The sequence below is a fragment of the Tachypleus tridentatus genome, chromosome 1, assembly GCF_004210375.1.
Source record: "Tachypleus tridentatus isolate NWPU-2018 chromosome 1, ASM421037v1, whole genome shotgun sequence".
In the NCBI taxonomy this organism is placed as follows: domain Eukaryota; kingdom Metazoa; phylum Arthropoda; class Merostomata; order Xiphosura; family Limulidae; genus Tachypleus; species Tachypleus tridentatus.
In genome coordinates this window covers 94,918,364-95,047,884 of record NC_134825.1, presented here as the reverse complement: position 1 = coordinate 95,047,884, position 129,521 = coordinate 94,918,364, and the positions used below count along the sequence as shown (strand labels likewise).

At 32.9% G+C, this 129,521-nt stretch overlaps 1 protein-coding gene and 3 long non-coding RNA genes across 24 annotated transcripts in view; 2 read left to right on the top strand and 2 right to left on the bottom strand.

Annotated features, from left to right (window-relative positions):
• Window positions 1-1,996, top strand: part of LOC143252570 (uncharacterized) — a 2,418-nt gene extending 422 nt beyond the window's left edge. The window contains exon 2 of the long non-coding RNA XR_013029054.1: window positions 1,744-1,996. This is a non-coding gene — a long non-coding RNA (uncharacterized LOC143252570). The remainder of the gene's footprint in view (window positions 1-1,743) is intronic.
• A 14,016-nt stretch (window positions 1,997-16,012) lies between these two features.
• Window positions 16,013-65,459, bottom strand: LOC143255956 (dnaJ homolog l(2)tid, mitochondrial-like). 18 transcript variants are annotated; one of them, XM_076512514.1, is made up of 16 exons: window positions 64,650-65,459; window positions 63,950-64,053; window positions 61,004-61,119; window positions 58,056-58,167; window positions 57,013-57,096; window positions 51,740-51,944; window positions 48,171-48,268; window positions 45,956-46,075; window positions 45,438-45,551; window positions 43,962-44,158; window positions 43,414-43,478; window positions 41,800-41,844; window positions 36,960-37,064; window positions 26,249-26,346; window positions 23,749-23,881; window positions 16,013-16,594 (listed from the first exon to the last, which is right to left on the bottom strand). In XM_076512514.1, exons 3-6 carry the CDS (start codon window positions 61,027-61,029, stop codon window positions 51,819-51,821), a joined length of 348 nt encoding a protein of 115 aa, XP_076368629.1. In that variant the 5' UTR covers window positions 61,030-61,119; window positions 63,950-64,053; window positions 64,650-65,459; the 3' UTR covers window positions 16,013-16,594; window positions 23,749-23,881; window positions 26,249-26,346; window positions 36,960-37,064; window positions 41,800-41,844; window positions 43,414-43,478; window positions 43,962-44,158; window positions 45,438-45,551; window positions 45,956-46,075; window positions 48,171-48,268; window positions 51,740-51,818. The 18 variants fall into 18 exon arrangements, with proteins under 18 accessions (XP_076368629.1, XP_076368622.1, XP_076368638.1 ...); XM_076512507.1 differs by lacking the exon at window positions 63,950-64,053; XM_076512523.1 differs by lacking the exon at window positions 63,950-64,053 and having other exon boundaries at window positions 64,668-65,459.
• Window positions 65,460-76,983: 11,524 nt separating this feature from the next.
• LOC143255947 (uncharacterized) lies at window positions 76,984-81,273 on the bottom strand. Of its 3 annotated transcripts, none has more exons than XR_013030936.1 (3): window positions 81,149-81,273; window positions 79,903-80,145; window positions 76,984-79,588 (listed from the first exon to the last, which is right to left on the bottom strand). It is a non-coding gene; the product is annotated as an uncharacterized LOC143255947 (long non-coding RNA). The 3 variants fall into 3 exon arrangements; XR_013030937.1 differs by lacking the exon at window positions 81,149-81,273 and adding an exon at window positions 81,019-81,053; XR_013030934.1 differs by lacking the exon at window positions 81,149-81,273 and adding an exon at window positions 80,328-80,391.
• Window positions 81,274-81,344: 71 nt separating this feature from the next.
• On the top strand, window positions 81,345-122,979 carry LOC143255952 (uncharacterized). 2 transcript variants are annotated; one of them, XR_013030939.1, is made up of 4 exons: window positions 81,345-81,579; window positions 94,787-94,990; window positions 107,243-107,505; window positions 121,500-122,979. It is a non-coding gene; the product is annotated as an uncharacterized LOC143255952 (long non-coding RNA). The 2 variants fall into 2 exon arrangements; XR_013030938.1 differs by lacking the exon at window positions 107,243-107,505 and having other exon boundaries at window positions 121,500-122,977.
• The last annotated feature ends 6,542 nt before the right edge of the window (window positions 122,980-129,521 follow it).

The window sequence follows — 129,521 nt, the reverse complement described above, 5'->3', positions numbered from 1 at the left end:
ACGCACACATTTATTTCTACTGTAAGAGGAGTGTGAACAAATATAATAAGCCGACCGATAATTTTTTGTTTCTCTCAAACGATTTGGATAAAATATGAACTGAGAATTTTCACACACAATGATATTCAATGGCATGTATAACGCATTATGTGTTTTATTCCTGTGATTTTTTGTTAATGAGTTCACTTCACCACAACTAGTATTGAAATGGCTTGGAAATACACTCGCAACCTTTGTCAGAGCTTTATCTTACTAGGAGATTACTTCCATATTCACTGATTCAAAGTTAGGTGTGTAAAATAGCGCTACCAATCTCGCAACTACTTAGTTTGCAATACTATTAATATGTGAGCTGAAACTAAAGTAATATAAGATATAGGGTGTGGTTTTAATTATTTAAATAAATAATTTATATGGTGGTTATTACAGACGTTGTTGTTCCTTTGTTTAAGAATTTCGCGCAAAGTTACACGTGGGTTATCTGCGCTAGCCGTCCCTCATTTACTAGTGTAAGACTAGTCATCACCATACACCGCCAGTTCTTGGGTTACTTTTTTACCAATGAATAATAGGTTTGACCGTTACATTATAATACCCACCCCGACTGAAAGAACGAGCATGTTTAGTGTGACAGGGATTCGAACCCGCAACCCTCAGATTACAAGTTAAACGCCCTAACCACCTGGCCATGCCGGGCCGTCGTTGTTACATGCTTACGTAAAGTTAGAAATAAAACACAAACTCTGGAAATTACTCTTACTCCTTGAGTAATTAATCGCGCACTGGAGAAAAAAATCTCTTTGTTCTCCTCTGCAAAGTGTTAATCGTATGGATAAATTTCTCCTGAAGTTTTTTACATTTGATTCAGTTTTGTTTTTATGAAAATAAAATTAAATGGTATGACGTACAATTTCGTTCACGTTTACATGTTATTGATACATGAAATTTCTGACCACCGTCACAACTATTTAATATTATTTATTGGAATTATTCATTTGTATAATTTTACGGAAAATATTATTTGAATTGTTTTAAACATGTATTCATAATATAAATGCATAATAAGATCACCGAGATCAGTCATTAACATAGACCCAACTGGTTAGACAGTTGTTAATTCTCCTCTCGTACGCCTTTATTTTCCAGGACAAATCAAAATAATACAATGAATAACACCAGTCTTAACAAACACAAGAATCCCAAGCAGTAAAATAATAAAATTACATAGTACATTAATAGGTTACGTGCTAGCTGTTTAGGGAAACCTCCCTTTTTTTTCTTCTAATTTCAGGCTCAAATATGGTGTTCTACTATTATTCGTGTATTAAGTCATTGCAATAGCAAAACGAAACGTTTTGTTTCCGAATATCGTTAAGGCCGGAACTAACAAGTTTTAGAAGTCAAAAACTTAAATCATGCAGTGAGTAATAAAAGCAACGTTAAAATTTAGTTTTAATATCAATAAAAAAAAAGGATAAAGTTTCGCCCTGTGATTCAGTAATTTACCTACTTTAAGCTATTTGCGTGTTATAAGAATGACAATCAATCGCTTACCGTGGATTGTGGGTGGTAGGATGTTGCTAACTGGTTGCCCGTCCTAGGGACGGCAGTTGGTAGTCTTTGTAGCTTTGGCATAAATGCAAAATACAAATGCAAGAAAGGTCAAAGATTAATAGATGTTTTGAAATGTTTCTCAAAAATAATACATACAAAACTAGCATTATTTTTTCCTTGTTCCTCTAGATTTTTGTTCCCTGATAGGGACTTGCAACACTAAAATCCAGGACTCGATTTTCAGAGGGTGGCATAGTGCAAGTAGTCCATTGTGTAGCTTTGCGCCACGAAGGCAACAAAATTTATGCGTATTTTCTTGGAAGTAATGTGGTTTAACCTTTTCAGTTTCATTGGTTTATGTATATGAAAAGATCAAGAACAATGAAATAAAAATACTGTCCTCGCCGCCATTTATACTGTGGTTGGTTGGACTGAAACATTTTATCTCGTGTCTTCATAATTTCGTATGAAACCGATAACTTTAAACCACAAAGAGTTACAGAATTTTATGTTTTCAAAATCAAAGCTTAGTCTCCCATCGTTCACCGAAAAAGAAACGTAAAATTCTTTCAAACTATTTTCAAAAAGAAAGGGATGGACGTTTTTATACTAAACCTTTCTTTCTTTCTGTGTTCAATACTAATCACTCAATGGCACTCACCTCAGTAACATACAATTAAATGCTGGATCTTAAAAATATAATAGTAATGTAAATAGAAAGTATTTCATTATTTTGTTTTACATGTTTGTTGTTACCTTTTCTTATTATAATAATTTTGCGAATTAAATATTTTTTAAATAAGTATTCATACAGTACAATTGAACATCAAAGCAAAATGTGCCAATTATAGCAGATGTTAGTTTCGACTTTGATATCCAGAACGTGCGCACTGCTATCGTAAAGCTGTAAGGCTGTAAACGACGAAAACTGAATTTCTCATCTTTAAAAATTGGTATTAAGAAGTTTCAGAATTAATCCTTTCATTTTTTTTCTAAAGACTGCCTATTCGAGTTGATTACGCTAAGAACCATTGCTGTGTCTTGCTCTTATATACTGAAATGATCGCTTGTCATCTGCTCTTATATAATTATTTGAATTTATGATAGTTACCAAAATCATTGAAGATTAACCCTGAAAATAAATGTATCGTGACACTGAGGCATGGTAAGATATTTGTTTTATTTTATGCGGCATGTTCAACACTGTACGGGTAGTACACTTGATGTGACAGTTTTATTAGGAAAAATTGTTTGGAGTTGCATTATTAGCAATAGAAAATATCCGTAATACCGAACAACATGAAAGTTTGTTTTCGGATACTCATGCGAAGCTATTCAAAAGCTATGAACGCTAGTCGTCTCTAATTTTGCAATGATGGTAACTAGTCAACAGCATCCACCACCAACTGTTGAATTACTATTGGCTGACCGAAAAGCGAGATTTGACTCTCACCCTTATAATGCACCTTCGGCCACAAAACGTGCAACGCCGTTTTTCATTTTTACTTTTGCAGCGCGTCTCGAATGTGAACAAGTAAATTTATAGTATGGCGCACGAGCCACTCTTGGCCTCGACATGCAAGCAGCTCAATTATCGATTAGTTTGAGCGTTTTGGATAACGTACCTTGTTGTGGATATTTGGCCCGGCATGGCCAAGCGTGTTAAGGCGTTCGACTCGTAATCCGAGGGTCGCGGGTTCGAATCCCGGTCTCACCAAACATGCTCGCCCTCCCAGCCGTGGGGGCATTATCATGTGACGGTCAGTCATACTATTCGTTGGTAAAAGAGTAGCCCAAGAGTTGGCGGTGGGTGGTGATGACTAGCTGCCTTCCCTCTAGTCTTACACTGCTAAATTAGGGACGGCTAGCGCAGATAGCCCTCGAATAGCTTTGCGCGAAATTCAAAAAACAAACAAACAAACTTGTGGATATTTATAAAATATCTAAATGTACCTTTATGTATACTGATATATTTGGTTACTTTTATTGGTTACAGTGACCTCTGAAGGCACACGAGTAAAATAAACAGCCATATGTAGTTCTTTATGAAATAAAGGCTACCGTATGGTACGCAAATATGCTAGCATAAATGAGTAAAAACTTGAAATTATGGAATCCAAATAAAATATAACACTTAACATTTGAAAACCTGTGAAATATTGCTGCTATAGATGTAGAGATGATTTGATGGAAATCAGGAACATTATTTAATTAGCAAGCCAAAAAATCGCGTTCCCATTTAATTCTATTTTCAAATTTTTCCACTTGCGTCTAAGTAATTTTAACACTCGAAGTGACTTCCCTGTAATCTCGCCTGCATTTGTTAATCACTTGCTTATACTTACTCTATCTCTACTGCCTTTTCCGTAGAGCACAGTATGATGGAGAGAGAATTTTTCTCACCATGCATAGTTAAGTCTTTTGCCCATGTTTGTTATAAAAGAGTTTTATATGGCCAGGTGGTTAGGGCGCTCGGCTCACAATCTGTGGGGGTGTTATAATGTGATGGTGGGTGGTGATGACTAGCTGCCTTCCCTCTAGTCATACACTTCTAAATTAGGGACGGGTTGCCCAGATATCCGTCGTATAGCTTTGCTGGAAATTCAAAACAAATAAAAGATGGTGACTCAACTAGTTTTAAGTAAATTAAACCGAAGCAGTAAAATTTCATTTTTAATAAATGGCATTTAACTTTAAAAATTACATTGGATAGTTGTGTACTGAACGCTAATTTCAGAACTTGAGGTAAAGCGAAAAGAATGCATAGAAAGCATCTTTGCAAATATTAAAATAATAATAATAATAAATGTGTCTAAAATAGTTAAGCGTATAAAATCCTTAATTCGGTACAAAACCAGGTTTCGATACCAGTGGTGGGCAAAGCACAAACAACACGTAGCTTTGTGTTTAATTCTAAACAAACAACTCGATACTTTGGCTAAACGAATAAACGAATTAAAAATAATCAAATTGCAAGCACTTGAATGTTAAAAATGAAATAAAATTAAGCTGAAATACGTTTAAAACACTAAATTACTACACATAACGTACAACTGTAATCTATGTATCTGTTAACGAACTCTCTAGTGGAGGTGTTAATTAAACCACATATTACACAGCTCTAATGACAATAAATTACCCAGAATGTCTTACACGTGTGTTATATACATCTTTTGTTAACATATGATCTCAATATATTTCACGAAACCGGAATTCCACTTTATTTTGGGGTGGGGGTATTTTGACTTTAAATAATTAATTTTTCTGTTCCAAAAGAACAAGAATATTAATATTTATACACACACACATGGGTGTAGGAAGGCAGTAACTTGTGTCGGTGAATGTGTTGTCACGTGTAAAATGCTGTGTTCACATAAGGATACAACGTAAGTTGATATATGTAATGTAGATTAAGCATACAAAAATTAAACGTCCTGCATAATGCTTACTTTATCCAGAAAGGTTATTATATGTTTAAAGTAAGTTTGTTGCTTTCTTAGCATAGTTGGTGGTACTGTTGTTTATCACACTTGTTAATTTAAATTATCTAAAGTGTACAAAAAAGCAGATTTCGAAAATATTTTCGTCATAGACTTCAGCATACGGCAGTTTAAGCTAAAGTTAATTTAGGATTTGGGGTTGTAAGTATTGCATCTAAAAGAAATATTCATCAATCAAACAAATAAGTTGTTTTAAAAAGAAAATAAACATTGTGATAATGCTGATAAAATAAGTGGAAAACTCGAAGAACGTTTCAACTAACACATGATTAAATCTAAACGTGCAGTGAGATTATTCATCTATATTGCTCTCCTCTTTTGAATCAATGAGGGAAATAATGCTTACTTTATCCAGAAAGGTTATTATATGTTTAAAGTAAGTTTGTTGCTTTCTTAGCATAGTTGGTGGTACTGTTGTTTATCACACTTGTTAATTTAAATTATCTAAAGTGTACAAAAAAGCAGATTTCGAAAATATTTTCGTCATAGACTTCAGCATACGGCAGTTTAAGCTAAAGTTAATTTAGGATTTGGGGTTGTAAGTATTGCATCTAAAAGAAATATTCATCAATCAAACAAATAAGTTGTTTTAAAAAGAAAATAAACATTGTGATAATGCTGATAAAATAAGTGGAAAACTCGAAGAACGTTTCAACTAACACATGATTAAATCTAAACGTGCAGTGAGATTATTCATCTATATTGCTCTCCTCTTTTGAATCAATGAGGGAAAAAAGGAAAAATACAAGTTTCTGGCCATTTCTTTAGGCTTTCCGTGATTCAATTAAAAATATCCATTTTCTCCCAGCCTCACAGGCGATAACTATGGTCCATGTACTTTTATTTTATATCTTAAAGTAATGAAGAACGTCGCAATTGATCCGGACCGAAGCTTCAGAGGTAGTGTGGGCAGGAAAGAGATATTTAACAACATCCCTGAATTTAGATTAGTTAAAATAAATATTTCTCAGCACTAAATCTAATAAAAATAAAACATTAAATGAAAAAGAAACTACAGTCTTCTTCACCATATCATTGAGTTATAGAAGACGGTAGACCTTTACAACAAACTCAGTACAGTACAAAAAGTCACACTTTTCTTACTGATGTTACATTTGACTTCGGCTAACATTAATAAACTCTGATCCAATATCAGAAATTGACAGTCCTTAGAATAATCCTCGTCAATAGCTGTCTTGTTTGACCTGACCTGTTTGTCGTCAAATAATCTGAAGAAACTTCTATATTAAAGCAGTTCTGCTAAGAATAAATAAATCGTTAAAAATGTTAGAAAATATTTCAATGATGTAAACGTAGTCTAAATGTGACCAATATTTCATGAAAGAACTTTACCTATTGCGCTAGTTTTTATTATTGTTTAATTTGCAAAATTTGTAAACGCTTTGTATAAACGGAGATTCATATAATTTTACTTTCAAATGTAAAATAAACGTATATCAAAAACTTCGACGTCATAAAATCGTGTTTTTTATTCATTTTGTGTCAACAAACTTGGAAACATCAGTACTTGTATAAAAAACAAAATTTCAGGAAACAAGCAGAAATGATAAGTTAAGAGTACATAGCAAGCTGTCTAAATGAATGATAAGTTAAGAGTACATAGCAAGCTGTCTACATGAATGATAAGTTAAGAGTACATACATGACATGATATAGTTAAGAGTACATAGCAAGCTGTCTACATGAATGATAAGTTAAGAGTACATAGCAAGCTGTCTACATGAATGATAAGTTAAGAGTACATAGCAAGCTGTCTACATGAATGATAAGTTAAGAGTACATAGCAAGCTGTCTACATGAATATATAAGGTTTTTGTATCAACTTAAAACAAGAATATAGTTAAAGGTTATAACCAGGGGAAATAAATTTTAACAGAAAGCTGTCACGAGTAATCTACAATAGTATATGATCTTTGCCTCTAGTTGTTCATTTGACATCTTGTTTTCCTTCACTTCAGTAAAAGCTCTCAGTAAGCTATATCAACTTCCAGCCAAAGGTGAGATCTGTACATTATTACTAACCTCTAGTGTGAAAAGAAAACAAAAAGCGTAACTTTTTTGTATTTTTCCTAAGGCTATTCTCTGTACTTCGCTTATACTTATCATTTCTTTTCTTATCTCAAGAAAAAAAAAACTCTGTAGAATTTAAAGCCGAGAGAAATGTCTACTTTCTTTTATAATAATTCGAGTCTCATAAGACTTGACAGTCACCTAGTAGTCACCAGTAAACAGCTGTCGTAGAGCTGTCCAATATTTTGCTGATGTATTAAAGTCTGCTGAATAATCTGTTTAAGATCCAGTGTTCTAAACACACAACCTTGGTCAGGTTGGTTAAGGCGTTCGACTCGTAATCTGAGGGTCGCGGGTTCGAATCCCCGTAACACCAAATATGCTTGCCCTTTCAGCTGGAGGTGCTTTATAATATGACGGTCAATCCCACTATTCGTTGGTTATAGAGTAGTCCAAGAATTGGTGGTGAGTGGTGATGACTAGTTGCCTTCCCTCTAGTCTTACATTGCTACATTAGGGGCGGCTAGCGTAGGTAGCCCTCGTGTAGCTTTGCGTGAAATTCAAGCACACAACTTCATACAATCAGTGAAATAAGGATCACTTATGCATCAAAAACATTATTATAATAATTTGTTCTAGATGGTTCTACCTAATTTTTTTTGTTCTTGTTGTTTTTTGTTTCATATTACGCTTACGCGTAAGCCTATACAAAATCTATTAGTGCGTAGCTGTTTATAATTATCAATTGAAAGATTAAATTTGTTTGTTTGTTTCCAATAGTTGCGCAAAGCTACAACAGTGCTATCTACGCTAGCCATCCCCAATTTTGACCTGACGGACTATAAGGAATGTAACTAGACAACAGTACCCATCACAATCTTTTAAACCACTCTAATCGAATAGTGGCATTTGACTGTCACTCTTATAGCGTACTCAGCACCTCCAAACTGTGGAGACGCAAATCATGAATCCTTAGATTCACGAACTGGCCAACCAGTAGTAATTTCCAGCAGCTAAAACACTCATTACAAAAATGTGTAGTAGATGGTGTTAGAAAAACTAAAAAATAAATCAGTAAAATGTACAACTAATTATTTCAACGAAACCCTTTTAAACTTTTAATAGAAGCAGGAGATGCAATAAAGGAATTAAAACTGATGTTAATTAACTTTTAATTAACCTTTTCAAGCGGCACAGCACATGTCTGCGGATTTACACCGCTAAAACCGAGTTCCGATGCCAGATATCACCTTGGGCACAGATAGCCCATTGTGTAGCTTTGTGCTTAATTCTAAACAAACAAACAAACCTTTTTAAACATAAAATTGTAACATCGCTTTAGCTTCAACAAAAACTCGTAAAACATAAACGTATCACACCTTCCGACCTATACGTGCAACTGAGACTAATGTAAGCATGACTTTCGGACATCTTCCAGTGTGCATACTGAGTATGTTATCACAGAAAATAGGTCTTGTAAAGTTAATGGCCTTTCATCGAATTCTTGACACAGATGGGGGAAGATCTCATTTTCAAATGAAGGTGTCTTTGCAAGAGTTGATTCTACGGGTACGCAATTCGTATTTTTCGAAAGATTTAATATAAATTATTGTTGAAAAGTAATTTTAGTGCTTTTTTATCGTCTGCTGGATATCGTAATGATGAAAATAGCTGCTAGTTTCTCTACGATAAACTCACGATTTTATGATTTTAAAAAGAAGCAAAATAGATTAATGGTAATTAAAAACTCGTTTTCCTAACGAAATCTAAGGTGCTTGGATTTCTCATATCGAAGTAAATATCGTATAAGCATAATTATTCAACACCACACACTTATATCAACGAATCTGTCTATATAAACATCAACTTAATATGATTACCCAATTTTTTGTGTAATATTCGTTTAAAACGAAAGCCTTACATGTACCATCACTGTATTCTTCTTATTGCGCATTACTTGGAGAGGTGATATCTAAAGGTTTAATTTCTTTAGTAATTTCAACTTTATTTCCTTTCTAATCTCTAATTAACTTAATATTATATTTTTTAATTTTTAATTGACTTCGGTAAATAAGTAAATATAAACATTCCCAAGTTATAAATTATTAGAATATAACACAATTATGGTTAAATATATATTATTTTAATTTTAGATACAAATTAATAAGGATTGGATTCACTTGCTATTGCATAAACGTGTTTATCTTTCTCTTATAAAAACTTCTTGTAGTACTTCCAAGTCGTTTAGTTTTATTAAAATGGATTTGTTTTCCCCTGCTTCAATATATTCAACCCACTTTAATGCATTAGCAACACACTGAAAATTTTAAAAAAACTGTTTAATTGTGACTGCTAGTTAAGGAACTTTTTCTATTTATATTTTATGCTTTAGTGCAAGATAAACACGAACCGGCTTTGTCCTTATTATCAGGTAAGGAAGACTACCAGATTCGCAAGTAATGCACATTTAAAAGGATTAACTACAATTTTTAAGCTTCATATGACCGCAAATGAGGTAAAGCGAGGAAATGCTCTCTATTCTACAGATTAACTACAGACATTTAGAGACATTTTCAGACCATTTTGTTCTTTTATTTTCGTTAAATGCTTCAAAATAGGGACATCTTAGAAAGAGCTATAAATTATATTTAAAAATAAAGAATTAAGAGTTTCAGTGCCACAGACAACAACCCAAAATCCTGATTTAATTTCAATTATTTGGATATTTTACGTAAACTAGAAATTAATTCTGTTGTTGTTTTTCCCGAAAGGGGGCCTGAAGCCGCCTAGAAAAGTCACCTGTTTTAACTACTTGCACCACTTTACAGTAATATGTTGTCTGTCATTCAGTCAGTCCATACTAAAAGGCCTCGTATGGCCAAATAGTTCGGATACTCGACATGTAGTCTGAGGATTGCAGGTTCGAATCCCAAACATGCTCGCCCTTTCAGCCGGGTGCGTTATAATGTTCATGCTACTATTTGTTGGTAAAATAGTAACCAAGGGTTGGCGGTGGGTGGTTATGACTAGTTACTTCCAAAGAAAGTTTATGAGAGCGTATTAGAGATACCTGGAGTAAAATTCCCTTCCCTCCAAAAAAACTTATTAAATATATCATAACAATGTCTGAAAGATTGTCTATAGTTATTAAAGAAAAAGGGACACAAAAAATATTAACTGTTTACTGAACTCAAGCAAAATGAGTTTATGTTGTACTAAATATGAAGATTGATAAAATTTGGTGTGATTTACCTTCCATTGTTTTTTAAAGTAGCCCGAAATCTAATTTTTGAAAGTCCTTACACTTTTGCACAGTACTGTATATGTCGCTATTATGATTATACATTCATTACTAAGATATAAATCTTATATTTACTGTTGAAAATAAATTGTTCAACCTTTACATAATCACATACTTTCTACATAAATTAGAAATTTGTATCAAAGTGTCAATTAAAACACTATATCTATGAACAGTTAATGTTACATCATTTATACATGAATTTAACTTTAAATGTTACATTTCCATCTAACCTAAACGAGCTTTGGTACTGAGTGAAGCATTTTGTCGGCAACAGTGCGCATTACAAGGTACATACAATCCAAATTTTCTTCACTGGCTACTCGTAGTGAATGATCAGTAAATAATTGTTAGCAGTCTTATTGTTAGTTATCCGTTCAGACATTCTTATAATTCAAATACTAATGGAGTGCTTACCTACATTTACGGACCCTTGGTAATGTACACTGACACTTTCAGCATGAGACTTTAAGGCTACCATCAAACATAGGTCCCTGAATTTTTTTCTTTTTTGACAAAGATATTATTATGCTATACGGTAGGAATATCACCAGCTTGCTTATAATAAGCATTGTCTTTGAACACTGGTATGTAGAGATAAAACTAATTACATTAGTGAATGTCTGACATGATTTTTATGTGAAAGTTCTTTATAAAATGATTTCATGTGAAAGGATAGATATGACTTTTCTTGTAAACCATACCTTTATCGTTGGATCAAAAAATATACGAATGTATCGCCATATTAAAACGTCCACTCTATTATTCATGGTACTTAATATTCCAATGATAGAATAATGTAACAAAATATTTAACCCATTCTTCGTTCTTCATCTTGTACAAGAACCATAATCAGTATTCTGCGTTGCTATATATCACGTGAAATATGTTAATTTTTGTTTTCATTACATGATGGAGAACTAATGGTTTCTTAAGTAGTGGGTATTGACATGCATGTGGCTAACAAACAATGATCAAAGCATTGCTCAGAGAATTTTTCTCTTTTATGTCACGTTTTGAATAAAAGTACCTTAATTCTAGATTATATATGTGTGTGTGGGTTTACGGAATTAAGGTAAAAACATACAGTCACAGGTTATGAGTTTATATTTTGTGTAGAATATTAAATATGTGCAATCATGTGACATCATCGTTTCCATACAAGTCATTTTGACAAATGTCTTTTGTTTTATTTATGGAGGTGTGTTTTATTTATACAGTCATTTGATTGAACATTTATATATTATCCAAATATTACTACACTGGGCCCGTGGAATTATACAGAATAGACATATTTCAAGTAAGGATACACCCTGAAGATAATGAAGGTAAGGGATAATATTCTTCTGAAGAAAATGATGTTGTGTAAGTGAATGAGCGTTAATGTTCCTTTTCAGGACTATCACATCCTGAAAAAGAAAAAGTTATGTTTCACATATCACCTTGTCACTTTTAGAATTAAAAGTTTCTCACTTCTTCTATTTACAGTAAATATCAGCATTCATTTATTGTCTGAATTTTTTTTTCATCTATGTTTTAGTAACTTACTAAAATGTTCATTTGTCTTTTCTCTGAATTTTATTAAGAAAGGTTAAACTATACACAAAACTGATCCTAAAATTCGGATGTACTTATTCAGAATTTTATACATTTAAGATTTAACACTAACTGTACCTGAAAAAATGAATCTTAAAAGTTGATGTTCTTTGTATAAGTATAAAAGATAATACATCACATACAACTAAAATATTTTTTCAAAATTTATGTTAAAATCTCTCATGATTTGGTGTTTTTTATACTTAATGTAATACGAATGAAAAATATAAACTCTAACTGAAATAGTAATATGAGCATAATGAGAGCTAATTTATTATTTCATAAACTAAGATTTTTTGTAGTATAATAGTGTATCTAGAATATTTGTTAATAATTTATTTTTTCAGTATATGTGACACTCGATAAGTTTTTACTTACATATATTGAAGATAGCATATTAATTTATGGCGCAACATGTCAGTTTTAAGGTGAGAGATAATGTGAGGGTCAGGATCTGATGTTCAGCATGATGGCGACAGTCAATACAGTTACAAATTCAATTGTTATATGTTTTGTCTAGTTCTAAAATAACGAAACTTTGATCGTTTTGAGGAATGCCCTTTATATTTCGTTTACCGTGATTTATTTTATTTGACTAATAAGTTATATTTCAAAATCCAAGAAAGAAATATCCTTTTTAAAATGATCGAAAAATATTCACTTTATTTGTATTTAAAGGTCCTTTTATGAGTACATATGCCAACTCCTATTTTTTCAGTTGTATTCATTTTCAAAAGTATATTTGATGTTTTGGTAAAGTAATAAAACTAAATGCTATAGTGTACATAAAGCGATGTTTTGAAAGATAAAATAATAGAACTTTTGGTGTGTCTGTTAGAAACGAAAATAATACTTATTTTTGCGTTGGACAAACACTTAACTTGATTTTATACAAGGGATTGCAATTATGAGCTTACAATCAGTGGAAACGTATCAGTAATATGCTGAAATAACCAATGTCATTTATATGTATATGACACATACAAATGGTTATTAGGTATCTAGAAATCGACTTCAACTTGAGAATCAACATTCAATATTTAAACACAATATATTTGATCTGATACAGATATCAATAACAATTTTTAGGTGAAAAAGTTAATAAGTGTCACATAACGTTGTTTCAAAAATCTGTCAGTTTTGAAAATCTCCCGCTGGGACAGCGGTAAATCTTAGGGGTTTGATTCCACTCAGTTGACGTAGTATATGGCTCGATGTGGTTTTGCTATAAGAAAAGCAAACACATAACACACACAGTCTTGAAAAAATACATATTTTAAGTCTGAAACATCAACGAACAGTTATAACATGGAAGCTTTTTAATATTTAAATAACAATTAGATTGTTTATTGTAAACTGATGTCTGGACTTGTGACCAAGCTTATCAACATTACCCAGAAATAACTAACTCTGATACCATTCATTATATAATGGAATCATAAATCTTAAACATTTCACATGTTGATGAAGTTGTTTAGGCCTAACTAGATATCTTAACTATTAAAAGTAAAACTGAATAGATGATAGTCAAATTATCTTTCATTCTGAAAAAATATTCTAAGCTATATTATCTGACTGACAGTCTGAACTCGTGGCCAATTGCTATATGTCTGGCACTGACAGAGAGTATATAAAATGTTTTTTGTTGTAAAGTGCGGTTGAAATATAAGAATTTACAGTGTCATTTATAAACAATATAAGATATTGCATACTGAACTTGAATGAACAAGTAATAATACGGGCGTAATCTACAAAAGTTATCTTATAAATTAAGGTTGTTGTTTGTTTTTAAACAGTAGCGTATCTTGAAATTATGTTAATAAATGTTTGAGTAAGTGTGACATCAGTATTACTTAGAATTTGTGATTTTACTTATATTAATTGATCATAGTATATTCATAGAGAGTCTTGTATCAGAATGATAAACACATTTGTTAGAAATATGGTTAATCAATGTATGAAATTTAATTTAAGAGATTTGTTTGTTTGAAGTTAAGCACAAAGTTGGTCATAGCAACATTCTTTCTAGCGGTATTACAACCTCTGCTTATCATAGCAACGTACAAACATGCCCCTAGAAACTCGTTTTCTGGTGGCATGACACCAGTTATCAGTTATATTGGCAGCATATCAAATTTTGCCATGCAAGTGCGGAAATAACTGCTTGTTTTTTGTAAAACAAAGCAGTTCTGCTTAATTCTTAAATAAAGCTTTTGTCTGTATATTTAAATAACGTTATTCTTCCTACGCTTTACTCATATATATTAACATTGATCCTGAATCTACCGTTACCAAGACGCTACAGTTGTTGATAATCAAAATTTACAACAATCCTTATACCTTAAGCTGTTGTAAGATGCGATATATAAATATCAACAGAAACATTTGAAGGTTTCCAGGTAACAACTCGCAAAACCTGAAAGAAATATACTTTGAAATATAGAGTAAGTTTCTATTTAGATATGTTAGGACACAACAAACTTTTGTTTGGACTTAAGAGAACACATACAAGCTTCAAAACTTGTATCTGTATACTTTTGTTTTCTAATGGTTGATTTAAACTTCATTTTATATCACTTTATATTTGATATAAATATTACACAGAATGGACCCCAACGTAATTCCTAGCAGTTGAATTGGCCATTCTTCTTGAATAGAATAGTTCTCACTGCACAAACTCACAGGCGAAGCCCAGTGAAATGTAACTACTTTGTAACAAATTACTGGAAGAATGATTTCTAGCACTTTTATTTAGTCAAACAAATGAGAGTTTTTGACACTCTAGATATAATTTAGGGCGAATTTAATCGTTTTTGTTGGATTTTTTTGCACATTTTCAGCAATCTGCTATGTTCCCTCATTGACATTTACTTAATATACAGCATCTTGTATTGTCACTAGCAGTATTAAACCTACTTAAACATTTGTATTTATATTGTGCAAGATATTTTGTAGAGTGTATTGGGTGATCATATGTGAAATATTTCAGAGGTGTCTAGATAGTTCTTGCGTTACAGTGTACATAAACAAAGTGTAGACGTATGTCAACATATTATTTACGTAAATATCTTGTTCAGATATTAGTTTTGAATGTATTGCAAAATAATAACACGCTGAAGTAAAGTTTGCGCATTATGATAACTTTCCTTGATATGGATACCTCTACAGATTTATTTTAACGTTCATAACTGCTTTTTATACATTTACTCTACCCTTTATTACTACAACTAAATATTTTGCCCTTGTATATTTTGCTGTATTTTTGACTTGTGAGCAGTATATTCAGTTAAATAGTCATATATGTACGATTAAGATAAACCATGTTTCTAAATTTTATATCCCATATATATCATTATTCATGTCGTTGGTTTTTGTTTCTGGAATTTAGCACAAACCTACACAATGGGCTATCTCTGCTCTACCAATCACGGGTATCGAAGCCCGATTTATAGCGGTGCGAGTCCACAGACATACCGCTGTGCCACTAGAGGGCGTCCGTATTCAATAACTCACTTGAAATTTAAGGTATTCGTGTACGTTAAAATCAATTATTATTATACTGTAATCCACTGTAATTAAAAATGTTGTCTCTCTTCAATTATTAGACGAACTGCAGTTTTTAAAATGCATAAAATAGCGAAAGTAAAAATTATTAGTATCTTCTGATAAAATTATACATTACGAAAATCTGACTTACCATCCGTAAAGTACCAAAGATAAAAATAAGCATTATTACCAGTAGTAGTATTTTTGTCTTGCACATGGATTGAACAACCTGTCTTAGTAATTGAATCAATTTCATGGATCCCGAGACTTCTCACAGCTTCGGAACCTCCCACATTAGTGGTAAAGAATCCCCATGTAGTTGTCTTTCACGTACCCATAAAATCCAGTTGCTCCCCTGATTTGGTGGTCAGAATAGTGTGTTTGGCCTGTTTACTAGAGCTTTGGAGAATACTAAGTTTATATAATGAGCTGCCCTGTCTATAACCAGGAATATTTAAGAAAAATACCAGACACTGACACACTTACAAGTACACAAATATTTATTTACACAAAAACAATAATAAGAAGTAAAGGCAAATGTTCAGTGATGTATTGAACTGATACGAATAAAAGCCCTTATCAGTCAAGCTAATAACCGAAAACATAAAAAAAGTTCTGTTTAAAGATGATAAAGTAAAATTCAAGCTAAGCTTCGAATTGACAAAATGTTAAACCGACAACTGAATTTCTCCAAGTTTAATCTAATTTAAATCATTTTAACAAAAGCAAGATAGAGCTGAGTCCAAAAGCTACTGCAAACAAAATTTATCTTTACCAAATTTACGAAAGTAATAAACACAATCTATTTTGTTAATTTCATCATCTATGTCACAGATGAAATGTTTATGGTTTTTCCACTGTATGAAAACCTTAGGAAGCATGGTTGATATCTCATATTTGTAGTTCCAAAATGACTCTCACTTCTGTGATGACAGTTCTGATAACTGTTCGTTCTAGATAAGAAAGATCTTGTGTTTATGTGTGTGTTTTCTTATAGCAAAGCCACATCAAGCTATCTGCTGAGTCCACCGAGGGGAATCAAACTCCTGATTTTAGAATTGGTGTTACTGCAATAAAACATTTTAACAGTTATTTAGGAATGAGAAAATACTTTTAAGACTATCTTTAAAGACAAAATATCTTTAAAAGCACGTGTCGCTTTTCTATTCATTTATCACATATATCTTTTCTATAGTTATTTTCATAAAACTAGATAACATTTTTCTCGTAATATTACTAAAGTGTTTCTCATTGTCAGAAAAGAAACAGATTGGAAGAAAGTCTAACTATGTAAATTAGGATTAATTAATGTTATGGTTAACGTTATTCTTTTCATATAATAATTTTAAGTTATTAGTTTTTATTTCTATTCATAAACATTTGCATTGATTTGTGTTCAATTTTTTTATTTTATTTTAAGAAACTCTTAAAATATGTGATTTTATAAATTAACAACTGTGTAACAAAATGATTAATGATACAGTAGTACCAGCACTGTTGGGAAATTTAGAAATATTAAAATTAACATGCAAGTAATTATTAGTTGTTTCTTTCACATTGGTACTTTCTCATAGCTTTAATGAATTATCAAGTGTTCATTTCGTAGTTAATATAAGGGATTTATATTCTATATATCATCATAACTTTTCTAAATTTATCCATGTAGAAAGTACCAGCAAAAATGTTTTCATTGCTACATTAAATATTTCACTTTTATGACCAAAGTAAGAAAAAAGGAAAAATCTTTATCGTGTCTTCTCATTACAAAAAGTCAAATTACATGCAGACAACTAGTTAAACCTGCCTGCCTTTCTTACAATGTTTGAATCCCCATGTTTGTATCTTCACATGCATTTCGTCTAAACCGAATGGTGGTAGGGCAAAATTAATTGATTTAAATAATTTTAAGCAGATATAGACAGCTATATAAATATAAGGCTAGTAGTTGATAGTTATTGCCTTATTGTAAGGACTTATTAGCAGTAGTACTTACGCTCTAAGGCAAGAATATGCTGACTCCTCTTCCACACACAGTCCATATCTCCATAAGTGAAAATAATGTTTGTTTGTTTTGAATTTCGTGAAAAACTACATAAAGGCTATCTGTGCTAGCCGTCTCTAATTTAGCAGTATGAGACTAGAGGGAAGGCAGCTAGTCATCACCACCCACCGCCAACTCTTGGGCTGCTCTTTTACCAACGAATAGAGGGATTTACCGTCATATTATAACGCCCCAACGGCTGCAAAGGCGAACATGTTCGGTGTGACAGGACTCGAACCTGCAACCCTCAAATAACGAGTCGAGTGCCTTAACCACCTAGCCGTTAAAAGAATGAACTAGATTATAATGTAATGAATTGTACTTTTGTATCAGACGGGATCCAAGTCCAAAGTTTAAATTTCGTGTGTCTAATAAATGGGCTTATACAAATTGAGACTGAGAATCATCAACAAATCTCTGGGCACACATATATAAAAAGTTTTAATTCTATACATCTTAGAAACGGGTCAAGTCAAAACAAAGTAAAAACGTAAAAGTGCAACGTCTGTGAATCTACCCATTTGATTCTCAACGAATGTGGCGTAATCTGTCGGGAATTAAAATTTTAATTTTTAATATATAACTCGGGGAAAGTTAAATAATTTTGATAATATACGAGGGCTGTTCAAAAAATACGCGGACTGACGTCATAAAACAAAATGTACTTTATTTAGAAGTTACAGGTCTGGGACCCCTTCAAAGTACTCTCCTCCCCAACGCACACACTTATCCCAACGGCGTTTCCACTTGTTGAAACAGTCCTGGTACGCTTCTTTTGTAATGTCCTCCAGCTCCTTCGTCGCATTTGCCTTAATCTCGGGAATCGTCTCAAATCTTCTTCCTTTCAAGGGTCTTTTTACTTTGGGGAACAAGAAAAAATCGCTAGGAGCAAGGTCAGGTTAGAAGGGGGGGGGAAGAACAGTGATTGAGTGTTTGGCCAAAAACTCTCGAGTTCTGAGGCACAAATTTCGCAGCAACGCGGTGCATCTTCAATTTTTCGGTCAAAATCTCGTAATAAGATCTAACTGATATCCCACACTCTTCAGCAAGCTCCCCGACAGTCAGACGTTGATTTGCCCGCACCAGGGTGTTGATTTTGTCGACGTGTGGGTCGTCAGTTGACGTGGAAGGACGTCCAGGACGCTCATCATCTTCAATGGACTGTCGACCATCCTTAAAACGTTCATGCCACTTAAAACATGCCGTACGCTTCATAGCAACATCACCGTAAGCCGTGTTAAGCATAGCAAAAGTTTCAGTCGCAGATTTTCCACGTTTAACACAAAATTTCACAGCAAGTCGTTGCTCCTTCAGGTCATTCATTCTGAATTCCGTCAAACAAAAAAATCGCACTTCACTTACAACCGCGTAGCTAATACACAAATGAAGATATCTGCAATCGGGAAATGGCGTCAAAATCAGCTGATCTGTGCGAACCTAGCGACACCAAGCGGATTCCCTGGAACCAACTGGAGCCGCGCAATTCAAACAGTCCGAGTATTTTTTGAACAGACCTCGTATTACTATGGGATAATCATCTGCTAAATTAAATAACGATAATAAGCAAGCATGTTATTAGGGATTTCGCTTCCTATTGAAATAGTTTAATAAAATATACTCATTTACATAACTTGAAATCTGATACTTTTTCTCAAATTGAGATTGGCACCTAAAGGAATGTTAGTACTCTCTTACAGGAACAGTATCGTTGAACAACGAAATAAGCTTACAACAGGACAAAATAAGATTAATGAATTTTGTTTGTAGTTAAGCACAAGGCTAAACATCGGTTATCGAAATTTGGTTTCTAGAGTTGTACATCCGCAGACATACCGATGTGCCACAGGGGACAGGATAAATTAACCGCATCAGTATTGATTCTATATGATAAACCACCAATGCATATCAATCTTTCATTACAAGCATCTACATGAGTTGAACCTTAAGGTAACTTTTGGCAATGCAAGACTTTTCTGCAGCTTATGTTTAGTATTCATTTCAGAAAAATATAATTTTTCTTTAGTTCATTTATTCATATTTGTTCAACGTGATTGCTTAGGTTCAATGAATAGACATTCTCACAGTAATGGATTTTGTGGCTCAGTCGTTAGCTGATTAAAATTATCTGAACGAAGATTTACCAAAATGTTTCTTCTCTGAGTAAGAATAAGCTAAAATATTTTAACTTGAAAAAAGGAACCAGAGAAGATAGGAATGGAAGTGGATATAACACTTGTTCCAGCCAATGCTCACATGGCAGAATAAGCCGTTTCGACTTTACATGGAAAATAAAATATATAGCATAGATACACTACATAGCCAAAAGTACGTGGACACCTGACCATCACATCCATTGAACATCTCATCCCAAAACCATGGGCCTTAATAAGGAGTTGGTCTCCCTCTGCTGCTACAATAACCCCCACTCTTCTGGGAAGGTTTTCCAATACATTTTAAGACTTGTCTGCGGAGATTCGCTCCTATTTAACCACAAAAGCATTAGTGAGGTCGGGCGAGAAGACCTGGCTCGCTGTCGGCGTTCCTATTCATTCCAAAGGTGTTCGAGGGGTTGAGGCCAGGGTTCTGTGCAAGCCAATCAAGTTCTTCTACACCAACCTCGGCAAACCATGTCTTTACGACCTCGCTTTGTGCAAGGAGGCATTATCATGCTGAAACAAAAAAGGTCCTTCCCCAAAATGTTGCCACAAAGTTGGAAGCACACAATCCTCTAGAATGTCATTGTACACTGTAGCATTAAGATTTCCCTTCACTGGAACTAAAAAGCCTAGCCCAAACCGTGAAAAACAGCCCTATATCATTATTCTTCCTCCATGGAACTTTGCAGTTGTCACTATGCATTCAGACAGGTCGCTTTCGCCTGGCATCCGCCAAACCCAGATTCGTCCGTCAGACTGCCAAAGAGTGGAGCGTGATTCACCACTCCAGAGTCCAATGGCAGTGTGCTTTACACCACTCTAGCTTGGCATTGCGCATGGTGATCTTAAGCTTGTGGCTGGCTTCTCAACCAAGGAAACTCATTTAATGAAGCTTCCGATGAATGGTTCTTGTGCTGATGTTGCTTCCAGACACAATTTGAAATTCGGTTAACGAGTGTTGCAACTGCCACAGGCGATTTTTACGTGCTACGCGCTTCAGCACTCGGCGGTCCCGTTCTGCGAGCTTGTGTGGCCTACCGCTTCGTGGCTGAGCTGTTGTTACTCCTAGACGTTTCCACTTCACAATACCAGCACTCACAGTTGACCGAGCAGAAATATGACGAACTGACTTGTTGGAAAGGTGGCATCCTATGACAGTGCCACGTTGAAAGTCACTGAGCTCTTCAGCACGACACTTTCTACTGCCAATATTTGTCTATGGAGATTACATGGCTGTATTCTTGATTTTATGCATCTGTTAGAAATGGGTGTGGCTGAAATAGCCGAACCCATTAAATAGAAAGGGTGTCCACATACTTTTGGTCATGTAGTGTAGCTCACTATATAGCTTTATGCTTAATAACAAATACATCAAATACTCAAATAGACCTAATATTAATGATAAAAATAACACCTAGACTTATATTTTAAATGCTATTTTACGAAACTCTTAGTTTAAATTCGTAAAGAATTAATTAATAGGGAAACGAAAAGATTATTTAAATACTGCATTTAACCCAATTTTTACCCATCGATATTTATAAATAAATAAACCTATTTGTTTCATTGCTTTGCCATTTATCGTCATAACAGAAACTGCTGCATGTTATCAAATTCATACACAGAAATAATATTTTTATCTCTATGGTCGTACAGTGATTTTGTATGATCAGCTCGCATCCCTCGATTTGTAAGTTATTCCAATTGAAACTGTGGTCGTTTCCAAAATATTATTTATGTACGTACTTTAAATGTTCTGTTAAGAATAAATACTAAAAACAGTCAAACGACAGAAATTTGGTCTTTTCAATTTGGTGCACTTATTTGTAACTGAATATGTTTAAATACATGGGCGTAGCTAAACAATTTTTGTGATGGGATTTCAAGCAATTTAAGTACACGTACATAAGATCGTTTATACTTTACATAATTATTTAAATCTTAAAGGTTATATTTATAATTTCAAAATGTGCATTACTTTTTATTTTAAAAATTATTAAACATTCTGAGGGAAGAAGTCAGTCCCATATCTAAGTATTTGCAGATTAATATAAAGGATAATTTTTATAATCATATAATTGATTGATTGAAGTTGAACACAAAGCAACACTATGGGCTATCTGTTCTCTGTCTACCACGGATACTAAAACCCGGTTTTTAGCAGTTTATTGTCTACAGACATTAACGCTGTTGCCACTGGAGGGCAATACAATTATATAAATACAATTGTGACGGATTTACTATTATATAACTATTTTAATATCGATGTTTAAGTTAAATTTACTGTTAGAAATGTAAATAACGTGCTATTAAATCTATATTGGAAAATTTCCGCCTATTCACTAAAATTGTATTAGATTCTCGAGTGTAAGAATCAACAATATATGTATTGTTAATATTGTTGTACAGGCTAAAATTTCTAGAAACTTTTCGAGCTTATAAATGTAACCAAAGCGACGCACCAAAGGACAATTTGCTATAATTGGGATGCTATAAACCTCGGAAGCTATTACTACGATTGATATAACGGGATGTTTCTTTAAGTTCAACTTATTTTTAGAAATGTAAATAACATGTACTGTTAAATCTGTATTGCGTAATTTCCGCCTATGAAATATTTGACCAGGAACGTTTATGAATTTCGAACATTACAAACCATTTAACGTCAACAGATTTACATCGAGTATTATTATTTGTACAATAACATTATATAACTGCAGCGGTATAAAACTATGCGTGATCAGTAAAGAAACAAGTGTACGTGTGGGAAACAAAATATTTTAAATAAATAACGAATGATCACAAACACTGTTGAAACAGAAGTTTTACTTGATTGGAGGCTTCAGTTACGTTTCTGGTTAATGAACACTTTTATATAAATGATACGTTAAGAAATTTCATTCGTAGTACATATTGAAGAGTTATAATATTTCATTCTAATAATATATTATTATAATCATGCTATATGTAATATTTCAAGGTTCAAATTTAATAACAAGTAGCTATTATATTATTTCAATATCTAACAATAACAATATTCTCCAAAATTTTCATTCCTCACTTAATATTCTCCATAATATTACAACTTCTAAAAATAAGAAAAAAAGCTTCCCAAAATTACAACAAATTCAGGTTTTTATTACAACCCTCAAAAATAATATTATGAAAAACAAGATATTAAGACTATTACGTTTCTTGCTATATTTGCTTAAAAAACTATACAACATTACAAATTTAACAAGAGTGTGTTTTTCTATAACTAGAACAGTGAATTTCTGCAATATTTGGAAAAAGTATCAAAGTACTTAATCATGAAACATGAAAACCAAGTTACATGTTAAGGCTAAGTTGGAACTGTTTTTTGATCTAATGAATGTAATTAACTTTGAAAAACATTGTTTTCATCATGTTTCTTTATTGATGTTTTAAACTTAAAACTAAAGGAAGAAAACAGAATCTTAGCTCAGACCTTAAATATTTTTCCTCAAATCTAGTATGATACTTGTGTAGTGAATTACTTTAATCGAATGTGATAAACATCTGCCAAACTATGTATTCCATAATAATTAATAAGCTTAAAAAGCATTTTGCTTCACAAACTCAGACATTTTAAGCCTAATATGACTTTCCTTATGCCACATTAATACACCCTTGTTAATTTTGTTTTCCATGAAACAAACAATCCTTAAAGCTAATGAAGATTTAATAATGTTTCACATCCAAATCCTTTTGGCTATTTTTATGTTTTAGCTTTTTATCAGTACATGAAAATACAGGAGAATTTCAAAAAATCTTAGTTTACCAAAAAAGATCTTATGTACCAAATGCAAAAAATTACCCCTATATAAAATCAGACAATTATTTTAACATGCAGAAATTTCATCTGTTACAGGACCTGGTGTAACATGTGTTTATTGCAAAAATTCAATTTGGCTTATTTGTAACTGAAATCTCCAGAATCTGTAAATAAACATGGTATGATATTTTTTTAAACAGGTAGCAGTACAAATATAAGAGAACTAGCTATTCATGTCATCACCCCTTTTTTTCATCAACAAGTTTCTTTGGTAGCTTTTCATCACATTCAGACCCATCTCCTTTCAAAATATTTTGAAGATAACTCACTAAACCACTGGGATCATCCATCATAATTTTACCTAATAAATAAAAAGTAACATGCTTCATACTTAAGAATAATGTAGTAATGATATAATTGCAGTGAAGAACTTATTAAAATAAACTAAAATTAGTGAGGAAGATTTGAATTTTAAAAATAACACATCACATAATTTATCATTTTTATAATTATGACATCACCTCAGGAAACTTCAATCAGGATACAGTTTTATTCAAAAGCTATTTATTATACCACTGAGTGATACAACATCTAACACTGACAAAAGCAGCAGCCACAATATTAAGAATAAAATTTATATGTTAATTTTTAATTGTTAAAACTTTCTCATTAGTTTCCACCAAATTTTTTAAACTACTATAAACTGCTGATTAACTAGTTACACTGGTTAACTCTGTGTCTTTCCAAATCCACTTTTAACCGAGTTTGTGGGACAAACTATTTATATCTGAAAACATTCATATATGGTGGACTAAAGAAAATACCAAAGTAAAAATACTAAAAATTTTCAGCTATATTTTAATTCATGAAGAAGAAATTAAATGCTTGTTACTAGATATCTTATGTAGAATTTTTCATTACTGAAAAAAATAAAATTGATTATACAAGTTTAAAAACTAATGCATTCAAATGTTTAAGCACCAGCTAAAACATGTACAGTTTTATCACCTCCTTTTCTAGCCTAACAGATTTATAAGTTTTTATAGAAAGAACAACAATAAACAACTAAATGATTCTTTCATAAATAACTATTAACAAACAAATTCAAATTTAATTTTTTAAATGAACAAAACACAATCAACCTCAAAAGCATATGTATTGTTTTTAACCACTTAATTGAAGGTATAGAGAGAAATAATTTGTTTTGTGTCCTTTAGATTTTCAAAATATTTCATTATAATAAAAATTTCATTAAGAATCTAAAACAACTCCAGAAAGGTTTCCTGAAAATTTAATGCCTTAATTTTTAATCAATTATAAATTGAATATAAATTTTATAGCCAGTAAATGTATAGTAGAAAGTCTTACATTTTGGGGTAATGTCATTTCTATGATTTTGAAGTGCATATCAAGATTCTGTACTTATCAATGTAAAGGACAGTGTCAGATACAGTAACTGTACCTCTTTGGCTGAGATGACAATAATCTTATTTGTGCAAATCAGTTACTCAGCAATGGTATCTTTTCTAGTGCTTTATGGTTTAAATTATATCTACAGTATTTTTATTTGTCTTCTACTCACTAAAATGAACATATATTTATATAGAATTTGAAAAATGTGTAGTACTGGTGCAACAAATTTCTAAATTATTCATCAGAGAAGCTGTTTAAGGAAATAAAAATAAATAAATATGAAACCAAATCTATCACTGAAAGATGATGAATAAAATGGGAATAGAATGGGATTTATATTCATTCATAGGCTAAATGTCTTCCCATAGATACAGTAAAAATACATAAAATAAAAAACAGCAGTAATTTCAATTATAATAACGTGTACATATTTAGATATTGAAGACAATATCTAATAAAAATGAAACACTTGTATGGCATATAATGATCATCTTGGAAAAAAACATTAATTAATATACAGGCTCACAGTATTTGTCACTACTTTACTGGTTACACTTTGAAATGAAGTATGTAAGTTATTTCACTTATTTTAATTTAGTTTATTTTCAAATATATGAAGGTTAAGTTACATTAGTTTTAAACATACCTTTTGGAAAAGCAACAAAAAAAAAACACTAATTTCTTTCTTACCTCACAAAAACATGTATCTGTGTTTTTAGAATAACATTTATGAGATCCAGTTTCTTTGAAAACTGGTAAGAACTGAGAAGTCTAGTGTCCAGGATATACAACCAGAAACTTTGATCAATCATATACTTTTACCAATTATTCAATATTAAACAAGTCAAGAGATTATAATATTGCAAAGAACACCTATTACCATCTACTCTTATATAAAAAAAGCAAAAGAACTAAAGCATCTGTTTTACTTGAGATAAAATAAGATGTTAATTGTATTGTTATAAATAATAAAATTATCAACATAAATTAATGCACACAACTGCAATAAAGCTTGCAAAGTAACAGCAAGACATTGATTAATCAGTGGCCTACGAATACTAAGTGATATGTGATAAATAAACTTCTGCACTGCATATAATTAAAAGAAAGGGTTACAGTTATGACAAAGCTTCATTCACATAATACTGTGTCTTCCAGAATAGTCTTACATTTTGATTACATCAACTCAGATTAAGATACAAACACCATTTTAAAAATGTTCTCATATAAAACTAGGTGTATGAAAGCACCTACAAAATGATACATTATAAAAAGCTAAAAAAGCCTACACTTAAATCAGTTGATAAAGACATACCTTATCTTATATTAGTAGGACCATCTACTGTGCCTGATATGTCACATTCTGTTTCAGCATACACCTGAAGCAATACTTTCTGTTCAGGAGTTAACTGTCTACAGTATCAGAAAAAAAAAGTATTTAAACCTTGTTGAATAAAATGTATCTCAACATATAATACATATACATACATAAAGAAAACAGCTGTAAAGAGACTTGTCTATTCCTTTTATTCTAAACATTAAAATTTCACAAACGTACTTATCAAACAATTTATAAATTAAATTTTCTGTAGAAAATAATTATTGGACAAATGTTGCTTTTCTTTTCTGAACAAATATGTACCATGAGATTTTATATTAGTATATCAGTTTTTCAAACTAACATCAAAAGTAAAACACTTTTCCTAATGTTAATATATTGAAAAGAAAAAAAAAAAATTTCTACATAAAAGTGATTTTAAGTAATGCTTTAAATCATTAAAAAATTTAACTCTTAAAACTGAACCCTATAGTAATTCTATAAATAAAATTACATATTCTTTTAACAGCAGTACACATCAAAATTAAAGTTAACTTAGTGACTTTGACAATCCACTAGGCTTTAGTAATTTCTGTATTTTACAATGGCAAATCCTTCTTTTTTCTTCTATATGTAAAACCTTTTATAAATTTAATACTGTAAATAATAAGAGATTATGACACTTCACAAAGTAAACAAGGAACATGCTTTCCCTGTATTATAAAGTATACACATCAGAAGGGAAAAACTCTCTCAATTAATAAGAAGAATATCTCCTATACAACAACTGTACAATAAAATAAACCATTGATGGTGGCAATTTAACATCAAGGTAGAACACTAACAAGTTACACTACCATACAATGATAAAAATGTTTAAAATTTATCAAAAACAAATTTAAATTTTTATATGATGGAACTGCCAATGTGATGGTTTACTGAAATTAAGTACATTGCTGGTGTGTAGAAAACAATTAGCAAAATTTTATAAAAAACACTTTTCAAGTTGGTTCTTATATTTAAAGTTACTCTGCAAAGAATTATCAACCCCTGCAAAATGGGATATAACACAGCTCAGTGACAATAGTCATAACAAAAAGAGACTGTATTTAAAGTTACTACTGCCAACAAAGGTAAGTTTAGATAGACAAGTCACTCAAGAGTGAATTCAAAATAAATGAAGTTCCCTGCCTCTTTTCTGTTGAGCAGTGTCTCTAACCAATTGAACTATTAGACTTGAATAGCACAAACCTCAGCCTCAATCTCATTGATAAATAAAAATAAAAACTGAGACTTTTATACTCTAAATACATATATAAACTAACTATGCAAACCAGTTTCTATAACAAAAATTAAAAGAGAATAAAATTTGCTATATCAAAGGTTCTAACCAGTAAAGTCCCAATGAAGAAATAATACAATGTACTATATTTTATGCCTTGTAAGACAATACATCATGGAAGATGCACCCTTATTTTGGAAAGACAATTCTAAGAAAAAAATATTTTGACTCTGCAACCAACACCTTGATGCAGCCTTGACTTTTTTTAACTTACTGAGTAAATACAGTCAAATACATTATATTCTTCACAGTATATTGACAATATTAGTTAAACTGAAAGTTTTATGCTATTGAAAATACTTGTAATTGGTAAGTAATAATATTACAATCTGTATAACAAGCCATTTTGCATCTCAGGGCTGCATAATAGGATGGATCCAAGAAAACACCTGATATAAAGCCAAAGTAAGTAGCTCAAGGCAGTCACTGGAAGGAGTGGCAGGGACAGAAATGGACATAGATGTAGATTCATCACTTCTTTTAACCATTAAGAGCAAGAGACTCTTCAGATGTTTTGCAAATTACTATGCTGGAGCCATGGAGAGTTCTGTCTGCATTCCCACTGTGGCAGTGGAATAGAGTACAGCAACATATGTCTGAGATGGAGTGGGGAGCAATAACTTCTGAGCCTCTGAGTAGGAGATATTAAAGTCTTTCAGTATGGCACCTCTTTCTCCTCTACTCACTTAGAACAAGAAACAGAGTAACAGGAGTGTGAACTACAACAGTTAACATAGTGTGGTTCCAAGTTCACATTTGTAAGCATTGTGGTCTTTGCCATCACAATGAGCACATATTAAAGAACCATGACATGATGTCTTTGAGTGTCCAAACTACTGACACTGAAAACATCTGAGAGGCTTGGGAATGTATGGCCATACCTTACAGTTCACATAACCTGCTTTCACTGTGGCAGGAGGACATTGTTATGTAAATGTCAATATTAGAACATTAGCAGACATTATAATTCAATCTTGGTGAGTGGAGATTTGGAGCACCACAGAAATGCTTTGGCTAGAGAATCCAGCAAGAATCTCAAACCTAGGAATGTTCTTTAAATCCCTCTCAACTATAACTCCTCTGTAACAATTCAAAGTTGTATAGAGAGTAACCTTGATGGGTATATAGACTTCAATTTCAAGAGGAGTTTGGTATGTTGTGGTGAAGATGTTTGCACCAAAATGTCTCTAGAGCATAGCTTCTTTACTGTCTTGAGGGAGCCAGCAAGCCCCTCTAATCCATTTGTAATGAAAAAAGAAGACATCTGCCCCAAGAATTTTTCAGATAAGGAATGCATAATTAGAAATTGAGGTATAGAATCTGACTGTGATGGTGACTGTACAACAGTTGTCCATGAGTGATTGTTTTCTGATAATCGTTTTTTTTTCAATTTTATTTCTTTTTCATGAATAATCCATAATAAAGGCAATACATTTCAGTGTCCACTGGCCCCACCCACTATGGAACCCTAATGAATGGATGCATACAGTGCCAAACAAAGACACTGCAGCAACACCAGCATCAGACACAATGTCAACAACACACATTGAGAACATCCAACACTGGTACTTGGTTTGTTCTAGTCCATGTGGATCAACTGACTGACCCTAGGGGGCCACTCCAACACTCCAAGGCCACCCATCTACAAACATTCAAGGTCAAAGTGGTGTGTTAGGACTGGACCCCTCAACCACTAGGATCCTCTCCTCCCCTTCATGGGTTGCTACACTTGGGTGGATGTTTAGTTCCAAGAGAACTTTTTCTGGGAGGTCCCCTCACCATATACTGAAATATACCTCAAGGGGTCATCTGGAATAAAACATCAGACCTGAGACAGAAGGATAGCCACACCTTCTATGCAAGCAAACATCACCACCCTACTCTCAACTGAGTGGAAATGTGCACACTTGAGGAATGCTTTATGACCCACCACCCCAGTGGCCAAGAGCTGATATTTGTTAAATACTTCTATACTTCACTGGGAAAAGAGTGGAAGAAACACAATGGAAAATTCCCTAGGAACACATCATCATAAAAAATGCAGTAGGTAACCAGAAAACCTTATTTTGAAAACCAGACACTTCTGAATTCTGACAATCTGAGAAACATTAGAGATGGGCTGAAATCTCTTTCTCCTTTACTTATGTTAGTCCATGATTGTATGATCCAGAACAAATATATTTATGATACAATATACCACAAGGAAGAACTTGCAAGCAGTCTTGTAGAACACCCCATCTCAGCAGTGAGTGTGATAGACAGATATCACAATACAGATTATAGATATCAGTATATATGGACAGGCACCACTTGCCACAGAGCTTGTTCCATAACATGTTATGTTCTCTGAAATAAAAAGAAGCAAAGAAAAATAACTTATTCATTCAGAGTTGTACTGAAATATGAGGAATGGCTACTACATCCAGATGAGTAGGTAACAATGAGATGGTGCAAGCAGTGACATCAAGGCATGAGAAATTGTCCATGTGCTGGCCTAGATAGCCTTGTTCAAAGAAGGACAGAAGTGAGCAGCTAAATACAAAGGGAAGTAACAAATTAAGAGGAAGGATATTCAGAACAGTGGTCAAGATTCAGGAAAAAAAAAGGAGAGATATGCAATACACCTGACAAACCCAACCAGACCCTTGTTAAAACAACCATGTAAAAATAGATATATGAGAAGGAGGATAGAATCCATACAAGATATGCTAACAATGGAATATTCTTATTTACACTGAGATACAGACATGGATGAGAAAGAGAGGGATGTAGTATCCTGATATAGGTTAACTGCTAGAGAATGGATCAGGAAAGGTCATGGAGGTAGTTCCTGGAAAAGGGAGTCATGAACAAAAACCATGGTTGATTTGACCAGAAAGGAGCCACAAGAAGAACCTGACATTGAATGAATTGGATGAAAAAAATGACTCTGTATGACTGAGAATGAACCTTCAACTAACAAAAAGCAAGGAGTATCAAAAAGTTGATATGAAGACCTAACTCCTCTTGAGACCAACAGCTCAAGATCTCCTGTGTAATGCAACATCCTGACAACAAGGAATCTGTGAAAACGTGCCCATCTGGATGGATAGAAGGAATAGGCAATCCCACTGTCATGTTATCCATGCCTAATCACCAGAAGAGGTCTGACTGAAAGGAAGCAGAAAGGGAGATTGGAAATCAAGAGGATCCTTAATGAGGTGCCAATGAGCTTATAGTACCCACTGCAAGGAATACATGTGGACGTGGCCCAAAAGGATAAGAGCTAAAAGCAATGCTCAAATCCATAAAAGAGACAGAACCTCTTGCACAGAGATAAAATGCATTGATAGTGCCATTTGAAGTAAAAATTCTATATATTGCAGATGAGGAAGAAAAACAGCTGGGCTTGACTAAGATACTAGTTGATAAATATCCCCATATGAACAAGATATCAAATGGGGTGGAAAATGAACTTCTCCAGCTTGATAAACCAACCCACCTAATCAGCTTTTCTGAGGAGAAGTTGGATGTGTGAGGAAGATTACAATTAATGCAGCCAGAAGGAACCAGTCATTCATAAAATAATGGAAACTGAGCCTGTACGAATGAAACAATCAGGTAAAAAATGGACAATCCAGAAGAAACATTTTAGTGCTGATGCCAGTCCAAAAGGCAAAGTTTGGAACTAATAATTGTGATCCTCATAGATAAAACACAAGAAACAACATGAAGCCTTAGCAATAGAAATGTAAAGTTAAAGAGTCAGACACATTAGATCTTGTTATCCAAAGCCCTGGAAGCAAAGCCTATCTGAGAGACAGGATTCTATGCTGAACTGAGGCATATCAAAAAATGATTCAAACAGGAGAGGTTGATCACAGAACATCAATCCCTGATGTTCTTTGGGGATGAAAAAAATAAACAGGAAAATCACCCTAGCCAAAAGCACCCTTGACAAGAAAGCCTTGGAACTGCTTTTGTGAGACACTGGAAGGAAACAGGATCTTAAGCAGGGGAATGAAATGGGACAGGAGATTAGACAGGATGTATGAGAAAAAAGAGGGAGGATACTTCTGAAAAAATTCAAATAACCCAAAGGTCAGAGGGAAAAGTCACACTTCTGAGAAACAAGTGAGCCTGGCTCTCAGAGGACCTGAATCTACAGGGTAGCCACTAATAATGCCGATATCACACAGGAAGTTTGTGAACAATGGAATAATATGCAGACATTGTCTGAGAAGGAGAAACTGATAAATGAGAGAAAAGAGGAAGATGAAAATTGGAGGAGGAGGTTGAGAGAACAAGAAGTAATGGAATATAGGGAAGTGTGCAATGTAGTGGATTCAACGCAAGACTCCAAGATACCTGGAAGCCCACCAAACATTACAGAACTCAGAAAAGGGGCTGATAAAAAATATTGCAAGGAAGTCAGGGGAGGGAAACACACATGTTGACAAAGCAGCTCGAGCCAAAAGATCCCAGCAACAGAGAATCCAAGTGTAGAAAGAGAAGGCAGATAAAAACAATTTGGACAAGTTAGGGAGCAGGAGGGTACAAACTTCTGCCAAAAAGTTCTCAGATGAACAACAGAAAGCATCAGGCAATACATGAATGGGCAACAAATGACAAAGGAGTGTTGTGAGAGAGAAATGGAGGCAAGCAAATTATGCTTGAGAGAGGCTGAACCCCAATGAAGAAATGAATCTAATTGTTGTTTCTCAAGAAAGGATTTGTTGAACAATGATATACAAGTTCATGAGCCTCTGCAGTACAGGGGTGCAGCATACTAACTTGCACATAAGTTATCTGCAAAACTTTGGCATGGACCCTAATATCAGGCAAAGAGGGGAAATTAAAAACTCGGAACTAAGTACTACAGTTAATAAGGAAGGGAAAAATCAACTGACCTAAGTGACAAAAAACCATTACAACCTATGATATCAAGTTTAAAAAGTGTGACTTGGGACTAGATACTTCAACATGCCTATGCAGCAAAGAAATGGAAGAAAAGCTGTCTAATCTACATCATCCTAATCGAAGTCTTCAGATAATGGCAGAATTATTTGTAGACTGGAAGATTCCTCAGCCCACATGAGAGAAACCATTTCCTGATGAACTACAAGTGATACTTCGTCCACCAATAACAACACACCTGCAGCCTTTGTAATGAGCAGTTGAACACCAGTATTGTAGGTATCCACTGTAGTAGTGACAGTAAAATGTGAATTCAAAAATATTGACTGAGAAATATAATTCACAATCAAATAAAGAAATGCATCTTGATGGTGGATTATAAACAATACTTTGAAATGCAAAAATCAGTAAATAAATATTTTCAAAATACACTAGAGAAAAATGTCTGAAATGATTGAGAAGTGAATACTGAAGTCAACTGCATAAAAGTTAGCTTGATAGGAGTGTCACATTCCTATTGGTCACATACCAATTTGCATACATAAATGCAGCTGAAACAGGTGATATGCATTTGGAATTGGGTGGAAGTTTAAGGTTAGTGGCAAGTACAAATTTGCACACTAGAGATCAGTCATTATGAAGCATAGCTGTAACTGTGAGAGGAGGTAAGTAATCATATTGAAATCAACAATGTTCTCTAGTAATATCAATTAAGACTTTGCATATTGGTATTTAGAGTTTATTTTGTTAGAGTACTTGCTCTACAAGTAGGGGAATTTTTTCAGTTCAAAAACCTCATGATTAGAGATTTGGATGCAGCTTATCCCAGCAGCCTATCAGTTATGATATATATGCACAAGGACTTCTTGGAAGAGAACTCACCACTCCTTCCCTAATACAAATATGGAGAAAAGGAAAGGTTCAACATCTTTCAATCAGTTAGGTAAAGCTTAATCATTTGCACAAACAAGACAAGTTTATAGTTTAAAAAGTGGCTCATGTCTGTTAGAAAGTGTTAGCCACTGTATAAATAAAGAAAAATAGAAGTGACACTGAATTATTCAGTCCATAAGAACTGAAGGAAAGCATGCCTTTTTTTTTCTGCATAAACCAACCCCATTGATACAGGTGGGGCATCAAAATAGGTATGTCTCGACCTTTTAAAGAGTGCCAGACAACATCATAATATGGATTTTATCTAAGAGTTATCAGCTTTTCATGCTGCCATACATTACTGAATTCACAACAGTTCATGGTAAAGGAGAGTAAATACCAGGTACAGCATACAAAGATACTGAAAAAAACTGAAGATGTAAATATCAGAAGTTCTATAGGTTATGTAAATTAATAATTGTATGATAGACAAAATATTTTTATTCTTGATATGAATATTATTCATATCCTAGACATATCTTTAGAACACTGAATTTATTAACTCTCTCTCACTATGAGCTCAGCCAAACTGACTGACCTTGTCACTATTTTTTACTAATTAAAGTTTACATACAATAACTTTTAATACACTTCACGTATCTTCACAAAATTTGGCAGACTATTAGTAAATATTACAAGTCTTTTGCACACACAAAATCATTTTCCAGTGAAGTATTTTTAACAGTATTTTTCTCAGTAAAACTTTATATTTTATCTGTTATTTTCTCTACCCTAACTTTTACAAGATTTGTCAATTTCACTAATCTCATAACCCAGAGGAAAAAAATCAATCTAAATTACCCAACTTTTCTTTCTATAATGACTTCAAATATTAACATGAAATACATTTTGTTTATCCTAAATAGCTTTAAACTCATAACAGTATTCATGTATTTGTACTTAAATTTTATTGTTTATTTGTCTTAACTACTACTTGCACAACTATAAGCCACTTGGCAAACTGCAGCTCATGTTATACTGTTGAATTGCATTACATGAGCTATTCATGAGCATACCTCCTGAACAAATGTTATGTTAGTGTTTTTATTGTTTATTTCACCTAATCTAGTCTTAACTAACATATGAGATTTCCTATTTTTAAATTCTAATTAATTTTGTAATAAGAAATAAATAACATACATGAACAATTAAGAAATAAAGTACTTTCCAGGGTAGTCTCCTTTTTTTCTGCTTTTTTAACTGTCAAATGTTGATAACACTTAATTTGTTATACACAGAAGAGTACTGCACCAAAAACATATAACAATAATGTGCAAAGAGAAGACTATCACAATTTTTCTTGCTTTCTAACTATTACCTAGTGAAACCACAGCCAAGGGAATGGGCTTGGAGAAATCAGGACTAGAAACTGTTGAATTATACTGTTGAATTGCATTACATGAGCTATTCATGAGCATACCTCCTGAACAAATGTTATGTTAGTGTTTTTATTGTTTATTTCACCTAATCTAGTCTTAACTAACATATGAGATTTCCTATTTTTAAATTCTAATTAATTTTGTAATAAGAAATAAATAACATACATGAACAATTAAGAAATAAAGTACTTTCCAGGGTAGTCTCCTTTTTTTCTGCTTTTTTAACTGTCAAATGTTGATAACACTTAATTTGTTATACACAGAAGAGTACTGCACCAAAAACATATAACAATAATGTGCAAAGAGAAAACTATCACAATTTTTCTTGCTTTCTAACTATTACCTAGTGAAACCACAGCCAAGGGAATGGGCTTGAGAAATCAGGACTAGAAACTGTTGAATTATACTGTTGAATTGCATTACATGAGCTATTCATGAGCATACCTCCTGAACAAATGTTATGTTAGTGTTTTTATTGTTTATTTCACCTAATCTAGTCTTAACTAACATATGAGATTTCCTATTTTTAAATTCTAATTAATTTTGTAATAAGAAATAAATAACATACATGAACAATTAAGAAATAAAGTACTTTCCAGGGTAGTCTCCTTTTTTTCTGCTTTTTTAACTGTCAAATGTTGATAACACTTAATTTGTTATACACAGAAGAGTACTGCACCAAAAACATATAACAATAATGTGCAAAGAGAAGACTATCACAATTTTTCTTGCTTTCTAACTATTACCTAGTGAAACCACAGCCAAGGGAATGGGCTTGGAGAAATCAGGACTAGAAACGTCCATAAAGGAGTAATTACATAAAGTTCTGTGGTATAAAGATACTCACTATAATTACACAATGCAACACAGATTTTGTTCCTGGACAGTATGTGTTATTTCTTAATTGCTTATGCTGTAAAAGTACAGAAAATGGCCATTATTCCTTTCAAACTTTGCTCTTGTTACCTGGATAATGAAATTTAGAAATTAACCTATTTTCTATGTAAAAACAGGCAAACTTGTATATTTTCATTTAAATAAGGTCTGAATAAAACAAAATATGAATCAATATTTACATGCATTTATACTAAAGTTATATAAAAATGTTTAGAAATGAGTAGTTTTTCGAGACTTACGACTGTAATGTAAATCACTTTCATGTATCAGCTCCCAAATATAGTCTCCCATCATTTTTTCGTTATATGCTCCCAAGTCACAAAAGCAAAGTTTCAAGAGAAAAATAGGTCTTTCCCATTTATTTTAAGCATAAACATTTGGGAAATATCACTTTCTGCCCAGGAACAAGAAAAAGTAAAAATTTTGTTACATAGTGTTATCAAAGGCTGTAAATTAATGTACATTAGTCTTTTAAAAAATTATGCTGAAACTTTCTTTTATGGAATAAGTATTAAGTGCATTTGTAATATTCATTAGTTCATTTAACTTTCATTACACAATTATGCTTTATTGTTATACCATATATCATGAGAAAGAAAATAGTTAATTAAATTTAAACTACTTAACAAAAATATCTTAGATAGAAGTAACAACATTATTTTTTGTCTATAAATCTGGCACATTCTAGGATTAACCAAACTAATAAAAAAAATATGAGATTTCAGATTTGAGTTAGGAAAATCTCTAAGAGCCAGCCAGATGTCTAGTACATTGGATTTCTATAGGTTATAAATAATAAAGTACTGAATGTCAAAGAGAACTATATGCAATTTCTGAAAGTAACCAATTAAGATTAAAGGCTATGTATGGCAATTATGCTTTGCCATGTAATTACAATATCATAAGGAATAATTTACATTAAAATTTCATATTTCATTGAAAGACTATAAATAAATTATAGAACAGGAAACACACCTAGGCAGCAAATATCACACTACTCACACCAAAAGAAATTCTAGATTTATCTTAATATTGCTTTATAAAAGTAAAAACTTAAAATTTATACAATATTAAAATATGGATTATTAACTACATTTTTATGCTATATACATTATTGTTATACCATATACCATGAAAAAGAAAATACTTAAATAAATTTTGAATGTAATTCACAAAAATCTTATGACATACACAGAGAAAGGTGCCTGTGAAGAGAGTGTTAACACATCTGATATTTCGAATATTAAATAAAGATACTTACTGTGGTATTTCAACCTTGATGTGAACAAATGATCTCCATAACAATGTGAACCTACTTTTTTGATGCCTTTTTCTGGTAACTTCAATTCTGTATGAGAAGAAGTACCTGATGGGATATACACCCAAGTAAAAGACTGTTACACATACATTAGTCTTTTAAAAATTATGCTAAAACTTTCTTTCATGGAATAAGTATTAAGTGCATTTGTAATATTTATTAGTTCATTCAACTTTCATTACACAAGCAAATTTGATGTAAACAAGAGTAAATAAAACAAAACTAAGTATTTATTTATACAGATGTTCTGTAACTAAATACAACAAAAATATAAAAAAAAATGCAACAAACAAATAAAGTGGTTACATACTGACTTTCAATTAAATAAAGAAAATAGATTATATCCAATATAATATTTTATCACAATTTTATTCAATTAAAAAAATATTTTCAATACTTTTGTTGTACCCAAGATCAAAATTTGTAAACTATTAAAATGCTTTATTGCTATATGTATCTTGATAGTTAAATACAAGTAGTGTTATTAAACAAAGAGTGTAAAAAAAAAAAAAAAACTTTCTTTCATGTGAGCCACATTTGTAGTAAATGTCAATCTGTTTTGTTTTTTAATAGATTTTGTTGTTGGTTTTTAACACCCTACGAAAAGACGTTTCTAGTCCTGATTTCTCTAAGCCCGTTCCCCTGGCTGTGGTTTCGCTAGATAGTAGATAGGGACAGTGGGAATCTCGTTAATCCATTCATTAATGGATTTAAATGGCAATTTCATTTAAATACAAAATTATTAGCCTAATATTAATAACCTTTCAAGTTGCTCTGGGGCCTATTAGGCCCCACTTTTAGTAGGAGTGTTAATGCTTTACTATTACTATATTGTGTTTCTAACATGCGTGTACTACTGTAGCATCAAATTAACAGCTTTCTTAATTGTGTAGCTATGAAATAAGATGGTACTACTAGTAACTTTATTTTTATTTTGTTTTTCACTGAAAATATTAAACAAACAATGGGGTTTTAATGTGAAAGCTTTCAAAGTAAAATTGCACTCTTAAAATAGTAAGAATATTTTTAATATAAGCTTTTCGTAATCCATCTTTTTAGGATAAAGCACAAAAAAAAAACAGAGAACAAATAAAATGTCTTACAAAATAAACAAAATATAAATCTTGCATAGAAGTAACAACACCATTATTTTTGTCTATAAATATGGCACATTTTAGGACTGACCAAACTAATAAAAAAATCAGAGATTTCAGATTTGAGTTAAGAAAATCTTTAAGAGTCAGATGTCTAGCATTAAAATTTTGGATGTTTAGTACCTTTACTACCAGAGAACTGCTGTATTGGGTAGTATACACAGAGAAAAACATAGCAATATGAATTTAGAAACATTTATGTTTTTAAATGATTTGCAATTTTATGTACCTACAGGCTGTATCCTTAAACATTTGAATACAATTAAGGGTCTATCTGTCATAAAATAAATACCTTTATTAAATAAATATAAATACCTTTATTCTCCAAGTTACTTTGTTACAATTTGTTATTTTTTATCAATAGTTTATATACTTCTTGTCAGTATTGATGAAGAGATGAGCCACAATTTAATGCTCCATTTATTACTTACAATGCTTAATTTATAATATAATTATCAAAGTTTTAAGGAATAAATGATCCAATATTTAATGCTCTTCAGTCACCCATATAACAAATAATAATCATGAAAATTTTTATTGTGGCAAATAAATTGAACACTGTCATATCTAGCAAAACTACAATTACTGCATTTAAAAAAATCCAACAGTAACAAAAGCTTTCAACCTCAATTACAAAACCTATATAAAAGTTTTCCCAGATAGGAAATAGCATGATCAGGTATATTTGGATGTAAATTTAATTCATTTAAAAAAATTATTTGGTCCTCATCATTACATCTTTAGATTAACTGCAATGATTCTAGTATAGCACATGGAAGCTTGCAAGCTAAAGAAATCACAAGAGTGAAAAAGAATTACTAACTTTAAGAGTAATGTCATGATGAACTCCTTCTATTCTAATAACTCCACCCAAAATTGCTTGAGAAATACTTGTAGTAACATCTGTATGAACATCAGCACCATCACAAAGAAAATACTTGCTTTCCTGAACTTGTATGAATTTTTAACAAGTAATTTAAGCAACAAAATGTATATCCTATTTTAATATTGGAATGAACAAATAAATATAGCACTGAAACTGCTATTTATCTAAGGCTATTTATAGTAATGATTTAAACTTTCGAACCTTCTCAGAATCATCATCAGATGGAGAAACCTAAAATAAAACTGGGAAGACAAAAGAAGAGATCATAATAACACTGTTAAAATGTTTCTGGCATTATAATTATTTTTGTTTGAAGGTGTGAGCATACGTAATATGTATAGTAATGATTTACGAGACACTAGGATTATTAAAGGTTTTGTCCAGTCTCTCCCCTCAAATCATCGATAAAATAAAATTATGAATGAAATCTGAGAGTAATAAATTATAAATATTCTCCTTCTTGCAAATGGATTACTACAGACCTCCTTTGTGATACATTAAAGGCTACCTTCAAATAATCTAGGTCAGGTACATAATTGTTATGGATTATCTATATACTATAAGGTAATAAATTGACTTAACTTCCTATAATATATTGTTATGAATTATCTATATACTACAAGAAAGTAATAAACTGACTTAATGAGTTTCCCAGGTAGTTATTTTATCAGAAATAATTACTTTAGCAGTTGAATTTTAGTACAAAAGAATTCCTACCATGACAATTTGAGACTAAACCAATACACAGAGAAGGAAGAGCAAGGGTGTAAAGTTCTACCAGTAACTGATTATAAGGTCAGTTTGTTTGTTTTTGAAGTTCACATAAAGCTACTAGAGGGAAGACAGCTAGTCACCACCCACCCACCACTTGGGCTACTCTTTTACCAACAAATAGTGGGATTAACTGTGACATTCTAATGCTCCCACAGCTAAAAAGGCAAGCATGCTTGGTGTGACAGGGAGTCAAACCTGCAACTCTCAGATTACAAAACAAGTACTCTAACCACCTGGCCATGTTAGGCCTATAAGGTCAGACACTGTTCTTCTTGAAACAGCTGTACATAATTTCTTAAAAGAAGTACAAAGATAGTTTTATACATAAGATAAATAATATATATTTATAAAACAATTAAAGAATGCAAACAAGACATCAGGAATGGCATTTGCATCATCCCTACATAAATAGCACAGACCTGAATAAACATATATACACACACGTGTGTGTGTGTTATAAAAGGAAGCACTGTATACTATTGCAAAGTTCTAATAACCTATTGAGTAGATATTTAAAATAACATTTCAAAGAACAATCCAAGCCATCCCTACATAGACAGTGACCTGCCTGATTAGTTTTAATGCTTAAAAGGATACTTTACTACAATATTACTCTCAACAAAGCAGTTCAACGTATGATATCATTAAGCCTTTGAGAATGTAATTACTGTAAGTGTGTTGAGATATAACTTTCGAGCCATTCATTCATTACAAAAGTGTTACATAAAGAAATAATTTACAGTTATATCACATTTTGGTTTTCATTTCCTTGCAAGTTGTAAACTTAACAAATATTTAATTTCAATTCAAACATTTTCACAGCTTACCATTCTATGTATTTGAATTAATTATGTTTTGAATATGGTGATGTTAATGAGTTACAAAATTCTATAACTGAAAGTCATATTTGACCAGTATAATGCCATTTAGCAAGAAAGAGTTTACATATTCACAGATATATTCACAACTAACCACCTTCTTTTTAGATAACTTTAAAAAGTTTGGACTAATTACGTTGGACATTAGTGATTTACTAATATCAATAAGTCATTATTCTAGTGTTTTAGGGCTTAACTCTCTCCACACAGGCTTGATCAATTTGTCTGATCACATAACCTTTATATACTCTTATGAAGTATTTGTAGATTTGATACTACTAACTTTTGATAGTGTGTATATCTTCACAAGATCTGGCAGTCTTTCAGTAAACATTATAGGTCTTTCACGTATAAAAATTCATATTTTTAGCTAGGTATTTAAGAAAATATTTGAATATATTAAGTATTTGTTTTGAATAATCCATGTGAAAATGATTATCACGTTAAGAGTAAAAATACTTTTCTTCATCTGAAAAGTCCCAAATTTCACTTGTGTAATCTCTAAAACTTCCTAAATACATTTCAAATGTTTGTTTTCAGTGAAACTTTATATTCTATCTATTATTTTCTCTATGATAACTCTATACAAGTTGATCTATTTGACTAATCTTGTACTCTCCCCCTCCAAGAAAAATTTAAATAAATCTAAATTACCCTCCTTTTCTTTCTAGAATGACTTCAAATATTGCATGACACTACATTTATTTATTCTAAACAGCCTTAAAAACTGTTCAATTATCCTGAAGAGCTTTAAACTCTTAACAGTATACAACTATTTATAATTAAATGCTATTGTTTTATTTCCCCTTCTGATTGACCTTTGAACCATGTCTAACTATTACTTGCACTATAATCTGGTGTAAATTATTTGGGTAACATGCAGCTCCCATTACACTATCGAATTACATTACACACAAGTTACTTCAAGCTGCTTGTATGTGTGCCTTGCAAATATCTTTGTTGTATTATTGTTATTGTTTATTTTATCTAATCTAACTTAACTAGCCTAAATAATCCATATTTTAACACTGGAATTACTTTTATAATAAAAAATAAAGAATAAACATGAATAACAATAAAAAAGTACTTACCCAAGTATTCTTTTTCTTGCTGTCAATTGATGATGACAGTTAATCCTATTTTTTATAATAATGATAAGTAGTAGTTCATTAAATAATGAATTAAAGAATGTAGACTAACAATATGCAAAAAGCAGAAAATTCCCTCTAAAAATCATAATTCCTCTAACTTTCTAACTATGCAGCAAGGGCAGTTACAACTTTGTCCAAGTTAGCTATTGTGATTGAAATTGACACTTATCTATTCAGAACACAATGTAATACAATACATTATTTGATAGATGAAAAACTTGACTTTCTATTGGTTATAGGTAATACACAGTCAAACATAAGAGAACTATTAAATAATCCTCAAAGAAAGGATGTAACAGGTGGATGTGGAAGAAATGGTCTGATTTTCTATTTGATAGCTCTGTACAAAAAGCAAAATTAAAGGTTATAAAAATTATGAGAAGATACCTACAGAAAATGTGACATGAGAGCCACACTAAGGGAGACTCAGGAATTTTTAAATATTGCCTTATTAAATTAAGAACTTAAACTTGTACACTATTAAGTATGGGTTATTAACCAAGATTTTATACTAATTCGTATAATATAAACAAAAAATAGTAAGGGATACCCATGGCAAGAGGGTCAATATTCAGAATTCCTCCTGTATTATTCTAAGTATCATACTATAATGGAGCTCTTGCTTATACAATACTAGAAAAACGTTTTTTAATTACACGATGAGCAACCCCAACTTTACAAAATTTTTATCCTATTTGCACGTAAATTTGCAATAGAGGTCATGATTCTCCCATTTTTGCCTTCATTTCAAGTCACAGAGAAATTTATTTTTCTCCATTCTCAGAGTGCATATATGACATCATGAATATGTCACATGTGGATATAATGAGCTGGCAGCATCTATAAAAATATTATAATACTGTCTGTTGTATCTCCATGTAGAAACTTTGCAGGGTGTGGATGAGTCTTCACCAAAATTGGTATGGAGGTTCATTAAGTCATTTTTAATCTTTCACGAGTGTTTCTGCAGAATTGTTTTTACCACTACTTTGCCCCTGTTGATGGATCTTTACCAAATTTGGCATGAAGGTTTATTGGGTCCATGATGAAATACATGAAAAATTTATGGTTTCAAATTTTCTGTTTTGCTGTTTTTATGGGCATCTTGGAGTTTTTTTAAACTATATATAAAAGAAACAACTTTTCATGACCTAAAATAACCTTTTGTTAATCACAAATTTATGTAACTTCCAGCTAGTTTATCTTATATAAATTCTTTATTGCTACCACTGTGTGAACTGTTATAAATTCAATTAAAATACCTACTGGGCAGAATAAAGTATTCTGATCACATTTATTCACTATATAACATTGACTTACCTAATAAAAATTTCTTCTTGGAATTCACTTTGTCTGGGTGTTTCATATATTATGAATTAAATAACTATCTCTAATTTTATAATAAAAAAAATTTCAATGAAAGTTAAGTTTGATTTGTAAAGAGTGAATTTATATCTAAGAATGTACCAACATTGTTCTTCAAAATCTGAAATCTACAATTAAATAATTCCTAAATTTAGTTATCTGTTTCATAAAGTAAAAGCAGAGATTTACCTTAAATGTTATAAATAATTCTTTTTTTCCAACCTGCATCCTTACAGTCTGACCATCTTCCACACCTGCATATAAATTAGACCTAAATATATACATATGAGTAAGAGTTGTTCACAAAAGCACAAATGGCACAACACAAATTTAGAAATCAGTAAGATATAACATAATAGAGGTTAACTGTTACCAAATAAAACTTCTGAAGCAATATTTTAAGAATCTCAATAGCTAAATTTGTCTCAGTAATATAAAACTGTTTCCCTTTAATTTTAAATGTAATAGCTTTCTAATTTACTTCTCTATAACTGGGCTCATTTTTTTTTCTGTGCATATGTTAATAAATCAGATACATTTGGCACTTATTTTGAGTGGAAAAAAATTAATCAGATCACCTGTTAATTTATTTAAGTTTTACTTTTTACCTGTTTTACAACAAAAGTGCTTTTTTGTTTTGAAGATTAAACCAAAATAGAACACTACTGTCATAAAATAACTGTTGAGAGGCAATGGACTAAGAAAATTTAGCATGAAGCTAGAATATTTTATCTCACCTGCAGGTACTGACACTGTAACACTTTTCCTTTGTATAGTTGTCCCCTTGCCTTCACAACTAGTGCAGAGGAACTTAATGTAGTACGAGTCCAATGACAACTCGACGTAACAAAAGAACCACTACTAAGAGTTTCCTAAAACCATCAAACCAAACCAATAATGCATTTCTTCATCAAAATATTTCTAAAACCGGTCACTGGAAAAAACAAAACAAAAAAAAACCCTAAATTTTTGACATTAATTTAGGAAACAATGAAACAATATTTAAGGGACTAATCTTAGTTGTTTTTTCTTAAAGATATTTCAAATCACTCTAGAAACCAATGATAAAACTATTTGAACACAAATACAAAACAAATAAAACTTGTGTAACTTATTATTACATCTTACTATCCTGCCTTTTTCATTATCCATAACATTATATAATATAGTGCTCTGCAGAAATTGACAAGTTCACAGTTCAAACATAAAATATATACATATAAATGCTTACAGCAATATTTCTTCATTTTTTCCATACTTAACTGTTATTCAAGTTATCTTTGAGTGCATTTTTTAACTGCACACTTAAAAACTCCAACAACTCAAAGTAAAAAAATTTAAGAAGCACACTGTGTAAGCTTATGATTTCAACATAAAAACAATATATAAAATAGCCATAGCCACCTGTGGGGCAATTGAGGCACCTTCTCAGTAGCTTTTAGACTAACAGCTATTTGACTGGTCATAGATGTAGAATTGTAATTTAAAAAAACTACTATATTTAAGAATCACACAAGAATGTACAGTGTGGCACTTGTGTTAGTCATGTACGTCTACAGATATATAGTTTTTATAGGTATGAATAGTATATTTTTCTAAGTACAGAGATACTGTGGAATTTTCAGTTTGGACTCATCACCACTGTATACGTTCAACATTTCAAAGAAATAGTATGAATAACAAATCTGTCAGTTACTTTCTAATTAAGTACTAATTGTTATATACATTAAATTAAAAGTAAAAGGTATGTAAATATAGCAATAAAAATGCATTTTTATTACAATCTATAGATGCTACAAAGACTTAAAAATGGCTTGCTTAGTTATGGAAACTACAAGTACATGTACATTCTTTTACTTACCATTATTACCTGGCTGTTGATAATGTCAACTAACTGATATGCCCTGCTAAACCTTATTTAGGAAACCACTTTTCCTAAAAATATAGGCTAACATATAATACATCTAGGCCTATAGGCAATAATTATTCATTAATGAACAATATTTAGTTTCATGGCAACTTAAACTGTAATTGTGCCATTCACCATAATGCAAATGCTACACACTATAAGTTCAATAAAAATGCAAAAATGCAAATTTTACTTTAAAAGGTAATCATTTCCAGTTTTTTTCAGGTTTGTTCATACCATTGATCTTAGTTGTTTTTTATTAAATGACACTACATATCTCATAGCTTAACATTAGTAGATGAACCTGTAAAAGGCACGAATCACTCCATTTTCATCTTCATTTTGGAAAATCTTCTGACCATTGGAAGAAGTGTCACCCCTCTTCCTCCACTTGGTTCCTATACACTCCCTTCTGACTCTTATAAAAAAAAATTGAATAAAAAAATAACTTTTTTATTGATGGCTTCATGTTTTGATGGAATTTCCAAAAAGTACTTTTCTTCATTCCAATCATAAATTAACAAAGAGGCTAACAGATATAACCAAACTAGGAAAAGGATAATTTAATAATACACTACACAGAAGTCAGAGAAGAACTTCCTCTCCTTCACTTTAATTGCAACACAATTCCACAAAATCTATTTCATCATCTAGTAACATAGCAAAATTGTTTTTATTATGCTTAATATAACTCTAAAGAAAGACTTGAAAATTATAAAGAACTTTGCATTTTCTTGGTTTACAGGAAAGAGTAAAGTAATAATGAATATTTCCCTACTCTTTACCTATCATTCCTGTTCCATTACAATAAGGACACTTAACTGTTTTAGTTCCAGGTTCACAGCATGACCCATTACACTTACTACAAGTGTCTGAAACATTAATTACAACATCTTTTTTGACACCTCAAGTTGCTTCTCGGAAAGTCAAATTCATAATGACCTAGTATGAAAGAGATTGCACAAAATAATGGTGTTTATTTTTTAAAAACTTCAAATTTTTGATGTACTTTTTTATGTTGTTTTGTTCATAACTTAATCTGTATTAAATTAAAACAAAGGACAAATTAACAATGTTCTGCAATCAATCTCTCAATTAAAAGGTACCAAAACCAACCAAGCAATATTTTATTTTTAAGTCTATGATAACTGAGAAGGGCTACAAACACCTGAAACTATAACTGATTCTCATAATGCAGTGAAAAAAAAGTAACTTCTTTACATACTACAATTTATCAACAGTTTTTAAATTATGAAAAGTAATTGTAAATCTAACAGATACGTGTATATAGTTCAGGAAGCAAAATACCAATCACATCTTGATCTCTAACTAAAACTAGATTTCATTAAGAACACTAAAATTCTCATTAAAAATTAGCCTAGTAAATCAGTCTGAACAGCAAGGGATAGAGAAGTATTTTTTCAATGTGCACTGCATTCTTATGCTGGTTATTATTCATGTGTTTTATTACATTGTCCTTTCTATAAAGCTGTTTCTGTAATAACATGGATAAAACTTTCACTTAAGTTTCATGATACTTCAGTCACTTGCAAAAGTTCCAATCACAACTTTCCAGGATCACAGTACTTTATTTATTTAGGGCATTTGAGTGTTTCCCTCACTTGTCCATGACCATGTTTTTTCTTTATTTACATATCTGTCTGATCTTGCAGATAAAAGGATAGCTACCACAAGAAAACAGTGATGCACGAATCTGAGATAGTTTAACCTATTTCGATGGGTTTTCCTATGGCCAGGGATCAAAGGGCATGTTATGTTTGTAGAGTTGCATTCAAAACCTGCTAAACTAGTATTTAATGAATGTATGTCAATATGTTTGGTATCAAGTTGTAGATTATAATTCAAATTTTAGTATCATACATTAGTTAATTTCTTAATTTTAAAGTAAATATTAAAAACAAAATCCTAAATATTGATTTCTGTGTGTCACATGGTATGTTAAATGCAGCTTTGGTTCAAATTAGATGTTTGAGATGTCCAAATACAATGTGTATAGTTTTGACAAATTAAAAATTAAAATTACCAATACTGGCAAACTAGAATATAAAATAAGAATCTCCTATCTTTATTTTTTCCTGAAATATTATTACATGTGGTAAATCAAATAAGGTGGCTTAACTCACCTCTTCCATTTTTGAAAATATATATGTGCTTATTGTAATGGATTTACTGTTATACATTTATTTTAATACCTGCATTTGCTTCAGTTTGATACATGTGATGTATATTATTGGATGTGTATTGCACAAGCCTGGCCTGTTCTCTAAATCTGTAGAAGATTCTCAAGAGTAAAATCAACAATATGTTTTATGAAAACATTAATGTATCTTTGAATATTGTTGAATGTTCATGAATCTCACCCAATGAGTATAAAATCTAGCCAAGAGACAGAAATAGAATATTAATGGTCAGGTACAGTCAGTAAATTATAAGCTGTAATGGCAATTAACTCTTACTAATCAGAAAACTACAGATATTTGACCAAGAATATCTATAGATTTCAAACATTACATACTGTTTAACTTTGGACCTTAGCATTTCTACAAGAGAATTAGGTATTGTGTCAGTAAAAAGTTATGTATGTTTCAAGCTAGCTATGGGTCATCAAGAAAAGTGTAAAGGTGTATTAATAAAGTATTAATTCTCACTCTGCAAAAGTTGATAAAAGATTCATTTCCAGACCAGGTGTAATTCTCAGTATTGTTTGTAAGTCTGTAAAACACTTGTATATAAACCATTATTTGTAATAACTGTTATCATCAATTGTATTATTATTTATGTATTAAAACATATCGGTGTTTAGAAAGAAAATGACGTTTATCAATCTTGTTGGGAAATATTATATATTTAATACACATTGACATTCATGTTTTTAATTTCTTAAATTAACTTAATTTAATTAAGTTCTATATAAAATTTCCAAATATTTGAAAACTTTAACACATAGTGTATGTAACATAATAAATTAAAGACCCATTTGAAATACATTATAATATGTAACATTAAATACACTTACTTCATCAAATGACATGTGCATAACCATTCAAAAGCTCAGAATCCCCCTCCACATAGTTTTTAAGCCCCTGCAAAGTGTTTACAGAATGGGAACCCTTCCTTTTCATGATAGAATCAAAGAAATAAAGTAAGAAATGAGAAAGCTTAAAATATCATATTTTTTCTTTTCTTAAGACTCAAATACAATTTAGTTACTAAAGCTGATAAATTATAGTGGAATTACACACATAAAATCTTAAAAAATTATTTTGTTTCACATCCAATTTGATGGTTAGAGCAAAGTTCAGCAAGCAGCAAACAAATACAAAATTTGTAAGTTGAATATACCATTGTTTTCTATATTTCTTTACTGTGTGTGTGTGTGTGTGTGTGTGTGTGTGTGTGTGTGTGTGTGTGTGTGTGTGTGTAATATATAAAACACAGATGTATATGACTATATTTTACAAAATACTGGTCCACTAGAACAAAGCCAAAACAGGTCACTTTCTAAATTCCAGTTTTATGCTATTGTATATGGTAACATAAGTACATAAGCACCACACAACTCTAACTTCTGTAATATAAGTCAGATGTGGATAAAAGGTCAATAATATATATACTCTTCAAAAAAAGAAACACAAAAGGCAAAATTTGAGACAAATTGTTAACAAATTTATTCCAGGTAGTTCTGTATGACATGTGTGAAACTTTGCACATTCACTGCTGAACATCCAAAGTCTGCAAAGGCAAAGTCCACGCTCACTAGTTGAAGTTTAACGTCAATAACGAGTATGCCTCCCGTGAGCATCATTAACTGCTTGGCATCTCCTGCCCATGGAAGCGATGAGATGACGAATCACATCTTGTGGAATGGCTGTCCACTCAGCCTGCAAAGCTGCTGCAAGCTGAGGTAGAGTCTGCGGTTGAGGTTGTCGCCATTGCAGACATCAGTCCAACTCATCCCAAAGATGTTTGATGGGGTTTAAATCTGGTGATCTGGAGGGCCAGGGAAGAACATTGATGCTGTGGTGTCTCAAGAAGACAGTGGTGAGTCGGGCTGTGCGAGGACTGGCGTTGTCATGTTGAAAAACGTCGTTGACGTTCACCATGATGGGTTGCACATGGGGCCTAAGAATCTTGTCGACGTATCGTTGAGCCGTAAGATTCCCTCGAATGTGCAAAAGGTCTGTTCTGGCATTGTAGGCAATGGCAGACCCCATCATGATGCTGCCACCACCAAATCTGTCAACTTCCTGCACACAGTTTGCTGCAAAACGTTCACCTCGGCAACTGTAAACACGGGTCCTTCCATCCTGCCTATGAAGCATAAAACGTGATTCATCGCTGAACCAAACATGCCTCCATCGTCGATGAGGCCATACCCGATGTGCCCGAGTCCACTGCAGCCATGCTTGACGATGTTGCTGGGTGAGGATAATGCCTCTGACTGGACGTCAAGGTCAGATTCCTGCATCTCGTAGCGGTTGCGTACGGTCTGATCGGAAATCCTACGCAGCCCTGGTATGGTTGAGGCAGTAGACGTCGCAGTGGTGGTCCTATCTCGAAGGTGACGTAACCGGATGTAGCAATCTTGTGCAGGCGTGGTCACACGAAGTCTGCCAGGTCGTGGACGTTCACGAGTTGATCCATGTTGTTGGTGATGATTCCATAGCCTTGTGATGGTGCTTGGGTGGACATTCACAGCTCTGACAACATCTGATCGAGATTCGCCTGCTCCGACCAATGGCGTTGTTGCGTTGTGCTTCAGTCAGTTTTGGCGAACTGTATTGCATGTTGGTGGCTTAACACTGAGCTATGGAAACCAAGAACCCGTCACTTTTATAGGGATTTTGCACATGTTGCACTTGGAGAACAGGCAGATCTCTCAAACAAATTTATTGGACACGAATGCATTTTGGCGAAAAATCCGATGTTTTCCTCTGTTTTCAAAGTGCACAACTTTTATTGTCATTTTGGTCTTTGATGTAGCAATCTTGTGCAGGCGTGGTCACACGAAGTTGATCCATGTTGTTGGTGATGATTCCATAGCCTTGTGATGGTGCTTGGGTGGACATTCACAGCTCTGACAACATCTGATCGAGATTCGCCTGCTTCCAAGCGACCAATGGCGTTGTTGCATTGTGCTTCAGTCAGTTTTGGCATAACTGTATTGCATGTTGGTGGCTTAACACTGAGCTATGGAAACCAAGAACCCGTCACTTTTATAGGGATTTTGCACATGTTGCACTTGGAGAACATGCAGATCTCTCAAACAAATTTATTGGACACGAATGCGTTTTGGCGAAAAATCCGATGTTTTCCTCTGTTTTCAAAGTGCACAACTTTTATTGTCATTTTGGTCTGACAATCAGTGCCTTAACATGTGTATCATCACATACTCTGAGCTTGTAACGTTATTAAATATATTTCTCTTTAAAATAAAAAAAACATCCCTTTTGCGTTTCTTGTTTTGAAGAGTATATATATATATATATAGAGAGAGAGAGAGAGAGAGAGAGATAATGTTATGAAATTTAAACTATTTAGTCTAAAAAAAAAAAAATTGTGGTTTTATATTGTATTTTGTAAAATAAAAAAGAGTAATTTCTATTTACTTCCTAATTTTTTTATGGTGTTTATGAGGTTGGTCAAATCAAACAAATCCATACAGAGATACAATGGTAAAAATAACAGATGAAAGTGTTTTTCTTATAAACATTGGATGATTATCTGGAGGTTCTAGAGACTTTGTATGAGAAATTTAACAATTACCTGATGTATAAAAGTATTTTCAATCCTAAAATTACTTTTGCATGATTGGATAATCAACATTCCAAACAGAAAAATGCATGAGAAAATCATTACTTAAAAATATTAAAACTTAAAAACAAATGTGATATTTTTTTTACAAAAACCTTGTAATGTTTACTGACAGCCTACAAAATTTTGTGAAGATATACTTATTATATTAAAAGTTATAGTATAACTATAATCACTATAAAAATGGTTGTAAAGCCTTTAGTGAAAGAGTTAAAAATTATTAAAGCATCACATAATGAAATGTTTTCAAATAATTAAAAAAAAGGCAAAATTAATAAACAAGAAAACAAAATTGACATAAATCACTGAATTCCTTTTACAAAATGTTGATTAGTTATTCGTGAAATAACTTTTGTTCCAAAGTTACATTATTTTGCATCATAAACTGCAAAGTTATAATGGTGATTTTGCATCCTGTAGCTACAAAAAATATTTATAAAAGACAATATTTTGCTACTGGGTGGAAAAAATTGGCTAAAATTGTTTCCTGTTTCTATCTTTGGTATAATAGAAATATATAAAATATTTTATATTGGTAGAAAAAGTTGTTGTGATAAAATAATGCATTTAATTTCTGGGATCAAGGTGCTGATAAGTTGCTTTAAACTTCTTCACTTGAATATCTACATATTGTACGAGAGGTCTGCAGTAAAGATATTTTTCTTAGTATACAACAAATATCATTTAGAGTATAATGAAAAAAAAACTACATTATTCTTTGGAATTAAATGCAGAAAACTGCTTAAATTACAAAAAGGAAATTGTAATTACCTCTTGTAAGTTTCCAAATCCAAACTGAGATTCTCCAAAATCAAAATAAGAAAACCTAGTCTTCATTCTCAAACATTTTTCAAAAAAGTTTATCTGGGTCAATAGATGACTGAAAATTATGAAATCCAGTTGTACCAGCAGACCCAAAATCTGCTGTTGTTCCAAACTGATCATATTGCTTTCTCTTCTTATCATTACTCAAAACCTGTATAATACAAATCACAGTAACACATCTTGTATAAAAAACAAAAAAAAAGCAATTTGCAAACTGTGTGATAAGCAACTTCTCACTCACACACATTATTGACTGGTGACCAGGCTTACTTCAAAAGTTAAAATTTACTTCTCTTTCCTAAGAGGTAGATTTAAGTAGCTATGCATCTAAAATTCCACATTGTGGTAACATGTATCTTACTGTTCTAAATGCAACATTCACACTTACAATCAGAGCTAGACCATTGGCAAAATCTCTAGTAAATTGTCATGTACCACATAAAGAGCCTACCCTAAATTACTTTACATCATTTTTGAAATGATCAAGCATTCTACCTATACCTCTTCTATTACTAACAGTACAATTTTAACACACACAGTTCAGAGTTTTCACACTGTTCCTACTGAAATGCAGTGTTTATATTTACAAATTTTTGTACCACAACAGTGACAATGAGTAAACAAATATCTTCCATAACAACGATACAACAACAACACCACAGAGTGATTAATCTATCTAATTAAGACTAGAATAAATAAGCATTTTAATGAAAACATTTATGAAAATGAATTGGTTATGCTCCACATTAGAGCTTGAGCAGTTTAATTCCCTATAAGCTTTAAAAATAAATTAGTCAAAATTATTACATCAATTAGTTAAAATTATGATTAAATCAACTGTAATAAAGATAATCAATTAATCAAAATTAGGGTTTATGATTATTACTGTTTTTGATTATTCCAACTATCCAACCAATCAAAATATTGCTGTAACTTTTGTTTGTTAAGCACAAAGTTACATAATAGGTTATCTATCTATCTGTGCTTTGTTCAATTTTAATCTCATAAATTGCTTTCTTTGTTTTTTTTACTTCAAATTCATTCAATGATAGTGATTCAGAGATAAGGCTCATGGTTCAAGGATCTAGAATTCAATTCCCATTTCCATTGAATGTGACATCCTGTCTCTGATATAGCAAAGCAGCTAAGGCTATCAACCTCTACAATGGGGGGTGGGGCATCAAAGTGTGCATGTCACAACCTTTTGATTGTTACAACCACAATTTTATTAAACAACTTTATGATCATTGTGTGCTAATAAATTTGGCATGAAAATGTAATTTACAATTCAACCTTTAATATTATGTTTTAATTTTAAAAAGAAATATTTAAATAAATTCTCAATCTTCGATTCTTTGTATCACATGACATGTCTCTCTCTCTGAATTTTAGATTTTCTTTCTTTTCCTATACGAGTTTGGCACAACTTAAAACTTTATTACATATATTCCTAAGTAATAACATAAATCTATAACCTACAAATGTCATATGTTACTGTGATACAGATAATAAAGACAAAATTGCATGCTACTCCCCTCCTATTATTCTGGTTTACTACAAAAGATATGAGGCTAGTTCATTCAAGCACCACATTTGGAAATATTTTACCTCAGTTTCATCATTTCCCTTTGTAATTGTTTGGCTCAACTAGGTTAAAGTTAAAATTTCCCTACATTCAAATTTATTTCCAATAAATACTTACCTCCCATCATATAGCTATGTGTGAAATTCAAAACAAACCAAAACCCATCATATAATAGCTTTTCGACTTGCACAGCCCTCTAGATGCACAATTTTCACTTGCCATTAGCCTTGAAGCTCCCACCTACCTTCACCATACCATGCAAATGAGCACATGAAAATTTTCCACCAACAGAGGAGCAACACACCCTTCTAGTATGGCACTATCACCTCTTTGATACTAGAAAAAAATGCATCAAAAGTGGGGAGGACATATGGTATATTTGAGAAAAGTTAAGGATATATCAGAAAGTGATTTCCAGTGTAAGAAAATGTTACGTTCTGACACAACACCTCTCACTTAATAGCTAGAATCCCACATAGAAATGGAGCATTCATTGAACAAAGAGAATGATCAGGATATGAACAGGAATACAAATGAGAGACGGAGAAGAAGATAATGGAAGCGAAGGTAATGTCCCTCTTACATGCTGCTAACATCTTGGCAAGACAAAATACAATCTGGATAAAGGAAAACATAGGTATGGGGATAGAGGATACAAGAAATGTCCATAAGAAAAAAATATCTGACCTATGACAACCACCTACAAAGAGAAGTAAGAGATACATCTTTGGGGAAAGGTAGTACAATGAGCAAGTGGCAAAAGGTTCAAAGGAAGGATCAAAAAGGGCATGACTGAGGAAAAAGGAGCAAAACAGGAGAGAAAGGGTAAGAGGGGAAAAAAATATGATGGAAGCAAGACAAAAAAAAATTAGACAAGGCCATAATGGTGAAAACTGATTGACCATTGTCAAAGAGCCAAGTAAAGAAATTAGAAAAGTGGGAAATACTAGGTTGGAGAGAATAACTCCAGAAAATATATAATTTCCTCTGGTAAACATTTAAATAAGAAGAGCAGACCATGCAAAAATGAAAAGAGCCAACCCATATCTTCTCACAAGAAACACAAAAAAATCAACTCATGAAACTGGAGTGTGGTGACAGTAAGATGAAATATGGTGTACTGAGGTAGATGCCGAAGGGAACAAAAAAGTGAAAGAGGTATAGGAAGAGATGACTGAAGAAGGTTCAGAATCAGAAAATAAGGTTGAACAAGCCAGAATAGGATGACTAAAAGGACTCAAAACTGGGGTGGCTTGGATAAGGGAAAGAACACGAGGTAGAATTCAGATAGGATGATAAGCATTAAGGTAAACAATTGTCCAATACTAATTGAATGCATTTTGTGAAACTGGAGACCAGAAGAGGAGCAGTTTGATATTGAGATTGGTGGCAAATACACAGCATCCAGAAGAGGAGTACCAAACAAATATAACCACTAAAAGACTTGAGGAGCAAGAGACCACTCCATAGATAGAACCTTGTTGGGATGAGACAACCAAACTACTAAAAAATTCAGAGAAACAAGAAGAGAAATTTGCTGAGCCCAAAAGAAAAAAAAAAAAAAATCCAACACTCTAAAGAAAAACAAATAGGAAAAGGTTTACCCTTGTCAATTGATATAAGGCACAATAGTCATGTTATTGAAGAGGTTCGTAATCAAATGGCCTCATACTAAAGGTAGAAAATGATCCAAAGCTCAACAAACTGCAAGAATACCAAAAAGACTGCTGTGGAGGGATTTTTAACTACTATTTAATGACTAGAAATCTCCTGATAATCCAGATATACTTCCCACCTTTTACAAGAAGCATCTGTAAAAAAGGTGTAAATCAGGACCAGGAGGAGGCAGAGAAATGCCAGCTGAGGTGGCATCTCTGTTAAGCTACCAGGCAAATTTGACTTGTAGGAAAGTACGGAGGAGGAGGATAGTGTCTAAGGGATCTAAAACTAGATTCCACTGATCACGTAACACTCAGCACAAGGTGTGTGCAAAGTGAATGTGGTGGGTGATGAAAAATACCCACAAATGGATAAGATACTGCATGAGGGTGAAATAGAACTTCTCCAGCTTGACAAGCCAACCCACAAAGCTTGCTTTCTGTAAATGGAAATGGGTATGATTGTGAAATGCTTGTTTTGGTGGAGCTAAAAGATGCTAGTGTGAAGACAGTAGGCAAAGGCTCTGATCACATAACAGAAGAAGTGTGGTACCTAAGCCAAACTGAAAAGTAGTGGATGAAACTGAAAACACTCAAACTAAAGGTAATATCTAGATGCTGTAAGTTAGGAATATAAAGGTAAGCATCTGAGACACTGACTTGAGTAAAAAAAACAAAACACACCTGTAATGAATGACCAATGAAGGGTGAAGAAAGATTTTTTTAATGAATCATGAGAGAATGATGAAGTTGTTGAAATAGGAAAGATCAATAACAGGATTTCTTGGAAACCACAAATGACTGAGAATAAAAATCTGGAAAAGTGTGAAATAAAAAGGTCTATAGTATCCTTGTGCAAAAGATTGTAAAATGTCTCTAAGAAACAATGGCATGAAATGTGATTCTGAGGAGGGTAAAAGTTGGGGCAGAAAATAGAAGGAATAGTCATTCTGTTAAAACCTGGAGAATGCAGGGGGTTTATGGTGATCAGGTGAGCTTGGCTAACCTATTCACCACAGTGCCAGAACCAAAAAGATAGTCACCAACAAAACTAGTGTCATAAAACACAATAGAAAATTTGGTGACTCAATGCAGAAACCCAGTATGGTGGCAATGGTAGCAAGGAGAATATAGGAGAGGTTTTAAAAGGAAGAAATATTGATGTTCAGCCTCCACCCAGAACTTCAAAGTACCAGGAAGATCCACAAATATAGACTATAATATAAACAAAGAGCATGACAGAATTCTCACAAATAGGAAGTAGATAGATACAAGTGAGACAAGAGAGTGTCCCTACCAAGGAGGTCCCAACAACAAAGAAGCTATGTATGAAGGTATAAAGCTGAAAAGATAAGTGCATCAACATGGAAAAGAGAAGGGTAAGTCTATCTGCCAAAAAGCCCTCAGGGGAATAGTGGATATCCTGAGAAAGGAGGTAGATGGAAAAGAGTTAATGGAGGATAGTTAAGAAAGTGAAACAAAAATGGAAAAAGTAAGCAAAGGAAAAACCTTAGTACACTCTCAAAGTCAAAACTTAATGCCTGAATCAGAGATTCCAATATCTGAGTATCTGTAACTAGATATTCCAACCTATGATAAGGCAAGGCAGTAGGATTCAAACAAACGTGGTAGCTCAGGCATGCTGTCACCTAAACATAAATGAGTAAGAAACTGCTCAGCGTATACATGAATAACAGAAGAAGGGGTGGAAACCATATAATCTGATGATAATACTGAATGAAGGAGAGAAGACACAGGGTTAAGAGACAACAGGCAACATACCCAGAAATCATGTAAAAAAAAAAGCCAATGAAAGCACAGGAAAAGTGGGTTTTCTTGTCATCACGAATTATACTCCATTTATTTAACTTTCTGTAACTATTTCCAATACTATAAAGGCATATTTACATATACAAGTGAATGTTCAACTTACAAATGATACCAATGAACAAAAAAAAATGCTGTTTTGGTCTCACCTCATAAGCATTTGTAACCTCTTGAAATTTCTTAGCTGCTTCTGGATCTACTTTACTGGTGTCGGGATGACATTTTTTAGCTAACTGAAAAGACAAAACTTAATTTTTATATTCTACTTGCTATTCATAAATATTCAATATCCTTTGGTTAAATCATTAAATAGCAAAAAATGATCATTCATATTTTCTAGTTGTTGTAATAAGCAAAACTGAAACCTATGAAGAATCATATGAATCCAGCAATTTTTTAAATATATTTTTCTAAACTACTCGTTATTCAAAAGCCATTACTTTGGATCCCTGATAACATATGATTTACACAAAGAAATTAATCATCTAAGCAAGTATGACAAATCGTGCCTGTCATAACCTTTCACATAATTCAGTGGAAATGACAGATGAAACACTTAAAAAGTTTAAAAATCACAATTAATCCCAAATGTGAAACAACTTATATCCTATATATTTTCCAAAGACAATGAGGGATTTCACCTAGTTTTAACAAGTTCTTTCAACTATAGTAGGCAAAAATACAAATTACTTGACCTATTACAATATATGCATCCCCACCAGTATCAAATCAGTATTTTGAGGGAAGAGGTAAAAGTTTTATGTTTTTTTTTTTAAAGAACATTTCAAAGTTAATTACGTAATACTTTCCTATGTAGTTTCAGAGAAAAACACCGATTTTCTTTGGGATATTGATATAGAGTAGAATTGCAAAATTTTTATGCATTGTTATATAACAGAAAATTAAACTGATTGATTACCAAGTTCAAAATTATATACACATCATTAAAGTTCTAAACAGAACAATCACCTGTCTAATGCTAATAAAATGTGTTCACATTTTCCTTCCCTAAAAACTCTTCATAGCACAAATAGCTATTACCTTATACTCTTACCAAAACGTCATTTGCATATCAGCCAAACCTATGAACAAAAAACTACTATTCATAAACATAATAATGTGCACTTTGGCAATTTATCATGAAATCAGCATCAGACTATAGATTTCTACTAATAATAAAACAACACTTTACCCATGCACAGTGCATCCCAAGTGTATATAGAGTATACTGAAAGTTCATTCTTGATGAAGAAATACATACACAAACAAAGGGTGTGTGGTTCTGTGGAAAGATGCATATCAATCTGTAACACAGTTTCAAGTAAGAAAAATGTTAACTTCAAGAATAGCTAGAATCCCACAATTATGAACAGTAAAAACCAGCATAGATAAAAATATTAAAAGGGTGAGCTCCTTCATGATAATATAACGACAGAAAGGAAAAATGTATGGAAGATACCACCTATTATGGGAAGAATAGTTATCTAGGGAAGGCATTACACTTTGTTCAATAGAAGTGATAGAGGAAAAGAATCATTAGCATAGTACTCTACTGTTGCAAGAGTGGGTGGAATTTAAACACTACTCAAACATCCTATACATCTGATGGAGACTGAAAGAGCATATTTTTGTAATGTAACAAGGGTAATAACCTAACTAGCACAGTAATAAGAAATATTTTGAATATTTACCAGAAAAAGCAGGTCAAATGTTGATGTTAATATCATTCAAGTGCAAAATTTATCCTCAATGTGTTATAAGAAGTAATCTTGTAAGAGACAGGAACAAAAGAACCAAAAGCAAAATGAGGCTTTGGGGAAGAGTTAGTCAAAAACATTAAAAAACAAAGACTTATTATAAAATACAGAAGCAGGAGATCACAAGTCTTGGGTCTGAAAAGAACCAATCATATCGTGTCAGTAGTGGTAGTACTGCTCACCATTTGAGTAATTCTAATCGCCATTCAAAGAAAATAAGATAACAACTATGAAGGAGAGACTGGGCCCCAGACATGTATATATAATAAATCATAATAAATAAAAGCTACAAAATATAATTAAAGAAAAGTGATATTATTACTATACTTATTTGTTTTTTTATATATTTTTCAAGTTGCTCTGATATGTTTTAGTCATTATCACAATGATGACAGTTGAATAACAAAAAACCATAACAAGAGGTTACTAATGACAATGAATATTTCAGTCAAAGAAGCCATATCACATATTCTAGAACACATATCTTAAAATATTATACTTATTAATGGAAAACAATTAAATTAATGTAAGAAAATACAATAATTTATATCAAAAGTTCTATCTGAAATTATAAGTTTATTTCAATTAAGAAAATAAAGATAATAATTTAAATGTTAATAACTGTTTAAAATAAAAAGCAAAAACACTCTGTAGTTTTAAGGAAAAAACTGCAGTTATGGAGATAGAATGAGCTACTGATAAACAACCCATTCAATGAGAGTACTGAGCATGAAGGATATGTTGCCTTACTCTTTTTGAAGGGATACAGTATAATGATTGCTTCATATACTGGTGGAATAATCATTATTATGTGTAAGGGTAGGAGTATTGTTTGAAAACGTGGCACATGCACACAAAAACTTTTCAGCAATGGTGTTAGCTAAGAAACATCTGTTCTGTTGTGAGTTAAGTAGTATTTCTGAATACAATTCATGAAAAGAAATTACAGCTAAAACTACTAACAGCCAGGAAACCCCTAATGATGTTGTTTCAATGGATTTTAATAATTATAGTTTCAGTTTTCTGGTGTACTAATTTAACATTTAGTGTTTACTAATGAGTTTATTAAATAGGACTGTCTTCATCAGTTTTTAAATAATGGTTTTTGATCATTTTACTTCTGATCTACATAGTTTGCCAACTTTTGATTACAAATTCTCAACAGAAAAAACAAACAAACTAAATATGACAGGAAGGAACTGTGATAGATTATAAAATACCTAACACTGGTATAAAACAGCAAGCATAGGAAATGTCTTCCTATACTACTATCTACTGTTTACTTTAACTATCTTTCTAGTTTCTTTATGAAATACCAGATCACTCCAATTTGTTTTGCACTAATTTCTGCAGTAATAAAAATGGCACACAGTGGGTGGCACTGAGGTTTACTCACAACAGCTTTAACTGTATTCAAGTCATCTTATTGCAAACTATGTAACAGAGCTGGGAAAATTAGTGGCAAAAAAAAACCATGATGACAAGAAAGCTACTTGAAGTGGAAATGTAATCTCAAGATGGCTGATAGGGGTATTAAAAGTTTAATTAAAATAAAGTACAGCACAATGTTGCAAACTCTCTTTATTAACCTAAAGATGACCTAAGCAGGTCGGAACATTGTTCTGTACTTTATTTTCATTAAAATTTTAATGCCTATAACATCCATCTTAGGAATTGTGGAAAAACCACTAATCAATCAACTATTGAACTCATTAGTCAACTGCATTCATTCTCATGATACTTGGATAGTTGGAATAATAAAAAATGTTAATAATAGTTGATTATTTTCATGTATTTAATTTATTTAATAATAATTTTGATGAATATATTATTTTACATGACACTATTAACATAATACATGCTCACCAGTTAGCAGTTATATGGAACAATAAAGTTAATCAAAAAGGTCAAATATGTAGGGAATCATAAGTTGTTAAGCAATTTGTGATAGTTTCCAAGGTATGTTTTATTCTTTCTGGTTATTTTTTTCTAACATGATACTTATGTTATATTATTCAGTAAAGGTTATTCTTGGAAGATAACTGTTTTTTAAGTTTCATATGTATTGTTAATGAAAGTCCTGGCTGGCTAGACATTATTTTTAAGAGAGCACAATTTTTTTCAAAGATTTTTGATAAGTATTTGCTTTAAAAACCCTTGCAGTAACATTTCAGCTATTCTTAGTTAACATAAAAGAAACCTTATGCTTTTACCCATTCAGGTAACTTTTAATAGTAAAATATTACAAAGAAATTTAAAAGTTGTGCCAATCTTACAATTTCTCAACCAGATTGATATATTAAATTCCAAACAATATATTTTGATTACATGTACAACAAAAAACAACAACCTACATTATATGCAAGAATTTAAATGTACTTACTTGATAATGAGCTTTTTTAATATCATTCTGATTTGTAAAGTTCTTTTGATGAGACAAAACTGTTCTATGAAATTTCCTTGAGTTTACAGTGTTCACATCTAAATATTTATTTAGTACTGAAATATATAAATGAGTTGAAGAATTAATGACTGAGAACCATGCATCAGAAACTTTTTAAAATGACTGCGGAACATTCACTGTAAACAGAGATGCAGTGAGTTGTCTTACTCTTTAGAAGAAAAATATTATTTATACCTTTACATTTTGCATAACACTAAAAATTGGACATAACTATTACTATATTGGCTTATTGCATCTTTTACACTAAGAAAAACATTAACTGTTAATGCATTTCTTTGACTTTCATTTTTATTCATGTGATATTGGTATTTAAACAACTTTCTACATAGATATTAACATTATTTGCAATTTATACCTTTATATTAACAAGTTTAAAAGAGTTAAATATCTGAACAACAAACTTAAATACAGGATTATAAACTTAGACAATGAATATAAACAATATAAAATATACAGACTAATGAATATGAAGACATTAAACCAATAACAGTATAAGCAAACAAACTAGCAATATGAAACCATTGTTAAAATCAAAGTATTGTGTCAAGGCAACTTGTTTCCAACTACATGTTACACATAAACAAATTATAAAATTATAAAGCTTTAATAATTAATGCAGTTTTCACTGACGGTCAGCAAATTTACTTTTATGTTTCATAACTATATTATATAGTAGTTGTGAAAAAACAGAGTATTATGGTTTAAATAAAGTAAAATTTTATATCAATAATAAATTACTATAAACTATATCTCTTTCCTTTCTAGTGCTAAATCTAAGTATAATGACTTCTGTAAACAGGTATTTATCTTATTAGTAAAAACTGAAATTGGTACATGTTAACTTATTTTGTTAATACATAGTGTTTCATATCCCTTACAGATGCCAACTGTAGTAAAAATCAAGATAATCCTTAATAAATGTGGCACTTTAATTTCATTTAGACAGAATTAGAGTAAATTAATATACAAGACCCTTTTTTTTTCCATTTATTAGCTACATTTTTGTGTGTCAGCAATACAAAATTTGGTATTATTACTTCTGGATGTCTACCAGCTTAACTCCAAATGGAATTACTTTAAGGCAGGATTAGAGTAAATTAATCTATGAGACCTTGGACATTGTCAAATACATCAATCAAAAGGGTTTGACAAAGTGAGTTCAAAATTGTAAATATATCTCAAGTTGGTCAAAAGAATACAGAGATATGAGCTTAAAATTTGCATTTGGAAAAAAAAACAACTTTGAATCAATTCTATGAGCCACTTAATCACAGCTAAAAATGCCAGTCTGACAAAAGAAGTTTTTGAACAACATTTAGCAAAATATTAAATCATAAAAGAGAGCCAACATTAATTTGATCAAGGAATGTCTTGCCTTAACAAGTTGTTGATTTTGTTTGTTATCTGGATAATAAAAAAAGGTGTGATTCGGTGTAAGTACCTATTAAATAAAATTAACCTTATAAAAGTTTATAACTAAGTAAAATAAGAACATTTCGTCATTGAACAAGTCTGTTACTACAAAACTCCAAAAGTTAATGATGCAACCTTTAGTACTCAAATCTTTTTTAAAGCCATTCATTGCATATCTCAATACATACAACTCAAAGGAACTATCAACTAACAATTCTGAAAATATAAATCAAGTCTACAGTTAGGATAAACACAACTGAGAGGATGAAAAACTAAGCCTCATCTCAAAAGTTGACTTAAATATATCATTTTAATTCCATCTTTACCCTCAAACAATAAATGTCTATCATTTCAGAAGTTTACCTCTGAACCAACACATCATCTTTCCTGAAGTAAGATGTCTCACTAGCCTTGTAGATAGCTTCAACAATATTTTCCTTTAAAATTCAAATTTTTTAAAACCAATATAGGGTTTAGAAATTTTTATCAAAAATCATGTTAATTCTTTTTCCAACTTGCCAGTCCTCCTTTCACAAAATATGTTACTTCTAACTTTCTATACCTCAAGCACATAACTTCAAATTTCTCAATAATAAGTCATTTTTCACATTTTATAATCATCCACTATAAAGCCAAGTTCCTTTCAGGTATTAAAAGTATTTTCAATGATATCATCTCTTCTCTGGAATTTAGTATGAGTAGCAAATTTTGATATATTACTGTTCAAGACAATATTCAATTCATTAACATAAATCATACAAGTCCCTGAATGAGTTCACTAGTCACATTGTCCAGCTGAAAGCAATTACAATTTATAATCACTCTGTGCTCTCTACAATTAAGCCAACTTCCTATTCACTTAACTTTCTGCCAATCCCACAACCAACCAATTTACTAATCTCTTTTTACAAAAGAGAAAAAAAATCCACTAGTTTAATTACACAAGAACACCTATTTCTTTATAAACTTAGCAGCAAGAACAGAAAACTCGGACATGGAAAAAAATAAATGCTAACAATGAGTTCATTGACAAGTATGGATTATGAAAGTAGAGTCTACCAATCCTTTTGACTTTTAACAGTTTTAAGCAAGAGGTGTCAGAAAAAGGTAAAACAAGGATAACTGGCTTGTAACTGCCAAGATTCACCAAGATTTGAAAGGGTGTCAGCAATCTGATATGAAAGTCTCCCATTTCTGGCAGGTCAACAAACAATGGGCAAGAGGGTGGACAGTTTTTAATGTTGTTCCTGTTTTTAAAGGAGGTAAAAAGATGTCTTGGATAAATGGAATAATCAAAAATAATAATAATGAGATATACTTATTTTGATTAGTTGATTATTTTTATAACACTAAATGATTTAATCATAATTTCAATTAAATGTTTGACATGTTACAAACCAATGTTCAAACGGTAATCAAATAATAAATTAATCACTCAGATCTAATTATTACATGCTCCTTTGATAAAATAGTTATTGTATCCCACTCAGTCTATCATGTGTTTTCCTTTTTCAGAAACTTCATATATGACCCACGATTTTCAGTGACCTGTGAAACTAATGAAACTATTTAAATAAAAGTTTTAATTACTTATCACAGAAATATTTAGTTACATGACTTGGCTAGATACAAAATACTGTTACATTTCTATAGCTCAAATATAATTTCCATAAAACTAATTTGTTTTATACGAAAACAGCCTTACTTATTTAGAATTTATGCATGTTGACAACAATTTTATAATTAATACTTAAAGAAACAAATACAATTTAGTTACTTGTCTAGCAGTAATACCTAACTCGTAGTTAGGAAGTGAAGTCTTATCCTTTACATTTGGAAGATGGAACTTGTAATTATACATTATGGTTCAGAAAATAACTTCAAAATTTACAAAAAAACTGCTTAAGTACTTCTATGCAACATTTACTGACAAGCTCTCACATGGTGTTATGATTTTTACATTGATACTGATAAACAAATGTCTAAACTACTTAAAAATAAGGATACACGTATTAACTTCTAAACTACATAGTCTGCATTAATACATCATACAAAATTCACGTATTTGACACTCTACCATTTGTTACTATTTTTTTAAACATCATACTTCCTGTAAACATAAAAAGACATAGTAAAAACCCTTTACACTTACATATTCAGGGCATCATACCTTTACCAACCCTACTTACATCTTCAGTTTCACTTTTAGGGCAATGAAGTTCCTGAAGGTGTTTAAAATTATTTAATATTTACAAATAACAGTGGAAAGCACAAAGTAAAGTCTCAAATAACGAATATTATGACGAAAATGTGCATTCATGTCCTTTCAACAGAATCGAAACACACTATTTGAAACAAACCTCTATTATACATAACATAGCATAGAAATTCAATTATTTGAACATATTAATATATAAATTAGGCTGAAAATCATTTAATGACATAATTTATTGGCCCGGCATGGCGAAGCGTGTTAAAGCGTGCGACTCGAAATCTAAGGGTCGCGGGTTCGCATCCCCGTCGCGTTACACCTGGCCATGCCGGCCCTTAATGGCATAATCCGGTTCGAGTATTGATCTTATATATTTTATGTGTTGTTATTAGCAAAGAATAAATCATAAATTTCTGTGACTGGATTAACAATAATAATTTGATAAAATTTAGCCCCCAGCTAGTACAGCGGCAAGTCTACAGATTTATAAGGCTAAAATCAGCGGCTCCATTATCCTCGGTGGGCTCAACAGACAGCCCGATGTGGCTTTGCAATAAAAAAAACACAGACTGATAAAATGTAAGTAATTGAATATTTTAAGGTGAGCAGGGGCGTAGATTTTTTACACCCGATGGGGGGGGATGATTTTTGTGGACTGTCCAATTTGCAAATTAGTAATCTCTGATTACGTGACCCCGAAAGCTGTAAACATGCATTCACAGAGTAATCTTGTTGCCACGATACTTCAAGGTTTCCATTGAAGTTTGTATAAGTGAGGTGTTGTGAACACATTTCAAAATATTAATAGAATAAAGACAAATGTGTCACAAATTAACTGCCACATGAATTTATTTATGCACACTGCACAGTATAAAAGATTTTACTTGACAAGGTTACTAATAACTTTCATTGCATGAATTACTTTTTCAAATATTAATAAAATTAATAATTACCCTTGATAAGTTTATATCTACTAAAAACTATTCATGTTGTTTGATAAAAATAATTAAAATGTCTTTGCGAACTCTTGAAAATTATACATCAATACAATGTAGCACATAATTATTCATACTTTTCATTGAAGTAAGATTCATTTAATCCTCTGGTCTACATGTTCCCAAACGTAGACCTCCTTTGTGATGATCTGTTTATGAATTCTTTCATAAGCTCTTCTATATTTATCTTGTCGACCTTATCTTTGTGAGTGTGACAAACTGCCACGTGGTTGAGGCGGCACTGAGACATAGTTGACTTTAACCACATCTTCAACCGTCTTAATACAGAAAAGCTGCGTTCACATTCGCAGCTGGATACTGTACATACAAGCAAAATTTTCATGAGAAGAAACACTTCACTAAACATCTGCTGGCTTGTTTCATTCATTTTACAGTAAGCATCCTTCGCACCTTTAAGAGATACTGCTTTTGTGGTTCCTTTGAACACGGGCAACTAAACTCGAGCCGTTGTGCAAAGATTTCTGGATAGAAGTTAATAACCGAGTTGTCAATCTTGCCAGATGTTCTCAAGTGCCAGATATTGCCTCAAGTTATTGGTGTCTGCATTAAATCTAGTGGTCAGATGTTCTATAACTGTGTTCACAAATTCAAAATATTGGCTTCTATAGTAATCTCTAGCTGTTGCAGAATGGTGTGCTGAGCCATCACTTGTGATCCTTCTATCACAGATTCTAACAGATCAAGAGAAGTTACTTTTTCTCAGCTTCATCAAATATCTTGTTTTAATTTTCCTCTGCTGTTTGCAATACCCGCAATTGCTCAATTGTCATTGCAGATGCTTCAGTCATGCCAGATACTGTCGCTGATTTTGTTGGAATGCACGGTTTAGTTCCTCTAATGCAGCTAATGGATGCTGAGCCATCAACAATCCTAAAACTGTCTTTCCTTTGTCAAATCTGTCCAGCAGACCTTGTGCTTTCACTGTTACATCTGATTTTTCATTTGCTAATTCAGACAAAGAATCACTGTAGTGATCATTAGCACATGTAATTGCAGATTGGCGGCACAACCAGCGTGTTGGACACAGTGGGCGAATGTATTTAACTGGACCATTGTAGCTGTCTGACCTCTGAAGCAAGACACCAAGTTCATGTACCCACTGGATAGAATCTCGAACACATTCACAAGCTTCAACTGCATGTTGCATTATTAAATTAGCCTTGTGTGCTCTGCAGTGAAAAAACAAAACTGACGGTTGCTTCTCTTTTATTTTTGCCTGGCATCCACTGTATGCACCACTCATGTTAGCGGCTCAATCATAAGTTTGTGCTCTTAATCCTGACAGTGGTAAATTGAGTCTAGTCAATACATCAAGTATAGTCGAGGATATTGTTTCACCAGTTGTATTGGAAACACTGTACAAACCAAGAAATGTCTCATGGACGTCAATGTTCTAATCTACGTATCGTACACATATTGCTTTCTGTTCGGCACCTGTATCATCTTGAGTGCCATCAACCATTAATGCAAAGATTTTACTTTGCTGCACTTCGTGTGCTATGTTCTTCAGTATTTGATGGCTGCACATCTCCATTATTTCATTCTGAGCCTGGGGTGATGTGAATGTGGTTTTCTTTGACAAGTAGGCCGTCAACTCAGGATCTTCTTCTTCCAGGAGCTTAATTAACTGCAGGAAGTGTCTCTCCGTATCAGTATGTCCACGTAATGCTATACCTTGATGCAGTAAAAAACGTAAACTTCTGAATATTTTGGCTAGACTTCTTTTGCATTCTTCCTGCTGCTTCTTTTTTTCCATCATGTAGCTGGACAGTCACTGGAGTTACATCAAGTGAAACTTCTGGAGATATAGCGAATCTGTGCTGAGAGGAGGATTGGTGTTCGTTGAATTTCTGTTTTGCCTTTTTTCGGTTGCAAAAACCGGTGGTTATGAAGGTATACTCCACTGGCCTCTCCAATTTCCCTGTAAAAAGGCTTTTATTTTCCGCCTTGGCACAATAAAAACATATGACTTTTTGAGTCTGATTGTCGAAGTGCAGCCATGGGAACTCATCAAACCACTTGCCCTGGAAGATGATATTTTGAGATTTTTTTTCTGTCGTGGTATTAGTTATGCATCTGGATGATATGGCTTTCCACACTGTATCTGTGGAGTGTCAGATTGTTCATTACTGCACAAACTTGTTTCAGAACTATCTGGTGGTTCATGATGTACAATAGTTACACAAGCATTTTCAGACTCGTTCTCTGATGAACATGGTATTTCCTCTATTCTATTAGTTTCTATTCCTTTGCTTGAGGTTGTTGGATTATCTGCATCTGCATTGTCACTTGTAGTACCAGTAACTGGCTTGCAGAACTGTCTAATATCGGAAAGTTTCTCTCCGTGGGGGCATTATAATGTGACGTTCAATCCCACTATTCGTTGGTAAAAGAGTACCCCAAGAGTTGGCTACTAACAAAAGCTATTTAATTGGCCCTCACACTCATATTAACTGTTTGTTTTGGAATTTCGCACAAAGCTACTCGAGGGCTATCTGTGCTAGCCGTCCCTAATTTAGCAATGTAAGACTAGAGGCAAGGCAGCTAATCATCACCACCCACCGCCAACTCTTGGGCTACTCTTTTACCAACGAATAGTGGGATTGACCGTCACATTATACACCCCCACGGCTGGGAGGACGAGCATGTTTAGCGCGACGCGGGCGCGAACCCGCGACCCTCGGATTACGAGTCGCACGCCTTACGCGCTTGGCCACACTCATATTAACCCTGATGCTAACGAAATTCAAACAGCTATGCCTACTTAGCGTACAAGCTGACTCAAATTGCAAAATTACTTGGTGTGTTGTCAAACCAAAATTGCGAGTATGATTAGATGGAGATAACAACAAATTATTGACTGTTGTTTCGGTATAAGACCTTCTGAGGTGACATATCAGAAGATTATTAGCGGAATTCAAAGCTTTAACTCCACTGTGCCCTGTTCGTGATGGAGGTAAGGAGCTGTACTTGGAATTCATGATTTTATTATTCTTGAAGTATAATATGATTTTTGTCAATAGTCGAATGGTATTTGTGGGACTTCTGGTCCTACAGGACAGCAGGGATCTAAAGTCCCAATGCCCGTTTGAACTTGAGATATTTAGCAACCTGGAGAAGAAAGAGTTTTGGACATTCATAGTGACGAGAAAACCCACTAGTAGAGAAAAATATGTATGTAAAAACGGCTGGTATGGGTTGAAAACATTTTTTATGCAGATGAGCGAACAATGTTTCGACCTTCTTCGGGCATCGTCAGGTTCACAAGGAAAGAGGTAACTGACCGGAAGCTGACTATATGTTTGAAGGGGATTAAGTAACTGGGTGTAGGAATGTAGAGGGCATGCTTAGATGTTTGATGATATTTATTAATATAGGCATAAAGGTGTTCCTTTGTATTGATTTATTTTGGGCTTGACTTGTTGTAGGCTTCTTTAATTTTGCGTTTGTTATGTTTGTTTCTTTATTTAGTATTTGAGTGTTTTCTATGGTTATGTTGTGTTTATTTGACTTGCAGTGTTCGAAAACGTGTGAAGGTGACTTTTTGTGTTCTTTGAATCTGGTTTCCATTTTTATACTTGTTTCTCTAATATAGAAGTCGTGGCAGTTATCACATTGTATTTTATAAATGATGTTGGTGTGGTGTTTGTCAGTATAGTTTTTACATAGTATAGACCTCAGTTTTGTGCCTGGTTTTTGAATAAATTTGGTATTAACTGGAATGTCATATTTTGTTACTAGTTTTTGCCAAATGTTGGTTATTTGTCCGCTGATTTCGGGAATATATGGTATGCAGCAGTATATGGTTTCGTGATTTTTTGATTCGTGAGATATATTTACTTTTGTTAGTTGATTTTGCTTTTTGTCTATGTGTGTGCGTATAATGTTTTCTATGGTTTGTGGAGGAAATTTATTGATGTAAGTGAAGTATTGTTTTATTTTGTCTAATTAGTCGTTAATTTTATCTGGTGAGCATAGTTTTATGGCTGTGTTTATTTGGTTTCTTAATAGGTTGAGTTTTTGTTTTGTTTCATGTGCTGAGTCCCAAGGAATGTATATTCCAGTATGGGTGATTTTTCGGTGGATTTCTATTTTAAATTGTGTGTCGGTTCTTGTAATTTTTAGGTTAAGAAATGGTATTTGATTGCTTCCTTCTTGTTCACATGTGAAATTGATGTTGGGATGTATAGAGTTAATGTAATTGAAAAAAATTAAGTGTGTGTTCTGTAGATATGAATCCCGCAATCGTGTAGTCTACATATCTGTACCAGTATAGTGATGGATGTAATGCTGTGTTAATTACTTGTGTTTCAACTTGTGTCATAAAAATATTGGCTGGAACTGGTGATACTGGGTTGCCCATGCTTAGGCCATTTGTTTGTATATAGTTGTGGTTGTTGAACATGAAATTTGTCTTCATCATGGTGAATTCTATGAAGGTTGCTAATTGGTTGCTGAGAATGTCTATAGATGGGTTAGGGTCTCTGCAAAGAGGGATATAACATCGAAACTGGCCATTAAGGCTTTATGATTAAATTGATTAAGATTAGACTTGAAATTAAAAGAGTCTTTGATGAATGAGCTGGCTGATGTTACATATTTGGAGAATGCTCATGCTTTGTAATTAAATGATTCATATGTGGACATTATTGGTTGTAGTGGACAATCTGGTTTATGAGGTTTGGGGATGCTGTATATTTATGGTGTGTGTGAGTTGGTTTTGCATAGGTAGGAATAAAATGTTTGTGAAATTGTGTTGGCTTTTTTCGTTCTTAGCAGTATTTTGTTTAGTTGCGTTTCGTGTGTCTTTGTTGGATTTATGTGTATTGGTTTAAATTTATTTTTATCTGATAGAATGTTCTTCATTTTTTGGATGTATTCATTCGTGTTCATTTTGATTATAGCGTTTTCTTTATCTGTTTTTAGAATTTTTATGTTTCTGTCTTGTGTTAGGTTTTCAATGGAATTAATGTCTCTTTTTGTAAGATTGTTTTTTGCTTTCTATTTTGTGAAATTATGTTGATGGTTTTGTGAGAAAATTCTTTGAAAAAATCGTTTAAGATGTTGTTTTTAGGTGTTTCTGGAAAATATTAATTTTTAATTTTTCCTGGGAAGTTTGGCTGTTGGATGTCATTAAAATTGTTGAAGTTGTTTTTTTTCTGTTGGTTGTTTTCGATTGTTTTCTGTGGAAAGTATTACAAGTCTCCTGGCTAGGTCTTCTAAACATGTTTTAATTTCTTTGTGAACCTGACGATGACCGAAGAAGGTCGAAACGTTGTTCGTTCCTCTACATAAAAATTTTCTCAACCCAAACGAAGTGTGGGTTTTATGCTTATGTTCGGTTAAATTATTATGACAGATTCATTCGTGGTGGATTTGAGTCTGCTGTGTTTGAGTTGACTCGTCTTGGAATTTTTTCTTTCTGAAATTCGTTGACTGGGTTTTTTATTTATTTTTTGTTGTTGTTTTGTTTCCTGGTCTGCGAAGGGTGTTGGGTAGGACTGGCGTGGAAGATGTGTGAAATATCTCTTGGCGGGGGCTGGAGGCAATCGTGATTTAAGAGTTTGGCTAGATAGATCTGCCTTTGGAAGTTGTTTAAAATATCACTTAATTCAAAGGAAATATAATTTTAAAAACGGCCCCTGCATGTAAAAAAAGTCAAATAATTAATTAAAAAAATGTTTGTTTTCACTCAAGCTTTCATTTCCTAATACTGATGTAATCAATACTTAATTTAATACCCTGCATCTTATGTATTAAACACAATTACATTACGTGATTAATTAATTAGAATCAATAAAGATAACATCTGAGTAAAAAAATCTTTAATCATCAAAATAAAATGAAGGTGCGCGTGTGTGTGTTCTTATAGCAAAGCCACATCGGGATCTCTGATGAATCCACCGAAAGGAATCGAATCGCTGATTTTAGTGTTGTAAATCCGTAGACTTACCTCTGTATCAGCAGTGGACAGACAAAATGAAATGGATGTCTTAACACTCTATCAGTGAATACCCAGTATTATAACATTAATATCAAATTAGAAAATAGAGTATAAACTATTTAAAACGCTACTATATTACATGTATTAAAATATTTAGCTTTGCGCGAAATTCAAAATAACATAACAATAACATTAAAATATTTATTAATATACAGAAAAATTATTCAAAATCGGCCAAATTCCCATCAGATACTTCTTCCTCGCTGATTTAGCCACATGTTGCTTATTTTTGTGAATTTCCTGTTTCTCTAGCATATTTGTAATCATCAACTGTACCGATTTTACTTTTCATACTTTTAACCAGATTGTCGCTGTAACAACATATTACACAAGAATATGCAAGAAGTAAATTCAATTCTGTTATCCGGTTTTTTTAAAGTACAATCCTTATAACCCAGCTTACGCATCATTATTTCTCGTCCACATATTTTTGTTAAATACACCAATTTTTAAGGTGGCATATAAAAGATCCAGCTCGACGTTGAAACCCAATTGAGTTCAACTTGCTTTCTCAAGATCATTTGACATACTAATTTCGATGAGAAACATTATTGCTTTACGTTTCTAAGACACTAAGCTCAAAGACATTCTGTATCCAAAAAGCGACGATCTTGAAAACATACATACTCCTACATGGGAGCGTTATTATGTGACTTCTCAATCCCACTATTCATTGGTAAAAGAGTAACTCAAGAGCTGATGGTGGGTGGTGCTGACTAGCTGCATTCCCTCTAGTCTATCAATATTAAATTAGGGACGACTGGAGAATATATCCTTCGTGTAGTTTTGTGCGAAATCCAAAACAAACCAAACCAATCATACTTTGCTTATTAAACAGTCGACTTGAGAATGTTGCCACAACAATAAAGCAATGACTGCGTTTGTGAGAAGCGTCTACTTTTTACCAAAAGAAGAAATCCCACATAATACTGAATATGAACATTTGACTTCTCGTCTCTTTGTGCTACAAGACAAATCTCTGAAGCAATTATTGTAAAATCAGAACGACCGTTTGACATACGTAAGAAACACTAAAACTTGTAATCTGCTGACCTGTATTGCCGAATTATAGACGGCTGTGACGAATATGAATAACAACTCTATACTGGCTGACAAATTAACAATGTGTGACAGTTATCAGTTCTAATTCGATATATGGGTGACTGCGGTGAGGTAAAACCAAAATCTTGAGCATTACTGATCTAGCAAGCACTGATTCCGAAATCATTATGAGTTGGTTTAACAGGAAGCTGATGGAAAGGAACCTTGGTCACAAGAAAATAATTTATGGTGCTTTCGATGGTGCCTCTGATTTTTCAGATGTGGATAAGTGAATTTCAGATAAAAAAGTAGGAGAAATTCCTTATTTACGTTGTAAGGTTCGTCCTTTGTATTCAGTTAAATTTACAGATCATGTGAATTAATGTGAAATTGGTCTGCGACTTACTTCTTTTCTGCCGGTGAGCTCCGGACTTGTCCACTTCTTTTTGCCGCCTTTATCTCGCACTGCTTTCTCACCCGACATTTCCATACTGCCTCACCTTACTTCATTGCCTCAAACAAGCCAAATTAAAGCACAGAAAAACTCCCACGTGCAGATAAATAATCTTCCACGAGCGGGGACAAAGAGAAACTACAACGTTCCTGAACACCCCTGTTGGGGAGAGAATTCCTCAGACTTCTAATCTAAACTAAACGTTTCGGATCATATTGGATGGTCTGTGAACACCTGCACAAATATGGTGAATATTAAACATCGTTAGCAGTAGGTATCTTGCTGCAAATAAAAAAATCTAGTTACCTGGCAGTTTTGGTCAGCATTTATATGCAGTATCTAATCTCAGCAAAGTTTTGCAGAAACAAAACCTAATCTATTTGTCAGTTACTCAGCTTGTTATGTTAACGATAGCATATTTGAGAGGTATATGGACTCAGTGTGCTCATTTCAGTAAACAACAACAAAAAATCCTATATTACCACATGATGAAACTTTGTAGAATGGACGGCAACTGCCTGTTGTGGAGATATAAGTGTAGAAGACAACGTTTCGAGAATATTCTGCCTATATTGCTACAGTTGCCGCATATCTCAAAATGTACCCCGCTGGTACAGCGGTAAATCTACTGATTTACAACGCTAAAATCAGAGATTCGATTCTCCTCTGTAAACTCAGCAGATAGTCCGATGTGGTTTTGCTATAAGAAAAACACACAGACCTCAAAATCGGTGTATGGCCGATTCTTCATAATGAACCAGAAAATCAAACCTTCAAAATGTTATAATTTTGTTGACACTATGATTCAATGATCAACATATGTACTTCCCTACAAATGATCCAATCATCGTGCAGTTTGACATATGATGATGTGCATCTTCTTTGATTGACTGGATGCTAATACCGTGTGGGCTGACTTAAACTCCTTCATAAACCTTGCAATGAAGTAAGAAGATTGAGACGAAAATATTGTGTATTTGGAAAGTAAATATCAGATAAGATAATTTTAGAAAAGATTAACAGAATGCTTCATGGTGGTGTCGATTTCTACTGCTGGAGTTGAGCTTTCTTTTTACGGTAAGAACTGTATATTAAATAAGCTAAGACACCAGCTGGGACAAGAAGTATTTCTTAGCTGCATGAAGATTAGCATTAATAGGCCTGATGTACTTTCAGCATCTTGTTGTCTTGGATTATCGACTTATATGTATGTAAAATAACCAAGACTCATATTTTTTCTCCAAGAGTAGCTGTACTGAACTGTCTAAATATATTTTCTGTATTTTTATTTTATTTTTGCAAATACTTAGAAATTATTTTTAAATCGTTTTTTTCTGTCTTATAAATTTAATCTTTTTTATTTTATTTAACTAATTCTGGTTCATATAAACTTCCTTCATTTTTTTCACCATTTAGTTCTTTAATTTTATAAATATTTATGCAAAACGACTGGTCATAGAAGAAGGTTGAAACGTTGTTCGCTCCTCTACATAAAAAAATTTCTCAACCCATACCAGCCGTTTCTACATGTATATTTTTCTCTACAAATGACTTTTCTCGTCATCACTGATTTAATTTTTTAAGTTACAAGATCTGTTTTCAATAATCCAGATATAACAAATATTTTCTCAGTAAATATTGAAAGATATCTTATTTTAATTTGAATTGCATATCTGAATGACAGTCTTGTAGGTCTTTTCAATAGTTCAAACGTACTTCTCAAATCAGTGTTGAGTTCATAGGGTGTACAGAGGGAAATTTCCCCCCTTATGCAAAAAAGATACCTCTCTAATTATTTTTTTTTATATATAGAGAGAGAAATGTTAAAAGCCGAGTGGAAGTCGTGACGTAAGAGTCAGGATTTATTGATATTTCATGGAACACCTGGACCCAACGATGATATAAACGGAATAACAAAATTCTGGTAACTTTTCATAGAAAGAAGTGAAATGAATGACAGCTTTATATGGTAAAAATACATGTTTCACTATAGAAATTTTAAACAATATTAATCGTTAGGAATGAAACTGGGGATAATTCATGCAGTGTTAAAGTTTAAACGATCTGACTGGCTTAAAAATATATTTACCTAAATACACGGATGAAAACTATAGCTACTAATGACGAAAATAATGGGGAAATAGTTATTGCATTTGTAGGACTTAGGTCTTAGATGTATTCTTTAAAGATATAAGACGAAAAATTTGAAATAAGTCTAAAGGGGGGGTGTTGTTAAAAATAGAATTAAGTCAATGAATATACAGAATGTTTATATGATCCAAAAGAAATACATAAAATTATGAACCTAATAAAAATTTAAGTGCATAAAATATGTTCTATTCACGTTAACAAAGAAGTATTAAGCTAGACGGATGATAAAAACACATTACCAAATGGTATTAGTATTTTAGTTTGGGATTATTTTTCCCTTATGTATATAAATGGAAGCAGGAAAAATTTTAATGCCATTGAAACACTTCAATATATGAGAATTTGTTAACTGTGTGAACTAAATCCAAGAGATAAATTATTTGTCTTTAAATTAGAAATAATTGAAACTCAATTTTTCGATAGAATTATAGCTGTGTTAATGAATGACAACTGAGGCAAATTCCAAATATTTTTAACTGATCGATTTTTTTTAAAAGTTAACAGAGAAAGCTATTAAGGCAGTGAATGGGAGACAAAATTTTGATCTGATATATAGAGGAATTGAAAACCATAGATATAGTCAACAAATACATACAATGAATTTGATTTAGGGGTATGGGGAGATGGGCAACGAAAATTATTTTCATTTTTTATATTTTTAGCGATGTTGAGCTATGTTATGTTTTTAGCTATGTTGAGTTGTGTTTTATGTTATTTTAGCGATGTTAAGCTATGTTTCATGTATTTTTACTTTTTTCTGCAAAAAATATTTCTTGCTACTTTTAATGATTCTTGATGTTTTTAAAATTGTGAATTTTTTTAAAATTCCTTTGCCTTAAAGCAGGAACCATGATACACAAACTATTTTTGATTCTGACAAAAGGGTCATCTAGTGATTCATTGAATAATTTTACCTTATGCTACATTATCCTGAGTATGTACGAAATTATTTTACAACTGTCTCATGAAGTGGAATGGAGACCCCTCTAAATAGATGTTATCTATATTTGTGATTAGTCAGTCACTGAAAAATGTGAATATTGGGGGAAGATAGACGTTTTCCGTCAAATTCATTTCCGAAACTGAAAAAGCCAGGATGATTATGATGTTCAAATATTACAAAATTATAGTTAGTTTACTTCAAACCTGTTGTGGATGTGAATTACAATGCATCACAAGATTCAGTTTTAGGATTAATGTGTTTGTTTGTTTTTTGCTACACATGAGCAATTTAGCATGAGTACCTTTAATATCTGTAAAAAAAAAAAAAAAAACTATGTGCTTCTCCCACAACTATTATTTACAGTAGCTGTGATTTTCAAATATAGAAATAAGAAGATGTTAATCATGTTTAGCCAGAAATACAATCAAAAGTAAATGAGGGTAAATTGAATTTACCGACTTCACATGTGGGTTACTCATTCCTACTCACCTGTGATATTCAGGTCTTGGTTATACTAAAGGTTAAAGCCAATGTATGTTCCATTTATTATATGAAGTGACACGAGCACATTTAATATGGATAGAGTCTTTACCAATTCAAGTTAATTTACTCCTATTTTTACCACTATTTAGTGTTGTTTGCTAAATGATAGAGAACACCAAAAGCTACTTTATGGGCAAAAAATTACATTGTTTCAGTTTTTAGTCAGTAATTTTATTATCAAAACGTAATTTAAAACAAAATAAAAATCGTTTGTTTTATGGTATGCTCTGTAGGAAATATACATCTTATAACCTACAACATTTAAACTAATATTATATATATATTTTTTACTAAAATTTATTGATTTATTTCATGTAGTAAACTCAGCGGTTCATACATAATGTTATGGATTATATCTTTATATCTTTAGCATTCTGTTCACTAGAGGGAGATTTTACATGCTGTAATAATTGTTTTAAGTCTAGAAAGTGTAGGGTCTTGAAGCTTCTTGTAGTACGCAGAAAACTATTACAATATCACAATGACAGATTTGGCGAGTTAAACATAATTGATTAGTTCAGTGTCAGTGAGTCTGTTCGCTAATGATCGAGTAGGTCTCTCAGTCAGTCAAAATGAGTGTTTGTTATAGACAGAGTATAAAGAGAATATTTTATTTGTTTGATCGATTGCCTTCAGTTGTAAGTTATATGTGTGATTACTTTTCGAAATCCTAATGAAACGTTCTTTGTGAAGTTCTACACCTGTACTAGTGAAGGTAACCTGTATAAGACATTATTGAAGATATAAGTTAATTCATCATCATTAAATGACCAGGATTTTGCTAAATAATTAAAAAAATCTCCCAATGATTTTTGTTTGGGAATTTCGCACAAAGCTACTCGAGGGCTATCTGTGCTAGCCGTCCCTAATTTAGCAGTGTAAGACTAGAGGGAAGGCAACTAGTCATCACCACCCACCGCCAACTCGTGGGCTACTCTTTTACCAACGAATAGTGGAATGGACCGTCACATTATACACCCCCACGGCTGGGAGGGCAAGCATGTTTAGCGCGACGCGGGCTCGAACCCGCGACCCTCGGATTACGAGTCGCACGCCTTGCGCGCTAGGCCATGCCGGGCCCTCTCAATGATAAGAACGTGTTAAAACAATATACATTCTAATTTACCTACAGAACCAAACTCCTAAAATAGAGCTTATTAAAAATTATTTACATAAAATTAATCCCCCGTGGGTCAGTGGTAAGTCTGGAGGTTCATAGATCTAAAAACTGAGGTTTAATACTTGTGGTAGGTAGAACACAGTTAATGCATTGCGCTTTACAACAGAGTTACACAAAGTATAAATGTTCAGAAGAAAACAATAAATAGTTATTGCTACTTTTTTAAACATCTTAAACTAAAATAACGGAAAGTTATACAATTGTTTACTTGTGTGTGTATTGATGTTAGCTTAGAAAGTAGTGAGATAACATTTTAAATATTTGAATTACTTTCTGTAAATGAATTACAAAATCTGTTACTGAAAATTAGCTGCACATATAATAAATCTAGAAAGAAAATTACAACAAACTGAACAGGCTGTGGCGAAACAATTTTGAACTCGTGGTGGCGTCAATGACTGGGGGGGGGGACCTTTTATTTTCTTTCCCTGTTGAAACAGTGACTTTCCATAATAATTATACATAATATTCTATTTACCATCCCAAGAAGTACTTCACTAGTGGGTCAAAAGATGGAGCATATGCCATAAGTCCCTGTCGCTTATGGAAATATTTTAAACGTTTATCAGAGTAACATATAAAATACAAATAGTATTTGGAGTTCAATACAATGGTTGGTGATCAATTAACTATTTCGATATCGCGAATTTTTATTTTTATTTTATACTATTTAATCACTTTTTACTTTGCCTTTATGGTCAGTCATTATTCTATTACACAACTAAGAATTTTGAAACGAATTTTTTTCTAGAACTTTTCACTCGTTTTTATAAAAGTAATAATATATCTTAACAGTTTTCATATCAGTTTTTCCTGTTAACAGAAGATTTTGAAAAAATAGCACGGTGTGGCAATAAAGACTAATAAACAATTGTAAATCTTGGAAGTGTTTAGGAATGTTTTAGAATAAATGAGTATTTCCACAATACTTTTTCCCTATTCTTCGACTTTAGCAGATCTTAATAAACAAGAATTAATCCAGTATATAAATACCCCTCCGCCAAGCATTTATATATATATATATATATGATAGTATTATTTTAGGAAAGCCACATTATCTTTTTTTACTTGGACATCATTTGTATTTCCTTAGTTATTTCTTCGTTGTTTGTTTATTAAGCGCAAAATTATATACTCGAATCCTCAGTTTTGTATTTTAAGCCCTAATAAATTTATTACTAAACCATCGTGAGATTGTTTATACTTTCAGTCTCTAAATCACTAGTGTTTTTAATTTATCAAGAAATATCGCCACAAACAAAATCTAAATATTGGGAATGTAAACTAACTTAATATTATTGTCAGGTATACGTCGAACAATCAATAAAACAAAAATTGAGTCCGAAAGTTCGTCATCTGATGCTCAGATCGCCTGTATAAGTCAGCGCCAGTAATCCAGGAATAACAAACTCTAAGTTCGTCATCTGCTGCTCAGATCTCCTGTAGAAGTCAGCACCAGTAGTCCAGGAATAACAAACTCTAAGTTCATCATCTGCTGCTCAGATCGCCTGTAGAAGTCAGCACCAGTAGTCCAGGAATAACAAACTCTAAAATATTAATTATGAATAAACAGCATTTTCGTTTAAAATGTTTAAGACAATAACTAATGTAGATACACAGACAATCGAGTTTCTCGATATAGAAATTTGTATTTCTATCGCATTTTATCGAATCTACAAACACTATTGTTGGAAGTGTTAGTTTTAGTTCACCAAAAAATATGGTATTTCTGACAAATATATAACCTCATCTTAAGTTTTGAGTAAATCTAAGTGCTTGATAAAGTTAAAATCAAAGTTCTGACACTACGTTACCAAAACTTTTCAATAGAAAAACAACAAAAAAATATTTTTATACTTACATATTTAAAACTCTCAACTCGTAATGCGAGGGTCGCAGGTTTGAATCCTCGTCACACCAAATACAGTCGCCTTTCAGTCGCGGGGGCGTTATAATGTGACGGTCAATCCCACTATTCGTTGATAAAAAAGTAGCCCAAGAGTCGGCGGTGGGTGGTGATGACTCGCTGCCTTCCCTGTAGTCTTTCACTGCTAAATTAGGGATGGCTAGCACAAATAACCCTCGTGTAGCCTTGCGCGAAATCCTAAAACAAACAAACAACATCTGTATATATATGTATACAGGTATATATGTGTTTGTGTGTATGTATACCTACTATTTTAAAGTTTGTCGTGCAAGCTAGAAAATAAACATCCTTTGTAGTTTTATGTGTGCATAAACAATGAAAATTTAGTGATGTCATTGTTCAGAAAGAATAAAACTTACATAATAATGTCAATAAGGTGTTGTTTGTTTTGTTCGCTTTTGAAACTGCGTAGGCGAACGATTGATAAAATATAGAGATGCCCCAACACATAGAGGTACTGCTAACATGAGATAAAACGTCTACAAAACATTTAACCTTGTGCTAGTTTCATAGTGTTGATTTTTAGTCATATTTCACTTTAAGTTACATTGAGTTTACCAAAACTAAAAACATTTACTAGTACTTTTAATCATAGCGATCAGTGCATAATTGTGCATATAAAACAGAACATACCACATAAGACAAATAAATAACGTATTCATCATAACAATTAAGCATACAAATAATTAGTAAATAATATCTTAGCTAACAAAGTTAGCTGCCATCTCTAATAGACTGCCACTGTCTGTTCGAAAACATTTTTCAGTTTCAGAAACGCCCCTTTCTGGCACAGCGGAATGTCTGCAGACTCACACCTCTAAAAACCGGGTTTTAATGCCTGTTTTGAACAGAGCACAGATAACCCATTGTTTAGCTGTGTGCTTAATTCCAAACAAACAAACAGTTTCAGAAAAGTGTCAGATTTCATAGAACCTGCCTAAGATGTTCCATGAGATTGGCAGTTGAAGCTTAACAATAGCACCTCTTTTAAAAGTGTAGTTCTACCCTACCACTAGGTGTGTAACTAAACAAACCATGTTATAAAATTACGTTATTCACAGCTGCCTAATGTGTAACATCTGTCAGCGGTGACTGCAAACAATATAGTTGTGACAGCAAGCTAAAGTACTGCTACTAGTAAACAAGATAGCATTAAATTATGTTTACTATCATGACCTACTTCTTCAACTAGCCCGGAAAAGACCACGACTTCTGACCAGTCAATAACAAACAGATGGTGTTATTATTATTTACTGAACTTTCAACTTAACGTTGTTACAATATACATGGCACTCAATAAACCAGCAATGCACAACAAACATTTAAATTTTATGATATTTTTTCCTGTTTATAAGAAAACGTAACAGATACTGAGCGTATAAGATAGCAAGGACGCCTAAAACCAACTTGTGACAGATAAGTTCTGGTGGAAATATGGACTTCAGTCTTTGAGTCTTGTGTTCTTGCATGTTTGTATAATTTTCAGTTTCCATGTTAGAGTAGTTGTATAGGAGGAATATGATGGTGTCTGTTATATTCCATGTAAATGTTATGTTTTTATTTTGGTGTAGTAGCTTTATGACATAACCTCCACAGAAGAGACTGTTGCAAGTAAGTGTCAGATGACCCGTGTTTAAATTCTAACTGAAGGCAATAACGTACCAAGTTGCGTTTTATATTTATTTCTTATCAATAGAATTACAGTTAAGTTCTCATTGTTTTAAAAAGTTTTAAACATTACTTTATTGTGATAGAAAAAAATACATGTCGGATCAAAAACTATGGTAACCTTTTATACAGAAACTTCTAGATACATTTCTCTTTTAATATCATTTCTTATTGTATTCAAAATGTTTATACAAACAGTTGATTAAGATACTTTCTAGCAACAAGAAGTTTCATCAAATGACGTGATTATATTGGTTGCTTTAAAAATGGTCGAAGTTTTTGAAAATATGCATATCCAAACCAACATGTACTTATACAAGCGTGCGTGAGTGTGTATTTAAAAGTTTTCACTGTCTCTAAGATAATAGTTTCTTTTTTTTCGACAAATGCATTATGATAGTAAAACAAAAGCCACGAGATTATGGGACTTTTAAAAAAAAATTGTTTAAATATGTTTTTTCCTTCAAACTAGAGTAACTAACTTTGTTATTATAAGATAAAAAGCTGTAAAACAATATTAAAAACTCAATCCGAAAGAGAGGCTGAAATTATAAGGAAATTATAACTTTTTGTCCAAGAAAAAATCCAGTCAAAAGTTAAGTCCAAGTTATAACAAAACATTATTCTAAAAAACGTAAAAAAGAAATAATCTGTAATTATAAAAGTATATCCATAAATAATGTGTAAGAAAACAAGCGGAGGTGAAAGGCACCTCGAAAGCCTAAGAAAATATACAAATACATCTCGATTCTAAAAAAAATACGTCAACAACAAAATCTCGTCCACCTAGCCACATAGTACCCTAATTCATTCATTACAAAATAAAAACATAATAATAACTAACTCTGAATTTTTCAAAACTTATTATCTTTATAAGGTGTGTAGAGTGGTAAAACATCCTACCCACATCAGCCAGACTGTACGAAGACTCAGGCATTACACAACAAAATAATTATATTCACTAAATAAAATAATAATAATAATAAGTAAATTTCAAGTTTCCTGGCCTAATTAAAAGTATATGGTATAGCGTGATAAAACATGCGGCCTTAAACAGGAAAAGTAGGACAGCTATTGCCGTATCAATTATACCAATCCACATGATCTTGCATTATAACTCAATTTCAAAATGAAAATTTGCAAAAATGTTAATGTTTTGGATGGATGTTAAAATCTTTTACAATAAGCACAACAAACACAAGTTAAAAAATAAAGCGCTCTTGGCATTAACGATCTTCCCGCACACTTTAACATACACAACCACCTACACTAGGTAGTTTGTATTCCTACATACATTTATGCCCTCGTAATTGAACTCAAAGATTTAGTATCATTAATTGATTCTCATGCTTTTCTGGATCAATATTACGTTGCATACTTCACAAGTAATTGAAACATCAAATTCTTATTTATGATTTTCGTTCAACTCGTGTTGTTCACGGCTGAAGCGATTTACCCACCATTATAAAAAACTGAGCCGCCAAGGGTAGTTCATACTCATTTTAATTATTATTTATCATGCAGCGTATTTATCCAACAGAAGATGATTAAACGAAAAATACGCCTATATAAAAACGATAGTATCACAGTAATAGTCAGCAGGGAAGATTTAACTTTACTTTAAAGTTATAACAAAAAAAATCTATATTTCTATCCAGTGTATAAATGGTGTTGAAACGCGTATTCCATTTTAATAAACAAAGCAGTTATTTGGTTTGCATTTATTTTTTAATCACTTCAAGTGCCCGATTATTGAAAAACTCAACGTTTTTAAAAGAAACCCAAAACTCGAGAGTTTTCAAATAGTTCACTAATTTTCTTAAGCAGAATAAAAGGTTAAGAGTTTTGAATCCATTTCAAAAACCATTGCAACTTCTTATTTAGAATTGATGAACGCAAACATTTTTATTCGCTACTGCTTAATTGTCTGTTATTAAGCATTGGTTATCGAAACCTGGTTTGTAGCAGTATAAGTCCTCTGTACCGTTTGGGGGCTGTTACTGCTTAGGAAGAATCATCACATTTGACTGCAAGCTATGATAATAACAAAAATGTTTAACAGATAGCAGCGTAGTCGTACCAAATTTTTAGAAGTTTAAAATTTAGCACTACATAAATCACTTCATTGACTTGGCACTACATAAATCACTTCATTGACTTGGCACTACATAAATCACTTCATTGATTTGGCACTACATAGATCACTTCATTGACTTGGCACTACATAAATCACTTCATTGATTTGGCACTACATAGATCACTTCATTGATTTGGCACTACATAAATCACTTCAATGATTTGGCACTACATAAATCACTTCATTGATTCCCAATTGAAATTTCTGATCAAGGCCTTAATTCTGATAAATATGGTGTTGATACAGTATACACGCCTTTAACTGTTCAACCAGAATATTTATATGTCTATCACAGTAATTAGACCCATTCCTATCTGATTGTTAGAATAAACTGTGTTTTTACGTGGAAATATTGTAAAAGATATTATTAACAATACAATAAACAAATTTATAAAATTGTTGATAAACTTTAACCCAAATGGACTGCAATCACGAATACCACAACATTATGAATAGCAAAAATAAAGGTTTTATTTAAAATGAAGTAACTCTAATTTCGGCTCTATCAGTACGTCAGAGGTATTTGTTCATCTCCTTCACAATTTTCCAGTTTGGGTTTTGATCGATAATTTTTATACATATGGTTATTTCAGTTTATTGGGCTGTTACTAGTAGTAAACAGGTCGTCAAACACATGTGCCTAATAGAAGATATAAGCTTATGTTATTTCTTTAGTGTACTATTAGTATTTATACGTAAATTCGGGAAAAAATATCGTCTATATTCTATTCGCGCAGCGCTCACTTTATACTATGTTGTTAAACATTTGCTTTAAACAATACCACCCCTTGAGTGTATTATATTAGAATGATGTAACTGTGGACTGTATCTGGCCTAGTGATTGATATTCCGAATGTAGATTCGAAGGTCCATGGTTCGCACTACGTCCCAAAGAATTACGGTCTGCACTTTGAAGTTAGATTATATGTAATAACAGTAATGGTAAAATAGTAATATTCAGTTATAGTAGCCTAAGAGTTGGCGGTGAGTACTGTCGAAAAGCTACATTTCGTTTAGAAACTAAGTACAAAATTGATAGATTTGCCCAAATATTCTTGCGCGAAAATTCTGAAACAGTTAAAATCAATGAACTGTATATTCCGTAATGGAAACAAATGTATTTTTGAAAATTTACTACGCCAAACAAAACTTTCAAGTGAAAGGCATTTATCACTAGACGTTTACTCAAATTAATATTTTTGATCAAGCTCATATAAAATATTTAATTTCTATGAATGATGCCAAGATCAGGTATATAGCGGCCATATCTAACGAGACGATCAATCCTGCATGACAGGATAGATTTTAAATATTTGTAAATTTATGGTGAATAAAGTAACATACATCTAAACCAATCAAATGTGTTTATAATGTTAGTTTTAAGCACTGGTCTAGTGTTAGTGAAAAACGTACCACAATTATGACGTCACTGGCAGACTAAATGATACAACTACATAATTCGCATTTTAGTAACTACTACTGAACGAAATCTTAAACTATCGATCGCTGAAACTTCTGTACAAGTTCACTGATTGGCTCGGTGTTATTTTATTGAGGAAGTGCAAGACGATACCTAAAATCTGAACTAAGTAAATTAAATTAAACATTACTTGAATCAGGGCTATATTTTGAAAGCTCTCTGTTCCTGATACCAGTATATGTTGATTTTGTTTTTGACACTAGGGATTACTTTATTTGTTACTCTTTGTAACTTATAACTCACAATGTTTCGATTTTCTTACCTAAACTAAGCAGTAGCCCGCCTCTCCAGTATCTGACTACATTTACTCATTTGTTTGTTTTATATCCTTTTTTTTTTGAGCGATGACTACATTTATTCATTTGTTTGTTTTTATATCCTTTTTTTTTTGAGCGAATTCTAGTTTTTAACAAAATGCTGGTCAAGAGTGAATCGCATCTTCGAGTACCCCAAAGTGAATCAAGTATCCTAGCTAAGAAGTCAATTTATAAGAAAGCAATAGTTATTTTCAAGTTGAATTAGAGTAAAAAAAGTAAAATGCCACTTTTCGAAGGAAACCTTAATCTTTCAGAAAGTTGGGAGTAGTGGTTTGACCTGAAACACTAGTTTTACTCTTGCAAACAGTTAGTATGGTTTTACACTCATATCTCAATAACAGTAGATGTGTAGGGGCCCATCTGTAATAACGTTGATGGATAAAGTTTGAACGATTATTAAAGTTCCGTCCATTTTAAATAACGCATTGATCACGATAAACACGGTTAAAAACTATTACATTTATTAGCTGTTTCATCGTAAAACTGACATTGCATTTGATTAACGGTCAGGAAAAATGTGTCAAAAACTGATCACCTATGTTACAGCACAGAACGTCACAGGAAAACATTCACGACTGGCAGACTGTATTTGAAGATTTGAGCTTAGGAACACCCCTTATTCTGCGTGTTTTATTTACCATCTTAGTCATTCATACAAAATAAAACAATTATACAAACAGAGAAGAAAAGTAAACTAAACAATCCCAAAATATTGGTATTTTCAAAAGTCCCAATTCGAAGGTTTCTGCGTCATAAACGGTTTCTCTGGACCAGTGGTTCTCAAATGCTTCAGGTCTTGCGTATAACTTTTTGTTTAATTTTTTAAAATTACAAATTCAGGCCTAATTTGAAAAAGAAAAAAAGAAGATTAAAACCGAATAATAAAAATTCACATTTTAAACACTTATCCATTAAAGCAGTGGTTATATCAAAGCGAGATAGCGTTCCAGGAGGTGCGAGATAACATTTGCTTTGGCCACCTTCACCTTTATTCTTAAATAAATAATTACTGTGAGGGGTGCAAGAACATATTAAATTTTTTTAGGGATGCGGAGCATAAAAAAGGTAGGGAACCACTGTGTAAGAGGGAATGGTGTGATTGATTTTTTCTGACGCCATTGAAGAGTATGTGGTATCATTTTTATCAATTTTGAGGAAAGAAAGTACAGGCGTCTATGTAAGCACAGTATGAGACTATAAGTGAATAGAGATGTATGTATATGTACATGGAATGCTAAGATAAGGATTATTACAAATTTTATTATTTTTTTTATATTAATTGTGTCGTATACCATCGACATTAGCTCCATGGTTTGCGAATCTCTGTTCTAGACTTTTATATGCAAAAACGGCTCGTTTGGGCTGAGAAAACACTTTACATAGAAGAGCGAACAACGTTTCGACCTTCTATGTAAAGTGTTTTCTCAGCCCAAACGAGCCGTTTTTGCATATAAATTTCTCAACAAGTGGGTTTCTCGTCATCACTGATCTGTTCTAGACTATATAATTAATACAAAAACTTTCGGTTTTATTTTAAGTTGTTATACTTCATAAATGATGTGCTAATATTGATTTTTAAGAGTTACAAAATGTAAAAGTCGTATACAATAGTGCATAATTTTTATTTATTTTATATTTTTTGAAAACAGAAAAGGCAAACAGCATTATATACTCAAAATTGCTTTCTTTCTTATGTCAAAAATCAAAATTTAAACATATATATATGAACAAACTAAAATATCCGTCAATTAACGGCGAATGTTTAAACTTAATTAAACAATGTAAGTTTAACAACAATCATATATTTCAAAGTAATAACTTGAACATAAACATTATCTCAAAACTTTAAAATAATAACAAAGTCTCTTCATAAACAACATTTGCATCTACCAACAAATAAAAATGTTGAGGTGATCCAACCCTTAAATAATTGCATCTCATTGACTGTAAGGAAAGCATGATTGTTTAAGAAACAGTCCAGCAACTTTCATACTCAGACCTTGAATACCTTTAGCATATTAAACACTGTCTAAAGCGTCAACCCACAGATACTTTTCAGATTGACTCAATAGGGTGGGAGTAGTTAAACAAAAGGCTTTACAGTATAGAAATAAGGTTAAGCTCAATTTTGACCTTTTAGGACATCTACCATAGTTCATAGTGTTTTCGTAGAAATAAAATATTAAAAAGTTTTTTATATAATAAATAATAAAAATGTAAATATTTAGTGAATTTAAGATAAATTAGATTTTTAAAAAATAGCCCATACTCTTTCAGAAAGTTGGCCTTTTCACTTCACCCCAAAACAAGAGTTTAGTATCAACTTGTGTTCATAGTAAAGGTAATAAGGTTATTTATCGCTGTCTTATTTTTAACTACCAAACAGATGAAGGAAATTGGCCATCAATTCTATGTTGTAGAATAAACATACGTAATAAACCCTGGATAACAGCGCTTTTATTCATTATTTAAAAAAATGAAAACGTTTTATTGTTCACAATATTAAACTTTTAGAATTTATTCTGGTGTTTATATATATATACATACATATATATATATATTTATTTATTTAAACTTAAGTGCCCGGCATGGCCAAGCGTGTTAAGGAGTGCGACTCGTAATCTGAGGGTCGCGGATTCGCATCCTGGTCGCGCCAAACATGCTCGCCCTTTCAGCCGTTGGGGCGTTATAATGTGACGGTCAGTCCCACTATTCGTTGGTAAAAGAGTAGCCCAAGAGTCGGCGGTGGGTGGTGATGACTAGCTGCCTTCCCTCTAGTCTTACACTGCTAAATTAGGGACGGCTAGCACAGATAGCCCTCGAGTAGCTTTGTGCGAAATTCCAAAACAAACAAACAAATTAAACTTAAGTGCGCATAAGTTGGTGTAAGTAGTAGACGAGCGGGTATCTTCAAACGTTAAATAGCTGGATTTAATAAGTGCTGTCCCTACGGCGGGCAATGAACGTCGAATTTCAGCGCTATAAGCCCTGAAATTAACCGCTGAGTCATAAGGAGGGACATTTAACTAACTTAAAACACATGTTATGCTTAACGAGAACAGCTATTAAGTCAGTTTATATAACCAGATTTGAAGAGTAGCTCTTTCGTCAAGAAGCTACTTCAGTTTAATTAGAACAGTAAATTGGACATGTTCACCAGCATGTTGTAAATCTTATCTTTAATATATACATTTTTCTTGTAAAAGCTTAAAGATAATAAACTTACAAAGTTTTTAGTTAAAGAAAAATGACGGCAACTTAAAAACGCCGCACTTTCACAGACTATACAGTTGAAAAGTGTTTTATTACGTGACTATAACTGTTTCCACGGCCACAAAATCATTTCAAGTTTGTTTTTTCATATAATGAACGCCCCCCGCTAGTACAGCGGTATGTCTCCGGATTTACAACACTAAAATCAGGGGTTCGATTCCTCTCGGCGGGCTGAGCAGATAGCCTTTGTGGCTTTGCTAAAAGAAACACACACACGTAATGAAAAGAAAATTGACACATCAAAGTTGAAAAGCTGTCATTTTCACAGGATGGATGTCATTCTTGGTGTACTGTTACAGAGTTTCCTAGCCTATATATATATTTTAGTCGTAAGGAAAGGAAAACAACTGAGATGGCTGGTCTAAATTGTGAGAATCCGATTCTTAACGAATGTATTAACGAAATGCATGGGCATAGTACTATGTGCATTTAATACATGGTGCATTTAGTAGTTGTGTTTTCAGTAATCTAAATTACTGTAATGACTATTCAAATGGAGACTGTTTTTTTCCACATAACGAAGGATGTTCTGTCATTTGTTTGTTTTTATGGTGTAAGTCTCAGTATATATATATATACGAGCATCACTGATTTAGGGATTATCTCTTCTACTATGAAATATATAAGCATGATGCATCCAAAATTTGTTCCATATTGTCCTAATTTTTTACTATATGTTTTCAAACTCTACTTTCGAAGATATACAAAAAGTAACAAAAACTACTTAAATCATGTTAGTTCTTTTAGATTTTATTTTTAAAAAATTAGCCCGGCATGGCCAGGTGGTTAGGATTTAATTCGTAATCTGAGGGTCGCGAGTTCTAATCTCTGTCACACCAAACATGATTGCTCTTTCAGCAGGGGGGGTGTTATAATGTGGCGATCTGTCCTACCATTCGTTAGTAAAACAGTAACTCAAAAGTTTGCGGTGGGCGGTGATGACTAGCTGTCTTTCATCTAGTATTACACCACTAAATTAGGGACGGGTAGCGCAGACAGCCATAGTGTAGCTTTGCGCAAAATTCAGAACAAACAAAAACAAGTTTGGGTAAAATTATTTGACAGATATAAGAGTGCAAGAGAAACTCTTGAAAGATCGTGTTTTTAAGATGCTTTATGCCAATGACTTACTTACTAAGTTTTAGTAGAAATAATGACTTATTTGTGTTAATGAGGTTTTGGGGAAAAATAACAAAAACCAGTAAGAAAGCGTAATTACGATACGAAATCTTTTCTGGAGCAGATACAAACACTAAGAAATGTTTTAACAGTGACAATGAGTGCTGTACATGTTTTCACAAAAATTACAAGTACGTCAGTTTTCTTGTCTTTTGTGTGTTTTAAGTTACTTCCGAAAACGCTCATTATCAGGTTTCTCTAATAATATTTCTAAAAACCATTTTGTCTGTTATCAGTTAAATTTCATATAAAGTGTTATAAAAGACAATACTACACTGATGGTACTGTGTGGTGCGGTCTGGAGTTATTTTTATAGCTATAAATAATTTTGTATACTTGCTGATACAATTTCGAGTTTTCGAACAATAGTCAGAAGGTGGCGTTACTCCTTTGCTTACACGTTACAAGTTACACGAAGAAAAACAAATTGGGAGGCAATAAAATAAGGAATTCGGGGATGAGAATGGACAAGCGGGCTAAAACTTTTAAATTCCACGATATTCTTTGTAAACGTACAGCTTGCCCGTAGCTGTGCTTTCGTATATGTGAGATAGACACGCAGGTGCGCCTTTTAGTTTATTGTATTCATTTGAACAAGCAGCTAGTCCACATACATTTATTGAGTAATTTGTATGCTCTCACAAGTATTTTAGTCACGGCACAGCGGATTATAGAATGGCTTTGTGTATTTTGTCTTTACTCTTTATTTCAAGTACAAACTTTTAGCTCATAACTACGTTGCCTCTTGAGCAGTTTGAGATCTAATTACAATTCTGGATTCAGGTGATAAAACCCTTTCTATTTATGTATTCGGCCATGTATAAGGTCTCAGAGGTCAATTTAGTCTACTCTTGCCCAAAACAATTTCAGTGTAAGGGTAGGCTGTAGAAATCCTAATGAGTAATAGAATGGAATCGGGTATACGCGTGCCTCACACTTAGTATTGCTAGCGCACAAAATATATTAATATATATTTTTTAAAAGGCGGGGAGGAGGTCTCATAGATTAATTTACTTTAATCCTACCCAACAATCATTTCAAGTGCCGTGACTATTAAGGATTCCCTCTCGTTCATTACAAAGAATCGAAGTACACCAAAACACTTCGGTTAGAAACTTAAGTAAAGCTGTTTTTTTAATTAATATTCGATCTAAATATAGCTTAGATTCCTTATCAGAAACTATATATAGAAAGAAATTTTCTGTTAGCACTAATTTTCAGCCTCTTTAAAATATTGTCTACAATTTAAGTTTTCTCCAAATGAACTTAACTGTTCTTTCTTCAGTTAACGTCTTGTATATACATATTTTTAATGTTAATTTTTAGGAAGCGATATTTAGTTGCATTTGCCAGATCTGTTATTAAAAAAGTTCGTCTTCCCAATTATCCACCAGACAACGTAGACATGGTGTAATTGTTTAATGTTGCAGACATAATTCTTTAGCCTTTACATATATATATAAAAGACGAAACTGTTTTCAGTCTGAACTTTGAACGTTTTAGGTGTTTCCGGAAGTATTGCATTAAAATTCCTATCAGTAGTAAAATAGCGTGGCACTGACAAAACAAGTAAATAATATGTGTATAACATTTCACAGGGCCCGGCATGGCCAAACGTGTTAAGGCGTGCGACTCGTAATCTAAGGGTCGCGGGTTCTCGCATCCCAGTCGCGCCAAACATGCTTGCCCTTTCAGCCGTGGGGGCGTTATAATGTGACGGTCAATCCCACTATTCGTTGTTAAAAGAGTAGCCCAAGAGTTGGCGGTTGGTGATGACTAGCTGCCTTCCCTATAGTCTTACACTGCTAAATTAGGGACGGCTGGCACCGATAACCCTCGAGTAGCTTTGTGCGAATTTCTAAAAAAAACAAACAAACATTTCACAGGTAGAGTATGGACAAAGTTCAACAAAGACAAAGGATATTTAGATTTGTATTTTGATACCTATCCAGGGTCTTTCTTTACCTTTTGTCTCAGTTCATTAGTTTCACATATTTATTTCTTTGAGGCTTTGCAAATGTATTAATGAAGGGAAGGGGCAGCTGTACTCGACACTTGCCAGTTAGAGTTTATAATAAAGTACTATACTAGCTGTAGCTAACATCTTAATGTTTTAACTCAGCTAGTAAAGTTCTTGCTTTCTGTGTGAAAGAACTTAACTTCGAAAATAATAAAACTGAATTACTACAAAACTGGCGTCTGTTTTAAATATGACTTATTAGTTCCATCCTGTTTGAACTGAAAACAATCGAATCCGTTAAAAATATATAGATAAATACAGTTCTATCAGATACCGAACATTAGAAACTGTTACAAAATATATAGTTAAACACAATTCTATCAGAGAAGATAAATTGCTATTGTTATTTTTCTTGTGACATTTTCCCAATATCATCTGTTGTTTTTTTTTTTGCTACGTTTGTGACGTGGCAAGTGCCAAACTCAGGGATTGTGATTCTTACGTCTATTTATCTGTTTATATCCGAATTATTGAATTAAACAGCCTAGAATACTTTGACGGTTACCTCTGTCTAAATGTTTAGTTTAATCTATGGATTATGACATGAGCCAGCTGGCATAAATAATGCTTTGATCATGATTACAGGACTAAATCTCAGAATCCAGATCTCTTTGTTAAGTGTAAGCAACGAGAGGACACCATATGATGCTATTTTATAATCTCACGTGCTGGACAGAGCTCAGACTCTGACCTACTATTGTACGAACACAATAAATCAATAAAGTTGTAAATTATCACCTTGTTTCACCGTATGAGAAAAACGAGGCCAACACAATCGTCGAGACTATTCACATAAATGGTAACATCAACACCATTCTAGGAAGAACTTGCGCGTGCCTCAAAATGACCACCTACCATATCTAGTTAACTGTGTAATTTGTCAGAGGAAACGTGGTGGTCAGCATTCACTGACAGCTTAGCAATGATAACCTTGATATTTACTGTAACAATAAACCCGATTTGTAACTTGTCTGTGTGAAATGTTGTATCTTCTACAAATTCATCATGGAAACTCTGCCCCCTGACCTCGGCCCTGTTTTAGCCCAACATGGTGTCAAGTTGCGGATCACTACCGACTTACATCGATTTGACATGGACGAAATAAAACAACCTTTATTATAATACTAAAACATATCGTTTGAACTTTTCAAACTAAACGAATACGTACGCACCAAGCAAATCCTTTCAATAAAAGAATCTAATATTGTGGAAAACAAAACTGTTGATTAACAACAAAGGAATAAAGTAAACCTAACCTATTTTCCATAAAAACTAATTCTTTAAACTGCGTAAGAATGTTGTATTTGCTTTATCAGTATTTGCCCAGTGAAAATAAAATACACTGTCATACCTTGAATTTCCGTAAATTTAATTTTTAAAAAGGGTAGAACTCTTTCGTTATACTGTTATTATGTCTAACCTTTAACCAGCTAATAAGTACAATCAAAAGTATATTTAGTTTGCACTAATCGAGAAAATACTGTTATTGTAATTTTGATTTATTAAAAACGAAACGTTCTAAATTTTACATATTCACGTAATTGTTCATATACGTTTCATTTCGTTACAAAACTACATTAAACTGAAATGAATGTTTATAATAATTAAAGGGCGTGTCTGTAGGTGTGTGTGTGACTGCCATACCTTCAAGAGGAAAGAGAGTACAGGATCTAGAAGTTTTGCAAACATAACTGGATTCCAAGGATGTGTGCCTGATTATTATTATTTATCCACGTGCGAGAGCGTGTTCATAGTTCTAATGAGGTAAATTTGTTCGTTTTGTTTTGTTTTATTTCGCGCAAAACTACACGAGGGCTATCTGCGCCAGTCGTCCCTAATTTAGCAGTGTAAGACTAGAGGGAAGGCAGATAGTCATCACCACCCACCGCCAACTCTTGGGCTACTCTTTTACCAACGAATAGTGGGATTGACCGTCACATTATAACACCCCCACGGCTGAAAGAGCGAGCATGTGTGGTGCGACCGTGATTCGAACCTGTGACCCTTGGATTACGAGTCGAACGCTTTAACCCACCTGGACATGCCGGGCCATCTAATGAGGTAAGCTAGAAAAACACAGAAAAGAATATATCGCTATAACTCCAAGAAAAAAAAACCTAGCAACCTAAACCTGTGCACCCATATTAAGTGAACCATGAGGATCTGCACCCAGTTATTATTATTTATCCACATCCGACGATAATGTGGCGATCTAGAGAAAACCATAGAAAATGAAGAGCCTCTGTTGATTAAAGAGAGATTTATTTTTTCTTACAAACATTGGTGATATAATTTAGAAACGAGTTAAGTTTGAAATCAAGCGCAACTGTGTTTTATATGGGTTATATAACGTGGAGTATATGGGCATTTATAATTATCTATAACATAGTAGTCTAGAATGTATTAACCCGAGCGAAGCCAAGCACTTTCGCTAGTATAGAATAAGATTCTGCACATATTCCACACGCATATGTTTTATACCATCAGTAATGAAACTTATGGCTTCCATTCAACCTGAATGGCGATGGTTATCGTCTGAGGTTACAGTCTAAATCAAAGGAATAAAATAAACATACGTTTATCGAACCAAGAGTGTTACATGTCTAACGCGTGTGGTAAACACACATGAACCAGTTATGGAAAAAACAACACACATACATATATATATATGTTAAATTGTATTTAGTTCCTATTTTTTATTTTTTCATGTAATATTTATTTTTCTTCTTTACTTTGGAGTACAGTCACTTTCCTACAACTGTCTGCAGACAATGAGGGGTGATTATAGATGTACAACATTGTGAGCATCTTGAGTACCCACATCTCACTCTCCTATTTTATATTTATATTTCTTTATGCGAAACTGGTGAACGGAGATTAAGACTGATAGACGGTGTATCCTCAACGCAATATGAGTTCTACTTCAGCAGTTAACTCCGAAACCAAAGGTACATTTTATATCTCGCATTATAGTTTGCACCAATTAGAAGGATGCATGTCTTTATTTTTGTTTCGGCTTGTTTTTGGTTGTAACAAACTACCATTAGTCAGAAGTCTGGATTTGCTGTTTTTAAACAGTTCTTCCTTTTGATTTTGTTTTATTTTACTTAAATCTTAATATTAATATTATCTACATATGCATATCATTTATATAAGTTGTTGTTGTTTTGTCTCTACTAAACATTTTTAAGCATAGTTGCAATTCCTAATATAATATTCACCTATAATTATCTCACATACGTCTTTAGTTTTCAACTCGATGACTTAAAATAGATTCTTTTCGAAAACCTATATGGAGAATATACACTTCTACCTCACGGTGCTGCCATCTTTCTGTGAACGATAAAGTGCATGTGACTACTTCTATATTTACTCAATCTCTTCATATTGATGCAGAAGCACTGGTGTAAGTAAATCTGTGAATGAATTTTAATTTACTGTTATTTTCATGCTATTGCATAACACGGTTGTATGGATTTTGATATATCACTGTTTTACACTTCTGTCATGCACTTAAGACTGAACAACTTGTAGAATTATAGTGTTTCTGTAACTCTGCGAGTCCGACTTACGTTTAAAAGCAACTCTTCTTGTAATATGTCATTCTGACTTGTACCCATAAAGATGTATCTCAGAACGGCAGGGGCCCGGCATGGCCAAGCGTGTTAAGGCGTGCGACTCGTAATCTGAGGGTCGCGAGTTCGCATCCCGGTCTCGCCAAACATGCTCGCCCTTTCAGCCGTGGGGGCGTTATAATGTGACAGTCAATCCCACTATTCGTTGGTAAAAGAGTAGGCCAAGAGTTGGCGGTGGGTGGTGATGACTAGCTGCCTTCCTTCTAGTCTTATACTGCTAAATTAGGGACGGCTAGCGCAGATAGCCCTCGAGTAGCTTTGTGCGAATTTCTAAAACAAACAAACAGAACGGCAGGAGTAGGTATTAAACACTTTTACTGATGAGCAGAGAACAACATTTCGACCTTCCTAGGTCATCTTCAGGTTAAGAAAGAGAGTTTGAAGGTGACCATTGCCGGACACATGTCTTAGGACGAGCGTATGAACGGGTATGGGATTTTAGGGGGCGTTGTAGATAGATGTTAGGTTATTAATCAATATAGGTATAAAGGTATTCCTTTATATTGGTTTAATTTTGGTTTTAGTTGTTGTATCAGTAAGGCCTCCTTGATTTTACATTTGTTTATATTTGTTTCCTCACTTAGTATCTGGGAGTTTTCTATGATGATGTATTTATTTGATATGTAGTGTTTAAAAACGTGTGAAGGTGTTTTTCTTTGTGTTCTTTGAATCAAGTTTCCATTTTTCTGCTTATTTCTTCCTCCAATATAGAAGTCGTAGCAGTTGTTGCATTATATTTTATAAGTTATGTTGGTGTTATGTTTGTCAGTGTAGTTTTAACATAGTATGGACTTTAGTTTTATACCTGGTTTTTGAATAAAGTTGGTGTTTACTGGAATGTTGTGTTTTATGATAAGTTTTTTACAAATGTTAGTCATTTTTTTCGCTGATGTCGGGAACATATAGTACGCAGCAGTATAAGCTTTTGTAGATTGTTTTATCTTAGGATTTATTGTTGTTTGTTTGTTGTTGGTCTAGATGTGTGCGTATAATTTTTTCCACGGTTTTTAGAGGAAATTTGTTAATGTTGATGAATGTTGTCTTATTTTCTTGATTTCATCATTAATTTTATCGAATGAGCACAATTTTGTGGTTGTGTTTATTTGGTTTCTTAATATGTTGAGTTTTTGTTTTGTTTAATGTGTTGAGTCCCAGGAAATGTATAATCCAGTATGGATGATTTTTCTGTGGATTTCTGTTTTGAACTGTGTATCGGTTCTGGTGATTTTGAGATTAAGAAACGCTATATGGTTAGTTTTTTCCTGTTCACAGGTAAACTTAATGTTGAGGTTATCGAGTTAACGTAGTTGAAAAAACTAAGTGTGGGTTCTGTAGATGTGAATCCAGCAATTGTATCATCAACATATCTGTAGCAGTATAGTGGTGGGTGTAAGTGTGAATTAATCGCTTGAGATTCAATCTGTGTCATAAAAATGTTAGCTAGAACTGGTGACACGGGATTTCTCATACCCAGGCAGTTTATTTTAGGTAATTTTGGTTATTAAACATAAACTTAGTTTTGGTGATAGTGAATTCTATCAGGGTTACCAATTGGTTGCTATGGGAATGTATCAATGGGTTAGGGTATTGGATATAAATTTCTAAAGTTATTTTGCAAGCTTCAGTGGTTGGGACTTCTGTGAAGAGATTACATCAAAACTGGTTATTAAGGCTTTATGGTTTAGTTGATTAAGAATATATTTAAAGTTAAGAAACTATTTGAAAAAGGAGCCGGCTGATTCTACATAGTTAGAAAACGCCCACGCTATGTTTACCGAGGTTGTAGTTAAATGATTCATAAGTTGGCATTGTGGATCGTAGTGAACAATCGGGTTTGTGAGGTTTGAGGATACCGTATAGTTGTGGTGTGTGTGAGTCGGTCTTTTGTTCGTAAGAATAAAGGTTTTTTGAGATTGTATTGTTTTTTGTCATTTGTAGTAGTATTATGTTTAGTTGGTTTTTATGTGTTTTTGTTGGATTTATGTTTATTAGTTTCAATTTGCTTGTATTTGATAAAATCTTAATTTTGTGAATGTATTCATTTGTGTTAATTATAACTATAGTATTGCCTTTATCTGCTTTTAAAATTTTGATGTTGTTGTCTTGTTTTAAGTTGTTTATAGAGTTAAGATCTTTTTTTGTGAGGTCGTTTTTGGTTTTCTTTTTTGTGAAATTGTGTTGATTGTTTTGTGTAAACATTCTTTGAAAAAACTGTTTAAGATACTGTTTTGAGATGTTTTGGGGAAATGGATGATTTCAGTTTTACCTGGAAAGATGGGTTGTTGGTTGTCGGTAGAATTGTTGTCGAAGTTGTCTTCTCTCTGGTGGTTGTTTTCCATTGTTTTATTGGTGTTTTCAGTTCGTGTAGAGTGGTTCACCTGTCTTCTATCTACAGTCATGAGGAAAAGTTAGGTCAACCTATGAAAGCCTGTGTATTTGTGTAACATTTTTGGATATATAGATATTTAATCTCAAATTCAACAATACTGAGAGATTATAGGAATATAACTAAACAATTAAAACTGAAGAAAAGACTTTTCAAGATCTTCTGTAAATGCAATTCTACAAAAATGCATATTCTAACTGAGGAAAAAGCTAGGACACCCTCACATTTATTCCCACTTAAAATGGCTCACCTAACACACAGGTGTATCACACTAGGTGCTCATGATTGGAAGATCGTTACTCAGCATTTTGAATGAGGCTTGCTCTATTTAAACTTCAGACATTTAGTTTGGTGTGCTCCTAACTGTTGAAGTGAGAGTGAGCACCATGGTGAGAGCAAAAGAGCTGTTTGAGGCCTTCAGAAAGGAAATTGTAGCAGCTTATGAGTCTAGTAAGGGATTTAAATAGATCCTAAAAGATTTTGAAATCAGCCATTCCACTGTCCGGAAAATAGTCAACAAGTGGAGGGCTGTCAAAAAAACTGTCAACATGCCCAGGTCTGATCGTCTAAGCAAGTTCACCCCGAGAGCAGACTCTAAGATTCTAAAAGAGGTCTCCAAACACCCTAACATGTCATCACGTGACCTACAGCAGGCTCTGGCTGCTGTTGATGTGAAAGTGCATGCCTCTACAATCAGAAAGAGACTGCACCAGTTTAACTTTCATGGGAGGTGTGCAAGGAGGAAGCCTTTGCTCTCTAAGAGAAACATCAAGGCCACACTGAGGTTTGCCAGAGAGAATGTAGACAAAAACAAGAACTTCTGAAATAATGTTCTTTGGACAGATGAGTCCAAAATTGAATTATTTGGACACCAGAACAGAGGACATGTTTGGTGTAAACCAAATACAGCATCCCAGGAAAAGAACCTCATACCAACTGTGAAGCATGGAGGTAGAAGTGTCATGATTTGGGGCTGCTTTGCTGCAACAGGACCTGGACAGCTCACAATCATAGAATCCATCATGAATTTTACTGTGTATCAGAGGGTGCTTGAGGATCATGTGAGACCATCTGTAAGAAAATTAAAGCTGAAGCGGAACTGAACCCTGCAACACGACAATGACCCAAAGCATACCAATAAATCTACCAAGGACTGGCTGAAAACTAAGAAATGGAGAGTCCTGGAATGGCCGAGTCAAAGCCCAGATCTTAATCCCATTGAGATGCTGTGCGGTGATTTGAAACGGGCTGTACATCCAAGAAACCCCTCAAACATCTCACAGCTGAAAGAATTCTGCATTGAGGAGTGGGGCAAACTTTCTTCAGACCGATGTCAGAGACTGGTAGATGGCTACAAGAAGCGTCTCACTGCAGTTATTTCAGCCAAAGGCGTAACACTAGCTATTAGGGGGTAGGGTGTCCTAACTTTTTCCTCAGTTAGAATATGCATTTTTGTAGAATTACATTTACAAAAGATCTTGAAAAGTCTTTTCTTCAGTTTTAATTGTTTAGTTATATTCCTTTTATCTCTCAGTATTGTTGAAATTGAGATTAAATATCTATATATCCAGAAATGTTACAAAAATACACAGCCTTTCATTGGGTGTCCTAACTTTTTCACATGACTTTAGGTCTTCCAGACAGGCTTTCATACCCATGAATATTCGAATCGCTTTAAAAAGATTAGAAATGAGTCCCTTTGTAAAAAGGCTTGTTAACTCTAAAGGAACAACAACATGCTGGAATGTTTCTGGAAAAGACTCATGAAGTTCCGTCAAAATGTGTTTTATTCCGTTTTATCAACAAATTTATCTGGTAACCAACACCTTAAAAAAAACATATTACTCGATCTTTACATTACAGTAATGCTTGAATTAGTATGTTTCTTACTATCAATAAGCATTTTATAAAACTTATTTATACATATCTTATTGAAGATGTAACATTAAAGTAAATAGGTTCAGAGCAGAAAAGAATGTAATGTCTTTTTTTTTACTTCCATAAAGTTATTCAATTCATAGTTATAAGAATCACAATCAATTAACTTGTAAAAGTTATTTGTATAAAGGACCATCCAAAACTGAACATTAGGACTGCCTTGGTCTAGTGGCTTGTCCGAACAATGAATTCGAAGGTTCATACCCCACGTCTTTTGGCACAAAAATACGTTACGTACTGGCTGAGGGTACACTGTAAAAGTGAAAGTTAAATCGTACTGTTCGGTTAGATAAAAGCATCCTAAGAGTTGGCGGAGGGTGCTGTTGACAAGTTATCATTTGATTATAGTGTATTAGTTCAAAATTAGGGACCTTATACTATGAAATAATAGTGATATTCTAATCAAACACGCTAAAAACTTGTAATTACTTGATATTTCCGTAATGAAACTGTTCCCAGGTGGTGAAATACATTTCTAATATTCCTCTATATTGCACCTGTAGCTCCTTCTTTTTTATTTCAACTGTATGAGGAATAATAATCCATTTATTGAGAGAAATTAGTTTTTTGTCAGTGGTGATTTGAGTCAATTTAATTTCTACATTTCAGGTGAGTAGTGTTGAACTCGGACACTCTACCGATTGAGCTAAAGGATTTAATTCACTAGCAACGAAGCTGACAACAATAACAACTGAAATAAAGGATTTAATTCACTAGCAACGAAGCTGACAACAATAACAATTGAAATAAAAGATTAAATTCACTAGCAACAAACCTGACAACACTAACAATTGAGATAAAGGATTTAATTCACTAGCAACGAACATGACAACACTAACAACTGAGATAAAGGATTTAATTCACTAGCAACGAACATGACAACACTAACAATTGAGCTAAAGGATTTAATTCACTAGCAACGAACCTGACAACACTAACAATTGAGCTAAAGGATTTAATTCACGAGCAACGAACCTGATAACACTACTAATTGAGCTAAAGGATTTAATTCACTAGCAACGAACCTGACAACAATAACAATTGAGATAAAGGGTTTAATCCACTAGCAATTGCCTCTTGCTGGACGTCAGTTTTTCTCTGTTTTTTTCTGTTTACTTGGGATCATTTTATATTATGTTTATTGTTGAGTTTCGCAGCAAAGCTGCTCGAGGGCTAAGTGCAATAGCTGCCCCTACTTCTGAAGTGGTAAACTAGAGGGAACCAACTACCGTCAGCTTTCGAATTACTCTTTGCTAACCAATGGTGAGACTTACCATTTCAGTTTCGCCTCTGCCTAAATTTAGGGCATGCATCTTAAGTTAGGTTTCAATCTCTCGACCCGCAAATTGTGAGTCAAATGCCCTAATCATCAGAATCGTTACGGATTGTAACTCGCGACCTCTCACACGACAGAGGAAAATAGTGCTTTATATCTGAGTTAAAGATATTGAACTATGAACAAACTACATTTTAACAACTAAAAATATAGAAACTTAACATCATGGGATGATCTCTAATGTATCTACTATTTTTCTGTGGTAATTTTGTAGTATTTTTTCTTTGTGTCAAGATTGAATTCTGGACAGATTAGAGTGCTATCAACCGAATTAAAAGGTAAGACATCATCAACTGCTCGTGATGCACCTTCTTAAAACTCAAACTACCACGAGTGTACTACACATATCACCTTATATACATATATATATGAGGCCAGCAGTATCTTTTATCTAGATTCGCAACTTCAACGACACAGTATAGTATAACAAAGTTAGAATAATTTTGTGATTGCTAATTATAAGAAAAGAGCCAAAATAGGCAGAGGGTTTTCAATTGTGAGTATGGATTATGGCTAAAATGATGAACAATTTACCTTTCTAAATAATATCATTCGAAACATTTTGTAACAAAGTTCTTGTTTTTCTCTGTGTCGCCAATTTCCTCTTATTTTAAACAATTTCGATCCACCATATTATACTGATCACTTATTAATATCTCTTCATTTATATTATTTCATTCTAACTTGAGAATACTTAAATGTGCAGTTTAATATTTCCGTGTTAATATATTATATGTCAATTTACTTGCAGAGGTATGCAATCAGAAATTTACTTTGTGTGTTTAACCATTGGATATGTAGGCTATTTTATTAGGTTTAAAACATAATAATCGAAAAATATTTATTCTTATCTAAGTCGATCATTAACCTAATAATACAGTATCAAAACATAAATTTTATCATGATGAAGTAATCCAAATAGATTTTATTGGGTATGTGCACAACAAGCAAACGGAAATTTGAGATCAATGTAAATAACGAAAACACAATAAGAGTTAAGTTGACTGTATTGGAAACTAAAATTACCATAATTTTGATTTTTACAATATAGGCAAAAGACTGATATAACACAGACGAAAACAAATAATTTTACGCGTTTGTTTATATATAGAATACAAAGCAATAACATATGAAAATAAATAACTGAATTTAATCAGCAATATATTTCAATCATATATTTATAAATATAACACTACACCATGCAACTTGCGACATAAGCACATAAGAGTAAAATACTTGAAAAGCAAAGTATGTGACGCAAACGACTGTTGCGCACGTTAGCCGATGTTTACTTTTTAGTCATGTTTGTATTTGTTTATTTTATCATTGTGAACAACGTTGAATGGTATATGAAGTGGATCCCTCGGATACAAGTTAGTTATCATAATATGGCCTAGCGCGTAAAGGCGTGCGCTTCGTAATCTGAGGGTCGCGGGTTCGCGCCAAACATGCTCTCCCTTTCAGCCGTGGGGGCGTTATAATGTGACGGTCAATCCCACTTTTCGATGGTAAAAGAGTAGCCCAAGAGTTGGCGGTGGGTGGTGATGACTAGCTGCCTTCCCTCTAGTCTTACACTGCTAAATTAGGGACGGCTAGCACAGATAGCCCTCGAGTAGCTTTGTGCGAAATTCCAAAACAAACAAGTTATCATAATATTAACTAGACATGTTGAATTTGCGATGGAGAGTAAGCCGCAAAACACTAATACGATTATTCAGATTTAAAGTACGTATATGTTTGTTTATTATACATAAATTTACATGTGTATGTAAAATAAAAAAAATACTGAAGTACACCCCAAAGATAAGACATGGTCGAAATTACAGTTTTAAAGCCCCGCCCAATGTTTTGTGTGGGTGGTGCTTGCACAGTAAGAATCAACCAATAACAATTAAGGGGCAGTCTTCATTCTTCAGCGAGAGAAGAGGTAGCACAGGAAAATTCTACGATTAGACGTTTCACTCGACAAAACTATCACGAAAAATAACATAGAAAACTCTACTTTTGCTGAGCCAAACTTCGTAAACTTATTACATTATCCAAGACATTTTGTATATAATTTATTGACAGGAAATCTAGAACACTACAGTGAATAGTTGTGTACACGCCTTATGATCGGGGCTTTGCAATCAATTGTTCTCCTTCCATAAGGTAATAAAAGGGATTAAATCAATAATACCGGTACTTAGATGTTCTGGGTGTGCACCAATGTACTAAAAGAGTATGTACATTTTATTCATAATACTGGTCTCCAACTCAAACTCAGGTAAGTGTTGTACTACGAGAAGTCATGCTATGAATGGTAAGTTCAACATTCAAGATTGCCAAAAACATGCATCGTATGGAATAACCAACATTTGTAACTATTACAGTACCATTGGGTCTAATAATTAGGCCCCTAGACAATGTTCGTGCTTCTTTTCTTCGCATTTATGGTCATCATTAGTTCACTCAGAATTGTATTAGTTCAATGCCTCCACGACGATGTAATGATAGTCACAAACCAACATACATATAATATTGTTCGTGAAAAAGTGGAATCATCTTTTAGAGTAGAATGTAGAGTACAAAAGCAGTAAAAGCAAAATAGTTGTAATTTTGAAGTGTAACCTGACAAAGGTTGTTGCCAGTTACGTGCCCTGAAGTAAAATACAATAACTTTGACGTTTTAATCTTATGCTTATTTGTTTATACGTATGATCTCGGAACTGTATGAAATACTCTCGCCATCATACTCTGTGTTTGGCTCTTCGGATCCTAAACGCCTATTCCTGAACCATTTGTTGCAGATACTATTGTTCTTCACCACTATTATCAGATCCTGGAGCTGGAGTTATCATCTCCGGCTAAAATCATCACAAGTGAATAGAGGAGCATTAATAGTTTTCCTAGATACTGTTCAATAACGATAAATAACTACATTCTACTCTAAAAGATGATTCCACTTTTTCACGAACAATATTATATGTATGTTGGTTTCTATTGTGAAAGAATATCTAAATGACGAAAACAAACTTACACAACTAAGTGAGGGCGCGGCTGTTTTAGGTTATGTACAAAACAAACACTCTCATGAAAGCTGTAGCGTTTGTTGAAACTTTCACTAGCTGTTTTCCTCTTGACAACTTGAGGGTAGTAAAGACATAAATTGTGTCAGTAACAGCTTCACTTTTCTTATTGTAGTACCTGCCTTGAACCTAGTCTTTTACATAGCACAATATTAACTTGCGTAGTTTTAAGTGATACTGTGTCATTTAAAACAAAGTTTTAAATATGTTTTTCAACCTGCTTTAAACTTTCAAATTTAAATTAATTTTCCTTCCTTTTATTTGAAGGTTTATTTTGCTTTTACGTTATTGTTTGTTATAAAGCACAAAGCAATCCAAATGGCTATTTGTTCTCTGCACACCACAGGTATTGAAATCCAATTTCTAGCAGTGTAAATCCGCAAACATGCCGCTGTACCATTAGGAAGCTTTATGTTACACTGCTGTTTATAACGCACGGCGTTTTTTTGACTAATAGCATAGTGTTAATTACGCCGTTATTTACTCTTAACATAAGAGAAACATACAGAAAAGATGAAGAAGAAAAATGCAAAACAGATTAAGAAGCTAGGGAACCAAAACCATACAACGACAAGAAGAAACAAAACGAATCAACCCCTATCAGATATAACTTACTTAGAAGAAATTAATGAATTATAATATAGCGAATGAAGTACGAAAAATTAAATTATACTGACAATGAATGCTAGGAGACAATAACTCAAAAATGTTAGAGAAACAATTTCAATATCAAATTTTATTAAAAGATTCACGAGTCTTAGACCACATTTTTCGAATGGGATAAACTTTAATGTAAAATATTATAAAACATCTTTGTATGGGACTGCTTAAATTATTAATGAAATAGAATCTTGGATCAATATAATACTTTGTCACTGTTGGAAATTGTTCTTATTTTCTAATACAGTCTGTGCTTATATAAGAATACTATCGCTGAAATTCATTAATTCACACTATATATCAAACTGTGACCAGCAGGTTATTTGGGCTGTACGTACCACAGTGATCGAACCCAAATGTTTAGCATTATAAGCCCTAAAACGTTTCGCTGAGCACCGAGAGGCTAAAAGTATAAAGTTTTAGGTATTGAGGGAAAATATTAGCAAGCAATAACCAGTTACACCAAGTTACGCACTTAACCAGTTTATCTTATAAAATATTATGAAATGTTCATACATTTTGAACGGGTCTCTAAGTTCAAGGGCCCGGCATGGCCTAGCGGGTAAGGCGTGCGACTCGTAATCCGAGGGTCGCGGGTTCGTGCCCGCGTCGCGCTAAATATGCTCGCCCTCCCAGCCGTGGGGGTGTATAATGTGACGGTCAATCCCACTATTCGTTGGTAAAAGAGTAGCCCAAGAGTTGGCGGTGGGTGGTGATGACTAGCTGCCTTCCCTCTAGTCTTACACTGCTAAATTAGGGACGGCTAGCACAGATAGCCCTTGAGTAGCTTTGTGCGAAATTCCAAAACAAACAAACAAACTAAGTTCAAACGATTAAACTTATTATTTTTAAAATTGACAAAATTATATTTAATTAGTGATTTGTTTATATAAAATTAAATTTTTTTGGAAACAAAATCTAGAAATAATTTGCATTTCTTACACGAAACATCTTGAAAGCTGATATGTGAACTATTAAGTTAAAGATAAGAGTCACGTCTAGCAGATAGGAGAGTGTGTAATGCAGTTTACTGATATCTACATATCTAAAGATATGCCGAGCACATTAATATACTTTTGAATTGGCAAGTTACTTTTACCAATGAACGAAACGTTTTATTTCTGAACGCAGTTTTTTGTTCACCTTTTATATTTTTATTAAGGGATATTTTGTTGATCTTAAAAATTTATTTCTAAATAAAATGCTTTTAAAAACAAATATTTCAAGAATAGATAAGTTTGTTGAAAGCGCTATTAAATTTCGACAATCTTTCATACTTGATCTTGTGTAAATAAAATTATTCTGAGCATAGTTCTGAGAGTGCAGAACCTGACTATTAAACTTGTTACTACAGTGCTAAAATCTTACTTATATTCAGTTTGGAGTTTATAGCAGACGCTCACCATACAAAATATTTGCTTGTCCATGATGTAGGTGTAAAAATGTTAGGAAATATGATTGTAAAAATCTTGTTTCCACAATTATGTTATGAAGTACTTTGTGAGGTAACTGAAAGAGTCTGTGAAAACGACTCCACAACCAACGCACCCAATTACTTATCATAATGTTTGTTTGTTTTTAATTTCGCGCAAAACTACACAAGGGCTGTCTACGCTAATCGGCCCGAATTTAGTAGTCTACGACTAGAGGGAAGGCAGCTCGTCATCACCACATAGTGTCAACTCTTGGACTACTGTTTTACCAACGAATAATGGGATTGATCGAGACTTTGTAACACTCCCATGGGTGAAAAGGCGAGCAAGTTTGATGTGACGGGGATTCGAACTCGCGAATTACGAGTCGAGTGCCTTAACCACCTGGCCATCCAGGGTCCCTCATAAAACTACAGTGAACAGAACTATGTTTTTGAACTATCTAATAATTCTTTAAATGGTTTTATTTTATTTCTGACATTCTACAATTTCACTATATAACATTTTTACAGTTACACTACCTAACATTTTTTATATTGATACCATAAATTTGTGGTGAACTTTTGACTTCTCAGACGTAAACTACTGGCATGCTTTTGACCATTTGCTATCGATATATTTGTGTTTGTGGGGTGGAGTTTAAAACTGGTATTCAAATTATACTGATTTTTAAGGAAAATAGTCTTATTTTTATGAATTATTTATATTGTTAAATGAATATAAAAAATGTGCGAAAATCGACAGTGTCCGGAGAAAAATCTTGAAGCCATATACGGCAATTAGAAACCATCTACTGAGGAGACTGGTTGTGAAAAATTCATTAGGAAGTTCAGCAAAAATCCTTAGGACTCTCTTAATTACCCCGGCAGCAGTGACGGCGAACTTTTTGTAAGAGGTCACGTTCTAGATTACCACTATCAAGAATCTCTTCCAAACTCCCCTCTCGTTACCAGGTTGTGGACACCACTTTAATAGCGACTGATCAAGATTACCCATGTAGCTGTAGAGTATGAATTAATGTTTATGTAATTTATCATTTATATTTATCCATCTGTCTACAGTTTTCAAACGGTAACTACTTAATTTAGTTGAACAACTTCCATAAATATAAATAATACTTTTTCTTCTCAACTTCAAAGAGTTGTATTATCTAAATAAAATGGTAAGTTTATTTAGCACTTTCTAGTAACACTTTCTAATTGTTTTATTCTGCTCTATTGCTCTGTATACCTTCAGGGTTGTTAGTGCAAAACTTCGTTTTATTGACTTGCCTATTTTCTGTTCTTAGCATTATTAATGCTTTAAAATTCACTTGAATGTTTTTTCATAATATTCTTACGCTATGGAACGCCAACTTTCCTTATATCGTCAACTGCCTTTATTATTGTAGTTGTACGTAGCTTCATTTTATTATCCCAAATTGTCGGACTTCCTATATATTTTACAATCGCAGCTGTAATCTATAGTAATAAAGATTTTAATAACTTAAAGACGAAACTTTAAAAAGTATTATCTTTGTTCGTAAAAAAATATTCGGTATCGAAAACTTTGTAATAAAGCTTAAAACTGAAAACACCGTTCTTGAAATATAGCTTAACTGTTTGGTGAATTATCTAACTTAATAGATGCAACCGCATCCTTATTTCAGTCAAAGTTATTGCTGGTTAAATAACTATATACAGGTTGACTGTGTTAGTCTGGTGAAGGTTTACCACGGACATTTTTACCTATGTCTTTCAGTGAACGTTCTGAAAATAAATTTGTATTCAATCATTCAATATCATCGAAAATGGATAAAACCTACGATACCATTTTAAGGGAAAAAATAATTCGGGTTATGGTACTGTTGTAAAAGATACTTGTGACTTCTCTTATGTAACGTACAAGCAAGAATGTAATCCAAATGAACCATTATCACCTCAGTTAAATACCGGAGAGTTTCGAGTATGTAAATTGTAAACAGTTTTTTAGCTAGTTTGGAAAGATGCCGAAACACATACTCCTAGAAAAACAAGAAATAACGAAGCATATGATGTCATTGGTGACGATGCCGACATCTCTACATGGCGATGGTCTTTTTATCGCTAGAGGGCGAGCGACAAATCTCTGAACAAAACATGACTGCTGTTTAAAATTAAGCGGCAATAAAATTGACGATGTGCGACAGGCATCCGTGGCCTTAGAGAACACAAAAGCATCGGTTTTAAACGGCCCGTGGCGGCTGCCTGGATAACCGTCAATTGGAACCCACCGACCAGTCTTAATGGCGCTCAAGGTAATGTCTGAGCTAATGAAAGAGAGACATCAAAGTTACCGTAATGGCCTATAATTGGTCTGTGATCTGGTTCCCAATGGGTTTTCCAGCTTACTGATACTATCCATCCTCCATTGCTAGCCCATTCGGCATGCAGGTTCAAGTCAAGGCTGTATTGGTACAGCAACCTTGCTCTCTTTTGGGTTTTGTTTTATGTGTACAGGTGCGCCGAGTCGAAATTGGGTAAGCTGCAACACGGATTTGTTTTGCGGACAAGAAATGTTTAGAGCGCCACTACCTATTCTTGGTACCTTCTGGTATACAAAGTTCAAAAACCCTTTTGGTAAAGAGAGGAACTTGCACACCGATATGCAGGATTTTTTAGCACTTTTACAAAGACTTTTCTTAACATTAGTAATCTTATTCACTAGTCAAGCCTATACAGTTATAACACTATTAATCTTATTTACTACACAGGTTATATATACAATTACAATACTATCCTTCTTATTTACTACACAGGTTTTATATACAATTATAACACTAATAATCTTAGTTACAACTCAGGCTTTGTATATAGTTATAACACTAATAATCTTATATACTACTAAGATTTTATATACAGTTATAACACTTCTTACTGACTGTGTATATACAGTTATAACAATACTGATACAGTTATTACTCAGGTTTTTTATATACAGCTTTTTATTTCAAGCATGTTAAAGCGTTAGACTCGTAATCCGAAGGTCGCAAGTTCGAATCCCGGTCGCACCAAACATGCTCTCCCTTTCAGTCGTGGGGGCGTTATAATGTGACGGTCAATCCCACTATTCATTGGTAAAAGAGTAGCCCAAGAGTTGGCGGTGGGTAATGATGACTAGCTGCCTTCCCTCTAGTCTTACACTGCTAAATTAGGGACGGCTAGCACAGATAGTCCTCGTGTAGTTTTGCGCGAAATTCAAAAAAAAAATCAAAGGTAATTTGTTTTCGTAAAATATATTTATGTTAATTCAAGTGTACATAAGATGCAAATATGTGAATTTTTACTGTGTTTCAAAAAATGCTGCATATTATCTACAACAAAAAAGCATAATTTTCTTAATTGTCTAAATAAAATAAATTAACTTCCGTGCATTGACATATGACAAAACAGAGTAATATTTTACGACATGTATTAATAATATCCTTTCTCTCTCTAACAGTGGGTATTGAATAACAAAGTGGGAAAATATAGCTAGGGAATATAGTAAATGAAATACAACAAAAACATGTATGGAACTTCAAAAAATATATATTTCTTTTTGATTTATGAGCTTTATAAACATTAAAAAATAGTAACAATAAAAATGATTTGAATTTATTTAAATTTCAAACTTTCCGTTCAGTGATTTTAAAAACTTTTATACTAAAACACTTGTTAAGAATAATATAAACGAGATGCACATACTATGATATATTTTACAATGAAATAGCCTTAAACGGTTTAGAAGAATAATTGTAAGGTTTCCTATAATTTTCTATGCTCTTATGAGTATGGCCAGGTGGGTAAGGCACTCTACTCCTAATCAGAGAGTCGCGGGTTCGCATCCCGGTCGCACCAAACATGCTCGCCCTTTCAGCTGTAAGGGCGTTATAATGTTATGGTCAATTCCACTTTTGATTGCTAAATGAGTAGCCCAAGAGTTGGCGATGGGTGATGATAACTACCTGCCTTCCCTCTAGTCTTAAATTACTAAATTAGGGACGCCTAGCGCAGATAGCCCTTTGCGCGAAATTCAAAACAAACAAACAGTTTACTGAAGAAAACGGAATAACAGTTTGACTAGATGCATATGTTTAAAACGAATAAATAGATAAATTGTTATAAGCTACGGAACTTAGCTTCGAAAAATCAAAAGGAGTGTATGAAATCTAAAAATATTTTTTACAAGTCCACAGTATTTTCTTCGGTTGTGGATAATTAAAATAATATATATAAACTGTGATATTTAAATCAAAGTTCATAAAACTTATACTAAAATAACAGAAGAACAGGGAAAATCTCGTGCAGTACTTCATATAAAACTGCATAGGAAGGCTTGTTTGTTTGTTTTTGAATTTCGCGCAAAGCTACACGAGGGCTATCTGCGCTAACCGTCCCTAATTTAGCAGTGTAAGGCTAGATGAAAGGCAGCTAGTCATCACCACCCACCGCCAACTCTTGGGCCACACTTTTACCTACATTAAGAAGACAAATTACCTACCTACTTGTAAAGAGCATGCCGACATTAACGTTTGTCAATCAGTTAAGTAAACCTTACAATCAGTGAGGTAAAGCTTACAAAATTAAAACAGTCTTTCTTCAGGATGGCAGGACGTCGAGATTATCCACCTTTTTTTATTTATCATGGCAGTCGTTTTGGATTTGAAATCTCAAAGGTAAAACCAAAGAGGCAACCCAGGGGCGCTCAAAAACTGTTGTTTCTCTTCAGCCCCACACGCGTTCTTAGATTAAACCCGTTTAAAGGGATAAGGTAAAATCTTGGTTTGTTTTTGACAAAAAACTGAGAAAACAGGAATGCTGAGGAGCAAGACAGCCGGGCTATTTCGTTGAGGATGAATTAAATCTTATTAAAAGGACTCCCAAAGATGGAATTCGCAGTGAAGCAGAGAGAAGTGTTCAGGGTTTAAATATGCGCGCTGATAATATGTAATTATTACTTAGTCCGATAAAAGTGTTGAATGTCCAAAAAAATTATGTTTTGTTATTGTTCCTTTTATCATTTATTTTCAAGATCGTAATAAAACTCTTAAAACAATAGTTTCTAAAGTGACATGTATTGTTATATTTGTTTTGTTTGTGCAATTAATTTCAATATTATATTTTACTTAGAGCCACAAGGGATGGGTGTGGCCTAATAGCCAGCATTTCATGATGCAAGTCAGAAGATCCAAGGTTCAAGTCCGCGACATGTCATTAAATTCGCTTCACATGTAGAGCACTTTAACAGAATGGGTAATTTCGTTTTTCCGTTAAGAGTAGTGTGTAGGAGGCGGTTACTGTTGCTTGGTTGCCTTCCCTCTGGATAAGCATTTCCAAATTAAGGACTGTTTTTCGTGAACCTTCGAGTCTCTGCTCTGACCAATCAGTTGATGTGCAGAGATAGATGTCATTCTGGTTGAAAATACTAAATATATTTACTTGTAACTTTATTTGCAGTCTTTAAGTTATTTGTAATAATCAACAATAAAGAGCGTGTGGCACTTATTGTTGTAACTCAACAAATATAGTTTTTGTATGAGAAACTTGACAGATAGATAAACTAATAAAAAGGAATTTTGTAATAAACTTAAACAAGTTCTTCGTGTTTGTGCTAGATTACTTTCGGCTTGCTAATACAAGATAAAATATACACACGGAAACACACAGTTTTATGTAAGATGGATGTTATATACAGTATGTACAGATAGATAGATATGTGTGTATGAATGCTCGTATGTTTCACGTATATATATTATGATCAATCGATGAGTCTCTCGTATCTTTGATTATAAACTCCACTGATGTAGCGCGAAATCGCACGTGTCTCGTTAAACAAAGTTTACTATCAGTAACTCAAGATATACAAGGCCTTTTGGGAAAAATTAGTTATAACGTCAAACTTCAGTTTTCTCATGGGGCACTAAACCCATCGCAAGCGACGTCCATCGTCCTCTGTTCGTGTAATATAACAGCCAGTATGTAGAGAATAAGGCGAACAACCTGTTCATGGCTGTTTTTAAACTCAAGCGGCCATCCAAAGATTTATGCGCATTAATACCCTGTTCATGTACGGTTACCGGATCCGCCGGAGTTGTATCTTGTCTAACAATGAATTCATGCAAAACAATGCATGAAATCAATATTTTAATATTGTAAATGTCGCCTTTCAGTGTACGACTTAATAAAGCTAAACAATGTCACCTTTCCGTCAGGGTATAACATGAAAAAGCTAAACAACAATAAACAATGAAGTTTGGTTTTGTTCCGAAGAGAAAAACTCTTAGACACACAGACAAATATATTGTAGTTACTAGCCATCTCAATTATATTGTTATGACTTGCTAGCAGGAGTGTTTTTTGTTGTTTTTTAACATACATACAGTTTCAGTTACTTCACTACATACCTAGTCCCGTATGATATATACAAGGAGTTTGTTAGTTTTCGTGCATACAATACTAGATATTATCTCTTGTGATTACCTGGTTTTGATACTTAAAGTACAATAAATATACAGGTATTCAACTCTGTGTGTGTTTGTATATATGTGTGTTTTTATTAATCACAAACTTCGCTTTCAGTCATCAGTTATCTAAGTATATAATTCATACTTACCGACAAGGCGCAAAATTGTCAGTCGTTATCAAAACCATCCATCACTGTCTGTCGGTATCTTGTAAGATCGGAATCCTAACAAACATTTCACGGTGTTAAAGTGTTCGATTTTATGACCTTATCTATATGAACAAACGTAGGTGATACATTTTGTTAGTGAAAGTATCTAAGACCAAACATTGAGCATATATTTGAACATTGCAGTTGCCTACAACTATGTAAAGTTGAATGTTATGATGTCCATGTATAAGTCTTCGGCAATGTGTGTCATCGGATTTAAAGGAAAGCCTGTTTTGTAGGATTTTATCATCAGCACTCGCGTAAATGTACCATTGTTTGGATTTTATCCGTTGAAGAACTAATTAATATCAAATATTAAAGATGTTATTAATTATGCACGGTTAGCTATGTGTTTAGTCTAAGATGAGAGGCAATAATCATAATATCAGACTTAATCAAATGTCTATCATAAATCTACATAAATATAATAGTACTGCCTGTTGTTTTTTCTCAGGATATTGGTATGGAGGCTCATTACGTCCATGCGGGGGTACATACAAATTTTCAGTTTTACTGTTTTTATTGGCATCTTTGCGTTTGTTTACCACTACTTCGCAACAAATTTGACATGAAGGTCTGTCGGGCTCATGTGGAGATAATTACAATCTTAGGGCTCAACATTTTGTGTTTTTCAATTTTTATGGGTGGTTTTTGCTTCTTTGTACAATTACATATAAGGAAAGCAACTTTCTATGTCCTAAGATAATTTTTCACTAGTCGTTAAGATGCATGAGTTCCGTCCAAGGGCAGGGTACTTTAGCTAATATTAAATAAACTAATAAATTCATTGTTTTCACACATGGGTTCTTAGAATGATTGATGTAGTTTTCTCTGGGAACAATAAGGCTAGCTTACTGGTTTACTAGTTCTATTGAATAATAGAAGTTGATTTAAATTAATATTAGTAATAATTAATTATTGTTAAAATTGAATATACAAATTATTGACATACAATTTATAACAATAACAATTTGTTTGATTCATCTTGTTCACGTCATAACAATCGTTGTTCATGAAATTGATGATATATAAAAAATGACTAGGCCACTATTACGTCAGTCATGTCCGAACCCAAATGATGAGCCTTGGTATTAGGTGAAAGGCGTCGTCAATACTGAATATGGCAGACATAGTGTGGTTGATATATTGTAATATTCTTCTGTGCTTTAACTTGTTAATCATCGTGGCCCAATTTATTTTTTGGAAGGTGGCAAATAACAGCTTTCTACGTATATGTAAATTAGATCACATTTCAGTTGATTCTTCCACTTATTTTTTTTTCCTTTTGTCTGTAAAAAAATTGAATAATTTAATGCATAAAGAAATTTGGAATCCAATTTTGACACTCATATTTTTAGTAATTAGCATTTTATTATATGGGCAATTTTTTTCTTCTATTTGTACGTTTTCTTAGAATTTGTTTCTTTTTCTAAATCATAATAATCTCCAACTTGGCAAACATAAACTGGATATCGTACACCTATTTAGGTTTTAAAAATAATGGCATTCTAATGAATATCTCTTGGTTTTGTCATTTTTCTCACTTTAACCTTATTATTTAAAGTATCGTAAACAAATAGGCATAATTTTCAAAATATATGTTTAATTTGTAATGTGTTTATTTTGTTTAACTCATTACATTCTTTTGAAAAATAACAGAACACAGTTTCTATCACTTTCTTTAAACCAACGTTAAAAACTTATCACTAGGTAATACAAGTGTGTCTACTGACTAATGTATTGCTAAAAAGTTGCTATTGTAACTATGAATACCAGTGTATTGTTAACAACTATATAATACAGCTATGATTAGTGTCTACTATACTGTTATGCACTAGTTGCTACACTTATGAGGCTGACAACAGTGCTACTAATGAGAAACTACTGTTACTATGACAACTTGGGTCCCTGTAACTACAAGGGATTTACAAAAAAGTGCCTCCTTGAAAATATTGTTAATTTGTTATATCTTTTATTAGATAACAGACAAAATATGAAACTACATGTTTTTTTATAACGCACTTGAAGAGACCAATTCAATTATGATCTCAAATCCTAATTTTAACATGGCTTTCGTAAATACCTGAACTTTTCTTGATTTTGGTTACATTTTCTCTTAAAAAGTATTATGTACCTGTTGTAGTTTCTTAGATCTTAGAAAATGTAACTAAAATGTTGCTAATCACTAACTACTGTACTTATAACTACTAACTAATGTATTGCTAATCATTAGATACTGTAGTTATGACTACTGACAACTGTATTACTGACTGCTAGCTACTGTACTTATGACTACTGACAAATGCGTTGCTAATCATTAGTTACTGTAGTTATGACTACTGACAACTGTATTACTGACTGCTAGCTACTGTACTTATGACTACTGACAAATGCATTGCTAATCATTAGTTACTATAGTTATGACTACTGACAAATGCGTTGCTAATCATTAGTTACTGTAGTTATGACTACTGACAACTGTATTACTGACTGCTAGCTACTGTACTTATGACTACTGACAAATGCGTTGCTAATCATTAGTTACTGCAGTTATGACTACTGACAACTGTATTACTGACTGCTAGTTACTGTACTTATGACTACTGACAAATGCGTTGCTAATCATTAGTTACTGTAGTTATGGATACTGACTAATGCGTTGCTAATCATTAGTTACTGTAGTTATGGATAGTGACTAATGTGTCGCTCTAATCAGTAGTTATTGTAGTTATGACTATTGACTAATGTGTTGCTAATCGCTAGCAACTGTAGTTGTAACTACTGCCTACAGTGTTCCTAATCGCTAGCTAACTAATGTGTTATCAATCACTAGGTACTGTAGTTATGAATACTGATCACTGTGTTGCTAATCGCTAGATACTGTAGTTATGACTAGTATCTGTTGTATTGCTACTTACTAGCTACTGCAGCTTTTACTACTACAATTAATGTAATTGTGATTACAAGCTTCTGTAGCTATTGATATGTTTACTGAAAACATTGTTACAAGGGTGTAATACATTATATTAAAACAATTTTGGATATTTGCCACATCATTACAACCCATATCGTCAATCGTGATCATGTTCCGAACGTGCAACTTGACAATATTCTAGTAGCGTAGTTTGTGTCTCAAAAGGTTCCGTCGTAACACTATCATGTTTAAAGCACATCACTTCTTCCTTCTTGCTTTCCATAAATCATTTAGTGTACAAGGATAACACTTGCCTGTGCCATTTTCAAATTTCTTATCGCTCAGGAATCCATAGGTGCTGCATTTGGCAACATGATATGCGTGTATTTATATAGAACAGCACGAATATCCATTTTATTCTTCAATTATTTAGGGTAGGTCATGGTGAAATGGCTATTTTGTGTAAGAAACTTGTGTTCACGTAACTTTTACCTTTCTGTTTTTGAATTCTCCCTGATTACAAGATGCCGCGTTTTGTATTTTGTTTGCACGGCTCTGATACAGCGCGTTACATGTGGCTTTCTGGAAGGTACTGTTTCTCCAAGTTTATGTTTTCTTACGTTATAATGCCATTACGAACAAGAGATAACAACCGTTTGAAAATTCTAAAGTCCAAATATAAACATATGTGAATGAATGAATATTTCACATGGGAGAGGAATGTTACATACCCTTTCCAAAGCAATCTATTTTCAGTAGCACCTCATTAACTACAGAATGTCAAACAATGGAGTTCCTTCATATACCACAGCGATTTTATAACAACTGTGATATTCACGTGACTCACTAATATGCATATTTAAGCTTGTTTTTTGTATACCGCATTTAGTTCTTAATTGTATCTTTAATTATTAGCTATAACTACATTTAAGACTATAAATATTTACTCAAACCATGGCTACTAGTTATGTTGTATCTATCTATACCTTCCATGTTTACTGTGGCTATATATATGACGAAATTGAAGTTTTAGCAATTATTATCCCTCTAGTCTTACACTACTAAATTAGGGACGGCTAGCACAGATAGCCCTCGAGTAGCGTTGTGCGAAATTTAAAAAACAAACAAACTCATTTCTCTTTAGTCCGTAATTCACCTTTGAGAATCGGAGATGTCCTTGCTCTTACTCATTGTCTTGTAGTATCAAGGTATTATTACATTTCAGTTTTCATAGCGGCTCAGCCAATAACCCAACACATCAGTTTCGTTATGTAAATAAATTAAGTGTTCTACAAAGATACTGAACGGACGGTTGTAACCAAAAGTCGGCTAGTATAAAATGAATGTATACATTATAGCTAAAGCTACTAGTTTCTATATTTCAACTTATAATTTGTGCTTCTGGAACATGTTTCATGAAAACATCTTAAGAAAGAAATCTTCACAGTAGTTTTCGTATATTACGAACCTTTTTTAAGAGTTTTCTTAACTTTACAATAAATAAATATTCCTCCTAAGATAGACTTAAATATGGTGTAACAGATTTAATATTATTTTAATATCTATGTTTGTTTCGGTTTAATGTATATTTAGAAATGTATATAACTTATATCGTTAATTGTGAATTGCTGAAGTCTCGCCTGTTCTCTAAATTTGTAGAAGATTCTCGAGCGTAGAATTTTCTAGAACCTCACCTTAAAAGCTTATAAATCGATGCACCTCAAGAGACAGTATAGTATTGTTGTTGGTTTGCTACAATTAATATACTATAAATTCCGGAAACTATAATTGTGATAAACACTTATTAATCAGAAGACTACAGTCATTTGACCAGAAACGTTGATAGGTTTCTAACGTTGCAAACCAATAAACTTTAGAGAATTATTATATCTTTGGACTTTACTATTGCTGCAAGAACAATTAGATATTTTAGTCGGATAACAGTCAGTTTGTAAACGGCGTGAGGCTAACCATTAAGCGAAGTGTAACAATATCAACATAGAATTATTTGTTCGTCGTGAACTGTCGATAAAATATTCAGTTCCAAACTGGATAGAAAACTCAGCATTGTTTGTAAGCTTATAAAACGTTTGTATGCAAATCATTATTTGTAACAACTATTATCATAAACTGTATTATTGTTTGTATATTAGAATATATTTGTGTTAAGAAAGGAAATTGTGTGTACCAATATTTTTGAAAAATATCATTAATTTAGTACATATTGGCATTTAAATAACTTTTAGACACAACTTAAAACGCCCCCTAGTGATACAGTGGTATGTCTGCGGACTTAAAATGCTAAAAACTGTGTTTCGATACTTGTGGTGGACAAAGCACAGATAGCCCTTTGTGTAGTTTTATGCTTAACTACAAACAACGACATCAAATTAAAACTTCCAACTATTTGAAATCGTAATACGTAACAATGGCTATCGCGTAAAATTATATTTGATATTTCTTTCTAATTGAATAAATAAGTGAAATAAAATAAACATCTATTATCATCGATTACAAATAACTTTTGAAATTTAATTTCCAAGTGAAAAAGTAAAAATCTGATGATAATTGTTCGAATATTAGATATTAATTATAACAACAACAATGTCTTTTTTTTCTGTTTTTTGAGACATTAAAGAATTTCACTAGCTCTTCTTAGCCTCATCAACCTGCTACTTTCCTTGCTATAAAAGTCAAAAGATTAATTTTATATTTGTATTTTGAATTCATGCCCAAGCTACTATTGACCAGAGGTAAGGCAGCCAATCATCACCACCCTCCCACCTACTTTCCATGTTATGGAATAGACTGTTACTTTTATAACAGATCCACAGCTTAAAATATGGGGCTTATTTTGTGGTAACGTATGAATTTGAGTCGACTCAATAGCTCGGAAGTCCAGATCTCTAATACAGATTCTCATTAATTCCAGATCTTATGGTTGTAACCAGTAGCAGTAATTCAAAAGGTGTTAGTGTGACACTTATGCTGTATTTTTAACCTTCATTTTGCAATGAACGAATGGTCGATTTCTAATAAGACAACATGAAAATAACTTACAATACTAGAAGAAACACTTTTTTATTAGCTGTAAGTTCTGATTGAAAGCTAGAATTCGATGCGTCAGCTAATAAATAAAGTTTTCTTCTGAATATGTCAGCCATTTTCTATATTGCTTTTTTCTAGTTTGTTAAAGCTGTAAGGTGTTCAAAATACAATAATTTTCTTGTATATCACAACCAATCCAGAAAGTCGAGCTCTACTGTCTTCATCTGTTGTTAATTAAGCTCTTTATAGCAGGATAGTTTTTGGTTTTTTTTTCAGTGAAAACTAACGTAGCGTTGTGAAATGCCTCTTGGCGACTGCTGGTAATCAAGTTGTAACATTCGGGGATTTCGAACAACCTTTGATTACAAAGTTTTGTCAACAAATATATCCTTATCGTCCTATGTTGATTATTTCTTTGTGGCAAATAAATAGCGCAGATATCTGTTTTGCAAAGAAAAGAAAAACCTTGCTATTCGCTGTATTAAGAAAACCCTCGCGTTATAATTTGCATGAAACTTTCAACAATATATTTCATAGTATCAGTATAGTATATAACAGCTCTGGTTATATTTCATTCACCTATCCAACTTGATCTGGTGGCTCAGCTACATTTTTGAGAGCTTATAACGCTAAAAATTTTTGTGTTTTTTTTTTGCCTACAGTAGACAGAGCACAGACAGTCAGCCCATTGTGTAGCTTTATGCTTAAATACAAAACAAAAACTAAATGTTATTGAAGGAAAGTTTTTGTTGTTTTTTAGAATAATGTTTGTAATTTCTTCGCCAAATTTATGATGTTTTTTTATTTCTTTAGGAAACCTATGCAAGTATAAAAACACTGTGTGACCTGAATGGCTACAGTTGGAAAGAGTTCAAACTTATTTAATATGATAAGTTTGACCTCTAGATATAGAAAGTTTTCTACTTGAAAGAACACTGAACAAAATTGATTTTAACAATCAAGAAGTTAAAAAAATTAAATTACTCCCATGCACAGCTTATCTACAAACTTACCCACAACTGCTTTATGCAGTGTGCATTCAGTTGAGACAGACCTATATTTTTACAGAGTGGTATTTCAAACATACGTGGTCTCCCGCTGGTACAGCGGTAAGTCTCGGTGTGCTCGGACTTTGATCTGAGAGTTCACGGTTTGCGGCTTATTGCCCAAAAACACACTTCGCACTTCGAGACCGTGAGTGTGCTATAAGAGTAGTAGCCAAATCCTGACGTTTTTTATCAGAAAAGAACAGCTCAAGAGCTAGCAGCATGTACTGTTAACTAGCTGCTTTTTCTAGTACATTAGCTCAAGATTAGGAAGGTTAAGAGCAAACTGCTTAACTCTGTGTAGTTTTACGCAAAATTTCTGAAAAATAAACAAATAAAAATACATATATTTGTCTAAACTCTTCTTTCGTTAATTTTTGCTAAGTTCTTGACTTCTTTACTCTGGAACGCTCTAAACTCTTCGATAAATATAATAATGTTTGAGAAATGTTTGTTTCTTGTGTCCTGAAATAGGTGTTTTCTTATATTCACTCTAAAAGTAAGTTTTAGTTGGAAACAAACACAAAACTTTATACTTTTAGCCGCACATAGTGGCTCATAGAACGGTTTTGAGTTTTTTTGTTCTTTCAAGCACAAACTTTGAGCTCATAGCTCCGTCATCTCGTGATTGATTTGGAATCTAATTACAGTTTTGGATTCAGGAGGTCATTTTCTGTCAACTGATATATCTTATTACGCCAAAGGTCTCATAGATTAATTTACTCTGATCCTTCCTACAAAATCTTCAAATTGAGAGTAAGCTGCTAGAGATCCTGATTAGTGATAAAATCTAATCAGCTATACGTACGCTCCACACTTGATATTGCTGGCTCGCAAAAACTTAGCTAATAAAAATAAAAAAGATATCATAGATTAATCTACCCTATTGAGGATTTCTTCTTGTTTATAAGTGTAAAACAATAAGAGAAATTTGTTTGCTTTTCTATATAAACCAAAATTAGCTCAAAGTCAGATCGATCACGTTTCAGGAATTAGTAAGAGCAATGTGGCGCAAGCGGCAGATTACGGACTACGTGCAGCCCGTGAGCTTGTCATGAAATAACATGCGAAAGCTCAAGTTTATACACTACCGAAACATCATTCACAAACAAAGTTTAACAGAAAAGCCCTTATTTCACTATTGTTTATAGTTAAGAGCAAAGTTATACAATTGTCTATTTGTGCTGTGCGCACCACAAGTATTAAAACCTGCAAACTGTGCCACTGGGGAAAGAGCTGAATCCATTCCAGTAAGTCCTGTGAATAACAAGTTAGAGGCCATCAGTATTTTCGTTATTTTACAGTTTGGTTTTTTCCATAGGTGAGAAGTTATACCACCACTCTGAATGCAAGTATCAAGCAGTTTACTGTGGATATGTGTGTAGATATGTCAACTGACATATATCTACCTCTGGAATTTTCTGCATGATTGTTTTTTAAATGAACAATGCACTGTACCATTGTTGCTTTTTCATCACTAATATAATGTGTGTATATATATATAAATAAAATGGATTTAGTGCAATAAGAAGTAAAAAGTACACTTTTTAAAGCTACATTAATTATTATTAAAAACGAGTTTAATTAAAATGAAAGTGATTTGTTGGTTTCCGTTCAGTATATTATTGTTCGTAGAAAGGGATTTAAATTGATGTTTTTCTGTTACGTTGCTAAACTTGCATAAACGATGCGAAACTTTCCCCCATTCTACACCATCGCTTACTAAATTAAAGCACTTTGGATCATAAATAAAAAGTAGTTCGATGATTGAATGGAAAGAGTTTTTTTATTAAATATGATTTATGTTTCTAATGTTTTTATTTGTTAACACTTTTGGAGTTCAATTTTTTGTTTTGTTTTCAGCTATATGTATTAAAACTCTTGAAGAAAAACAGAAAATTATATATATATATACATATAAGTATAATATCTTCTAAGTACTATGTTTTTGAATACATGTGAGCGCTATGGCATGTGGGTAAAAGAATGAATGATATATAAAACAAATAATTTTATGTAAATGAAAAATAAAGATATAATTTTGTTAATTCAAAATTTGTAATCTGAAAATTAATATAACTGTAACTGATATAAAGATTTAAGCTACCAAATGACAGAAAGTCATTAACATCTAAATAAATATACTTATTAAAGTGGTGCTTATTTTACTATTAGAAAAATGTTTTACTCCTAAAACTAGGGCAAAACATCTCTGCTGAGAAATATTCTGTTGACACAAATGCAACGATGATTATTTTAAGAAAACCAATTTTTACATCGCAAGAAATAAAAAAGCAACCAAAACTGATCAGAACGAACCAGTAATAATGCTTGCGCTGAAACTCAATTAACCTTAGGTTGACCTATACTTTTATTACGGCCATCTATGCGAACCACGGCGTCATTCCTACCACTACAAAATGAGGATAGGTTCTATGTATCTATAGCCTCAGCTTGTGCTGATAATTTCCGTCCTATAGTCATCAGTTGGCCGCCGTTACTATGTGCAACCCCTCATCTCTGTCTGCAACTTAATCAGCTCAAGTGCTCTGCTATATTGGTTGATGGGACTATTAGGTGGTTTCCTTAAACAAAGCTTGTCTTATCAATTTTTCTCACAAATTGCAGGGTCTAACGGGTACGCTCTCTGACCTGTTTACTGGTATTCGTAATCACCATTTGTGTGCTAAATCCAAGACCAAATTTAGGAGGAAAAAAAACATATTAAGAAAATTTATTTAGTTTAAAAATACCTTATTTTAGAACATAAATTACAAATTTTCTTACTGTAGTTGTTCTTTTTATTTGCATAAGATTCTTAAATTTAACTATGTTATAAGCGTAAAAAGCTGTAAAACCTTTTTAACATAACATGTATACAATTTCTTTATCAAAATTCAATAATAAAAATAAAATTGTTTTCCCATCGGATTTAACTTTTTTTGTACAAAAGCAATTTTAACTTGATTTTTATAACAGTTTTAGTAGCACTGCTAAGAACTGATCCCTCAAAAAAATCTGTAAACTAATATAACGGTAAAAATCTGGTTTCAATATTTGTGCCACGCACAGCACAGCACGGACAGCCCATTGTGTAGCTTCACTATTTAATAACAAACAAAAATACATCAGTAAGCACTAAAATTCTATTTGAAAATGTTGTTTAGTGTAGGACTTTTTTAGCTTGTTTTCACTCGGAAATTACCTGAAGCAAAACAATTATATACTTACATATTGGTAGGGATAAGATTAATTACTAACAAGCTGTAAGGAATTAGATCTGAAAATAAACCACTGAAAAATTATTTATACACACTTAACTTTGTGGTCATAATTTAACTTCTTTTTTTTTCTTCAACATGTACATTTATTTTAAGTTTAAAATCGAAAAGATATTGTATTCAAGATCGTATTTTGACGATTTTTTGATACATGTTTTGACGATGAACCACAACTGGTGTAACAAAATGCTGTTTTTCAACTACGTAGTAGCTTTATGTATATTACATTAGATTTTATTTTAATGGAATGGTGCAATTAACAGCGAAAAAGTAAATCTTGAAAATAGCACCATAAAGAGTAAATTCTTGAAGTACTATTTTTATTCAAATATCGCGTTCGTAACCACGTTTACACGTAGATATGTCTCTTCATGAAAGTAACGAAAAGGTCTTCACACCTGGAAGTTGAAAGTTCCAAAAATGTGTTTAATGTTTATCTCTGTCATGAAGTAATACCTTAGAAGAATTACCATACAGGATATCATATGTATTATTTAACAATGAATATGAAGAATGAACTATCTTTTAAACAAAACAACATTGAACAGATAACAACGATCATCATTGATGAGGTCAGTCAGTATCAGCGAGCATTTCCTCAGATGTCTGCCGCTGAAAGGTAAAAGTACTGGTAGTATGACTGAAATTATTCTGAGGAGACTTGAGGAAACGACATTGTTTTTTGATTTACTTCAGATGCCAAAGGAGTCAACAGGATGGAAATTAACAATAATATTCAAAAGAATTAGAGACTTAAGTTGAAGAACTTTCTTGTAGCGTAAATTCATATTCATTACGAACGACGCAGCCAATTTGAAGGTAATTGTGAAACCACTTAGTGAGAAGCGAAGAGAAAGCAGAAATAATTTTGGTTAAGCGCTCGGATACCATGTGTAAGAGGGATACAAAATTCTTTGCTTCACCATAGTAGAAGATAACATCCTCATAAAATCCAGTGAGACGAAGTCGCATTTCAAATAAAAACTATCGTTTTCAAAATTCTTTCTATGTTTCAAAATTTTGGGTAGACTTGTCGCTCAAGTCATCGTATGAGACCAAAAGTCAGTCTCGCCAGCAAGCAGCTGTAAGACATTAACCTTAACGTGTCTTGAGCTATTATTACACAACTACAAAAAAGTATTCTTTATTAGTACTTTACAAAAACGTTGGTCGACATAAGAGAGATTGCAGAAGAAACGCAAACTATTTTAACATTTTTCTCAAGAAGAACAGATTCGCTTACGAAAAAAACAGTTTTCACATGAAAGTTATGATGAAGTTATCTTTAATTCACAGCGGACTTGCTAGGTCAGTTTGTTAGACATTCGACAAGTCCATTAAGTTCTTGGAAGAGGAGTTTCAACTATATACCAAAGCACTATGTGCATTGTTCAGTTTCCTGATATTGCTTGCTGAAAATTAACTTAAATGATCTGGTGAAACACAACGCGGATCCCCATATTGGCCTGTCAGGTAGTAAGCTACCAACAGATATTAGTGGAACGAAAGTGTGCCACAAGTTCCAGGCTCGCTCATGGAGAGTAACTAAAGTTTTTCGGTGCAAGAACAGCTTAGCTTCGTCGTTTCTCAACCGTTTGTCACATTTAGAAGTTTGCTGTCTCTGGCCATTATTGATGGAGAAATGACGTTTTCCAAAATCACACTTAGTAATATCTGAGTGAGATCAACCATACATAAAGAGGGTTGGTAGACTAGTAAAAAATGTTAATGAAGCAAACACCTGCGCAAACATTGGATTTGAAGCAAGCAGTGGGATATTTCACCTGAATAAAAGAAGAAAGTAAACTTCCTGCAGCTGTAAAGTTTCCAATGGATATGGTTGTCATATGTTAACTTTTACTGCAGAATTATCCCACCATCCAAATTTGTTAGACGTGTAAATATAAAATTAGAAGGAAAAAGAAGATTAAGAACTTTTCTAGATAATGTTCAGCTTACACGAAACACAATAAAGTTTCATTAATAAATCGTTTAACAAAAACTAAAACTAAATGTACTTTCGTAGGGTCCCCGAGTTGTGTTTGAACATCGCGCAAAGTTATAAGTGTGCTATCTATACTAGCTATCCGTAATTTAGTAGTGAAAACCAACATGAAAGATAACTAGTCATCACCACCCACTGCCAACTCTCGGGCTACTTTGCTGCCAACGGATTATGGGATGTGAGGTTGATCATAACATTATAACGCCCCCACGGCTGAAAAGGTGAGTATGTTTGGTGGGACGAGGATTCAAACCCGCGACCTGAACACTGTAAGTCAAGCGCTATAACCACCTAACCGTAAAATTAGAAGTAACAACTATATTTATTTCTTAGTGTTGGAACATACAGAATGCATACTTTTTCTCATAATTCATGGCATGAACACATTTCATTGATATCAAGACAGTACAAATTAAACCGTAAATTTTCACTTATGTGACGTCACTTTAGTTTGAACTAACTGACTGACAGACAACAAACTACTGTAGAGTGGTTAAAACAGGTGACCTCTCCAAACAGCCTTCGGACCTCTTTCATGCAGTGAGGAAGTCGAAAGGGTTTTTACGAAACGAAGAAAGTTTAAATCACTTTTATTGTAGTGATTATTATTTTTAGGCATGATAATAATATAAATATTGCTGTAGTGATTAACTTTCAAACAGGATTCTAAACAATATTAATAAATAAAAAACTAAATAAATGCAGTTACTAGCGTTATTTGTAATCGATTAAGGAGGAATGTTAGAGCAAGATCATTGAACAACTGTACCTATTTCCTGTTAATAACATTTGTTGTACCACATATGTATTTATGTATTATAACATCTTCAAAATTTAGAATTCACTACTGAAGTTTAAAAAGATCCGAATCGTTACGAGTCGACCTTTCACTGGTCCGTATTTTAGCAGACTTTAATGGCACTGAAAAGCTAGAGGGCCCAAGAGGCCGATATAGATCGCTCGTTTGGCCGCTTGGGCCATAAAAACATTACGTATGACAAGAAGGTATTGTGGTTGCATTTATTTATGATAGCTGGATTAATGTATGTTAGAATGGCAAGTAACGTTACTGTGATTGCTTTGTAGAAAAATGTCCACTTACCATCACTGGCGTATTAAGTGTAAAAATACGAACTTTTTCAGCGATAATTCTTTTGCACTATTTCTCAAATACTCTCTTCTTCTTTTAAACAGATTTCAAGAAACTCTAAAATGATCATGGCTCTACATATTTCCCATGTTTAAATTATATTGATATATAATGCTCAAATCTAGAACAACAAGTCTGAAACGTTTTTTCGTGAGACATTAAACTGAAAACATGTTTATCCCTCTTAAATGATGCTTAGACACTGAAATTTTAAATCCCATGACAGTATTACAAATTTCTGTATTTTGGAAACGTTATAAATTTCTACATTGCTGATTCATAAAGCATGTAATTCTGTTGAGAAAACATTTAGGTCTCTAATTTAATTAGAAATATCTATAATGTTGTGAAAAAATAAAAGGAAACCTGAACATATATTAAAATTTAGTACAATGATATGTAAAGCAAAATCCCTGTTTTCAAAATGTTTATTCTTGTACGAAAAAATATATGAAAACTATTATCAATATATTAACATCGGAAGGCAGCTAAAGTAACGAAACCAAGTAGTAAGATAACACTGGTTTGTTTGTTTCCACTGAAATTATTAACAGGGAATACAATATGAAGACTCCTCTTACCTCGGTTTGTGAGGTGGAATATGTGTTAGACTTACTGTTTCAACAAGATAAGTAGGTTTATTTTTTCGCTGATAACAGTACATTACCTTCTGCTAACACTAAGTCACGTTATTCTGGATCTTTTCATGTATTACTGAAACAGACAGTTATTTAATAATTTTAACACCTGGTTAGAAAATGGAATTAAACATAAAAAGAATGGACTAAATTCAGAAACGTTTTAATAATATCTATCGGATTTATATTGTTAATAGTGATGCAACGTGATGAGTTATTGAGTGTTAAAAAACCTTTTGTTTTTAAAATGAGAACACCACAAACATATATCTCTTAGTGACTAATTCCGCAAAAAGTGAATCGTCATAATGGTTTGGTTCTTTACTGAGAACTTAAATAGGTTTGTCTCTTCTTATTGCTGTTTCTCTCTTTGGCTTAAACTCGCGTAAATGGACATGAAAATCTAAAAATAGAATAGCCTCATTCGAATGAAAGTCACGTAGTGATTATCATTATCAACGACCTTGCTAAAACGGTACCCCGGTTGGACAGCGGCAAGTAAGTCTTCGGATTTACAAGGGTTTGATAGCCCGATGTGGCTTTGTCACAAAAATCACACGGCCCGGCATGGCCAAGCGTGTTAAGGCGTTTGACTTGAAATATGAGGATCGTGGGTTCGAATCCCGTCACATTAAACATGTTCGCTCTTTCAGCCATGGGGGCGTTATAAAGTAACGGTCAATTCCACTATTCCTTGGTAAAAGAGTAGCTAAATTAGGGACGGCTAGCGCAGATAGCCCTCGAGTAGCTTTGCGCAAAATTCAAAAACAAACAAACAAACAAAAATCACACACACTCGGACACATTGTTAAAACATCTCTATTACTCTGCGTGTTGGCATATATTAGAGTACGACTGTTTTTTTCTCATCTGAGTATACAAATATATATATATTTCAGAAACAATGAAGATTTATTGAAACTTGTAAGAAAGAAAAGACGTCAGTATTTTGTTTATTTCTTAAGCACAAGACAGTACAATAGATTACTTTTGATATCATCTCTAAGCCACCATAACTGGTTCAATACTAGTATGAAATAGAATGACTTTCTTAATCGTTTGATTGAAATAACTCACGGAACGTTTTTCCTTGTTCTATAGTGTTTTTATGGGTCTCTTATTCCTGCGATGACCTTACATGCAAAGAACTTTTAAAAATATATAGCATTAATGATATCAATTTAATCTTGTGAATTATTTGATCGACAAGTTGTTTAAGAGAGTAAAAAATAAATTAAGAAGCTCAAGCCACCATTCCTATTACCATTTGTCACTGAATTTCGGCTGTTTATGGAATTATTATCACCAATTCCAGTGAAAGTATCCGAAACTTTCAATTCCTTTATTTTCTCCTTGGTTGGTTAGCGATAACTTGATGGAATTGTAATGCAAAACTTCATGACACAAAATATAACAACAACATTTCCATGAAAACATTAAGGTCTTTTTTTTTTCTTCTGAAGTCTGATGTAATCAACAGTGGAATGTACACGTGTTATCTTCTAACATTTTAATTGAATAAGCTAAGTAGCCTGAAAGAGTAATTAAAAAAAACAGTCACAAGATGTAGAATCAAACAAATATTATAAGATTGTTTATTCATTATGTTTTAGTATTGTACTTCAAGGTGCGGAATGACCCTGTGGTAGAGCTATATACTTCGCAGTTGCCAAACTGGATTCGAATCCGTGCGAAACAACAAATATTCCCTCACACTTTAAGTTATAGGTGCGTTATAAAAGCGAGAGTTAATCTCTTAACGTAGATGGTGAATGGTAGAGTGCTGCTGACTGTTTGCCTTCCCTCTGGTAAGCAATTCGAAATTCGAGATGGCGGTAGATCACTAGTAGCTATTCGTATTGTAGCTCATTATTTCGAACCGAAACCAAAACCAAAAAATAACAAACGCAAGAAAGAATTCTGTGATAAATTTCTTTTCAAAACTATGCAATTAATTATGCTTGATTTAGAAATACATTTGGCCTGGCATGGCCGGGTGGCTAGGACGTTCGACTAGTAATCTGAGGGTCACGGGTTCGAATCCCCGTCACACCAAACATACTTGCCTTTTCAGCCGTGGGAGAGTTACAAGTGAGAGTTACAATCCCACTATTCATTGGTAAAAGAGTAGCCCAAGAGTTGGAGGTGGGTGGTGATGACTAGCTGCCTTCTTTCTAGTCTTACACTGCTTTGCTCGAAATTCAAAACAAACAAATAATCAATCATATTATATTATTAACAAACGTGCTCGCGCCATGATAATAATTTT

Coding starts and splice junctions, on each gene's coding strand:
- LOC143255956 (XM_076512446.1), bottom strand. CDS start 64,358: ATGTATAATTACAAGTTCCATCTTCCAAATGTAAAGGATAAGACTTCA. Junction 61,120..64,291: donor ACTTCCTAACTACGAGTTAG/GTATTACTGCTA, acceptor TATATATTTCAG/TACTAAATAAATATTTAGAT. Junction 58,168..61,003: donor TTAAAAAAGCTCATTATCAA/GTAAGTACATTT, acceptor ACTGTGTTACAG/ATTGATATGCATCTTTCCAC.